The sequence below is a fragment of the Eutrigla gurnardus genome (genome assembly GCF_963514095.1).
Source record: "Eutrigla gurnardus genome assembly, chromosome: 20".
Classification (NCBI taxonomy): domain Eukaryota; kingdom Metazoa; phylum Chordata; class Actinopteri; order Perciformes; family Triglidae; genus Eutrigla; species Eutrigla gurnardus.
In genome coordinates this window covers 373,413-488,412 of record NC_139931.1, presented here as the reverse complement: position 1 = coordinate 488,412, position 115,000 = coordinate 373,413, and the positions used below count along the sequence as shown (strand labels likewise).

General features: G+C 45.1%; 6 protein-coding genes and 1 long non-coding RNA gene across 9 annotated transcripts in view; 5 read left to right on the top strand and 2 right to left on the bottom strand.

Moving 5' to 3' along the window:
• coro1a (coronin, actin binding protein, 1A) overlaps positions 1-565 on the top strand; it is a 6,256-nt gene extending 5,691 nt beyond the window's left edge. For both annotated transcript variants that reach the window (XM_084038075.1, XM_084038076.1), the window contains exon 11: positions 260-565. In XM_084038075.1, the coding sequence (XP_083894201.1) occupies positions 260-352 (93 nt within the window). In that variant the 3' untranslated portion in view covers positions 353-565. The remainder of the gene's footprint in view (positions 1-259) is intronic.
• A 41-nt stretch (positions 566-606) lies between these two features.
• On the bottom strand, positions 607-3,369 carry cldni (claudin i). Its single transcript, XM_084038077.1, has 3 exons — positions 3,051-3,369; positions 1,823-1,955; positions 607-1,675 (listed from the first exon to the last, which is right to left on the bottom strand). The coding sequence occupies exons 2-3, from the start codon at positions 1,952-1,954 to the stop codon at positions 1,169-1,171; spliced, it is 639 nt and encodes a 212-aa protein (XP_083894203.1). The 5' UTR covers position 1,955; positions 3,051-3,369; the 3' UTR covers positions 607-1,168.
• A 1,447-nt stretch (positions 3,370-4,816) lies between these two features.
• Positions 4,817-13,310, top strand: ppp1caa (protein phosphatase 1, catalytic subunit, alpha isozyme a). Its single transcript, XM_084036955.1, has 8 exons — positions 4,817-4,972; positions 5,150-5,257; positions 10,395-10,526; positions 10,738-10,968; positions 11,048-11,152; positions 11,233-11,456; positions 12,147-12,281; positions 12,429-13,310. Exons 2-8 carry the CDS (start codon positions 5,203-5,205, stop codon positions 12,540-12,542), a joined length of 996 nt encoding a protein of 331 aa, XP_083893081.1. The 5' UTR covers positions 4,817-4,972; positions 5,150-5,202; the 3' UTR covers positions 12,543-13,310.
• Positions 13,311-17,160: 3,850 nt separating this feature from the next.
• Positions 17,161-29,777, top strand: kmt5c (lysine methyltransferase 5C). The gene is made up of 9 exons (XM_084037598.1): positions 17,161-17,492; positions 17,916-18,048; positions 19,766-19,931; positions 20,015-20,124; positions 20,247-20,410; positions 21,340-21,359; positions 21,585-21,721; positions 21,821-21,990; positions 22,993-29,777. The coding sequence occupies exons 2-9, from the start codon at positions 17,936-17,938 to the stop codon at positions 28,275-28,277; spliced, it is 6,165 nt and encodes a 2,054-aa protein (XP_083893724.1). The 5' UTR covers positions 17,161-17,492; positions 17,916-17,935; the 3' UTR covers positions 28,278-29,777.
• A 4,752-nt stretch (positions 29,778-34,529) lies between these two features.
• On the top strand, positions 34,530-103,845 carry shank1 (SH3 and multiple ankyrin repeat domains 1). Its single transcript, XM_084037599.1, has 27 exons — positions 34,530-34,764; positions 55,119-55,670; positions 64,893-65,096; positions 65,544-65,615; positions 65,698-65,806; positions 69,986-70,140; positions 72,207-72,374; positions 79,156-79,272; positions 79,584-79,661; positions 80,078-80,144; positions 80,290-80,459; positions 81,099-81,220; positions 81,517-81,689; positions 82,966-83,079; positions 83,523-83,598; positions 90,279-90,361; positions 90,448-90,572; positions 90,799-90,934; positions 91,019-91,099; positions 93,776-93,802; positions 93,893-93,949; positions 94,129-94,244; positions 94,893-95,016; positions 95,568-99,039; positions 99,246-99,257; positions 99,446-100,336; positions 103,496-103,845. The coding sequence occupies exons 2-27, from the start codon at positions 55,170-55,172 to the stop codon at positions 103,581-103,583; spliced, it is 7,338 nt and encodes a 2,445-aa protein (XP_083893725.1). The 5' UTR covers positions 34,530-34,764; positions 55,119-55,169; the 3' UTR covers positions 103,584-103,845.
• Positions 103,846-106,631: 2,786 nt separating this feature from the next.
• On the bottom strand, positions 106,632-108,806 carry LOC311030865. The gene is made up of 4 exons (XR_014599018.1): positions 108,778-108,806; positions 108,142-108,185; positions 107,651-107,688; positions 106,632-106,901 (listed from the first exon to the last, which is right to left on the bottom strand). It is a non-coding gene; the product is annotated as an uncharacterized lncRNA (long non-coding RNA).
• A 2,386-nt stretch (positions 108,807-111,192) lies between these two features.
• The window catches only part of LOC311030722 (protein kinase C and casein kinase substrate in neurons protein 3), a 10,347-nt gene continuing 6,539 nt past the window's right edge, over positions 111,193-115,000 (top strand). Inside the window, exons 1-2 of one of the 2 annotated variants that reach the window (XM_084036670.1) lie at positions 111,193-111,365; positions 113,143-113,195. In XM_084036670.1, coding sequence (XP_083892796.1) covers positions 113,151-113,195 — 45 coding nt within the window. In that variant the 5' untranslated portion in view covers positions 111,193-111,365; positions 113,143-113,150. Of the gene's footprint in view, positions 111,366-111,629; positions 111,794-113,142; positions 113,196-115,000 lie in introns of those variants that run through there. The other variant, XM_084036669.1, reaches the window with a different exon arrangement.

Here is a 115,000-nt window from a genome sequence, read left to right as displayed (position 1 = left end):
GAATCCAAGGATGTTTTACTTTATATAAAAGTAAAGGATGTGAAGATTGAATTCTACATGAAATCATTTGTATTGCTCTGGAAAATCCTCCTACATACTCCTACTTCTATTATTGAGTATTAAACAACTTTATTTATGCAGCATCTTTCAAACATGCAAGATTAATATACAGTAATAATGATGAACAATGTTATAGTAAATAAGAGTCACTGTGTTGAAGCGATAGCTCTAGTCATAGAAACCTGTCTGTCTGTCTCAGGAGCTCCATTCCCTGAGGAAGGAGGTGAAGGAGCTCAACGCAGCGGTGGAGGAGCTGACCAAGCGTGTGACGGAGCTGGAGAGCAAGCATTAGACTCAGAAACATACATTTACACAGAAGCAAAGGAGAGAATCAGTGGAGCGAGGGGAGAGGAGGAGCTGTGGATCTGATTGGAGCAGGAAACAAAATCAAACTTCATTGTTCTCAGCTTGGATTTGTTTATTGGGTTTGTCTGATCAAGTTTAAAACATTTATTTAATGTATGCTTTTAGTTTGAAATAAAAATACTCTGTATTTTCAAAGTAATATTTGGAGTTTTTTGTGAAATGAAACACGTGAAACAAATGTTTGAATTACACCAACTTTTAATCATTTGTAGTCGTCGTCGTACAAAATGAGACAGAATGTGTTCTAAAATGATGAAATGAGAACTAGAAACGCACACAGATGCTCCCTGAGGCTAACGAGATGCCTTATTGATGACTTTGTGCAGCTTTTTATGACTGTGAATAATAGAAACAGATGTTTAATAGACATGCAATATGGACAGAATGCCTGATCCAAACTATGTGTAAAATATGATCTAAAAAAGTACCTTATACTTAAATGTAAATCCGACTGTAAAGCCTTGATTATAATGGTCCTCCTCTTATATCATCATTGTGAACTTTACTTCCATTAAAGACACTTTATGTCACTTCTATGAAGCTGTCATTTACAGCTTCTGTTCTTTGAAATGTGTAAATGTGTATAACCCAGACCCAGAGTATAAAATAGCTTTAAGATGTAAAACACCACCAACATTACTATGAATATGACAAAAAAACTGGAGAATTCCGTATTTACAGAGACTTTTTCAGTTTCATCTACCCTCCTTTCTGTCAAACACCAGTCCCCTTCATAAAGCCACTACACGTAGTTTTTATTGGGGGCGGAGGCGCCGCCGTTGCTGTAGTACTTGGCTGTTCCACCGGAGGTGCCGGACTTGGGCCTGCTGAAGCAGCAGAGCAGACCTCCAGCCAGGAGCAGCAGCACGCCGGCCCCCCAGCCCACGAAGATGCACGCTCCCAGCTCCTTCTTCATGCTCGACACCACCAGCGGGTTGTTGAAGTCCCGCACCACCGTGTGGGCGGTCCAGCTGACGGCGATGAGCACCAGCAGGCCGGCCAGCAGCATGCCCACGCCCGACACCAGGCTGATCTTGGGCTTGACGTCTTCGTTCTGTATGCAGGTGGTGAAGTCGGCGCTGCAGAACAGGATGAGCAGGCTGATGCAGCACAGCATGCAGCTGATGATGGTCATGGCCCGGGAGGCCTGCAGCTCCGAGGGCAGCACCAGCAGGGAGTCGTAGTTCTTACACTGCTGCTGGCCGGTACTCTGCAACACACAGCTGGTCCACAGGCCCTCCTGAGTGCTCTGCTCACACACACACACACACACACACACACACACACACACACACACACACACACACACACACACACACACACACATCACATTTTCAAATATAATCCTCATCCTGCTGCTTTATGTTTAATAACGAGGCTGAAGCGGTTTGATTACCTGTGCTGTCACGATGTTGGCTCCCGTGAACGAGGACACTTTCCAGCGTGGCACGGCGCAGCAGACGATGACCCCGATCAGGCCGAGGACCCCGAGGGTCACACACACAATCTGAACTCCCACAGATCCCATTCTGCAGAAGGACAAGCAGCAGCACTGAGAGTTACCGCCATGACTCTGTGAAATCTCTTATTTTAATCACCTTTAATCCTACACTTGAAGAGGCACGGCTCCTTTTTTAATTGGCTCGCCCACAATCTAAGATCTCCCTTGTTTTTGGTGTGTTTCATTTCTCATGTGTGAGTAACTCCGAGGGAAACGTTTCCCTCCTTTTGTCAGAGAGGAGAATCTCCTTCATCCCTTCTCTCTGTTGATGTGCTCTCTTTGTTTTTCCCTGTGATCACATAGTTGGACACACATTGTGACATGCCTTCACAGGATTATGGTGCTTGGGGCCACATTTTTAAACAGCTTCATGTCCCGACAGGCCCGGGCCCCTGGATCTCCACCCCGACTCGCTGAGCCACTCCCTCCAATCCGCTCACTCGGAAAATCTGCCTCATTTATTTACGGTCGGGGACCCTGTGTGATTCATCGTCATACGGACAAAAGTCACGTTTGAGTAAGAAAGGAGAAAAAGAAAACACTGGACTCATCCCTGAAAGGTTAACGCATGCAGACACTATAACACTTTATTCATGCAGCAAAGCCTTCCCTTTTTATTTCTCCATTCATACACAACTACATCCTTTACCATCTAAAGGTCGTAACCCACAAATGACCATTAAACCGTCCTTCTCCCGTAAATAATCAAGGAGAGCTAAGAACCAGTCAGGGACCGGCTGGATTTAGACGAGGACCAGAATATCTTACGTTTAAGCGTATGTGACCCGACCCAGATCACAAACTTTCAGAGCAGATTGAACACTGAAACTCATCTAATGTGGGTCGCTGGCTTAAAATTGGATGTTTTTGTTCATATTTCTGAACCCCCCCCACACTCAAAATTACAGATAGTTTTCTTACATATACTTTTTTTTATTAAGTGACACATCAATCAAATCAAAGACATAAACAAACATGCTGCAGAGCCTTTCATACCCTTTTATGTTAGTTTTCTATGATTTTTGCTGGTGCTTATAAAACTAATCCTTTCATCCTCTATCATGTCTACCTTTTGCAGAAGCATATCTCTTTTCAGAGCTCAGAAAGTACAAATTATGCCTACCTTTTATTCTGTGTCCTCTGAACCTGATGGAAAATTGAAAGATTAGGTGGCGTGCTTCGTGGAGCTCCTTCCTTTTCTTCCTGCCCGTGTGGTGTTTTGAAGATGTTGTTTTATGATGGACTGATGTTGTGAGATAAGATGGGGGTATTTGTAGAGGAATGTGAGGTGTGGGGTGGGGTTGTGCTCCAGCGGGGGAGTACACACAGGAGGGGAGGACATCCAGACCAGACTGGACTTGTCCCATACGTATGTTTCCCTCTCTTTTTCCATCGTAGACCTACTGTGGAGCTCAGCTCACCGCTGTGAACGCACCTCAGACTAGAAGTTTTAATGTCTAAAAATCTGTATTTTTATTAAAAATGTATCTAAAACCATCCAGAGGTTGTTGTAGTTACTCTGAAATCATTCAGATTTTATATATACACAGATACCACCCCAGGCTACCGTATACCTGCACATAGATCACCCCCCCATGACTCCAACCCTCTGTCGAAACTGTGATGACGCATGTGCAGAGACTAATTTAGGAAACCGAGACAGTGGGTTTAAGAGTTTTGCGCAAGATTGTAAGATTGCATGGGTCATGGGAAAGAAAGAAAATTAGGAAATAAAAAAGGAATGTTGTGTAACACATTGTTTTGGTTTGCATAATATACAAACCAATTGAGATTTTAGGTTGGAAGACAACATGTTCAGGGCAAACTCACACAGATGACATTTTACAATTACAATAACGGCATCTTAACAGATGCTGTCTCAACTGTAATATGTTCAACCACTTTATTGTAATTTCATAATAATAATCCCATATTCTCAGCAGCATTGAGAAGCTACTTCTGCTGCTATTTTGTAGTTTTACTACACTTTTGTAGTAGCCTCCATCAAGTATTTTGAATTTGTTCAGTGTACTTTTCTACCACTTTTTTTTTTTTAACTTAAATAAAAGTAATATTGTCACATAGTCTACTCAATAAGCCTCATTACAAGTTGAGGGTATTACTTAAGTAATAGCACAGAAGTATTAGTAGCAAGGTGAAAAGAAAGGATTAAAAGTAAAGGTACTACACTGTCTATACTATGTACAATCAAATATTAAATGATTATTCTTTTTTAATGATAATAATTATTATTGATGTTGTTCCTCATGTTTTACTTTACTATCGTTGGCATAGGTGTGTGTAAAATCTCAATCGATCAAAGTATCTAAGCCTTGTCAGATAAATCTAGTGGAGTGGAAAGATTGATATCCCCTATAGCATGACATGTAAATACTAAAAGTGAGGAGCTATCAATCCCACAGATGCTTTGCTGTGGTCCACTATAAAGAACTTTATTTTATTCAAAATCCTAAAATGTCCAGTGATGCCAGCTGATTAGAGAGGAAATGTGTTTAAAAGTATTTAAAGTGTATTCCTATTTGTTCCATCTGGTACAATGACCTAAAAAATGATGAGTGAATGCCCATTTTGTGTCTCAAAGTTGAAAAGCCTCCCAAAGGCTCCTGTGGGCAGGTCAAGTGTATTTTTAGGTTTAACACTGCAGTTCCATTTGTAAACACTCGGTGGCGCACTTCGAGCTCGCACTTAACTCCCATTGATGCTGTTGTAAACGTCAGGGGGCGGTGTTTTAAGTGACGGGCCCGGCCGTCCAATCAAACGCGAGAATTCGAGTGCTAAACAGCAGGGTGGACCAATCAGCTTCCGAGAAACGTATGAAGAGCTCGTTTTGATTCGGCCTCCTACGTTACCGGAGACACTTCGGTGGATATCGGCCCTGTTTTAAAGTTCCTGGGGGAAGAGTGAAAGGGACCCGGTCAGACCGAGGAAGGGACCAATATCGAGCTCGGAGGATCCATATTTACACATTATTCAACCCCCGGGGAGATTATCGTCACACCGAAGACAAGGAGCGGGGGACATCGGGTAAGTTTCGCATCGCTAACGTTAGCTTACGTTACCTAGCTAGCTCGGTTAGCTCAAGCTCGCGTAAACTCATTCATTGTTTTAGTCTGCTAACATTTGGCTAACCGGTGTAAATTAAACCGTACAGCGCGACTAACTGCCCGTATCTCTGTTTCTTGTGATCACGAAAATCCAAAGGTGCAACACGGAAAACCAAGGTCTCTGCCCGAGAACGTCAGAAAATAAAGAAAATGGCGGAGCCAGACAAATTAAACATCGACTCTATAATTCAACGTCTCTTGGAAGGTAAGCGAACAAACCTAGCGTGAGCCGAGTCGCTTAGTTTAGATGATTTAGATTTTTTTATTCCAGGTAAGTCGGCGGAAGTTAGAGGAATACGCGGGATGTTGTTAGCCTACTTAAGATCGCTGTGCTCGGGATCGATGGGATCGGACGGAAGGTTGATGCCGGATCAATCCCTGCTCTTTACAGATCGATTAGCTCACGTTATTTGATTGGAGATGAATGTATTTCTTAATCACATCCATTCCTGTTTTCATTTGAGATGCATGTTAGCGTGTTGGCTGCTAACCAAAGGGGAATAGGTGGCGTTGTTGGGTGAAAAAGGAGGGACATCACACACTTTACTCAAAATTACACTCATTAATTACCGGCTCAGGGTTTATTGTTTTGGGGAAATAGGTCATCATTTTCCACTTGAGAAAATGATGATTGCTTTCTAATAGAATAAACTTGTCTGTGAATAATTCCTGTTATTAGTTGGAAGGTATTGAGACTGGCTGGTATTGTAGATGTTTACATTCCTTTACACTGGCTTAGAATAGTTACATGGGTGTACTCTGTTGTTGTGCTTTCTAATTTGCAGTGAAGTATCTGATTACACTTTGCAGCCACAACCTTCCAGGATTGATTTGTCAACGAGGTGTACGAACAAAAGATGCTTTGATTGGTACATGCTCACTGTAATACCGGTTCAGACTGCTGTCCGCCCTTCTCGGAGACTCCACCGATGTTCTCAACACAAAATATACACTGCTAATATCATTTGTGTGTTTAAAAAATATAATTCCAGTGAGTGGATAGTTCTAAAGGTTTGTAAAGCATTTTGTGTGTATGAAGGGTTAAAAATGTGAAAAGTCCTCAAACGGTTTGGCAAGCAAGAAGCTTGAGACACGAGATGCTCTTCAGGCAGAAATGTATTTCCTATACAAATCTGACACGAACCATTGCACCAATGCCCACTGTACACACTGTGTGGAGACAGCTTTGTTATGGCTGGCGTTGCTTGTGTGTGTGAGGGGAAACAGGCTTGTTTTATCTTCATAGTCACATGATGATTGTGTAATAGCAGCCCTGAGAACATCCAACGGAAGCATAAATCTCCTCAGACCCGACTGTACAGTTCATTTAAAGAGCACGAGAAATAGGGTCGTGACCTCTGCAGGTGTCCTTGCGCGGCAAGTTATGCACTAGGCCTGGAAATTTGTCTGCTTCACACGTACGCTCCTATGTGGCCCTATGGAGATGTTGATATACAGGCTTCTTTGTGTGGCTGTTTCACAGGAGCAACATCACGTATGTCGGATAGGGGTCACACATGAGAAAATGTGATTCATAAATAATGCAGCATTAGTCACAGTATGAGAAGTTATTTTGAGTGTGGCTGTTGGGAATTTGACCATAGCCCTCTGTTTATTTACCTTCTTAAATGATCAGCTCTGATTGAGCTGATGGAGGTGATTGGGATTATTCACAATGTGCATGTGCAGCCGTCGGGGAGTTGACTTTGCCCGTGGAGCCTGCCTGCTGTGTTTCATACATGGATTGTTATACTTGGGCCGTGATAAGGTTGTCCGCCAAACGCAGGGGAAGACAAACAAGCCAGATAGTGGCTGTATTTATATCCTCTTATATAACTCACTTGACCTTATTGTCAACATTTGTGGTTTTATTGCTGAGAATAAACACCCGCCAGTTAATATTACTATTGTGTTGGTGTGCTCTCTTCAGGACGAGTGAAGAACACTTGCCTCGCTGCAGGTGCTGCATCAAAAGATTGATAAATTACATCCCACTCCAGCTCAGTCTCCTATGGAGACAACAAGGGTTACCTTGTTGTCTCCACTGTGTTTCCAGACCAAACCTATTAAATGTGTTTGGATAATGAGCAGTTTGAATTGGATTACTTGCGTAGATCTAGAGCTAAGCGAACTCTGGGAGTGTGCCGCTAACGGCATGTCTGGGGAGCGTGACATCACAGAAGCTCAGCCAGAACAGCCGGCAGCACTGAGTCAGGAGTGCCGGACCGAACCAACTGTTGATTCCAGCGCTCCCGTCGCCCCGGTGGCTTTTCTGTTGTGCTGGTCCAGCTCTTTGTTTCCTGCCCCATGATCAACACAGTGGAAAGCCTTTTGTCTGTACCCCTCACCATAAGCTCACTGTTGCCCACTGGCTATGTGGCTAACTTTGGAGTAAGCTCTGTCAGGGCTTAGCCTTCTGTAATCCAGGTTTAAAGTGACAAGCAGCACTGCAGTATTTATACCTACTTTCACTGCTGGGCCTTGCTTTTAGTTTCTGCTTCAGGATAGTGCCGCCATTTGGCAACCATATGTTGATTTCTACTCTCCCTCTCCAAGTGCTTTGCAAGCACTAAACTGGAATCTGTTTACTGAGGGCTGGTTTGTAATTAAGTGTTTGTCTCTCTGCTTGTGACAACAATTTACAAGAAGTGGACATTTGTGATTATGGTTATAGTTCATCATGGAAAAAAATTGGATCTGTACCTCTGTTTCCATATTTTGTTCACAGTCCACGCCAGTTATTTTCCCGTGATCCAATCTGTGACACGGTTTATCAAAGTTAATTGAGCGTGCAGCAAGTTGTTGTCAACGATGAGCGTATTATTCATATCAAAACTACTCGATGATTAGTCACTGGAAACCTGTCACAGATGTTTCTTGTGAGCACGCTGTGTTCGTTGGCCCGGTGCTGCACAGCAGTCATCCACATGCATTATAGCACACAGCAAGCCTGCAGGTGTAAGGAAACTGATTTAAGCCTTGTTGTTTGCCACTGTGGTGCCATAGGTTTTGGGCTATATTTTTTTTATAATTATTATTCTGAAGATCATTTTTTGAAATGGCAGAATAATGTAACAATTCATTTCCCCCCAATAAATATAAAACCATGTCTTGTTATTTCAATATTTTATTTATCTTAAAAAATAAAAAGTAAAACATAATGGACTTAGTCTGATGAGGAAATGACTGGACCCCAAATTCAAAAGGATTGCTGTGACACATAGATTAATTTAATCACTGTATGTCATAGCAACCCTTACCCTGAACTGGACAATCGGTGTCTTTTAAGATGGGTATGACATGGATTGATGTAATCTCTAGAGTAATGTGCAGTTAAGATAATCACTGGCAAATGTTTGTTTTTATCAGCGTGGGAACAACTGAAACGATTTACAGGCTCTGATTGTAACAATGCTCTGTAATGTTAGTTAAAGCCATTTTCCCACTCATACCAGCAGGTACAAATACATGTAAATGTCTATGAAATGTTCAAATAATGACATATGATGCATGGTGTACAGCAGTGGTGTATGACATTGAACAACAGGCGGTGAAGAAACATTAAGTCACATGTAAGTGATTACTACTAACAGAAACACGCCCGTCTAGTTTAAATACATGATGCTTTGGTGGGAACAATAAGTCAACTGGAGTGCTGTCTTGCTGCCACTTCCGTCTTGACAAAGCACCCCGGGGTGCTTTCAGAGGCGTTCATGCATAGCAGTAATGCTACTGTAATAAGCCATTTGTAATGTGCAGAGTTTGCAGAGCACCATATTGTTGGCTCTTTTGTCTAAAATACTACCACACTTTAGCGGCGGCTATTTCTGCATGCTTGGACTGGGTGCAGCCATTCTTTAGACACACGATATGCTAATCAACATATTTCAGTAATGATTTCATACCTTTATGATGTTGAACTGGTTTCTAAGTGCTTAGTAGTTCCAATGTGAAAGTGGTGGACATTTGGTATTTGTCAAGTGGAATCTTGATTATGGTCGAAAAACTACCATAAATAATTATAATCTCCATATTGACCAAGCAGCCATTGTTTTAGACAGCAGTGTGGAACTTTGACAGCAGCAGGAAGTCTGAATAGAGCTAGTTCTGCCTTTACTTGTGTCACTTTGTCTGTTTGGCATTTAAAGGTGAACGTATTCTTCTGTTTGTCGGTCTGTTAACTGTTTAACTAATCCCCATAAAGATATCAGAGACACTAAGAATAATAACTGAGACTGTTGGATGTGAGTCTGTCTCCACGGTACGTCCACCGTCTGCTCTGTAGGCTGTGGTAGTTGTGTTGGTGGGATCAGACCTGTTATTAGTGAGATTGTACCGTTTGTTTTGGGATGTGCTTTGCCATGGAGTCGCACACGTAGGAATGGGGATATGATTGATTCTGTCGCTGATACAAACAACCAGATTCCAAACTCCACCAGGCCATTCTTGCATAAGGCCTCGGTGCAAGTATTTTCATCTGTATTATGAGCTGTAGAAATATTGTAATGTATATTTGAGACGACATACTTTTCTTTCAGGGTTTTTTCCTCTGTTGCTCTCATTAGCATCACGCTCTCTTTGTCGAGCACTTGAGCCCTGAAAACTCATGTGATTTTGACAAACTGGGTTCCTTGTTAAAGTCTTTATCATGATCTGAGTTTGGCTCCGTTCAGACTGTGTGGTAAGTGTGAAAAAGCATGACAATGAGAGACTTGACAAACCTGCTGAATTCTTCTGATAACATCAGAATAAGTAGCTGGATGACAGGAAGAGAAGATACCGACTTATAACGCAATAAATACAGTTGATATTTCATTTAATTTTATGACTAGTTTCTTGGCCTTAATTTGTTAAAGTGTTAAGCTTTGTTTATCTGCATATTAAGAGTGTTTGCAATGCCTTTGCAGCAGTTACATCGGCTAGAAGGGTGAAGTGTGTTTCACGTCTTTCTAGAGGCTTGAACTGCCAGATAAGCAGAAAGACGTGCCTTTGAGGATGTCTGTCAGGCTAGTTTCCGCTGAGCACATTTTCTCTCTGCAAACTGCACACACTCATCTTGTTGTGGTTTGATAAGTGTGCTCTGTTTTAGTAACTTTAGAGTACATCATATAATATAACCTCTAAATAATGATGTGGTTACCTGCTGAAAAGGCCGGCAGACTCCTAAAAAGCAGAATTAAGCAGTGCGGCGTTTACCTCTCCCAGTCTGCTGGTCTGGCTGAAGGTCTGAGGATCACGTTTCATTGCTCTGCCTGCTCTTCTTCATTCACACTTTCTTGTAGCTTTGAGTATATTGTGTCTTTGTGGTCTCACTGTATCAGTGGTTGTCTCCCGTTTTTCAGTCAAGGGCTCTCGACCAGGGAAGAATGTCCAGCTGACGGAGAGTGAGATCCGTGGCCTTTGCCTAAAGTCCCGTGAAATCTTCCTGAGCCAGCCAATCCTGCTCGAGCTCGAGGCTCCCCTCAAAATCTGTGGTGAGTTTTAACATAGTGGCTTATTAGTTTCATATTTTTTAATAATGCATGAAGAAGTGTGAAACACCATGAAGTCTTAAAGCTGCAGACTGACTCTGGTTGCAAGAGGAGATGACCACCTGATGTTTTCTTCATGGTTTACGAGCCTTCTATGACGGCCAGCTCCAACCCTTGATAAGCAGCTATTCTACTCCTCTGCTGCCCCCTGCAGGTGATGTCCATGGTCAGTACTATGATCTGCTTCGGCTGTTTGAATATGGAGGCTTCCCCCCAGAAAGCAACTACCTATTCCTGGGCGACTATGTAGACCGAGGGAAGCAGTCACTGGAGACCATCTGCCTGCTTCTAGCCTACAAGATCAAATATCCAGAGAACTTTTTCCTGCTGCGTGGAAACCACGAATGCGCCTCTATTAATCGAATCTACGGCTTTTATGACGAGTGTAAGTGCCGAGTTCTTTTATTAACAGGAATAAATGTAACCAGTGCACTAAGTTGTCATGTCTGCTGTTTGGTTGGTAGGTAAGCGACGGTATAACATTAAGCTGTGGAAGACCTTCACAGACTGCTTCAACTGTTTACCTGTAGCTGCCATCGTAGATGAGAAAATCTTCTGCTGTCATGGAGGTAGGTGTTGTTATTACCAGATGTTATGAACCATAACCATGTTATGAACCAGGCTAAGATCACCATCTCTCTCACTCCAGGCCTGTCTCCTGATCTCCAGTCCATGGAGCAGATCCGTAGAGTAATGCGACCCACAGACGTGCCTGACCAGGGGCTGCTGTGTGACCTGCTGTGGGCCGATCCAGACAAAGATGTGCTGGGCTGGGGGGAAAACGACCGCGGGGTCTCCTTCACGTTCGGGGCAGATGTGGTGGCCAAGTTTTTACACAAACACGACATGGACCTAATATGCAGGGCACATCAGGTAACGTGTAGCCAGGAGGCGACTGAAGCTGTGGGATGTTTGTCCTCTGTTTGTTTTTCTCCCGGGAGGAAGAGTGGCGTTCCCTTTGTGATTCTGATTCATTCCAACAACAGATATTCATAAGGGAACAACACTCAAATTATGAATTACAATGTCATTTCCATAGCCTAGGGAAGTTCTATCAGTAGCTACTATTTTAATGTTATTGACTTAATGTACGATATATGGACATATGCCAACCTCGATATCTCCCGTTTACATGCATGTTTACTTACATAAGAATGGTTTTCCCTAACATAAGCCTTTGCACTTTTTTCTCAACTGAGCAAAGAGTAAATACATCTTATGTATTTATTTGGTTGTGTGGTTTTATTTTATTTTAATTTTCACAGTTCAATATTGAATATTGATAAGAAGTTCCTTACTCTTTTGAAAGAGTGTCCTTGCATTATTTTGCTGTTATATTTTCTTATATCAGTGGCACAAAACGGTCTTACAATGATTATTGAAATGATTTCATGTGCAATTTATCCTCCAACTAAAGTAGTTATCGTGGCAGACCTGGGAATATCGAGTAGACATTTAGATTTGTTTTCTCCTCTAAGTGAACTGTTGTTGTTTAAAGGTTTGTTTAACCGATATGAACATTAATATTGCCTGTGGGGCTGATTGTCTGATTTCTGTTCTAAGGTGGTAGAAGACGGTTATGAGTTCTTTGCAAAGAGGCAACTCGTCACCTTATTCTCTGCTCCCAACTACTGTGGAGAGTTCGACAACGCCGGTGCCATGATGAGTGTGGATGAGACACTCATGTGCTCCTTCCAGGTGTGTAAAACAGGGCCTGTACTTGTCATGTTGTCTTGACATCTGCTGCGTGTGTGTGTGTATATATATATATATATATATATATATACTTCATTCATCATTACTGAGGTACATGTGTATCCATCTAACTTCATTCCTCTCTCACAGATTCTGAAGCCAGCAGATAAGAAATTGTATCCTTATGGAGGGGGAGGAATGGGATCCGGGAGACCGGTTACCCCCCCACGAAATTCAGCCAAGGCCGCCAAGGCCAAGAAATAACAGTCGCTGGATGCCCCTCCCACAACCTGCCAGCCCTCCGTCTGCCCACTTTTCTTTTCCTCAAACTCCCCAACGTGTTTCTCCCTCGTCACCGGCAACAAAGCAGACACGTGTCCAGGGTTCAATCATGTTCTTTCTCTAAAACCAACTTTCTTCTTTCTGTTTGCGTGGGTGTGTGTATAAAGTGAGAATGATATGGAGGGGCATTCTGTATTCTATATACAGTTTTATTTTCCTCCTGTACGCGCTGTTCCGTTTCCCTTTCCATTTTTTTGTAGAGATGGGTTCTTACCCATCTGTGATGTAATTTCAAATGTTGGTGCAGGGGGTGGAGGGGAAGGGGGGGGGGAGCCTTAGCTGTTTGTTAAGACTCTGCACTGTTTAATGCTAAACACAAGCTTTTGTACATCCTGTTTCAGAGGTCTGTGTATGTCTGTGTGATGGGTGGGAAGGGGGCGGGGCTTGGAATCAAGTTGCACGGTCAAACAGTAACGGCACACACACACACACACACACACACACACACACACACACACACTGGGCACACAGGCTGATAAAATGTGCAACTGAACTAAAATGAATTCACAATCAGATGATTTTCTTTCTTCCCTTTCAAAAAAAAACAATGACAACGCAGTCATTGATGTGAAATTGTTTTTGCTTCTTTTTTTTTTCTTTCTCTTTTCTTTTTTTTTGTAGATACATGAAACCGACATGGTTTGATATCTTTGAAAGTTGAAGATGAATAAAAATAACCATTTATTTGAATTCTGCCATCATGCTGATCACTTTGTGTTTGCCATCGCTTTGTCACGTTTGTCAGCCATGCGTAGTGGTGACTATGGGATAGCCAGATGCTTTTATCACAGCTAAATAGATATTTAATGAGGAATCCCTAAAGGTGCAAAACAGGCTAGTTTTTCTAGTTCTGTGATTATGAAGAAAAAATAGATATTGAATGTTGGCAGGAAGACTTGAAGGAACAGGAAATGAAGCCTCTGTGAATTCCAATAATCCTCACATGTAACACCACTGTGTGCTGTTGATATGTTTCACAAGTAGACCTTTATTCCTCTGGCGTTTTCAGTCTGAACTTTAACGAGCATACTCGAGACTAGACGCCTTCTAGAGGCTTGAAGGTTTTCAATATTTTTGTGGTGAAGGGAGATGAGATGGTGAGTCATTGCTCTGCCCTTTCCAGTTCAAAGTGTTCAAGACCAGCTGAGTCCACCATGCAAACAGAGAGTGGGCTTATTTAAATGTAAACCCACACCGTGTGAGGGAAGCATGCGAGCCACAAATAGGAACACCATCACTAAAGACAGCATTGTTTGGATGGAAGTGATGTGTCAGTCCCAGAGAATCCAGCAGAAAGGTTTGGCTGCTAATTCCCCGGTGAACGGCACCAATGATTTGTACGCTTCTTAGATTGTGCTGTTCATTGTTGAGAATATGGAAGTGCTTGGATACTTGTGACAGCGGTCGGCATTCTGGGGTGCATTTCTTAGCAACGTAAAGAGCCATAAATGGAGAGAATCAAATCCTGGGTAAAAATGTTCCGATCCGAGAGTACGACTGAACAACACGGAGACATTCCGCTTGTTTAGAAATGCTTCAAATAAAACAGGCTTCTGTGCTTTACGTTGGCAAACAGGGTGTCCTCGGTGAAAGCAGGCCAATGTCAGGCTGCAGCTGGTGATTAGGATTTCTCTCTGGAGTGTTTCAGGGTATCTCACTTCTAATACCCCCCCCCCATTACATAATCAGTGTCTAGTTTTATTTGTGCTCTTCTTCGGCCCTCTGTCCAAGTATGTCCACCGCAGCTCTCCAGATTGCAGATGCAGTAAATACTGGTCAAGTTGAGTGCAGCGCATACTTGAGTAGAGGGTGGAGAAGCTGTCATCCCCCCCCCCTCCTCCAGCAAGAGGTTTTCAACCTGGTACCTCAGAAAATAAATGTTTTTTTAAAAACTTAAATCACTGTAAGTAAGCTTTATTCAGAATCCTGTGTGGCTTTCTAACAATCTGCTTACAGTGCAACTAACTGCATCAGATATTGTGTACTGTAGAAGAAGAAACGACAGCATTGTCTGCTCATGTTCAATTCACATCCAGTAAGATCAACTCAGGAAGTGAAATTTAAATTAAAATAAATGCTATGAGGACATATTTATATTCATATAGTGAGTAAAATGCATCAATAAAACACCATTACTACAGGATATTCACAAGTCAGATTACTTGCAGTTTCCTTCCGTGTTCTGAGGTGGCTGAATTGAAATGAGGTAATTGAATTTGATTATAAATGATACAGGCCCACCTGTAGAGGGGAAGTTAATATGATGGACAGAAATGTGAGCTTTGAAAGAGGAGAGACATGCAGAAGCTTGAGTGCTTTCTATAATGTCGTGGAGACCAATGTCCAATGAGAGATGGGCTCTTCAACAATGCAAAACAATGAGAGAGAACACAAAGTGCTGAAACATTATGGGACTTGTAGATCTGTCTTCTGAATAAATGTCCGATAAAGCCCACTTTCATTCATTTATCGCTGTACAAACCTGCTTATCTGACATCTGTCACTATATTTACTGTCATTTCCTCTAAGAATCTTTAATGACCTTTTTTGTTCATTGTTTTCAACTGACGGATCCAATGCTAGATACTGCAAGCTTATTAGGATTTTTTAATCAATCAGGGATGTTTTGCACCACGCACTGTCGCTGGGTAGATATGAAATGATTAGATTATTACAATTAAGGAAAAAAGAAACAGCAGAAAATGATCAGATTTTTTTTTCTTTGTATTTCATCTGTTTTCAAAATCAGTCACAAATTGTCTCTGTTACAAGGTAGAAATAAAATATAGAATTTGTATATTTGTGTCTGGTTTTCTTTTGAGATGGTTCTGACTGCAGTGTGAGACATCTTAACGTTTCACTTCCACATGAACTGTTAGGAAACACTCATACGCTGGCAGTGTAGGCATTTTCTCTTTTCCCTCTCATTTTCATGGAGGCGGCCTCTACTGTCTGTTAAAACACTTCTGCATGAGTCAGCAGGACGGGTGGCCGCTTTATCCCTGCAGCTGATTTTCATTATTTATTTATTAGATGTCTTGGCTCAGGCAGCACACCGAGACTTAACCAAATCAGAAAGAGCCGGTGAGAGTCAGTTGACCATATTCAGGGTGAATGTCTCCGCCCACGTTTGCCGGCCGCTTCCTTCCTCTTCTGTTTGGGGTTTGGCAGCAGGGGTCACTTTCGTATCTTTGCAGCCTTTATGCTTTTCCCATTTTCTCATACTTTTCATGCGAGTACAGTGAGGAAGTTTCAGAGTCAAAACAAAACATACAAAACTCCAAATCTGCTTCTTTAAAGAGGAATTCCTTTGACGTGAAGAGAACTGACGGACATCCTTCACCACGGAGGTGGAGGATATCGATGACTGTTTAAAACAGGACCAATAACCTGTGGTGCATTAATGAAGGCGTCCCACATGGAACCCTGCGGAGCCTTTATGATGACACTGAGGTTTGCTGTTCCCGTCGTGGGAGCTTGAACACCTTTTCAAACATGCAGTAGCACTACTCTGGATGGTTTTCAGGTTGGGCTTCTTGAGTTCCAAAGAAACATTCTTCAAACACTCTTCTCCTTCCCTTGAAGATCAAATCATTTGAAGGCATGTAATATATGCAAATTTCAAACAGTCTGGAAGATAACATGGTCTTTACAAACACTAAACCCAGATATTTACTGATGAATTAATATATAACAATCATTCAGTTACGCAGATCACATTTATGCAAATAATACTTTGACATCTAATTCACAGCACAGGTTTATGTTTCTATCACATCTGTTTATGTGTGTGATTAGGTTAGATGCTTTGCCTTTAAAGAAAATCAAACACAGATTCAGTATACAGGGATAGCACAAAAAGACCAATAACAAGAGCTATACAGTAAAGAGTAGATTAAAAAACATGCAGATACTAAGCGTCTCGATAGCCTGGTTACTCGAATTAGAAAATATCACTCAATACCCGTCAGGTATTATTTTTAATTGTTAAATGTCAATTTATGAATACAAACAAATGCCAATACTATTATACAAATTATCGCAAATTAATATTTGTCTTCTTTACTTTAAAAAGCGAATGCCACATTTTTCTCATAATAATGTTAGGTATTCAAATAAATGATCAATGACAAATCTGTAACGTGTTGTCAGACATTCTTGGTGAAAGAATGCAAAAAAGAAAAAAAAAACGGTTTATGAATATTTGTCAGAGAAAGAGTCTTTTTAAATGTATATATTATTTATTTATATATATATATATATATATATATATATATATATATATATATATATATATATATATATATGAAACAGGGCAGCGGCTCTATAATTATATATTATATTGTAATTCCCTCCCGTGTTGTCAGCTCGGTCCGGGGGGAGACACTCACCTCTGCTCTGTATCAACACAGTAAGCCGAACTGGCCCCGCCCACAGAAAAGAGACTGACCAATCACAGAGCCTAAAACGCTTGATTCGTAAAATTGACCTTGACCCCAGCGAATAGCGCAGCGTGTGGGCGTGGCCAGGGATAGTTCGGTTGCACCGGACGTTGCCCATCAACTTTTGCTACCAGATGAGCGTTGTGCAAAGCTAGTTAGCTAGCTACATAACAATCCTTTTTTAGACGCGAGTCTGCCTTCGCGTCCGCGCGTTGCTGCCTTTCTGTACCGAAGCCCGGGATTAATATCCGCCAGCAACCCGCCGCGTTCCCGAAGTGACGAGGAGACTCCATTTTCGGACGCGGCTGCCGGGCTAGCCTGCAAAGCTATCCGCTGTGTTGCTAGGCTAACTTTCGCTGCCTGGGCGAGCGGGCATCTCGCTACAAAAACCTGTCTATCTGACGCGACTTCCGTTGACAAAGACTCCCAGGTATGTTTCCTAAGAAGCCACATCGCCGTTAGACCACATTGCTTCACAGCTCCGTAACGATCCGGTTGCAGATCATGTTTCGTTAGCTGCTAGTGCTAGCAGAATGCTAGCAGAATGCTAGCGTCCCCACTCCTCAGCTGATAACCCCGCTGACGTGCAAAGCTAACGTGCTAACCCTGGAGGCTCGGTCACATTGCTCACTTACACGTAGCGTTGCCCTTTTTGTTTTGTTTTGTTGTTGACTGGTTGCTGTAAACATTGCATATGTAATGCCGATTACACCGCGTTGCATGACGGGGTTTTTAAGCAGGTGTGCAGGTATGAACGCTAATGTTATGCTAATCTGTCATAGCCGATCTGCTGAGTTGCCCAAGTGAAGATGATTGCTGTTGTTGTTGTCATACGTTGACCCTGTGGTTGCAGCATGCTGATGGTGGGAGGCAATGGACGGATGCACTAGAATGAGTGTGAAGGAGCTGTGTGAGACCGATGACCTGGCTACCGGTTTGGTGCTGGACCCCCTGCTGGGCTTCAGCACCCACAAGATGAACATCAGGTAAATCCCCCCCTCACAGCCCGCCCAGGTGGGATCCACATCCGTGTTTAAAACACTTCCGTTAGGGTTGTGCATGAGTGCAGTGTTGTCCTTACTTCTATTCTGATTCTATGACACCCAGAATCGCCCTTAAGGTGTCTGGTGTGCAGATGTTAGTTAGGAATGGTTTTAATTGGATGTGATGGGCTGTGAAATCAACTTATGTACTGCCCTGTCTGTTCACAAAACATACATCTGCACACTGTCAACTCAATTACACTTAATACGGGTGTATTACCTCGTTTATACAACAACTGGAGTGCAGTCGACGGCTGCAACTACCAATCATTTCATTTTCCCATTCATTTCTTTTCAATGAATCAACAGTTCTTTAGTCTATGAAACCGTCAAAAATGGCCATCACAACTTGACAGAGACAAATGTGATGTTTTATTTGACCAAATACCCAAAGATAGTTCATAATTCTATATGACAAAGACGAGCAGGACGTCCTCATTTGATAAGCTGGAATCAGAGAATATTTATTGAATCATTTCAGCTCCAAAGTATGCATACTGTAATAGTTTTAGAAACTTTGACATTGGGGTTAATAGATTAGACTCTCATGCAAGCCCTCCGTATTCACATGGAATCCATCTGACCAATCACATCACACGTTTTAATCATGCTGGAATCAATGCTTTCTGCTTTCAAATACTCTGTGGCTGCAGACCACCTGCAAGTGTGATGTAACCGGATGGAAACTATTAGTCCTTTTTATTTAAAGGAGTCATCACCCGGAAATCGCAATTTCTCTTGTTAAAACATGCATATCTGTGTTTGACCTCAGTTGAAACTTGCCTGAAAGGCTGGAGTTTGAAAGTGGCGCCGTTTTTTCGCTTCTGCTCTTTTTCCGAACAGGAATAGCACACAAGGGTGTGCATTCCTAAAGCACGAGATTTTGATTCTGCGCCTTCGGTGACGTCACCGTGGCGGCTACTTGCATAAGCCCACCCCTCTTTCACCACCCAACCCCGCCCCGTCCGCTACCTGAAATCGCCGAAGCGCCGCCATTATGTTTTGGAGTCTGCATGCAGGCAAGCCCCCCCGGCTCTGTCCTTCCTGCGGCGAATCAACGCGCGCCTCATTACATATTATACAATGCACATCCGGACCAGTCAAAACCTCGCGCGTAATCTCGCGTGATAAAATCGCGGTACGAAAAAGGGTCAGAACAAGCTCAATGTTTGATTAAATTTTTTTTTTTTTTTTCTAATAAGTTTTACGAATTGATCCAAAGCGATCCAAGGGGGGCTGGATACGTATAAAACCAGGTGATGACTCCTTTAAAGCCATGCTTATTTCAAGCTGCTTTTATTTGAGTTTTTTTATACAGTGTGAAAGTGTTTTCTGTCAAATTAGATGATGCAAATATAGTTAAACTATTGTACTGGAAAATATGCACAAGTAATAAGTTTGACTGCTGACTGATGTTGGTGTTTTGTGATCTAATGTACATCAAGCACATCAAAAATGCACATTTTTGAGATTTTTGTGTTGACTGACCACAGAAATGTTTTGATTATTTCAAACGTACATGGTGATGCAGTCTCCTGAAAGATTTAAAAATAGCATTTAATACATACCTTAGACTAACAAAGACGCACAGAGATTAGACTTTGTCCCGTGACTGTTTCTGCTCTTCTTATTCAATGTTGTTTGCCTTTTCTCCGTGTAGCCCCCCACCAGAGATCCGGCGTTGGGGCAACCTGAAAGAGACTCTGTTGCGTTTCCAGCGTACGCATGACTTCAATGCTACGTTTGAGGCGCTGACGGTGGGCGAACCGGCTGGTGACTTCTTTACTGCGTTGGGAAACCATCGACAGGAGCTGCTGAGACAACATGTAAGCTGACGTTTAGGTTTACATATCAGATAATCACTTTCTCACTTGAGGATGAGAACACAAACCATCGATGATGTCTGCAGGTATATCGCTACCTCAGTGCCTTCCTGATGGATAGCGGTGTGAAGATCGAGTCCTGTGACCGGTACTCCTCAGAGACCAACGGTGCAAAGATAACATCCACAAGGCAATGGTAATCACTCACACGTAGTATTTGTCAAGGCGGCGTGTAGCCGAACAGTAGCTACTGCAGGACCAGGACGTGTTTCTTTGTAAATCGAAGCCATGTGACGCTTGAATCTTGCTGCTCTGCAGGTTTGCAGGCGAGCGGGTGGAGGTCCTGCTGGGCTGCATAGCAGAGCTGAGCCCGGCTGATGGCGCTGTGCTCCGGGCGGGGGTCAACGACTTCAGTGTTATGTATTCCACACGCAAGCGATGCACTCAGCTCTGGCTCGGACCCGCAGCTTTCATTAACCACGGTGAGTTTGTTTGGATTCCTATTCTCAGCACACAATCCCAGTTACAATTCAGATTTTATTATTATACCTGATTGGATTGCTCACATGTGGGTTTCATCAGCAACATGATATACCAGATGTATATTTTTAAAAGGAAAGTCTGTGAACATTTTTCATCTTTGACAAAGTTGTCCTTCATTATCGTGATGCTTCATGCATGTTTCCTGAGCATCACTGCTCTCAACAGGAGCAGCCAATTTTGTATTTTATGTATTTCTTTAAAATCTCAGCAAATAGTGTTTTCTCTCTGTGGGCCAAGTGGCTACTTACTGGATTAAAAAACAAGGTTGTAATCCCAGACTCTTCTTACACTGGTCCATGTAGCAGCAGCAGCAATACGTATGTTGTGTAGTTAACACCAAAAACACAGATCTATCATGATCTAATTAAGCACCACAGACAAACTGCATAGATTCAAGGGGAGTGGTGAATGTTCTAAATCGTATATAGTAGCTCTGGGATATTGTGATGATCATTTTTTCACTACTTTTGATTGTATAGACCAAATGAATGCCTTTTTTTTTTTTAAATCTTCATTTCATTAAACAAGCAACTTGCTCTTCACAGACCTCGTGTCGGGCCGTGGATTAACTGAATTGTAATGTGCTTGAAGGTTCACTGAAAAGTGAGTTCGTTCCTCCGTTCGTTCCTCCGTTCGTTCCTCCGTTCGTTCCTCCGTTCGTTCCTCCGTTCGTTCCTCCGTCCACTCGGGGAGAAGAAGATCTTTCAATAACGTTTGAGAGTTAATCAGCTTAGCCTTTGAGCCTTTTCTAAATGAATTCAGTACAAGCTGATCAACAAAACACGGAGGCCGTTGCTCATCGCTGTGATTTATTAACATGAAATCTTTTCCCTCTTTTTCTCTCTTTGTTTGTCTTTCTGGGTTGAAGACTGCAAACCAAACTGCAAGGTAATGGCCTATATTAATTCATCTTTAAAGAGCTTATTTTACCAGGACAAATGCTTGCATCTTATTTGCACAATCTAGTAACGATGACATTTTGCATGTTGAACATTGTATATTAGGGACAGAATCGCACTCCTTCTGTTTCCTTGCTGCTCTGTGTCAATGTCTCCCATGGGACACCAACCTTTGTCTTTGTCTCTTGCTGGTTTCCCCTTCTCCTCCACCCAGTTCGTCCCCGGGGAGAAGAATATTGCATGTGTAGAAGCCATTCGACCCATCTCACCTGGGGAGGAGATCACGTGTTACTATGGTGCCAGCTTTTTTGGGGAAGGCAATGAAATGTGTGAATGCTGCACCTGTGAGAGGTGAGCCCATCATTGCCTTTATATTAGCTTGTTTGGTTTTGTTGTTGCTCAAAATGGAAGATTTAATTTATCAGACATGACCTTTGAACTGTTCTTCAGGAATGGAGAGGGTCACTTCAAGCACCGAGGGAAGCAGCCTGAATGTGAAGAAACAAAGGACCCCGTGGGGCAGAAGTACCGCCTGAGAGAGAGATATCTCCGTCATCACAGAGAGAAGGGACACTTTCCCCGGCCGATAATACCAGGAATACACTCAGGGATCTTTAAAGGTAACCACTGTGGGATTTAATATGAACTTTCATCTAGAATGTGTTGGTGCCAGTGTTTCTGTGTATTTTGGCTTGTTGGTTTTAATCATGTTGTGACTTCAAGTTTGTCATGATGATGCTATCATTGCTAAAAGGCACAGGGATTTTTTTTTATGTCAGACACGATAGAATTATGGTCGGAAATCATCAAGGTGACCTTTTGTAACAGATTTGAAACGTGCATGATCTGCTACTGAGAAATAATTTCCAAGTCCACCAGACATCTCTGTGCCGTGTTACACCTTAAGATCAGGCTAATGCAGATGGTAATAACTTTGTTTCACTCTCTGGAAACAGATGGCAACATAATTAATGTGAATGCTTTCATCCATCACCCGGCAAAGAATGCATGTTTGAAAAGAACATTTAGCCTGTTTTAGAGAGCAAATAGTTTCTTTGTGACCTGAAGATTCAGTGCTGCTTGAATCTGGGAACATATATCAGCTTACTTTAATGTTAAATAATCCCAAAGAAGGACTCCATTAAGTTAAAGGAATGCTTCACCCATAATATTGTAATTCAGTCGTTCACTGCTACATTAAATGTGGTAACCATAGCGTTCACTGTTGCTGTGATGTGTTTTGGGCCAATCAGCTGTTTCTCGCTACAGAGGAAAATATGTTAAAAAGCGGCTTGTTATAATTCACAGCCTGCGTGGTCTTTGTACACCCTAAACACGTCGGCTCCACACCTTTCCGAGTGTCACATGCTTTATTAGTAACACGGGCTAGCTTGGCATCTGTTGGGCTGTAAATGGCTCTCTAGATAGATAACTAAATGATCGCAGTTTAATGAACTGGCCACTTAAATCACACCTTTGTAAGGGTTCTGGCTTCAGTCACTCATATCGAATATCAGTGTTGTCATCGTTTAAATAGGCATGATTTTAATACATTGCTTATGTAAAAAAGAAAAAGATGCTTCAATATCAACTGTTTCTTTGTTATTGTCTTTCATTCGTAGCCATCCCCTCAAGGAATTCCTTCACCCAGCAGATGAGGAGAAATGCCTTGAAGAACAGAAAATTTAGTCAAACAAAGAAGTGGAGGCGAGAGAAGCACAGGCGATCAGGAAACCACGCATCGAAATCCTCCACAGTCCAACTGTGTCGGACACTTTTGTCCCAGTTCAGTCTGAGGGACCTGAGAATCAGAGTACGGCGCCACTCGGTGGATTTCTTGGTCAAGTGTAAGGATCCAAAAAGCAACGAAAGGGCTTTGCTTCAAGAACTGGAGGAAGTGAATCCTAAAGATCAAGGGATGAGTGAACTGAATTCACCTGGAGAAGAAAACAGCAGCAGTGAGGTCAACTTGAAGCCTTTCTCTCTGAATTCCTCTATCCCGGTTCAGCAGAAAGGCGGACCTGCAGCCAGCGGCGCAGGCCTGAGTGAGAACTCGGTTAAAGTGGTGGATAGGAGGGCACTTCCCAAGAGGTGCTCTTCGAGAACAAGGAGCATGGTTCAAACCGCACTCACGCCAAAAACAGGGTCCAGTAATGCAGCCAACTCTACACCTGTCTGTCACCCCGTTGGAAGTGACAAAACCTGCAGTGCAATAAAACAAGACAAGGTAGAAAAAGCAATCGTGGAGAGTCAAAGCAGTAAGTCCAGCAGCCTTGAATCCTGCACCATCAAGGCTCTAAACCCAGCCGCCGAGCCAACGCACAGGACCACCAGATCTTCGTCCATGATAGAGGTCACAGATAGAACGAAGAAAGCCGTAGACAATCCACTAGTATCATTGAAGCAATACCTTACAGTCAACCTAACAAGGTTATCAGTGGCAACAGCAAAGACCTGTGAAGATGGAAAAGGAAGAGTGGAGTTAAAAGTAGGGGCCAGGCCGAGCCAGAGTTCCAGACCAGAAAAAAGAGTGTCCCGATCTCAGCAGAGGCAGGGAGGATGTTCAGAGATCTGCACAACTGAAGGTAACAGAGGGGTGAGGGAAATGTTCTTCAAGGCCATTGATAAAGTAAATTTAGGGAAGCTACCAGCAGGTGACTCTGTAGGTGATTCATCCCACAACAAGAAAGGGGGGAATGACAAGGTTATCGAAATTCAAACGGTGTCGGAAGAAAAAGATTATATACAAAATGAGCAGCAGGAAATTGTAAAAAATAAATGTGAAGGGCAGAAAGAAAAGAGAACCGCTGCAGCTGCATTAGTGGAATGTATAAGTAACGAGGCCTCGGAAGAAGTGAAAGAGTCAGAATGTAAAACAGTGAGCAGTGTAATAACTACAGGACAAAATAATACACAGGGTGTTAAAAATAAATCAGAATTATCACAACAAATGGAGACTAAGAGTGTGAGTAAACGGCCAGTTAGTAGCCATGAAAAAGATATCGTCATAAAGCAGGCAAAGGTTCTGCTATCTGATATTTTAAGAAAAGAGAAACCCTTAATAGATCCGGGATTACATGGAGGTGTTGTAGGAAGAGGGTTTTCTATCTCGGCCTCTAAAGACATGCAAAGTTCTAAGGGCGAGGAAGAAGCGACTGAAATAAATGGAGGCAGGTACCGCTGTTCAGTGCAGAGGAGGATTATGAGACGGCGGAAGATGAAGCCTAGAGCAGCAAAAACAAAAGCCAAGCAAAGCACCAAGGCTCAGTTGAGCAAAGACGTTCCAGCTACAGTGAAGACAGAGTTGTGTGAGGACAGTTTGCCGCTTCAGTCCCCACAGAGGCACAATCACCCACCGGCCACCTGCCTCAACCCACTACCTCATAAGTCACTAATTTCAGCAAGAGCTATGGCTAATCTGCATCCAGATACTAATCCACAGGCACACATACAGTCCAACATACCTCTGAAGAAACGGACATTTCGAAGCTCTGTGGAAACGGATCCCAAACAGGGTTTGATCTCCGCTTCAGATCAAGCTTCTAAAGAAGTGACTGAGCTAAATCCCTCCGCAGAGCCGAGGCAGGGCCTTGGCACGTGTTCGGGGGAGAATAGCAAAGTAAAAAGACATATTAAAGTCAGATATAGGAGAACAGAAGTCCAGCGCTTAAACCCCCAAAAAATCACAAAACAGAACTGCTTTATGCGAGTGCTTCGATCCCGAGCTAATGACGTTCAGCCAAGACGTTTATTGAGGAAAGTTCGAAAGTGTAAATTAGAGAGGCAGGATGAGGGTGACATCAACGAGGCTCAGGCACCAGAGAGGGATAAGCTCACAGAGGACAAACAAGCTGAGGAGCCAGAGCATGATAAAAATCCAAATAAATCCCAAAAGGAAGGTGATGTGGAAACGTTCATTCGGCAAAGTGGTTTTGAGGAGACAAAGTCGAGCCTCGATTTAAAAATTCGTTTTAAGAGAAGGAGAGGGAGAGTATGGGAGATGCAAAGAGCAGGATTGGAAAACTTGGCATTAAAAACAGAAAAGGGAGAGGAGTTGGTGACATGCGACCCCTTTAAAGCCATCATGGATTCCGTATCAATATTAAACATGGAGATGGAGGCAGCTCAGGCACACGTGCAGGCTAGTAAGAAGTCAAAGAGCCGATTGCATCGTTTGAAAAGAAGAGGTCAGAGGCTGAGTGAAAGGAAAACCACAAATCCACCCTCGGACGCAAAAGCCGGAATAGACCCTGGAAATGTATGCGGACCCAGCGAAGCTCCGAGTGACAAAGTAGATATTAAAGAGAAGTTTGATAAGGAACCACTAGAAGAAGTCAAGCTGCTGCCAGAAAACATCAAGAGTTGTAAAACTGACAGCGAGATGCCAGCTGTAGAGCAAGAAACAAAGATTGAAGATCGTTATGTAAAACATTGCTGCTTGTTTGAAACTGGGTCGCAACAGAAACTGATGCCGGAGTTGGATTCAAGCGGTCTTCCATTACCGGTAATTAAGCTACGCAGAAAGACTGAGGATATTTGGGAGGTGGACGACAAAGAGGGCCTGGTACAAACTGAACTCAAAGTAGAGCCCAATGTTAAGAAAGAGGTAACGGGGCACATCTCAGTGAAACAAAAGAAAGGATGCTTCGATGTTAGCAGGCTCAAAGAAGAGTTCCCTTCCCAGAAATTAAACAGCAACACGGCCCTTCTGAAAATGGAACCGCCGCCATTTTCCTTGTCTCTATCACCGCTGTCTCTGTCTTCCCCTCTTAATGAGAATAAGAACGAAGCCATATCCTCGGCTGCAGATGCCATCACTGAAAGGCCAGATGTGACCAGCGGAGGAAGGAAACAGAGGTACAAAATGGAGCGACCGCGGAAGTGTGGGCCAGCAGAAACACCCACCACCTGTCTTAGTCACACTCTCCAACAAATTGACAATAGCCTCTCCAGGCTTTCCGAGGGCTTGTGTTCATCTCAGACGTTGGAAAAGCCAACAGCATGTTCAGGTGCTTCTAATTCTGTAATCCAGCCCCCGTCCCAGTCTCCGCCATTCACAACGGCTGACAACATGCTTTCTGGTGAGCCCAGCTTCACAAACTGCTGTGATGATATTCTGGACTTCCAGTGTCTCAACTTTGAGGGGTATTATCAACCACAGAACATACTTCCATCATCTCCATCGGAGCTGTGTTCCCTGGATCCACCCACGGATCCTTTCAGCAGTCCCCTCTCTCACAGCCCGTCTGATACGTGGGCCACGGAGACGCCATACCTTGGCCCCCCCAGTCCAGGAAATAACTTTACCAGTGAAGATCTGCAGTTTTTCCCAGGTCTAATTTCTTCCAAAAATGACTCTGTTCCTCTGGAATGTGAAGCGAAGGATACCTCCAAAGACCGACACCCACCCAACCCCGGTTTCAGTTTTTCGACTCTTGGCCACACTGACTTCACCGCCAAGGATCGAATTTTAAGTAAAAATCCAGCAATGAGGCTGTCCAGAGAAGACCTCAGAACGCAGTCCTTTCCTGTAGGCAGGCCTCGGATGTTTGGTGCAACGCCATCTTCTGTTGCATCTCATGCTCCCGTCACTTTAACCCAACCCTCCCATCACGTCAAGGCGAGCACCAGTCAATTAAGAGCCCAGTCGAACCTTCGAACCCACGGGCCCTTCCATCGCACCATTCCTGCTAAATCCCAGACTTTTTCAAGTTGTCAGCCAAACACAGTCAGAGGAGTTCCCCAGAGTTGCTTGAATAAATCCGTCCCGCCACCTCAAATGTCCAACAAAGTCCTCCCTCCTCAACTCTTCACTGTGAAAAATCCCAATCCTCCTGACAATCCATTCAAATTCCACGAGAAAACCTCCACAGTTATCCACAGGGTGCTGAAGTATCAGGGAGGCAGCCAGGGTCAGAACTTGTACAGTGCACCTTGTAAAGACACCATGGCTGCTGGCAGCCCGATCGCTGCATCCAGGACGCTTGCTTCAAAATCAGGTGCTAATGAGAAAACCCAGCAGAGTCACAAAATAGGTGTCGGAACAGACGGCCATCATAAAGACAATGTTTCTATTCACGGCTTTGAAAAAAATGTCGGCCATCTCTGTTCTTCCGGCAACCCCAGCAGGTCCAATCCCCATTTCAACAAACCCATCTCGTCTTTCCCTCAGTCTTTCATGAAAAGTAAGATGTCGTCTGAGAAGCACGATTGCGGTGAAACCAACATGACGTACAAAAACCTCTCAGCGCTGCCAAGACCTTTTTTCTTTCCTTGCAAAGTGTCCGATGGTTATTCGTCGCCGCAAGACAAGAAATCCACTCCGTCGACCTCGGAAAAGCACCAGCCGTGTTACACTCAGCAAGACCCGTTTGATTTTAGCTTCAGCTCGACTCTTTCGCCCATGCCTCAGCACAACAACCCCCAAGTAGCCCACAGTGCACCACCTGGTCCTCAAGCACCAGCAAAGAGTCAGTCCACCTCCTCAGCCTCTTTCCCTTACGGCTGCCAAGGCCCCCCTTATGTACTGAACTTCAGCGGAGATCACTCGTTGACCCTGGGTCTCAGGGACGGGACTGAGGGTTACCCAGGACTAGGCTCAACAAACTACACCTACCATTGTCTGATGGAGCCTTCAGGCACTCAAGGGCGACTGGTCCTCGAGCCCTGTGGACCCCAGCCGCCTAACCCTGCATCTTTTTCCTTGGGTGGATTTGCGGGACTCAAAGGTCAGGACGAACACTGCAGGAAGGACATGCAGCAGCAGTGCCAGCCTGGAGAACACCAGGGCCCGCCACACTATGGACCCATCACATCGTCTCACTCCATGGGGGCCACAAAACCCAAGAGAGTGAGGCTGGTGGTGACGGACGGCACAGTAGACTTAGATCTCCAGTACTCGGATTGATTCTACACCAAATAACATTTGGATGGGGGATTATTATTATTATTATTATAAACTATCAGCTACAAGATTTTTTTGTAAACACTGTAATTCATAGACCACCAGTTACAAAAGCCCGCTGACTGACTGACACTTTTTCTAAATCTTTATTTTGATGGACTGTTAATGTATGAATGGCTTGTACAGAGTTTTATGTAAAGCGGGCATATTAGCGTGTTTTAACTACTGTATGATTTCCTTTTTAAAATTAAATATCCGCCACAATTTGCTGAGAATACCAAATTCTAAATGCATAAAGAAAACAAAGCATCAAATATATTTGTGACTCTGAGCTTCAGGCCCTGTACACATTGTACTGTACTGTAACATAGCTGTATGACCTTTTCTACACCACGTACTGCAGTAGTGACAGGAGTTGCTGGTACTTGTATTGGTTGGTTTTTAAAAGGCAGCTTTGTGCCTCGCTCTTTGATATGTTCCTGTGACTTTTTGAAGCACCTGTTTAAACGGTTCACCCCCGTTTTTATACTCACAGCAAGATCTTTTCTCATTGTGTGTGTGTGTGTGTTCAACACTGTGTGTGTGTGTGTGTGTGTGTGTGTGTGAGGAGTGTGAGTGTGTGCATGCATTTGGTAGGCAAGTCTCGAGGGATCAAAGTAAAGTGTTTGTGGTACTGTGACTGTTGCTCTGCCAGATTATGTTAGTAGGATCATTAGTGCATCAATGAAACCAAGAGCTTGTGCATGAACGGTGTACAGTAAAAACCAACCCACGAAAAATATACATCCAAGTCTCCGGGGTGAAGCTGCAGCTGCTCTCACAAGTACTTCTGTGGATGAGTGAGTGGAGAAGCTTGGTTCAGTTGTGCTGAATGAAATGAAGTACAGCGTCTTTGTATTGCCAGTTCTCCCCGGTGGAATCATTTAGATATTACTCAAGAAAGGTGACAATCTTCTCCCAGAGTAAACTCCCGTTTTATAACGATTCTTATACAGAAGGAGGAGTTCTGCATCTCCTGCAGTAGTTCCCGTGTGTCCTGAATGAGCTCCACATTTCTAGGTGTTTCTATTGTAAGCAGGTCTTTGCTGTAGATGGTGGAAGTCAGTCGAGCGTCCCCTCATGTCGGTGTGTGCTGTGTGTTGAACCAGGAGTGTTCAGTGTGACTGCACAGCCTTTCATTACCATCCTGTACTGTCTTGATATGGAAAGGCCAATTATTTATTTTACTATCCTCATCCTTGAAATGGTGCTTTAATGTAATTTATATTTCACATTGATTGTTCAAACTATTAAATGTTTTTATTCTTATTTAATGGGACAAAATACTGAAATTAATATTTACATCAAGTATTTAATTTCACAGCCTTTGACATCTTATCCAATGTTTCAGTCGTTACAGGTAAAACTTTCTTGTCTTTTTTTCTAATTGGCAGTTAGTCTTGCTGAAAGTCTGCTGTAGAAATGTACAAATGTAGCCTATATCATTAAAGACACTTAATTCTTTTTTTGTATTTTCTGTCCTTGACTCTCTTTTTAATTCTTGACTTCACTGTGATTGTTTACTTTGCAGTATTATAAGTCTTATTGATTTGATTGATCAGCCATGTAATCATTTATTCAGTTAAGACACCATTCCATCGTCTGCTCCTGAAGGCTGGATTACTTCTGTCATTCCATATTTAATAATATACCTTATTTGATGTACCTCAAAATCAAACAATTAACTGTATCATCATCACCGTTTCATTGATTATTTTCTTGATCAATCTATTAATTGCTTGTCCATAAAAGGTCACAGAATAGTGAAATGCCTTTAAATTCCTGAAGCCGAAAGGTAACAAAATTATAATCCATTTATAGTCGTATCAGACAGAAAATATTGATTAACTATACTTAAGTACACTATTGAGGTACTTGTACTTCTACTCCACTTAGTTTCAGAGGTTGTTTATCTGACAGCTTGCATTGTGGCTGTTTGTTATCTGAAGTTGTCGTCCTCACATTAGTGATAGAAACTAGTCTGAGCTGTTTGCTGCCAGTTAAGAGTTTTTTCATCTCCAGCAGTGAGACTCATCGACAAGATGGCGGCAGGATGGAGGACGGCTCGGCCACCACCACCACGGATTTATTTCTCAAATAGGCCCAGACAGACCTCTCCTCGACTCCTCGACTCCCCTCCCGTCCTCGTCTCCCCTCCTCCACTCCCCTCCTCCCCTCCTCTTCTCCCCTCCTCTTCCCTCCTCTCCTCCACTCTCCTCCGCTCCCCTCCTCCTCTCCCCTCCTCCTCCCCTCCTCTCCTCTCCTCCACTCCCCTCCTCTCCTCCTCTCCCCTCCTCCTCTCCCCTCCTCCTCCACTCCCCTCCTCCCCTCCTCTCCTCTCCTCCACTCCCCTCCTCTCTTCTCCTCGTCTCCTCCCCTCCCCTCCTCCTCTCCTCCTCTCCCCTCCTCGACTCCCCTCCTCCTCCCCTCCCCTCCTCCTCCTCTCCCCTCCTCCCCTCCTCTCCTCTCCTCGACTCCTATCCTCCACTCCCATCCTCTCCTCGTTTTCTCCCCTCCTCCTCTCTCCTCCTCTCCCCTCCTCTCCTCCTCTCCCCTCCTCCCCTCCCCTCCTCCTCTCCCCTCCTTGACTCCTCTCCTCCCCTCCCCTCCTCCTCCTCTCCTCTCCTCGACTCCTATCCTCCACTCCCATCCTCTCCTCGTCTCCTCCCCTCCTCTCCTCCCCTCCTCCTCTCCTCCTCTCCCCTCCTCGACTCCCCTCCTCCTCCCCTCCCCTCCTCCTCCTCTCCCCTCCTCCTCCTCTCCTCTCCTCGACTCCTATCCTCCACTCCCATCCTCTCCTCGTTTCCTCCCCTCCTCCTCTCCCCTCCTCCCCTCCCCTCCTCCTCTCCCCCTCCTTGACTCCTCTCCTCCACTCCCCTCCTCTCTTCTCTTCTCCTCGTCTCCTCCCCTCCTCTCCTCCCCTCCTCTCCTCCTCCTCTCCCCTCCTCTCCTTTTCTCCTCTCCTCCTCTCCCCTCCTCCTCTCCCCTCCTCTCCTTTTCTCCTCTCCTCCTCTCCCCTCCTTGACTCCTCTCCTCCACTCCCCTCCTCTCTTCTCCTCGTATCCTCCCCTCCTCTCCTCTCCTCTCCTCCCCTCCTCTCCTCCTCCTCTCCCCTCCTCTCCTTTTCTCCACTCCTCCTCTCCCCTCCTCGACTCCCCTCCTCGTCTCCCCTCCTCCCCTCCCCTCCTCCTCCACTCCCCTCCTCCAACTCTCCCCTCCTCCCCTCCTCTCTCCCCTCCTCTCCTCTCCTCTCCTCGACTCCTATCCTCCACTCCCATCCTCTCCTCGTTTCCTCCCCTCCTCCTCTCCCCTCCTCTCCTCCTCCACTCCTCTCCTCCACTCCTCTCCCCTCCTCCTCTCCCCTCCTTGACTCCTCTCCTCCCCTCCTCTCCTGCAGCACATGACCCACTTGTCTCTCCTTCCAGCTCTCAGGAGCAGCTGATTCTGATGCCAACTATAACAGTTTCTCGTAATGAGGACGGAGAGAGAGATGATGCCTTATAGTAGAGAGAGAGAGGGGGCGTCTTGGAGACGGTGCAGTTAAAGGGACAGTACGCAGGTTTACACTTCATTAAACCAACATCCATGTATTATTATTATTTTATAGTAAACCTCTACAGCAGTGAGCCATGATTATATTTAACAGGATTCTCTGTGTATGCAGCAGTTTGCTGTTGTAGCTGGTCACTGGGGAAGAATGTGGAGCTATCAGAGTCTGGTAGTGGTTCCCAACACGGGGGTCTGGCCCCCTCTAAGGGCCACAAGATAATCCTGAGGGGTCATGAGATGATTAATGAGGAAGATTTAACGACTGTCTTCTTGAATAAATGTGTTTTTTACCATGTATACTCCACCCAGTGTTGCTTTCTACAAAATAAAGTAAAGATGAACATATTTCCAACCTGCTAACGTCGTTGGTTATTCATTAAACCCTACACGTATAATAATCTGTCGTTGCACAGCCGTGTGCTGCATAGTGAAAATGGCTGACCACGTTGCTGTTGGAGCGCCATGATCTGCTGCTGCAGTCGTCCTCGTGGTGAAGCAGCGAGGACACAGTCTGTAAGCCTGAGAAGCAGGCGGCTTTAGAAAGGTGTTATTTCCCAGGTGACGGATGGCGGAGGCTCCAGATGAGCGGCTGCAGGCTGAGCTGTCAGTGCATTAGTGTAAATTATGAGCGTAACAAAACCCTCTGTGTCCGACGCAGAGGGCTGAATAAATATGTCAGCTGCACAAGCAGGGATATTGCTCTGATCATTATTACGGCCATCTTTCTTTATTAAGTCTGACTGTCTGCCATTAAGGCGACTCCCTCGTCTCCTCCTACAAACCCATGTTGCTGGTGTGTTAATGATGAAGCTTGATTGTTTCATCCAATGAGCCTGATGAAGAAAACACAGAGTCTCCGTCAGTCAGAGGAGCAGCTGACTAATCAATGCAGAGCTACTGTAAAGAACAGTGTAATACTTCTTAATACGTTACCTCTGCATGAGTCACGGCTCAGTGAGGAGGTGGGCGGCCCCGCGCTGCAAGCTTCATCTTCATTCACATCATCTCTGGAAATCCCACTAATGGATCTCATGTTGATGAGAGACACTACAGGAATGGATGTCGGGGTTTCCTGTCCCTGTGACCTTTGAGCTGCAGCTCAGACGTGCCTGAGATGTGACCTTTGCGCCACTCGTGTTATTAGTGTGAAACACGCTGGTGTTTGTGAGCACGTTGTGTTGAATCAGGAGCAGATGATAACTGTTGAAGTAAAGCGTGGACTTCTCACCCATCTCCAGGTGTGATTGGAAGCCTTTCTGAGCGCTCCATGTGGAAGTTATACTGTAATAACACCGTGGGCTCTCAGACGCTGATGGACATTATCACACAAACTATCCATTCATTAAGAAAAGTAGCAAAAAATGTTTCTGCAGAATAAAAACAAATAATTCAGGATATACGTTAAACAAGGTAAACTTGACGTGCTTATCAGAATGCCAGTGTGACTCGCTTCACTCATCACTGATTGGTATAATGGAGTTGATTTCTAGTTGCTATTCAGTTAAGCTCGTCAGTAGAAGACTCCCTCTCCTCCCACAGTCCCCCCTCCCCCTCTACATATGGTAATAAGCATTGCAGCAGTGGCTTCCCTCATCCTCTTATACACATGTCTTTCATTCCTAATTCATGTGTGTGTGTGTGTGTGTGTGTGTGTGTGTGTGTGTGTGTGTGTGTGTGTGTGTGTGTGAGGATGCACATGTCGGCTGCGCTGCTGCAGAAATAATATTTGGATTAAAAAAGAGAAATGTTGCTCCAATGGATGTGTGTTTTGTTGTGCGTTAATTATTGGATGATCTTTCGTGTGTGTGTGTGTGTGTGTGTGTGTTATTAGATGATCTTTGTGTGTGTGTGTGTGTGTGTGTTATTAGATGATCTTTGTGTGTGTGTGTGTGTGTGTGTGTTATTAGATGATCTTTGTGTGTGTGTGTGTGTGTGTGTTATTAGATGATCTTTGTGTGTGTGTGTGTGTGTGTGTGTTATTAGATGATCTTGTGTGTGTGTGTGTGTGTGTGTGTGTGTGTGTGTGTGTGTGTGTGTGTGTGTGTGTGTGTGTGTGTGTATCGCTGCACTGCTGGGTGGATCCCACTGTATTCTGTGGTGCTTTCAGTTCTGTGAGAAAGAAAAAAAACAGAGTTTTTCACAGCTAAGAGACTAACTCTAAAACATCAAAGATCCAGAGAGAGAGGGAGAGGGAGGGAGGGAGGGAGAGAGAGGGAGGGAGGGAGGGAGAGAGAGGGAGGGAGGGAGAGAGAGAGAGGGAGGGAGAGGGAGGGAGGGAGACAGGGAGAGGGAGAGAGAGGGAGGGAGGGGTATGCCCTGTTTCTGGGTAATGATGGAGGGAGGAGGGGGGACAAAATAGAGAGAGAGATGAGAGGTGGGAGGGGGTGAGGGAGAGAAACCAACCAACCAGTAGGAGGAGAGAGAGTGAAAAAAGGGAGAGGGACTCTGAGCATGGTGGAGGGAGGGAGGAGGGGGGAGGATAGGAGTGAGGGAGGGAGGGGGAGGATAGGAGGGGGATGGGAGCCTGCCGGACCGAGCGGAGAGAAGTGTTACTACAGAGCTGCTGCTGCTGCCGGAGGACGGCCGGGAGGATAACGCTCCATCCCTCCGCGTACAGCGGCACGCCGGACACTTTGTGATTTCTTGTGGCGGCTGAGGAGGAGGAGGAGGAGGAGGAGGAGGAGGGTCTTCATTGTTGCAGCAGCGATTGTCTTCCCCCCCACCCCTCTTTTTAACCACAGTCTTCTTCATCATCTTCCAGCTCGCCCCTCCTCACTCGTTATTCCTCTGCAACTGGCAACCGCTGGGCTCCCCCTCCTCTCGTTGCTCCTCTCGTTGCCACTTCTGTCCCCCTTTTTCCAGAGGAGGGATTTCTGTATTTCATCAGGGATTATAGAAGACAGTAAGCATGTTTCTGTCCTTTTCTGCTTCTCAGTTTCTCATGCATGGTGGGTGGATGGATGGTGCTAATGTTTGTGGAGGATAGTGTTGGAAGCCAAGCGGCTGTATGTGTGCGCAGCAGGAGGTGGGAGGGGGGTGCATGTTCAAGTTTACTGCATTGATGTGACACATTAACTCCTCTCTCACATGGCTGGCACAGCCCAGCTCTCTACACAGTCTAACACTCTGATTCGGACACAAGGAAGGTGAAGCATTCGGTGTTGGGCAGTGGATTCCTCCTTGATGCCAGCTGTACAGAGGCAGAAGAAGATGAGAGGAGGGGGAGGTGAGGAAGAACCAGAGAGAAAGTGGGAGAGGAGGCAGCAGTGAGGAGGAACACCGATCTGTAGATGAAGCACGACGAGACGAGACAGAGAATCAGTCAAATGTGGCACCGTGAACATAAAAACGGAGATATAGGAAGACGGCTGCTGCTGTCAGCGCTTTGGATTTATCCTTGTGTCAAAGTGAAAAATCCCTCCCACATACGTTTCTCCTGCATGCTGCCGATCTGGTGTTCACGTTAAAAAGGCTCACCAGTGCAGAGAATCCCACTTTGCTGACAGTGTGACAGCATGGACAGACATGGAGCGGATGTTTTAATCATGTGTGGAAGAAGAGCAGATATAGGAAGCATCCCGGTGGAGGAATCACATAGTTTCAAGCTGCAGGGGGAACATGTGTTTGCTTTGCCCTGCCATTATCCCTACCTGATAGATGATCTATAGATGATCTATAGATGATCTATAGATGATCTATTGAACACAGGAAAGGTGACAGCTGGTCACTTTGCAGGCCACATGAATAATGACAGAAAGTTCCTGTGTTGCAGAGCAGCGATGGAGGTTTCAGCAACATGGAGAACTGACAGCTAAACTGTGAATAACTAGTTGTTGGAGGCGTTAAAGCGTGAGTGTGTGTGTGTGTGTGTGTGCGTGGTTTCGGTTTGGGCGATGGCGCGTGGCGGGCAGGTCGCCCTCACAGTCAGAATAACGCATGCTGTTGGTGTGTTGGATGTGTGGCCTCGGGGTCAACGAGGTCGAGGACGGCTTGACCTCTGGTACATCGTCTATTCCAAACTTCCAGCGTTCAGCAGTGTGATGTTGGAGAAGCGATTACATTGATGTATGAGGCGTGAAGTGCCTTTTCATGATGTGACTGTTAAAGCGAGCGTGCAGCACGTGAGTCAGTGTTGGAGTGGTGCTCAGCTTCAAACACTCATCACACGCTGCTGTCAAGCAGGAAACTTCAGCGCCGCTTCACTGCTGGATCAAAGCCACCGCTTTCATGTGGACCCGAGCGTCCTGCAGAGAGACGGACCACTTCCTGCTTTCAGACCTCATTTCTACACATCAGGAACATGTGCACCTCTCTGTGTTCCACCTTTACCTGTTTGTGTTGAAGAAGCTTGTTCCCATCGTGGTGTCTTCATATCATCGCCACCTTGTTGGAAAGTCACCGTTCCTGCATCATCATGAAGCCAGTCCACGTCATGCAAAGACAACATGTACTATGAAAGCTATTTCTGGTGTTCAAATCCAGCTGTGGTTCAACCATCTCAGTGTGGCTTCAGTTAGCCAGATCAGTTTGAACAACTTTACATTTTTTCCCTGTAAAAGAAACTAAGCGCCTGGATTTGTAGAGCAGGAAACTTGGTTCACATTTATCGGATCTGGCTCCCTAGGGGGCGCTGTTAGAAAAAGACATTTTCAGCATTGGGGTCAGAGGTCACCTACAGGATCATTTCAGGAAGTCAGACTTTAAGGTGAGATGAGATCTATTCAGCTCTTCTGTGTTTCTCTTCTTGGTGTTGGAGATTGGTCACCATGAAAACTGAAGTCTGGATCTGATCTGGTTCTCAGGGAGGCGTTCACATTCTCTGTGGCTGTCATTGTGAGGGACGGTGGTAGGGACGAGCTGAGGATTGTGTTTTCCTGTTGGTAGTTAGATCGTGTCAGGACTAACTTTTGAGCAGAACAAGGAGAATGAGGTCACTCCGCCCTGACACTATCAGGGAAACTGCTTTTTAGGGATTTACATGAAAGTCAAACGTGTGACGACCAACTCTGTCGTGCTATTTGTCTCATCAACAGGCTGCCTGTCCATAAATGAGTTAATGTGATAACACTAACAGACTAGTACGACGCTGCAGTTTCTCTCAGGCTGGTCAGATTTGCGTGATGTCTTTGAATGAAGTGAGAAACAGACTGTCAGTGTAATGAGGTTCAGAGGTTCAGCCCGGTTTAACTCGTCCCAGATCTGTTGTCTTTGACTTCCCGGGAGCTCAATTAATTTCAAAGGCTGATCTGGTTCAACGATGCAGCCGCCGCTGAATGTTGATGAACCCACTGTCATGTCAGTTTGGCACAAAGAGAGTCAAGGTCCAGCAGACCGCCATGATTCGCCGCCCCAAATTAACACTGAGGTGTCAGCGGGGAAATGGCATTATTCCATCCGCGGTCGGAGAGTTGTGTAGTTCAACTGCACACCGAGGACACAACACACAGTTGACATTTCCCTCTTCGGGGTTCAGGGGAGCTAAAACATCTCAGCTCATTCAAGTCAACAAAGCGTGGGAAAAAAGATGATTTATCAGTTTCCCCTGACTGGAAGGAGAAAACAGGCCGTGATGAAGATGCATGGCGTTTAAACTGGAGTTAATGGATTATTCAGGATCCCCGGGAAAACGCTGTGTGCTCTTTACAGCCGATTGTTCAGTATTGTTGTATTTCAGAGTCTCTCTGCTGTTATATTTGCCAGGAGTGGAGCTCAACTTGTCTTTTCCACATCTGCCTGGTTGTCACGGGTAGCGTGGAGGTCATAACTCCAGATTTAGCCACCTCGTTTACTCTCTCACACCTTCCTCTCTCTTCCTCCTCGGTGTGTAGACGACTGATCTGGGACAGGCCGGCCTCCCCTGCGCTCTGTCCTAATTCAGCATCGTCCTCTCTCTGATTCTTCTTGTCGTTTACCTCCATCCAGCTATCTCTGCTCCGTCTCTCTGGATCCCACGCCGTGTTTTATACAGCAGACTGATGCTTCTGTCTGGTGTTAATAGCTGTCCGCGTGTTTGAGGCGCCCTCATTCCCAAACAGGACGTTTTTCTCTCCTCCATGTAGAAAATGAACAGATCTCCTCTGATTTGAAGAGAGGTGATGTTAGGAGTGTAGTCGTCGAGGTGTTGAGGTCAAAGTCCACCATCAGATAACCGGTGAGCTTTCTACGTGCTTTTATTGGAGTGTCTACAGGAGCTGATGTTTCCATAGTTCAAATGATGCCGAGTTACTGCTAACTCCAGCTTGAATACTTATACTGTACTTATACAATACTGCGGTATTGCCGAGCCAGTATTCTCATATTTGATTTGATATTATCTCAGAAATATTTGTATATTCTATGTTTTATGCTACATTTCCATATATTTTTGGATGCTATTTGGGAAGCATTTGTAGTTTTATAAATAGTGTTTTTATTTCCACTGAGATTTATTGATTGTGTAATAAGAGGGTCATTGAAAGCAACAATGCTAACACGCTGATGCAGAGCAGCTACAATGTTTACCACATTCCCTGTCTTAGCTTAGCTTGTTAGCATGCTAATGCTACATTAGCACTAAACACGATGCACAGCTGAGGCTGCTGGAAGGTATTTGGTCGTAAACTAAGGTATGACCTTATGAGAGCATAAAGGTGAGGGGATCACTAAAGTTATTGGACCTGTGGGGGACGGGAACGTCTGAACTTTTATCCGTCTGACAGCTGAGGAGTTATTTCACTCTGCAGCACAAATGTCAGCCTCATGGAGGAAGGAGGAAAGTCTGGGATCACTAAAGGCATCGTTTGCTTCAGTAATCAGTAATGATTTCAGTCGGGAGCCAAAGTGGCGGATCGACCGACTAAAACAACATGGAGCCGTCGCTGGCATCATGGCTCATTAGAATATCGGCTCAGATGTAGCTGACCAGACTCCTCCATGCATCCTGGACTCACTCCCAGTTTATTAGGGCTAATGGTGCCATTGAGAGGGGGGGGGGGGGGGGGTTCTCCCTACAGTCACCGCTGCATCATCAAAGTGGAGATGCTATTTTTAGCATCAGCAGCAGATGCATGGCAGCAGTGGAGCAGTGCTGGCCCGGGATGATGATGAGTGTGTGTGTGTGTGTGTGTGATGGAAGGCAGCCTCAGGATGGGTGCTGCATTCAGGTCCTGTGGGAAAACAGTAGAGCTTCTGACTTGAAAGATATCGGCTCTCAGATAAACACAACGTGGAAACGTGGATTGATGGCTGGAAAGAGTGAAATTTTACGGTTATGAAGTGTTTTGTAGTTCAATTATTTGCAGTATAAGGATGAACGTCAGTGTATCGCCATCACAATCCTTGATTTAGGTTTGATTTCATCTGTTCTCGGCCTCCAGAGCTCTTCAGCCCGACGGCATCGTGAGCAGCTTTCCAAGAGTGTTTCATGTTCTTTTATCTGGGAGAGGCTTTCTGATTGGACCAACAGTGAGAGGTCTCTGAGCTGATTGTGCTGTTTTGAAGTCAAATCATTGTGGTCACTGCGTGTGCGTGTGTGTGTGTGTGGTGTGTGTTTGCTACTCCTGAATGAAACGAGCTGCATCTCTTTATTTTCGGGGAAACAGCTGATGAAAATACTTTCTGCTTGCTTTCATTTCTGATGTTCAAACGTAGTAAATAGCGTGATGTTCCTCTTCCTCTCTCCTCGTCGGTCTGCTACTCTTTATTTAAAATCAGCATTATATCTGACGTTGTGACTAAATGAAGGATCAGATCACCTCCACAGAGCTGCAGTCGTTCAGCCCAACAGTCACTGATCTGTCATCAAGATGCACCGCGTTATTTCTGTTCCTCATGTTGATTCTCCCTCTCTGCCTCCTCCTCCACCAACGAACCTGCCATGGACACCAGTGTGTGTGTGTGTGTGTGTGTGTGTGTGTGTGTGTGTGTGTGTGTGTGTGTGTGTGTGTGTGTGTGTCTCTGTTTGCAGCAGTAGTGGGTGTTTGAAAGTTTCTGGGCGATGATGAATCGGCGATGTTGGGCTGGTTTGGGCGTCTTGTTGCATGAATAATGGAAGCAGCACAGCTGGCAGTATTTATAGTAACGGGGGGTGAATGGTGGTGATGTATGAGATACGTCCTGCCAGCTCACTTGGACAGCAGACAGCCTGTGAGGCAGTGCTGGATTTGAAAGTCCAAGCTATCTGATGGTGATTCTGACACACAGCTGTTTACACCAGCGTGTATTCATTCATTCATTCATTCATCACACACACCTTCTCCTTCTTCCTGATGCAAAGATTCATCCGAGGAAAAGAAAAGCAAGTTCTGCTGCTGATCAGAAGGTTGTTCAGTCCAAGTAAGAAGAAGAAGCCTGGTGTCCTAAATGATCTTTCCACGCACTGAAAACCTGAAGGGTTTAATCGTGGATATCCACATATCACATGAGATTCTGACTGTGTGGAAGTCGGCTGAGGAGGGGGGTTGGCGTGGGCTTCCAGACTGCTGCTTGTGTCCTGTGTGATGTTGCTGTTGCCTAGATATCACCAAGTACGTTTTTTTAAACCAAACCAGTGTGTTGCCTCAACCTAATGTAGGTTTGTAGCATTTTTTTGTTTTGTTCGTTAACTACGTTTCAAATAGTTTCAAACTGCAGAACAAAATCAATATTTCCCCGTGGTTGTGAGCCCAGTTTAGTTGTACGGGAAGGTTTAGACGAGGGTTGGAAGTGGAGGAGGAGCTCACGGACAGCAGCAGAGCAGATTACTGGATATAGGCGTTTGATGTGGAGCGTATTGATTAGCCTACAGAGATTAAAACAGTGAACGTGTGATGAGGTTGCAGTTTATGAAGCCTGATTGAATCCGTTCGGCTCCTCTGAGTCTGTTGTTACTTATCTGTCACATTTCAGGCAGATAACAAGAAACACGGATGACAGTCATCAGAAGCAGCCAAGTCTGGATTATTCCAATGAAGGACGACACGTGAAGCTGCTCTACAAGAAAAAACCCAGTGTTATCTGTCCCGTTTCACACATGACGTCTCTGTGGGGAGGAATCAGAGAAATCACATCCTTTCAAGTAAAAAACCCGTACACTATGTAACTATTTAAAGGATCAAAAGTAAATGTACTTGTTCAGCAGAGAAAGTCTGTGAAGATGTTTCGTTTATTATTATTACGTTTGGTTGAGATTCACTTTGAACTGCTTTATATGATGATACACTTTTGAGCAGTTTAGTTTGCAAAATCTCACGAAAGCATTTCTGTACATAACTCAGACATACATTTAAAATATATATAAAAAAATACTGCATTAAGTAATAAATAAATGTAATGTAAAAAATAAATACACGTATTATTATTAAAGTAATCAATATGGGAGAGGAGAAAAAACTACAACATTTAACTTTAAAGTAGTGTAAAATAGAAATACTCAAGTATATCAAAACTCATTGAAGTTTGACTTCATACATGTATTTCTTCTGTCTGTGAAGACTACAGTTAAATCTTGGTTCATATCCACGTTTTCTTGTTATATCAGGGTTGATGATGAGAGGCATTAGTCCAGACTTTAATGAAGAATCCCATCCTGAAGAAGCTTAGCTTCGTGGTCACATGACGAGTGTATATAGGATGCTGTATCTGTCTTTTCCATTCAAAAGCCTTGAGACATGAAACCACGGAGCCTCCTGGAAGAAGTGCTGAGTCAGCCGCTGCTGAAACCGCAGGGAGCTTAAAAAAACTCCACTTGGTCAAACAAGGCCAAGCATTAAAACCATGACATGCCTTCGGTGCTCGCTCTCCCTCATTCAGTTAGACAGTGAGTATGAGTGATGATGAATCTCTCATCCTCCTGGTTCAAGGTGTTAAATAGCAAAAGAAGCCTGGCTGTTTGGGGGTCAGAGCTGATGACACCCGGCTTCGCTGGACTCCCAGTGGCTCCTGATGCTGACGGGTGGATCTTTCTGACGGGACTTGGAGGCCGTCGCTCCCATGAATGTGAACCAGCAAGACGCGTGAAGTCGTGTTTCCTGTAGGAAACGGCGAGGGCCGACCCACATGGTCAGGCTTCCGTTTTAGCGCCTTCAGCCGTGAAACAGCACCTTTTAATATTTCACAGGCCCTCGTATGTTCTCCCCTACAGCGACTCCCATTGTGGCTCATTTATTCATGAGCTCTCCCCCAATGCACCGCCAACTAAGAGCCCCAACTTGGCCCTCGGTGCGCCCCCCCCCCACATAGCAGCGAGTCTACAGCCTGCGTGATGCGGGATGTAGGACTCCGAAACAGCATTCATAGCTGCTAGCAGGAAAACAAGCAGAGATTCTGTGGAGATTCAGCAGCGATAAGGAATGAAGTTAATTAGCAGGCCGGTTGAATGTGATCCGGCTCCCCAGCTGATCCACTGAGTCTTCTGTGGAGAATAGAGAGCTTTAACACACACGGCGGCCTCCTACGTTCACGCAGAGAGAGACTGTTTGTACAAGACTGCTTTATTATCAAGAAGAGCTGGAAAATAAAATCATTTCCTAGTTCAGGCTCTCTTCTGTGTGGATCTGGTTCCTCTCTGCTGAAGATGTTTTGGTTTTTGAACCGTTGGTTGGCTTTCTGTAACTTTTTCATTATTTTCAGATATTTTACATTGATTAATCATTTATCATTACTAAACTTCATGTCCATCCAGGAGGAGAATTAGTGTGAATGTTTATGCTAACGTGTATAGAGATGACTAGATACAGTTATATAACCTCTACTTATACATGCCTCATGCACCAACTAACTAAACATAACAGTGATTTGACCCATTGCCTTTCCTAAATACTGACTGGAAAAATGAAGTGTCATCACTGAACATTTCAGGATCCAGTGGCATTTTAGCTGCTTAAAAGCTAGAATATCCTTTTCAGTATCCTGTTACTGCCGAAGCTTTTCAGAATAAGAGTGGCTTGTTGCTTCGTGGGTGACATTCATCAGCTGTCAGGAATTGACAGCCCCTTGTAAACAAACCCAACCTCCTTTGATCAATAGCAGAGCAGATGAGCTATCCTCTGCCTCGAGGGACATCAGCAACCTTGTACTAACAATTTGTAGACAAATTAATATTGCAAGTGACCTACGCCGTCCACACAAGGCCTCAAAGCCGGAGAGAATTAGAAACCTTTTCATGAATGACCTGATTAGAATGTGTCTGATTTAACCGGCCCTGCTTCCAGCAACATTCATTAAACCCAGTTTAATAGTCTGGAAAACATGATTATGACTGGAAAATGCCGTATCAATCACGGTGTTGTGGTTGAGGTTTTGGTAGCCTGAGGTGAACACCATTTGAAACCACAGGGAACTGGGCTACGAGGTCACTCTCCGCCCTCAGGAGGAGCTTTTCTTTCTTGTGTCTCTACGTAGCTTCATACACCCACATCTTCACTATAATCCATGTTGTCTATATATAATATAATATAGGGAACCCTCCAGGAGCGTGTTTCATTGCTTCCCCCCCGCCCCCCAACATGTCTTAAATCCTCTTCCTGTACTACAGTAACTGTTTCTTCTGATGTTCAGGAATCAAGAGAGGCAGAATTCGATGTCTCTGGGCTTGTTGTCGGCATGGAAGCTTCTTTTTAATTTGTTGTAATGTGTCGGCGGTTTGAGTGTCTTTGTTTATCCTACAATATGGGTTTCAGTAACCTTATAGTCTTAATGCAGATTGTTTTTTACAAAGCCCTAAGTCACTCTGTCCACCACTTTGGTCCACATTATATCGCCCAACAACTACATGATGAATTGTCTTTTTGTACAGATATCAGTGGCAGCCACAAGATGAATCCCAATATCTTCTCCTTTCAGCCCGACCAGCAGTTTAAATTTGTCACTTGGCTAGAAGCATTGGCATTCAGCCCAATGAAAACTGCTCACCTGGCAAACTGAATATGCATGGTAATGTTAATCCCATCATGCCTCCAGCCCACCGCTCTAATGAAACACCCAGAATGAACCGTTCAGTGGTGATGCCATTTCAAAAGAAAAGCATGGAAATGTTCTAGAAACACATTGCTTGGAAATATCCTAATAATTGGGCCTCGCTAAGCCCCGCCTCCGCTGCTACTCCGTCCAGTTGTGTGTGAAGTCTGTCATTAACTGCACTCCCTGAAGGAATATGTCCTTATTTATTACTAATGACTTCAGAGTATAGACTAACGATGGTGAGTATAGACTAAAGATAATAAGATGTTGAGTATAGACTAAGGATGGTGAGTATAGACTAAGGATGGTGAGTATAGACTAAAGATAATAAAATGGTGAGTATAGACTAAAGATAATAAAATGGTGAGTATAGACTAAAGATGGTGAGTATAGACCAAAGATAATAAAATGGAGAGTATAGACTAAAGATGGTGAGTATAGACTAAAGATAATAAAATGGTGAGTATAGACTAAAGATAATAAAATGGTGAGTATAGACTAAATATGGTGAGTATAGACTAAAGATAATAAAATGGTGAGTATAGACTAAAGATAATACAATGGTGAGTATAGACTAAATATGGTGAGTATAGACTAAAGATAATAAAATGGTGAGTATAGACTAAAGTGGGTGAGTATAGACTAAAGATAATAAAATGGTGGGTATAGACTAAGGATGGTGAGTAATAAGTATAGACTAAGGATGGTGAGTATAGACTAAGGATGGTGAGTATAGACTAAGGATGGTGTGTAATAAGTATAGACTAAATATGGTGAGTATAGACTAAGGATGGTGAGTATAGACTAAGGATGGTGTGTAATAAGTATAGACTAAGGATGGTGAGTATAGACTAAGGATGGTGAGTATAGACTAAGGATGGTGTGTAATAAGTATAGACTAAGGATGGTGAGTATAGACTAAGGGTGGTGAGTATAGACTAAGGATGGTGTGTAATAAGTATAGACTAAGGATGGTGAGTATAGACTAAGGGTGGTGAGTATAGACTAAGGATGGTGTGTAATAAGTATAGACTAAATATGGTGAGTATAGACTAAGGATGGTGAGTAATAAGTATAGACTAAATATGGTGAGTATAGACTAAGGATGGTGAGTAATAAGTATAGACTAAGGATGGTGAGTATAGACTAAGGATGGTGAGTAATAAGTATAGACTAAGGATGGTGAGTATAGACTAAGGATGGTGAGTAATAAGTATAGACTAAGGATGGTGAGTATAGACTAAGGATGGTGAGTATAGACTAAGGATGGTGTGTAATAAGTATAGACTAAGGATGGTGAGTATAGACTAAGGGTGGTGAGTATAGACTAAGGATGGTGTGTAATAAGTATAGACTAAATATGGTGAGTATAGACTAAGGATGGTGAGTAATAAGTATAGACTAAATATGGTGAGTATAGACTAAGGATGGTGAGTAATAAGTATAGACTAAATATGGTGAGTATAGACTAAAGATGGTGAGTAATAAGTATAGACTAAATATGGTGAGTATAGACTAAAGATGGTGAGTAATAAGTATAGACTAAATATGGTGAGTATAGACTAAGGATGGTGAGTAATAAGTATAGACTAAGGATGGTGAGTATAGACTAAGGATGGTGAGTATAGACTAAGGATGGTGTGTAATAAGTATAGACTGAGGATGGTGAGTATAGGGTGCACAGATTGGAGATTCTGGGACATGAATCTTCCTTTCGGAGGTGACCTGGGTCTAATTCTGCTAAATTATGAGAACGCGGGTGACGCTGTGGTACATCCCACCCTCTCCTCTCAGACCGAATCCAGGTTCCTCCACCAACACTCACATCCCACAGAGGGATGTTACATCACAGCCAGCGTAGAACACGTGGCTTCATTCTCCTTTTGAGTCCTCCTGGGTCCCCGCGGCTTAGATTGACATTTCCTGTGACGTACAGCTCCCACGTGGATGATTACATCTGTGTGCTTGATTGAACAAAGGGTTCAAAGTTTACACACATTATTAGCCTTTTATCCATTTGTATGCAGGGCTTCACAGGTTTGTGTCCGCATCAGAGAGCCATTTATGTTGCGTAGATGTCAAACAAGGAGGGAAGGAAATCGTCCGCTCCAGTTAAGCGGCAGGAAAGTGGGGCGATCTGTTCTTTTGGAAGTTTCCCAGTGAAATTTCCTGGGGACCAAGACACTGAAAATATCTATCTTTATATGCACAATGTCCTACATACTGTAAAGAGAGGGTGAACCGGAGAGGGAGAGGGAGAGAGTGCATGACGACACGTGTGATTCGGAGAGATAAAACAAAGAAAAGAGGGAGGGAGGTTAAATGTCACGGTGCTGGAGAGATATATCACTCGTTTGACAGCATTACACAGATGGATGGAGTGAAGCTCAGTAGAAGACAAAGACTTCAGCAATTCACCCAACAAAGTTACCTCACTTCTGTGACATAAAAACCCCCTAAATGGGTAGAAATGCTGCCTCATTACCCCATTTACCTCTGCTCGTCGTCTTCTGCCACCAAGGGCAGGGTTCAGGGTGTGTATATATATATGAAACTGAGTGTATTTGGATTATATTTTACACCTGGCAACTGTGTCTTGAGTTAACAACCAAATATCAATTCCATCTTCCCCCTTGCCAAAACACAGATTTGCTAAAGATGCCACTTGCCGTCTGCGGAGCGTTGTGTCTCTTTAAACAGATGTTAAACGGCTCATCTCCGTCCCCAGACATGAATATCTGAACATTTCCTCTCTGACGAGTGTGTTGCCACCCAAGCCGCCAGCCACCTGCTTCAGTCGCTGCTTTGAGTGCAGATTTAGTAAATTTACCACAAATGATTACAATAAAAGAATGCACAATGAATGTTGAAGGGAAGGGAAAGGAGCAGAAACCCACCAGTGTGGATGAGTCTCATTCTCAAGGTCAGGGTTAATACCAGCATGAATCTGATGGGCCGAGCTCCAGGTCTTTGTAGGGACCTGCACCAACCAATCCACGAGAACCACGTGTGTTTTATGTAGATTTACAACACATGAATGACCAAAAATCTAGACAAAACAAGACTACTAGTATAGTGATTAAGATTCAGAAATGACTAACTACTGTATACACAACGCAGCAGCACATCAACGCACCATAAAAAGCCAGAACGACATGGCCCGGGGCGCATTACACCCGGCTGTGTCTTAAATCCGAGCCTCGACATCAAACCCTATTAAAGGAAACGCTGCAGACAGAAGAGATAAATAAATACGCTGTTCGAGAGTCGCTGCTAAAGTGAATTTACTAGCAAATGTTCCAAATGAGGGGCAACACCGCCTGGTCTCCATCTCCAGATGCCCATCACCTTCCTGCTCTGTGTAGCCTAGCATGCAGTAAGCCTCGGAGACTTAACCTCAAGTCCCATTTAAAGGAAGAGTCCACATTTCAGCTGGAAGCTCTGCAAACAAACTGCAAGCCTCTAACAGCTGACTAGCTCTCAAGCTACCGACACTAGCGCTGCTGAAGTCGGCCATAGAAATACATGCGTATGCTTCATGCAACTGTCTAATCTTTGCAGGCAAATAAAGAGAGGAACACTTTGTTCATGTGGAGTCCAGACAGCTGTTATTTGATGCTACAAAACCAAGATAAGCTCAGACTAAGACGTGTGAATCACAGCAGAAACAAGATATTAGGCTGTTGGATCCAGCAGTGTGAGACAGACAGACAGACAGACAGACAGACAGACAGGCAGACAGACAGACACAGAGATGCACTCACACACACATGAACATGATTATGTTTTTATTAACGCATGTTAAACGCTTTGTAGAATTACAACCTCGTCCGTTTCTGTGCAGGCTTCCTCGTGGAGCTAACATCGGGGTCAGCGGGGTCAGCGGGGTCAGCGGGGTCAATGATACAGTTTCAGTGAAAGTGTTAATGATGTGACCTGAAACTGAACAGCTCTCCAAGGAGAACCTCAGAGGATGAACGACAGATGAAGATTAATGACGGCGAGATATGAGGCGGAAGGAGATCATTATCACTTGTAAGCAATATCTAATCGCTCCATCGCCCTCTTCATCTTCACACACACACACACACACACACACACACACACACACACACACACACACACACACACACACACACACACACACACACACACACACACACAGCAGCCATTATGAAGGTCTTTTATGTGTGAGTCATGCCTTTTCTCTCAGGAACTGATTATCACTCTCTCTCTGATAATTGCCCCTCTGTCCTGACCCGTTCCTGCTTAATTGACAATGAGTGAATCTCTTCAAAGTTTGGATTCAGCCTTCTTAACTCCTCGTTCACGTTCTCTCTCATCTATCGGGATCCAACCTGGTCGGCCCACTTTCACACGACTGATGCTCACCTTGTGGTGCATATTTTAACATTTGTTCTCATATAGTTCATTTTTTATGGCCAGGTCTTCCTTGTAAAAGACATGTATTTATTTTTCCCATCTCAATGGGAATTCCTGGTTAAAGGTCAAATAAAAATGAATATAAATGCACCACTTTGGTCCCAAAGTGCAGTTTGGTTGTGTGGGAATGTGAGTTTTAGGGCGGTGGCTTCCTCTCCCCCTTTCTTTAATCCCTCCTTCTTCTTCTTGGTCTCTGTTTCAGTTTCTCTCTCCAATCACACCCCTCTTACCTGCTCCCCCCTTTGTCCTCTCCCCGGCATACTTTCCTCTATCTTTGATTACTCAGCACTATGCAAAACTATGGATTGTTCACTTCCATTTATGATCATATCTGCTTCAGGTTGGCCAGCTTCCTTTGTCTCCGTGCCCTTGTCTCTTTTATTCATCAATTTGGTTTCCAGCCCTCGTCTCCTCCCCCGTCGTCGATTCTATCTCTTTAGCCTCACAAGCTCGCTTTCATTTTGCCGTTATTCTTCATTGTTCCAGCACTCCTCTAAATTGTCAGAAACAGCTTTATATAAGAGGCCTCGTTCATTTTAATTTACATTTAAGGGCGACTTATAAAGCCGTTTGCAGAGCTTTAAAACCCAATTTAGCGGTAGCAACTTTATAAGAGCCCATACTCATTTCTGTTTACAAGTATTGTAATATATTTTTAGGTACTTCCATTATATGCAAGTTAATTCTGGAAGTGCTCCTCTACATTTATCTCATGGCTGTAGTTTAAAATGAAAGATTTGACATGTAAAACAGGACGAGGTCATAAAATATGATTCAACAACAGAATGCATGTGCAGCAACGAGAGTGAGATTTAAATTGGTGTTTTGTCAAGTGTTCCCAGTCTGGGAGGTTGTTTTCTGTATTAGTGGGAGAAACCGTCTGAATGTCTGTTAGACTTCTAGTTACACGCTCGTCTGCGTCTCCGTCTTCCTTCACGACTGCCAACAGAAGTTATCCTGCTAATGAGCTTTCAGAAGTTGGAGGCTGCCAGAGACTCCGTGTTATCAGTTATCAGTTTTTCTTCTGCTTATGTGAGAAATTAGAAGAAATTGAAAGAGAGAGACATATAATCTAAAAACAGAAAGAACCCACCATCAAATTTAACAAGTCATTTAACTTCGCATTCAGGCTTAAAAATGTGTCGTTGTTAGATCGATTGAAGGATAGTGGAAAGAATCTCCATTTTCTGCAAAGCAGTTTAATTTATTTTAGGTTTTGCCTCCAAATGGCACAAACTATTTAGCTACCTACTGCTCCACTGGCATCAGATCAATTATACTTGAACGTTGTAATAATCTCCCGAGATCCACGCTTCACCATGTGAGACATAGAAGGAATATTCCTTTCTTTTGTGACGCTTCGTCTTCTTTATTCCCCTTTCCTTCCCCCGTGGAACTGGACAGCTGTAGTTTGATCTCAGCACCAGCAGGAGTTTGACATTATTATGTCTAACACCTTTCCCCTTCACAGCACGGCTCTGCTTCCCACCATATCCTCATCACAAGCACACACACCCATTTACAATTCAAAGTAGCCTCATTATCCTGTATTTCATATTCACTCAAAGTAAAATCAAAACAAACAGCGACGAGATTCAGAATTGTTTCCAGATTCAGTTTTGAAATGTGGTTTTGTACAGTTTTGTTTTTGTGTTCAGATCACAAATCAGTGTTCATGTTGGTATTTAATCTAAATCTGAAGTATAGCCATCAAATACATGTGTAGTACAATATAATAGTCTTGAATATACACTTGAACTTAACCCGTTACTAGGGTTAGGGTTAGTGGTGTTTATTTGGTGTTTCTTCAGCTCTCTCACTCTCTCTCTGATTGGTCAGTCCCTTAACCCCCAGGAAACACATTACATTTCCTGATGTGGTGCGATGCGGCCCAGAAAGACTTTTCTAGATGTCCCAAATGTACGTTGGGAAAGCAGTGAATAATCTGGTTTGAGGTGAACCAACTTTCCAGTATGATCACTTGAATAGCCCCTATTTAAATCATTCGGTTTGTTGTAAAATAGCTGAATTCAGAATAATTAACCTTCGTCCGTTCATGTGAATGAGCCTGAGAACAAGGATTGGCTGAGGGCCGGGAGGCGGGGGATAAATGAAATGCTCTATGGGCCCTTTGGATGCAGAAGATCTGGATCAGTTCTCCTGTTCCTCTGCTGCTCGGTTCTGTGGAGCTGTCCAGATGTAGTGGTGCTGAAAACCCTGAAACCAGCCACCAGGGACACATCTGGTATCTCATGTACTTGAATACGGTGCTGCATCACTGATGCTCTGGAGTGGCTTCTTGGCGCTCTCTGGGGGGTGATGGCAAGAGCAAGAGGGTGTATAGTCTATCACATGAAGAGCTGTTGTCCATCAGTGTCTGCATGAAGATGTGCAGTGATGAATAGGCTGCTGTGGAGACTTAGACTGATATACTAGTTCACTGTGGATGAGGGTGGTGCTCTTTTTCACACTGGAAACACTGTCTTGGTCTCAGCAGTGTAACAAGCATAAAGTCTGAGAACCCACAATACAAAATATGTAAGACAATATTCGAGACATAAGGAACCATGATTGTTTATTCTATTTGTAAAACTTTACCAGTTTTGAGGCTCGGATCATCCTCGAGGTCTGCTTATTATATCACAATATCACTATGTTGCAAAGTGGACTGCACGGTGGTGTAGTGGGTAGCACTGTCCACTAACCCTAACCCTGCCTCACAGCGAGAGGGTCCCGGGTTCCATTCCCGGGTTCTCCGGCTTCCTAGTCCAAAACATTCAGGATGGGGATAGGTTCATTGATGACTCTAAATGTCCCATAGGTGTGAATGGTTGTCTGTCTCTACATGTCTCCCTGTGATAGACTGGTTACCTGTCTGTCTCTACATGTCTCCCTGTGATAGACTGGTTACCTGTCTGTCTCTACATGTCTCCCTGTGATAGACTGGTTACCTGTCTGTCTCTACATGTCTCCCTGTGATAGACTGGTTACCTGTCTGTCTCTACATGTCTCCCTGTGATAGACTGGTTACCTGTCTGTCTCTACATGTCTCCCTGTGATAGACTGGTTACCTGTCTGTCTCTACATGTCTCCCTGTGATAGACTGGTTACCTGTCTGTCTCTACATGTCTCCCTGTGATAGACTGGTTACCTGTCTGTCTCTACATGTCTCCCTGTGATAGACTGGTTACCTGTCTGTCTCTACATGTCTCCCTGTGATAGACTGGTTACCTGTCTGTCTCTACATGTCTCCCTGTGATAGACTGGTTACCTGTCTGTCTCTACATGTCTCCCTGTGATAGACTGGTTACCTGTCTGTCTCTACATGTCTCCCTGTGATAGACTGGTTACCTGTCTGTCTCTACATGTCTCCCTGTGATAGACTGGTTACCTGTCTGTCTCTACATGTCAGCCCTGTGATAGACTGGTTACCTGTCTGTCTCTACATGTCTCCCTGTGATAGACTGGTTACCTGTCTGTCTCTACATGTCTCCCTGTGATAGACTGGTTACCTGTCTGTCTCTACATGTCTCCCTGTGATAGACTGGTTACCTGTCTGTCTCTACATGTCTCCCTGTGATAGACTGGTTACCTGTCTGTCTCTACACATCGGCCCTGTGAAAGACTGGTTACCTGTCTGTCTCTACATGTCTCCCTGTGATAGACTGGTTACCTGTCTGTCTCTACATGTCTCCCTGTGATAGACTGGTTACCTGTCTGTCTCTACATGTCTCCCTGTGATAGACTGGTTACCTGTCTGTCTCTACATGTCTCCCTGTGATAGACTGGTTACCTGTCTGTCTCTACATGTCTCCCTGTGATAGACTGGTTACCTGTCTGTCTCTACATGTCTCCCTGTGATAGACTGGTTACCTGTCTGTCTCTACATGTCTCCCTGTGATAGACTGGTTACCTGTCTGTCTCTACATGTCTCTCTGTGATAGACTGGTTACCTGTCTGTCTCTACATGTCAGCCCTGTGATAGACTGGTTACCTGTCTGTCTCTACATGTCTCCCTGTGATAGACTGGTTACCTGTCTGTCTCTACATGTCTCCCTGTGATAGACTGGTTACCTGTCTGTCTCTACATGTCTCCCTGTGATAGACTGGTTACCTGTCTGTCTCTACATGTCTCCCTGTGATAGACTGGTTACCTGTCTGTCTCTACACATCGGCCCTGTGATAGACTGGTTACCTGTCTGTCTCTACATGTCTCCCTGTGATAGACTGGTTACCTGTCTGTCTCTACATGTCTCCCTGTGATAGACTGGTTACCTGTCTGTCTCTACATGTCAGCCCTGTGATAGACTGGTTACGTGTCTGTCTCTACATGTCTCCCTGTGATAGACTGGTTACCTGTCTGTCTCTACATGTCTCCCTGTGATAGACTGGTTACCTGTCTGTCTCTACATGTCTCCCTGTGATAGACTGGTTACCTGTCTGTCTCTACATGTCTCCCTGTGATAGACTGGTTACCTGTCTGTCTCTACATGTCTCCCTGTGATAGACTGGTTACCTGTCTGTCTCTACATGTCTCCCTGTGATAGACTGGTTACCTGTCTGTCTCTACATGTCCCCCTGTGATAGACTGGTTACCTGTCTGTCTCTACATGTCTCCCTGTGATAGACTGGTTACCTGTCTGTCTCTACATGTCTCCCTGTGATAGACTGGTTACCTGTCTGTCTCTACATGTCAGCCCTGTGATAGACTGGTTACCTGTCTGTCTCTACATGTCTCCCTGTGATAGACTGGTTACCTGTCTGTCTCTACATGTCTCCCTGTGATAGACTGGTTACCTGTCTGTCTCTACATGTCTCCCTGTGATAGACTGGTTACCTGTCTGTCTCTACATGTCTCCCTGTGATAGACTGGTTACCTGTCTGTCTCTACATGTCTCCCTGTGATAGACTGGTTACCTGTCTGTCTCTACATGTCTCCCTGTGATAGACTGGTTACCTGTCTGTCTCTACATGTCTCCCTGTGATAGACTGGTTACCTGTCTGTCTCTACATGTCTCCCTGTGATAGACTGGTTACCTGTCTGTCTCTACATGTCTCCCTGTGATAGACTGGTTACCTGTCTGTCTCTACATGTCAGCCCTGTGATAGACTGGTTACCTGTCTGTCTCTACATGTCTCCCTGTGATAGACTGGTTACCTGTCTGTCTCTACATGTCTCCCTCTGATAGACTGGTTACCTGTCTGTCTCTACATGTCTCCCTGTGATAGACTGGTTACCTGTCTGTCTCTACATGTCTCCCTGTGATAGACTGGTTACCTGTCTGTCTCTACATGTCTCCCTGTGATAGACTGGTTACCTGTCTGTCTCTACATGTCGGCCCTGTGATAGACTGGTTACCTGTCTGTCTCTACATGTTAGCCCTGTGATAGACTGGTTACCTGTCTGTCTCTACATGTCGGCCCTGTGATAGACTGGTTACCTGTCTGTCTCTACATGTCAGCCCTATGATAGACTGGTTACCTGTCTGTCTCTACATGTCTCCCTGTGATAGACTGGTTACCTGTCTGTCTCTACATGTCTCCCTGTGATAGACTGGTTACCTGTCTGTCTCTACATGTTAGCCCTGTGATAGACTGGTTGCCTGTCTGTCTCTACATGTTAGCCCTGTGATAGACTGGTTACCTGTCTGTCTCTACATGTTAGCCCTGTGATAGACTGGTTACCTGTCTGTCTCTACATGTCTCCCTGTGATAGACTGGTTACCTGTCTGTCTCTACATGTCTCCCTGTGATAGACTGGTTACCTGTCTGTCTCTGCATGTCTCCCTGTGATAGACTGGTTACCTGTCTGTCTCTACATGTCTCCCTGTGATAGACTGGTTACCTGTCTGTCTCTACATGTCTCCCTGTGATAGACTGGTTACCTGTCTGTCTCTACATGTCTCCCTGTGATAGACTGGTTACCTGTCTGTCTCTACATGTCTCCCCGTGATAGACTGGTTACCTGTCTGTCTCTACATGTCTCCCTGTGATAGACTGGTTACCTGTCTGTCTCTACATGTTAGCCCTGTGATAGACTGGTTGCCTGTCTGTCTCTACATGTCTCCCTGTGATAGACTGGTTACCTGTCTGTCTCTACATGTTAGCCCTGTGATAGACTGGTTACCTGTCTGTCTCTACATGTCTCCCTGTGATAGACTGGTTACCTGTCTGTCTCTACATGTCTCCCTGTGATAGACTGGTTACCTGTCTGTCTCTGCATGTCTCCCTGTGATAGACTGGTTACCTGTCTGTCTCTACATGTCTCCCTGTGATAGACTGGTTACCTGTCTGTCTCTACATGTCTCCCTGTGATAGACTGGTTACCTGTCTGTCTCTACATGTTGGCCCTGTGATAGACTGGTTACCTGTCTGTCTCTACATGTCTCCCTGTGATAGACTGGTTACCTGTCTGTCTCTACATGTCTCCCTGTGATAGACTGGTTACCTGTCCAGGTGAACCCTGCCTTCACCCAATGACAGCTGGGATCGGCTCCAGCCCCCCGCGACCCTGAATACAGGATAAGCGGTAGACGATGGATGGATGGGTGTCGTTAGGGGCTTTTGAAGTGTCTGAAATGAAAGTCATGGTGAAAATGTTTTAGTCAGGGGGTCGCCACCCTCAGAGGAAGAGTTTTAAGGTTTTAATCCTCCGGTTCTTCATCTTTAGTTTGTTTAATGGCTCAGAGTGAGATACTGATGTGTCTCAAGTCTAACAGCGGAGGCAGGAAGTCTGGATGATGCACATGATTTCTAAATGTGGTGTAGATATGCGGTGAGGGTTCGAAGGCTGTTGCCATGGCGACGAGAGAGCGATGTGGTCTGAGGGTCTGGATACTTCTTCTTCTGTAGTTCTTCTGTTTTCATCACCACTCTTCTCTCCTCCCCACATTGCAGTGTCTCTCTGGGAATGATGGCGTTACCGTTGGTGCCGCCCTCTCTGTCGCCATGACGATGCCGTTCAGCCCCCTGTCCAGCGACGAAGAGCACCAAAGGATGCTGGGAAACAATCGACATCTGTATCCAGGGGCAGAGGACGAGGAGGAGGAGGAGGAAGAGGAGGAGGAGGAAATGGAAGAAGATGAGCGCGATGAAGACCAGGAGGAGGAGGAGAACGGCGAGCTGGAGGGGGAAGAGGAAGACGAGGAGGAGGAGCTGGTGGAGGAGGTCAGGCGAGGAGGACTATCGCGGGGGGGCCGGGGCGAGGCACACAGACAGTCAGGTAAACTGGCAGGAAGACCCACCGGGGACAGACAGATCCGGCCGGGGAACCCGGGACACACCACAAACCCCTACTCGTCCAATCCTGGAGCCCCACACCAACAGCCAGCCAATCACATCCAGCAGCAGAGGAGGCTGAAGGAGCGCAGCACCGTCACCATGGCGTCCGAGGACACGCAGATCGCCATGATGGTGTTCCGCATCGGCATCCCAGACATAAAGCAAACGGTCAGTGCTGCCACACACACACACACACACACACACACACACACACACACACACACACACACACACACACACATTCCACCAACCTGATGCACAAACACAAAGGGTCTCCATCCCACCTTGCAAAGTTTTCAAAACTTCACCACCTAACAAATTTCATATAAGTGCACACACACACACACACACACACACACACACGCATGCATCACATCAATTGGTGTCGGCTTTAAAGAAATTTGACATATTGGTGAATTATCAAGCCAAAGCCAGCTAACGGGGGGAAGGTAACCCAACCTCCTTACCAGCACCTCTAAGACTCACTAACACGATATTAATCTGTATAAACGTATAAACTTTAACGTTCACTTTAAAGGAAGCCTTCACGACACTTTGAAAAGGTGTTTGTGCCTCCGCACTGACAGAATCATGCAGAATGTGTTATGACAACATAAATGGTCAGTTCACACAAATCTGGCAATGTGCAATGATCCAAAAAAGAAAATCACGTCCCCAAGGATCTGGCATGTTACATTAAGAAGATTCTTTTTCTTTTCATCTCACCGCATCACCAGCAGAAAACTGAGAGAAATAATCAGTAAAAGTGACAGATCTGAGAGGACGAGAGACTTTAAAAGTGACCCAGCTCAGAGAGAGAGAGAGAGAGAAATCAAGAGCAATCACGTTGAGAATATGTGGGCAATAATTAGATTCTTAAAAACACTACAAGACAGGAAGGAGTCAGCGAGAGTGAAGAAAAGAAGCGAGTGGTGATGAAAGCGTTGCTGCCCAGGCTTAATGTTACAGAAAGCCTCTGAAGGGTGCAATAAAACATGCTGAAGAGTGGCGTCCACAATCATGATGGACCGATCCGCCATCGCGCTCCACTTCTCCAGATACAGCCTGACTTCACATCCTGTAGTCTCAAGTGTGTCTCCACGGGGCCTGACTAAGTGCTGGAGAGGAAGCTGCCTCCACGTACAGTATACGCCATTCTCCCACTCTGAGGCAGTAAACACTTTTTTATCCTCCTCTGTGCTCCTCTGATGAGTGATCTTTCTAAAGTGAATCATCTCGATTGTGCTGATAATTGAATTATGAATAATCAGGGGATGCGAGGGACCGAGGCTTCATCCAAGTGTGTGTTTTTGTGCAGAAGGGAGAAAAGAAAAGCCCTGAAAAGAAAGAGAAGGGAGGAACAGATAGAGGAGAGCATCGTTGCCAGAGTGAAGCTGAATGTCTTTGTGTTCGACAAACAGAAGGCCGTGGCCTCAGACATCAGCACTCCCTCCTCCTTTCTTCTCTCCATCAAGCGGCCGAGGCTTCTGTGATGCGTCGGCTTTATAAATCCTCAGCAAGAACGAAGCTGCAAATTAAATAAATGTATCTGTGCGTATGCGTGTCCATATTTTTATATTTACCGTCTCAGTGTACTATAAATGCCTCGCTTGGCGCTTCTTCCTCCCTCTTGCCACCGTGTGATTTATTATTGATCTGTGCATGGGTGTTTTTTCAGCAGCAAAGTGTGCTGGATTCAGTGTTTTTTAAATCCAACCATAAATAATTCACCAATCCCCATTTATTCTAACAAATCGCCATCAAAGTTTAATTGTAAGAAGATGGTTAAATGGGATTACTTGGGAGGAGAATGCTCACTCGAGCTTGAGGTCGAAACCTCGGAAATGACATATAGACACGGTTGTTTGGAGGTAGAGAAAAAGAGGCAGACAGAGGCTGAAAGTGGTGAAAAGAGGCAGAAAGAGGCTGAAAGAGGCAGAAAGAGGCTGAAAGAGGCTGAATAGGTTGAAAGAGACTGAAAGAGGCAGAAAGAGGCTGAAAGAGGTTAAAAGAGGCTGAACGAGGCTGAAGAGGTTCAAAGAGGCTGAAAGAGGCAGACAGAGGCTGAAAGAGGTTAAAAGAGGCTGAAAGAGGCTGAAAGAGGTTAAAAGAGGCTGAAAGAGGCTGAAAGAGGTTGAAAGAGGTTGAAAGAAGCTGAAAGAGGCTGAAAGAGGTTAAAAGAGGCTGAAAGAGGCTGAAAGAGGTTAAAAGAGGCTGAAAGAGGTTAAAAGAGGCTGAAAGAAGCTGAAAGAGGCTGAAAGAGGTTAAAAGAGGCTGAAGAGGTTGAAAGAGGTTGAAAGAGGCTTAAAGAGGCTGAAAGAGGCTGAAAGAGGTTGAAAGAGGTTGAAAGAGGCTTAAAGAGGTTAAAAGAGGCTGAAAGAGGTTGAAAGAGGTTGAAAGAGGCTTAAAGAGGCTGAAAGAGGCTGAAAGAGGTTGAAAGAGGTTGAAAGAGGCTTAAAGAGGCAGCGGCAGAGTAGATGAAAGACAAAGCAGAGTATATACAGCAGATAAATGGACACAGATAGAAGCAGATCAAAGTGGATCATGGCAGAAAGAAGGGAGTCATGAAGAAAGCAGCTGGAAGGAGATGAAGCTGGAAGATGACAGTCAGATAGAGATCCAGATGGATGATGTAAAATAAAGCTGGAATGAGACTGAAGTACATAGACATATACATAGTGAGTACACTGTACAGAGAGTTAAATATTGTTTATCTGTTAATGTTTCCTTCTCTGGTCCACGTGTGTGTCGAGCATTAACACATGAACTCAAACACCCTCCAGTACATTAGGTCTGTTCTACATGTCAGCTAATTCACCCTCAATAAACTCTGACTGCTTGTTAATTGTGTTGTAATGAAACGAGAGTCCAACAGGCAAGCTATGGGGGTATAACCCCTTACACTGCCCCCCACTGGCCAGCCACATGTGTGTGTGTGTGTGTGTGTGTGTGTGTGTGTGTGTGTGTGTGTGTGTGTGTGTGTGTGTGTGTGTGTGTGTGTGTGTGTGTGTGTGTGTACACTATGAGATTTGGGCCGTTGCTAAATGCAGAATGTTTTATAGGTCAAGAGAAATGCAGTTGGATGTTTCCATCCTCTCAGACGGATCAGCTGTTGGAAACACGTTTTTAGTGATAGTTGATGTGTCGTCCTGTTTTAGCTGCTGAATGCCGGGGCTCTTCTGGCATACCGAGACTTGGTTGAAGAAAACTTGTTGGACCTAGTAAGAGCGGTTTTGGCCGAGATTAAGTCTAGAAACGCAGCTTGGTTGTGACATGTGACAAGTGACATGTAGCTGGTTTTCCAACAGCACATGAATATAATACTGGGTTGAAATATTCCCACTGAAATACTGTTCAATGTAATCTAGTTTTCAAGTACCAGAAAATGAGCAACTCAGTGATTATTGGATAGTTTACAATAAAATAAAACAAATATACTATATCTTCTACATGTGGTGGCCTGATTCACATTGACATATTATCTACTTCTGATTAAGACCTGGTTGTGGACCTGCATACTCTGATTCTTCCTCTTCCACTGATGAGGAAGAAGACACTGGTCCATGAACTGGCCTGCACACAGTCAGAGATGAGTGTGTCACACGTTGTAGATCCTCCTCAGCAGGACGTCGAGACCGTTCAGTTTGAAGCTTTATTAGATCGGTGAACTCGCGTTCGTGCAGTCAAGTTAGCGTTAGCGTGCTGAGCCCATTAAAACAGCATGAAACAAATGAGGTTTTCTCCACAGTTTGAGTCGTGCAAACTCTGAAGTATAAGCAGCAGAAGCCCTCAGGCGGGATCTGGCCTCTCTCTCTCTCTCTCTCTCTCTCTCTCTCTCACACACACACACAAACACATGCATCAATGCTACTGAAGATATGTGAACTTCTCCTACTGTGTCCAGCATGCCTCTCAGCTGCGTTAATGGAAGGGTGAGCTCCAAAGGAACAAGAGGATGGAGATCATAGAGGGAAGTATGCAAGTATGGGAGGAGGATGAGAGGAGGATGGGAGGAGGACGGGAGGAGATGGGAGGAGAATGAGAGGAGGACGGGAGGAGGATGGGAGGAGGATGGGAGGAGGATGGACGGAGGTGAGAGGAGGATGGGAGGAGGATGAGAGAAGGATGAGAGGAGGATGAGAGGAGGATGAGAGGAGGATGGGCGGAGGATGAGAGGAGGATGGGAGGAGGATGAGAGGAGGATGGGAGGAGGATGAGAGAAGGATGAGAGGAGATGGGAGGAGGATGAGAGGAGTATGGGAGGAGGATGGGAGGAGATGGGAGGAGGATGAGAGGAGGATGAGAGGAGGATGAGAGGAGGATGAGAGGAGGATGGGCGGAGGATGAGAGGAGGATGAGAGGAGGATGGGAGGAGGATGGGAGGAGGATGGGAGGAGGATGAGAGGAGGATGGGAGGAGGATGGGAGGAGGATGAGAGGAGGATGGGAGGAGGATGGGAGGAGGATGAGAGGAGGATGAGAGGAGGATGGGCGGAGGATGAGAGGAGGATGGAAGGAGGATGGGCGGAGGATGGGAGGAGGATGAGAGGAGGATGGGAGGAGGATGAGAGGAGGATGAGAGGAGGATGGGAGGAGGATGGGAGGAGGATGGGAGGAGATGGGAGGAGGATGAGAGGAGGATGAGAGGAGGATGGGCGGAGGATGGGAGGAGGATGGGAGGAGGATGAGAGGAGATGGGAGGAGGATGAGAGGAGGATGAGAGGAGGATGGGAGGAGGATGGGAGGAGGATGGGAGGAGGATGAGAGGAGGATGAGAGGAGGATGGGCGGAGGATGAGAGGATGATGGAAGGAGGATGGGCGGAGGATGGGAGGAGGATGAGAGGAGGATGGGAGGAGGATGGGAGGAGGATGAGAGGAGGATGAGAGGAGGATGGGAGGAGATGGGAGGAGGATGAGAGGAGGATGAGAGGAGGATGGGAGGAGGATGGGAGGAGGATGGGAGGAGGATGAGAGGAGGATGAGAGGAGGATGGGCGGAGGATGAGAGGATGATGGAAGGAGGATGGGCGGAGGATGGGAGGAGGATGAGAGGAGGATGGGAGGAGGATGGGAGGAGGATGAGAGGAGGATGAGAGGAGGATGGGAGGAGATGGGAGGAGGATGAGAGGAGGATGAGAGGAGGATGGGAGGAGGATGGGAGGAGGATGGGAGGAGGATGAGAGGAGGATGAGAGGAGGATGGGCGGAGGATGAGAGGATGATGGAAGGAGGATGGGCGGAGGATGGGAGGAGGATGAGAGGAGGATGGGAGGAGGATGGGAGGAGGATGAGAGGAGGATGAGAGGAGGATGGGAGGAGATGGGAGGAGGATGAGAGGAGGATGGGCGGAGGATGAGAGGAGGATGAGAGGAGGATGGGAGGAGGATGGGAGGAGGATGAGAGGAGATGGGAGGAGGATGAGAGGAGGATGAGAGGAGGATGGGCGGAGGATGGGAGGAGGATGAGAGGAGGATGAGAGGAGGATGGGAGGAGGATGAGAGGAGGATGAGAGGAGGATGGGAGAAGTGAGAGAAAGACAATGGAGAGAGAACAATGCAGGACTGCTCTGAAGAAATGAAGTTGCTTTCTTGAACTGCTGTAAAGAGGAAATGGGAGAAGATGGAGAGGAAGCGGACTTAGTGTGTGTGTGTGTGTGTGTGTGTGTGTGTGTGTGTGTGTTGTGTGTGTGTGTGGGGGGGTTATTATTTCCCCGTAGATCTCATTAAAGGCTTCTAGTCCCCCCTGCACTCGGCCTGCGGGAAAAGGCCAGAGGGACAGAGAGAGAGAGAGAGAGAGAGAGGGGGGAGAGAGAGAGAGAGAGAGAGAGAGAGAGAGAGAGAGAGAGAGAGAGAGAGAGAGGGGGGGAGAGAGAGAGAGAGAGAGAGAGAGAGAGAGAGAGACATAGAGCAGGGAAGATAAAGAGCAGCATGGACAGAGTGAGTGGGCGTATGTGAGTGGGAAAGTGTGATCACAGCTTCGGGAGACAAGACAGAATTTTTGTAAATCATAAAACCACAAGAGAAGCAGAAGGGCTTAACGCTGCGTTCATATCTTCATGTAAGAATCAGCTCTCAGTCAAAAGATGCATTATTGGACATCCGGGGTTTTCCTTTCCTTCCTCGCACTAAAAGAGAGATTTCCCTCTCAATGTCTTAGTTTAATATAAATAACTATTTGAGGCTCATATGGATCACATTATAAAAAGTAAAGATTAGATTAATGTGGATTTAGCTATTGAGCATTCATTAGTCAGAATAATTGGAACAACAATGGGAACAATTTAGGGTAGCTCCAGACCACAACTCTGTAATCATTTAGTCTTAATACGCTCTAAGGCCACTAGAGGGCGCCACAAACACTCAGCCATTTGAGGTTTAAAACAAGTTGAAGACTGTGACTATAAAGCACAGTTTACAGGCTCTGCTGTCGCATTAGTAACAGTACAAAACATGTCAAATCCAGTGAATCAGTGGGAAACCACAGAACCGAGCAGCATTCTGGAGGACGGATCTGTGATGAGCACCGGCCGTTAACAAGCTGGAGAATCAATTATATTCCTGGAGGTATACAGATCGATACGCAGCATGGCTGCCTCAGGAAATTCTCCCACAATCTGGAGCTTCGTAGGCTGAACACAAAGTTATTACACACATTTAAATTATGTCATGATGATTATCAGTGTTTTATAATTGTGGTTGACTGTAGTAAAAACGATAACATTCATCCTGTCCTGCTGGGATTAAGATTAATTTTAGAGTGTGTTTGCCTGCATCCTTTATTGGGACTGCAGTGTGTGTGTGTGTGTGTGTGTGTGTGTGTGTGTGTACGTACATGTGTGTGTGTGTGTGTGTGTGTGTGTGAAACCTAATCTAATACAAACAGATGGACACACCTTTTCATCCTCTTTAGCTCACATGCTCAAAGTCTTAGACATTTCTCTCCCTTTTACTCCACTCTCATTCGCTACGCTGCTGTAACACACACACACACACACACACACACACACACACACACACACACACACACACACACACACACGAATCCATCCACGCCGATGTGCACACGCTCACACATGAGCACATGCACACCCTCCCAGTACCCCGATCTCCAAGGGAACACAGGGAGGTCTCTATGGCAACAAGCAGCTTGCTCCACTAATGAACCGGTTGCCATGGTGACCGGGTTGGCTGTGCGCTAACGGAGATGCTGAATAAAATAGAGGGAGAAAATGTTATGTTACTCCTCTGCACACAACCCCCCCTGTGCAGGGTTTTTATCTCATTTCTTTGTGGGATTCACACACACACACACACACACACACACACACACACACACACACACACACACACACACAGAGGAAAGTGTGTCGAGTGTGTGTAGGAGATTATGATGACAATGACTGAGCGAATGTTCTGGGTGAGAAGACATATTGGAGTAATGCAGTAAGAGGCAGGGAGCCTTGCAGCTGGCTGTCTTCTGCCTCTGCATGGCCGATCATCCTGCCGCCGCCTCAAGGTCAGACCAGCCCAACTCCACTGTGGGGGGGGGGGGCAGAAAACCTTCTGTCAGCCATCTGTGTTGTTAGTAACGTCCCACTTTGCTGACTGAGCCTCTAAGCCGTTACGCATTTGACCGTTCACGACCCGCCGGAGACACTTAAAGAGAGACTCCGGTGTTTAAAGTGGGTTTCTATGAGGTCATTATTCATCATCAGTTTATTACCTTTACAGTAGATAATGGTCAGCACGCCCCCCAGTTTGGAGAAAAAAGCAATGTGCTGCAGTGGCAAACATAAAACAATCAACTATATTTAGCATATTTTCAGTGCTTATTCGGCCGCCGGACAGTGAAATGAAAGTAAAACTTAGTTTATACATTGGAAAATATGATATATATATATATATGGTCTCTTAAACAAGGTGGGCCTTTCTTCCAGGTGTCTAAAACTTGTTTAGCTGCTTGACCCCGTCCAAAGCAGAGCATTGCTTTGCTCCCCTGCTGGTCCTCCCGTTTCTCCATCCACTGTAGGGAGGATACCTCAAACAGCCCACTTCAAAACACCCGGACTATCCCTTTAAAGCTGCAGCAAACCTTTCTGCTGGCTGAGGCCAGACTGACTGACAGAGGTATCAGCCCCGTGTGCTGCAGTCAGGTTAGATATGGTGCGGCCTCTACATACACTTCTATTAGTTCATTACATCTGTTTCAGCTCACTTATGACCCCACGTTGTCACTTTCCAATCTACTCAGGATGTTTTGAACTTTCTGTTGCAGAATGAAGAAATGAAGCCTTCAAGTTGTTAAGGCACAGATGGTTTGGCCACCAACAATAATACACATCATTTCACCCCATATGAGGTCCTCAGGCAGCGCTCAGTTGAAGTGTCTCGTTTAAGAATAATTATGGATTTCCCACAATGCTGTGTAGAGTCCTTTACATTCTGTTAAAGTTATGTTTTCTACCAGCAGTTATTTTATTTAGATCAACAAAGTGATGAGGTTGACTTTAGAGTCTTGATTGAATGACGTCTGGCTGCATCTTCATCACCTTTTAAATCTTAAAAAACACTTTCACTGACTGAATATGACTATTATTTAGTACTTGTATTATACTACACAAAATTCACGGTTCGGTACATTTTTGGTACAATAATACAATTCGTTTTTTTGTTAATTTATTATGAATTATTTAGTGGCAAATTGGGTATAATTCTTTTACTTTGGCATTTAAGGCACTCAAATCCTGGCAGATTGTCAACAGAAAATAAATAAAAAATAGGCTGAACTGAAAAGTGTCAGGCTTTTTTCAAACTGGAGACTCTAGTAAGTTCTACATATTAGATATTGAGTTTCTCATTTGTTACAAATGTAAGAGACTCGAAGTACATTTCTATGAAGAATCATTTAAATTGGGATTGATTTCGAGTATGTATTGATAAACGCTCATCAATACCACGAGTTCCTTTGGCTCGTCAGCAGTGGGAGGAGCCGGAAGCACTCTTCGGTTGACTTCCGGTGATGATGGCGTCTGAAGTGTTGCTTCACTTTATTAAATATCGCCATTAAATCGCTGTTTTAACCGGCTAACCGGGCTAAGCCAACTAGCAAACAGCTTCCCCACACCTGGTCCGCCGCCAAAACCTCTCCGGGTGAAAACGCCGCTCCGCGCATGCGCGTGAAAACAAACGGCTGTTTTAGGGCGCACGGGGCGAACCGACAGGATGTGGCGTAACGGAACCTTCCGGTACGCCACATGTACCGTTGACTCCCCTGTCTGTAGTTTAACTTTGTATATTCCTACCTTGTTTTATCTTGTTTGATACTGGGAGTGTGTTTATTAGTGATTATTTCCTTCCCAGACTTTAGCCGCTACTCTTCTTCTCTTCCTGCAGAAATGCCTGCGGTTCAACCCCGACGCCACCGTGTGGAAGGCCAAGCAGCAGGTGCTGTGCTCCCTCACTGAGTCCCTGCGGGACGTCCTGAACTACGGCCTGTTCCAGCCCGCCACCGACGGCCACGACGCCAAGTTCCTGGAGGAGGAGCGGCTGCTCCGAGACTACCCACAATCCTTTGAGAAAGGGGTGCCGTACTTGGAGGTACTCGTCCAGTCTTCCTTTGGTTGTCAGGGTAACCCCTCACAACATGGTGACATCATGGGACAATAAATGGGAAGGGCTTATAATTCATCACCTGTAATATGACCCGATCATTTCTGTCTTATGAAGAAGTTGTTCCATATTTCCAGGTTGGCTTTCACCTCGTTTTGGCAACCTGCTAACCTCTTATCTAACCTCTACTCCTATATTATGCTATATTATGACCCAGAGGCTCTGAAGCTTCTTTCAACAGCTGTAAACCCATTTTTTTCTCCACATTTTTTGGTCTTCAGTGAAGTTTTTTATGGCAAAACCAGATAAAGCTTCTCTGTACAATAAATCTGCAGGCCCCATTTCTGTGGATCTAGGCCAAAAGCTATGAGAATTAAGGACAAACGTATTAGATTAACTGTTTGGTTTCCATGTGTCCTCTTCTTCTGTCTTTAGTTTCGATACAAGACCAGGGTGTACAAACAGACCAATCTGGATGAGAAACAACTGGCCAAACTGCACACGAAGGTATGGAGCGTATTTGTCTGTAGAGTTGGTGCATTTAAATGTGTTCCCTATAACACAGCAGGATGTTTCTCTCCGTATGCAGGCCAGCCTGAAGAAATTCATGGATTATATCCAAACCAGCGCTGTGGACAAGATGGGCAAGTTCCTGGACAAAGGGCTCGATCCCAACTTCCAGGACGCCGACACCGGCGGTAAGCCCAGCAGCCGAGGACTTGTCCCCTCCCCATGGTCATTTAGCATTACAACTGTATGAAAGTCTACAAAGCTATATTACACATCAACGCCCACATTCATGAGATTAATCAAATAAAACAAGGACAATATGTGTTTCATCCATCCGTAAATACAGGACATCTCCAGACTTCTTCCTTCATCTGGCTGATTTATTGTCTGTATATCAGACATACACATGTACTCCATGTACCATTAGCACGCTGGCGGCCAGCAGCTTCGTGACCTCTGACCCCCCTCTGTTTCCTGCAGTATGTTGGTCTAACACACTGTCAGTGATCTGGGCCAGTGCTTGTTCTCAGATCCGTTAGTGGTTGGGCTGCAGCAGACGGCTCATTTACAGTCGGGGTGTGCTGCTTCTGTCACTCCGCCGCCGTGGGAGCCCCAAGTGTCACAACACAAACACAGCCTGTCATCACGGTGTGAAACACACTTCCTCTTCAGGACACCGGAGGGCAGCAAAGAGCCCTGATGAACCCCCAGATCACTACCATGGGGGAAACACACTGCATATACTCCCTACACCTGATACAAGGATTTTATTTTGACTGGACATCAGAGTTTGATGTTGCACCCTGCTTTCTACACTTCTTTACTGCATTTAAATGAACAAGGCAATAGTAGAAAATGACTTGATCCTTTTAAATCCGTTGAATTCAAGTTTCAATCTAAAACAAAGCAGTTTATTGTTTGTTTTCACATACAAGGAATAACTACAAAGACTAAACAAGAAGCAAAGTACTGCAGTCAAGATCATAAACATGACTATGAATGAAAAAAGACACTGTATAAATATGCAGCCATGTATACACACCATATTATAGTAATATGTTTACATTACAGTTATTGCAAACATGCAAAATATTCACAGTAAAAAACTCAAGTGAGTAAAAAGCTGTTCAGTCAGAAATCTAAAAACATAGTTTCCTCCTGTTTCTGGACGTTCCAAGGCGTTCTGACAGTGAGTCCATGCAGTGTTAAGTGGGTGATACCTGCCTGTCTCTCTGAAACTGTCTTGCTGCTCTGCCACCATGCAGAAGGCTCACACCGAGTCCCTTTAATAGGACATGAAAGATTCCCCCATATTCCCGTGGCTGCTGTCAGGTTCACCTCCGTCTCTGCCAAGGGAACTAACGGGACATGGTTACTTCAGAGGCAGGGCGTCCAAACATTCCCCCGATAGGATCTGGACCTGAGCTCCACAGACGCTCCACAGTCGGCCGTTCTCCTCTCTTGTCGCCATGGCAGCCAATGCTCTGTGCTATGAACTTCTTTTATTCTTCTATGAGCTGTTGGATCTTTTCTGCTGAAGAAGTGAAGTGAGGTTAAAAAGTGTTGTGACACAGCATCGGTTGTGTTATGAAATATTATTATTGGGTTTATTTTTTGTGCCTAATTCGATGCTGGCGTAGTTGGCAAAGCATCACGTGGCGAGCATCAGGAGGGAGAACAGCTCTAGTACTTCCCTGGAAACGGGCTGCTACCTGTGGGTCCGAGAGGACTCTGGAGAAGCTTTTTCAGCGTGACATCATCACCTTTACACAGAGCTAGTAGAGAGGGAATCATCTGTCATGTAAATCACACCATTACAGGCTTGATGTTTCATGGAGGGAGCTAACATGTAAGCTCAGGGATTTGTTGTTGTTGTTGTTGTTATTTTATAATAGTTATTTTCTTTTTATCTGCAAATTCTGAGGATTTTTGAACGTCTCATTTAGCAGCTTCCCCCTCCTTCTAAACGTGGGGTGAGAGGTCAGTAATATCGGATTAACAGGGTTTGAATTTATTTTATTTGTTTATTTGTTTATTGTCAATTAAATCGTCATCATCACACTTCATCTTTGTTCAAATAAAACAACACACATGGCCGAAAGGGAAAGCAGGAGAAACCAAAGCTTATCAAGTCCCGCCCCCATTACCCACAGGATAAAATCTTCATCATCGTCTTTTCTTATCTTTTACATTTTGACATAACATTTTCTTTTACTTGTGACATTTTGCCATAGCATGTTACAGCAGTAGGTGGTACAGAGAGCTGAAGTCTAGCTCTAGACAGTACATACAGATTATGTGTGTGTCTCCTCCCGGCGTTGTTTAATTCCAGCCATCGCCTTCGGGAGAGGTTCCATCTTTTTCTTCATATCTATCAGCATCACCATCAGTTCTTCTTTCATTGCCAGCAGGCTTTGGATCAATGAGTCCCACTTAGAGTCAGCTTCAGGGCTCTCCTCACACCTGGGGTTGTATGTAGTAGGCTTCTGCATTGTCTCACTTTTATTTCTAGAACAAGTTATCTCCGTCTCCTCTACCACTTCATCTCGCATCAGTGCCGTGAACTCGCGAACTGCGGAGATGTCAGAGCGCAGCCCGAGCACAGCAGACCGAGTGGTGGCGTTGTCCGCCCTCACACTGGTCAGCTCAGTGGCGATCTCTCTCATTCTCCGATATAGCATGAAGATTCCATATCCCAAGGCGATCATTCCAATTGTCATGAACGTGAACACGTACACGTCCTCGACGTCCTCCACATCCAGAGCGGCGAGGCAGATGACTCTCCACTTTCCCCAACCATCCATGATGTAGCCGGACATGAAGGTCCCGTCCGGGCACGCAGGTTCACCAGAACCCGCACGCCGTGTTGAGAACACTGTGTCGATGGCATTCAGTGACCAGCTCAGCAACTCCATCGTGGACTTTAGGATCGATTGATTGATTGAAAACGTTGTTGTACAATATTAGACAAGTCTCCAATCGAGTGCCCTTAGTGTGGCTCAGTTGAGTTCTTCACAGCTCAGAACTTCTGCTCGCTAGTGTCACAGCTTGTATTCATACCTAAGTTATCTCCACATTGTTGATACACATTATAACAACATCCTGCTACGTACCACCGACATTGGCCTTGGACCATACGTTCCCAGGTTCAACTTATTGTTTGGGTACAGAATGTTTTTTGTTATGCTCCCATCCCGTCTCAACACAGTGTCTGCTGATTCCTCTGACCTTTATCAACCCTCATGTATTGTATCAACAGTTGAATTTACATACTTTGTCTTGAAGACACTTAGTGTTGCTGAGTTTTTGACTTCTTCTTCTACATTCCATTGTTTAACACCTGTGACCGATAAGGAAAAGGATTTTAACGTAGTTCGTACCTTCCTTTGCCTGAAAATCATGTCCCCTCTGAGATTGTGTCTCTCCTCCTAGTTTATTAAATCATATAGTTTGAGTATTCTTGATTCGATAAATAACTGATTGGTGTGTGCCCTGTAGTTGGCATAGTGTAAGATTCTCAAGGCTCTTTTTTGGAGAATTAACAAGGGCTGTGTGGAGCCTTTATATGTGTGCCCCCACACCTCTGCACAGTATAGAGAGACTAGTGCGCAGGATAACAGATGAAGTGCTTTTTGATTTAGTATTTTTTGTACTTTCCAAAGTATGGACACACTCCTGGCCAACTTCCTTTTTAATTGTGTTATGTGTGGCTTCCAACTTAACATGTCATCGATAATCACTCCCAGTACTTTATTCTCACGGACGCTCTCAATATTAACTCCGTTTACTTGAATGTTGGGACTGTTGTTGCAGCCTCTTTTACCGTATAGCATGTATTTAGTTTTCCCAAGATTTAGTGATAATTGATTTCTATTAAACCACACATGAAGTTTGGCCATTTCCTGATTTACTGTTTCCACAAGTTGGTTCAAGTCACTCCCAGAACAGAATATATTGGTATCAGAGTATTTGACACTTTGCATATACTTAACATCGTAACAACATAAACACGTTGGCTACAATCCACAGAATTCAGATTTTTTTAGGCAGAAAAACAATGACTTTGAAGATAAACACTTTCAAGAAAGGTTGGCAGTTTATTATTATATTATTTGTTTTTGTGGAGTTTAATGTATTATATTATGGATTCTTTTGTCTAATCTGCAAGGACAAAAGCTGCAGGTGTTCAGGTTCAGGTCAAAGCATGAAAGAAGAGTCAGAGTGCAAATACGTGATATGTGTTGTTGTTTTCCTGTTTTTCCCCCGGGAACAAACCATCTGGCCAGTGGCCTCCAGATAATGTGACTTTCAACCCAAATGAACTGTGTGTGTGTGTGTGTGTGTGTGTGTGTGTGTGTCCCTCCCAGAGACCGCCCTGTCCCTGGCAGTGCAGTGTGAGCCGGGTGGAGGCGAGGCCATCCGGGTCCTGGCGGAGAACGGTGCTCACATTGACTTCCGAGCCAAAGATGGACTCACACCCGTACACAAAGCAGTGCGAGGCCACCGCCACACAGCCCTGCTGGTAAAAACCTTGCTTTTATAGAAATGCTGTTATCTCATCAGTAAGTCATGCGTTTTTAATTCCCACGCCATAAACGCAGAAACACGGTGGTGTGTGTATCAGCGAGGTGGATCCCTGAAACTGATGCAGCCTCATCTTCATTTGTGTTTCTGTTTGAGCAAACAAGCTGAAGACAGAAAACACAGACCTCCCACACACACACACACACACACACACACACACACACACACTCACACTCACACACACACACACACTCACACACACACACACACACACACTCACACACACACACTCACACTCACACTCACACTCACACACACACACACTCACACACACACACACACACACACACACACACACACACACACACACACACACACTCACACACACTCACACACACACACTCACACACACACACACACACACACACACTCACACACACACACGCACACAGAATCTGCGACCGCACGTGCGTGTGAACGCGTAACAACATTTGTCAAACAGTGACAGACAGACGTGCGCACGCTGCTTCATATGTACGCAGCTTCTTGTTACGCGTGACAGAGTCTGCGCACGTCGTTTCCGCGTACATGTGAGCGCCTGACAAAAATGTTCAATTATCTTCATGCGAGCGTTAATGCGTGCGTTCGCTAAAAAAACGCATGAATGTTACGCGTAGTTACTCCGCGTAATGTGATCACAGGCGTGCAGCAGCCATCACGCGTGAACGTGCGCGTGAACGCGTGACCATTATAAGTCAATGAGGAAACTACATTACACGTCAGGCGCTGTGTGCTGCACAGGCGTCAAAGCACGCGGGTGTGACGCGTTCAGTTGCTAGTTGCGCAAGTAATATGAAACGATTCTGACGCCATACACACACACACACACACCCACACACACACACTCACACACACACACACACACACACACACACACACACACACACACACACCCACACACACACACTCACACACACACACACACACACACACACACACACACACACACACACACACACACACACACACACACACACACACACACACACACACACACACACACACACACACACACACAATGCACATGAACATATCTAATATTCTATTCAAACAAAGAGGGAAACAATACTTTAAAACTTTACGTGGCCTGTTTAAATCTCCCAAAGCTGTAGATGATTTCATGTGTTTTATGATTTCATGTTTTCTATGATTTCATGTTTTCTATGATTTCATGTGTTCTATGATTTCATGTTTTCTATGATTTCATGTGTTTTATGATTTCATGTGTTCTATGATTTCATGTTTTCTATGATTTCATGTGTTCTATGATTTCATGTTTTCTATGATTTCATGTGTTTTATGATTTCATGTGTTCTATGATTTCATGTTTTCTATGATTTCATGTGTTTTATGATTTCATGTGTTCTATGATTTCATGTTTTCTATGATTTCATGTTTTTGTATGATTTCATGTGTTCTATGATTTCATGTGCTCTATGATTTCATGTGCTCTATGATTTCATGTGCTCTATGATTTCATGTGTTTTATGATTTCATGTGTTCTATGATTTCATGTGCTCTATGATTTCATGCGTTCTATGATTTCATGTGTTTTATGATTTCATGTGCTCTATGATTTCATGTGCTCTATGATTTCATGTGTTTTATGATTTCATGTGCTCTATGATTTCATGTCCTCTATGATTTCATGTGTTTTATGATTTCATGTGCTCTATGATTTCATGTGCTCTATGATTTCATGTGTTCTATGATTTCATGTGTTTTATTGTCAGGCCATGTTTTCCATAAACCAAAGGAACAGCTGCTGAAGTCATAAAGAACTTCTCTGATTTAATACTTGGTGGTGTCGAGCCTGAGGTGTGGCATGACCTCTGAACCCCCGGCTACGCGTTCCCATCATCATTTAAAATTCCATGAATATTCTTCGGCTAGTGGGAAGATATTTATTTATTGTGCATGTTCCAAGCTCATCAGTTCTGACTGTTCTCATGCTGCCAGGTTTGAGAACGGCCTGTTAACACCAGGCGTGCGTCTCCTCTGCAGGTGCTGCTCTCTCTGGGTGCGTCTCCGGACTACAAGGACCGGCGAGGGCTGACGCCGCTCTACCACACTGTGCTGACAGGGGGCGACACCTCCTGCTGCGAAACACTGCTCTACCACCACGCCAAACTGGGCATCAGGGACGAGAACGGCTGGGACGAGACACATCAGGTGTGTGTGTGTGTGTGTGTGTGTGTGTGTGTTAGTTGGCCTTTAAATAAAAACCAATGAGAGAATGCTAACAGAGAGTATCTTGTATTATCTCCCATGTGCGTGTGTTAATTCTACACTAAAGCCTTGGTGAGAGGATGCTTGAGGCAGAACCTTCAGTCTAATGGTGTCCGTGGCCTAATTTGTGTCTATTTGGGGGTTTTGATCTGAAAGCACAAGAAAAAAAAGTCCTGCCTCGGGGATGATTCTAGTTTCCATTCTTTGTATTAAAGTGTGCATGAAATCGTTTTGTGTGTTTCAGTGTCTGTGTCAAAAACCATTCATGCCATGCAACACTCCATCATCTCTTCTGTTTATTTATTTATTGTACCGTTCACCTCCATCCCTCTGCTTCTGTGGCCTCATATCAGGGAAGTGGACAGGAGAATGAAAACCAAGGTATCTCCTCCTCCTCTCACTGTCGTCACACATTTGTTGAACAATGATTGTTTTATTGACATTTTTTAATCTTCCACGGCCCCCAAAATCAGAAATATTCAGGATTTGAAGGCCGTTTTTTTTTTGTTAGGATTGAATCAGCCTTGAGAACCTGCTGATTTAAAAAAATGTATTTGGAAATAGTGTATATGATTATTTTCTCCTGTGTTCATTATCCCACAGGATAAACAGATGTAGCCTTTCTTAAAATAAAAAGTAGTCCACTCATATAATTGCTAGTAAAATTGATTTCCGTCCATTAAGTTATTGACCTAAAATCAAAGAAGTGATCGAAGTGGCGAGCTGCTTGACTTTAATGTTTCATAACTGACTGTATGATGTGGCCGTATGTGTGTATGATTATTTGTTGTAATTGGAGATGGTTTGTGTTTTTCTGAGTTGGAGGTGTTAATTAAATCTGGTTTCCTTCTCTTTATGTCGCCGTCTGTCCTCCATCCTTAGTTGCTTCTCCGCCGCTTCGTAAACTTCATAAATCCTTCTTTTTCTCTTTGCCTTCTTATAGGCGGGTGCATATATGAAAAAAAAACCCCTCTTAACCCTAAAATAATTCTAACAAAATGTTTTTCAACTGCTTTTTGTAGTATTAGGTGTCCTTAATAACATACTAAAAGTTTACCAAATTCTGCCCACTATAAAGATGTTATTTTCAAGATGGCGTCCAAGATGTGTAGGAAACCCTTAAAATAGCCTCGCTCCTTCAATATTTGACCTTGTCAAGTAATCTTGGTATCTAACCCATGTTTTATGGGTCTATGAATCCATTGGACTTGTCCCATCGACTGTTAACGGGTGATTATATTTTTATGCACAATATCTATCACTACATCATCTTTCTAATATACAATAAGGTTAGTAAACATCAAAGGAGGGGCCTATTACTTATTAATTAAGGCTTATTTCAGAGATCTTGATATAAAGATATACATTTGAATCATCACAAATATTTGTTATTTATTTTGTCCAACACATTTATATTAATGAGGGTGGAGTCACACAAACAAACAAATATCACTGTGTGACATCATTCCATTTCCCTATTCTCTATTTTTCCCCCTTCATTGATAATAATAATAATAATGATAATAATAGTAATAATACATTTTATCTATAATGCACTTTACATCAACTCAATGACCTCAAAGTGCTACAGTGCACAAAAAAGGATAAAAACATTGTAAAATAATTTAATACTAGCATATTAAAGATAATTAAAACCAACATATTAAAACAGATAAAAATTGTTTAGCTAAAAGGCCTTTCTATAAAGATGTGTTTTCAGGCATATTTAAAAGTATACACAGTCTGTGGTGGCTTTGATGTTTAGGGAGAGCATTCCATTTCATTGATTCCATTTCATTCTGATGACATCACTGTTTTTTTTCCTTCTGTGATTCCATTCCATTCTGATGACATCACAGCAACATCAAAGCAGTGGCTTTGATCAAAGCACTTTGGAGTCTATAAATATAGTGCAGGTACTGGACAAACACAACCTTTTGTTCGAGGTGTTGCAGGAAAGTCTAATCTAGAGATAGGATCTCAGAAAGGATCAACTACAAAACCATGCAGAAGGAGAACTCCAAGGTCGCCCAGCTGAGGAAACATTTTCAGTCCCTGGAGATGAGCGCCCAGACCATGCAGAAGCAGGAGTCTAAGGTCGCCCAGCTGAGGAAACATTTTCAGACCCTGGAGCAGAGTGCCCAGACCATGCAGAAGCAGGAGTCGAAGCTAGTCCAGCCAAAGAAACGTTTTCAAACCCAGGAGGAGAAGACAGACAAGAGCTACGAAACCATGCAGAAGCAGGGGGGGAAGGTCGCCCAGCTGAGGAAACATTTTCAGTCCCTGGATGAGAGCGCCCAGACCATGCAGAAGCAGGAGTCTAAGGTCGCCCAGCTGAGGAAACATTTTCAGTCCCTGGATGAGAGCGCCCAGACCATGCAGAAGCAGGAGTCGAAGGTCGTCCAGCCAAAGAAACGTCTTCAAACCCAGGAGGAGAAGACAGTTAAGAGCTACAAAACCATGCTGAAGCAGGGGGGGAAGGTCGCCCAGCTGAGGAAACATTTTCAGTCCCTGGATGAGAGCGCCCAAACCATGCAGAAGCAGGAGTCAAAGCTCGTCCAGCCAAAGAAACGTCTTCAAACCCAGGAGGAGAAGACAGACAAGAGCTACGAAACCATGCTGAAGCAGGGGGGGAAGGTCTCCCAGCTGAGGAAACATTTTCAGACCCTGGAGGAGAGCGCCCAAACCATGCAGAAGCAGGAGTCAAAGCTCGTCCAGCCAAAGAAACGTCTTCAAACCCAGGAGGAGAAGACAGTTAAGAGCTACGAAACCATGCTGAAGCAGGGGGGGAAGGTCTCCCAGCTGAGGAAACATTTTCAGACCCTGGATGAGAGCGCCCAAACCATGCATGAGCAGGATTCAAAGCTCGTCCAGCCAAAGAAACGTCTTCAAACCCAGGAGGAGAAGACAGTTAAGAGCTACGAAACCATGCTGAAGCAGGGGGGGAAGGTCTCCCAGCTGAGGAAACATTTTCAGACCCTGGATGAGAGCGCCCAAACCATGCAGAAGCAGGAGTCAAAGCTCGTCCAGCACCAGAAGAAACACTTAATGGAGCAGATCTGCAAAGAAATCCCTCAACTCAGGAAAGACAAGGAGGGTCACTCTCAGCAGCTCACAGAGATGACAAACCTTGATGAACTCAGCGTTGCATGTTCAAGATGCAACACTCTGGAAGCCGAGTTGAGGACGGAGCTGGCCGAGAAAGAACGGAGCCAGGTGAGGAACGTCCAACTGATGGAGGACCAGAGGAGGGAACTGGAGGACCAGTTCCAAAAGGACCTGGCTGTGTCCCAGCAGAGCTCGGAGACAAGCATCCGCCTGCTGGAGACAAAAGTCCAACAGATAGAGGACGAGAACAAAGAACTGGAGGACCAGTTCCAAAAGGACCTGAATGTGTACCAGCAGAGCTCGGAGACAAGCATCCGCCTGCTGGAGACAAAAGTCCAACAGATAGAGGACGAGAACAAAGAACTGGAGGACCAGTTCCAAAAGGACCTGGCTGTGTCCCAGCAGAGCTCGGAGACAAGCATCCGCCTGCTGGAGACAAAAGTCCAACAGATGGAGGACGAGAACAAAGAACTGGAGGACCAGTTCCAAAAGGACCTGGCTGTGTCCCAGCAGAGCTCGGAGTCAAGCATCCGCCTGCTGGAGACAAAAGTCCAACAGATGGAGGACGAGAAAAAAGAACTGGAGGACCAGTTCCAAAAGGACCTGGCTGTGTCCCAGCAGAGCTCGGAGACAAGCATCCGCCTGCTGGAGACAAAAGTCCAACAGATGGAGGACGAGAAAAAGGAACTGAAGGACAAGTTTCAAAAGGACCTGGCAAATGAAGCACAGAGCTGTGAGACAAGAGTCCGAGAGGTCCTTGAGCACAACAGGGTCCTGGAGAAGGTCTGTCTGTTCATGAAGAAGAAGAGGAGAGAAATCTTCTCCTCCAGCACAAAGATCCAGGATGAGCAGGCAGAGCTGCAGAAGATGAAGGACGAGATGCATGAGGATGAGAAGAAGAAGGAAGCCAAGCAGGAGAAGCAGGAGAAAGAATGTGAGGAGAGGTGGAAGAAGAGGTACGCCAAGTCGGCGAAGGAGGAGGAAGAACGTGAGGAGAAGCTGCAGAAGGATGAAATCAAGTGGAAGAAGGAGGCGAAAGAAATTGAGGAGAAGCAGAGGATGACGGAAGCCAAGTGGGCGAAAGAACGTGAGGAGAAGCAGAATAAGAAGGAAGCCAAGCGGGTGAAGGAGGAGAAAGAACGTAAGGAGAAGCCAAAGAAAAAGGATTTCTTGAGTTTCTTCATATACCAAACAAACAGGTGTGACGGCGACGGAAAGGTGGAGGAGGCTTCTGATTGATCAGCTTTCTCCCACAATATATCCTTAAATGATATATACCAGTATAAAAAACACCCTTCATCCATCTACCTCACCTCTGTCCTTCTCACCTACAACGTAAAAGGGTTTTCGCCTGATTCGCAGGTTTTCCCTTAATATATACATATATATTATAAAAAAACACCCTTCATCCATCTACCTCACCTCCATCTCCCTCCACTCTGTCCTTCCTCACCTACAACGTAAAAGGGTTTTCGCCTGATTCGCAGGTTTTCCCTTAATATATACATATATATTATAAAAAAACACCCTTCATCCATCTACCTCACCTCCATCTCCCTCCACTCTGTCCTTCCTCACCTACAACGTAAAAGGGTTTTCGCCTGGTGCTCAGGTTTGCCCTTAATATATACATATATATTATAAAAAAACACCCTTCATCCATCTACCTCACCTCCATCTCCCTCCACTCTGTCCTTCCTCACCTACAACGTAAAAGGGTTTTCGCCTGGTGCTCAGGTTTGCCCTTAATATATACATATTATAAAAAAACACCCTTCATCCATCTACCTCACCTCCATCTACCTCACCTCAGTCCTTCTCACCTACAACGTAAAAGGGTTTTCGCCTGGTGCTCAGGTTTTCCCTTAATATATACATATATATTATTAAAAAACACCCTTCATCCATCTACCTCACCTCCATCTACCTCACCTCAGTCCTTCTCACCTACAACGTAAAAGGGTTTTCGCCTGGTGCTCAGGTTTTCCCTTAATATATACATATATATTATTAAAAAACACCCTTCATCCATCTACCTCACCTCCATCTCCATCCACTCTGTCCTTCCTCACCTACAACGTAAAAGGGTTTTCTCCTGGTGCGCAGGTTTTTCCCACAATATATACAGTACATAAATATGTGTGTATGTAAAAAAACACCCCTAATCTACCTCACCACTCCTTCCTTCCACTCCTGCCCCACCCTCCCCCTCCTTATCCAGAGCAACACAGTGCCTCCTTACAGAGATGCCTCCACTCTGTATGGAGGTTGTATATTCTCACTGTGTTGCGTGGGTTTTTTTTCCTGGTCATCAGGTTTTCCCACAAAACAAAACAAAAACAAAACAAAAAAAGGGGTTAGCGGTACTGAGCCTTCACGTGGCAGCCCTGTTTTGACTAATTTTACAGTACCACAGTTCTAATTTATTTATTCTTTGTTGGAATCAAAAGAATGGTTATGAACCACAGAAACAACCAATACAGGGCAAAACCATATGAGAAAGGAGAAATATGCAATTACTTCAGGGAAATTGTACTTATTTTTCACATAAATATGCTTGTAAACATTCACTTTAATATATAGGCTAATTGTACTTGTAATCACTTATTTATCATGCAAATATGCTAATTAGAATATTAAATGGCTAAAAAATGTATCAGATAGCAGTATTCCTGGTGTAGGAGGAATACAAAGGAGTAATGGTCATTTTAAGAACCTGGCGGTGGCATTTTGAAGATAGGGCCTTTCTGAGTATCACACTTTGGTAAACTTTTGTATGTTTATAAGTACATCTGATACTACTATAATCCACTGACAAACCTTTTGTTAGAATTTTTTCGGGGTCAAGTCATATTTGCACCTCAACTTCAACTTCAACTTTACTTTATTTATAGAGCACTTTTCCTACATAAACATGTAACACAAAGTGCTTTACACACATCAAAAAGAAAATAGAAAAAACAAATACAAATAAAACCCCTCCCTCCCACCCTCCATACTACACACACACACACACAAACATACACACACACCTGCACACTCTCACTACTGACAATAGGGAGACATGGCATGACACTGATGATTGAGGAAACGCTATCTTTGGGGCCATCCACACTGGGAGGAGTCGCAGGCTGTGCCACAGGGGGCACCAGTACCCAGGCCCCCCGACCCCGACAGTCAGCCGAGCCGAAGGGACCCAGGGACAGTGCCCCCAGCAGCAGCCCAGACACAGCTCCCAGTGTGGAAGACCCCCCTGAGGAAACACGGGAGTTAAAGCTAAAAACTAAAAGCATAAGATAGGATTAAAAAAAACATGAAAAAATAAGTAAATAGAGTGACCAGCTTAAAAGGATAAAAATATATAAGATAATAAAATAAAACAATACCAATGATAAGTAAAACAACTAAAATTATTTAAGATCAATATCATCTTAAAAACAAGATAGAAGCAAAAATATAAAATAAGATAGAATCACATAAGAACGTAATAAGAATTTAAAATACTAGTTAAAAGCCTGATTAAAAAGATGTGTCTTTAACCTTCCTTTAAAAGACTGACTACTAACGAACTCTTCTTCCTGCCTGCACCTCCTCCACGGTGTGCTGCTCCTCTCAGGCCTGTCAGCACGGCAACTCGCAGCATCTGGAGCACCTGCTCTTCTACGGGGCGGACTCTTCCTCCCAGAATGACTCTGGAAATACTGCCTTGCACATCTGTGCTCTATATAACAAGGTAAACACACCTGTTTCATAGAAATCTTTCTTCAAACGTCGGCTTCCTTAGAGGAGAGAAAATGTAAGGCCTTAAATCTCTAAACATGCACTATAACCAGAAACCATGTCATTGGTTCGGGGGGTTGAAGTGTTCCTGGAACCTAAATCTGTATATTTGCATTTTACTTCATTACGTTCGAATGATATTATACATTTTTGGACGTTTTTTTGAATGTTCACCCAGCTTGAATATCAAATATTCAACATCTGGTTACATTATAGCACAAGGAAACAGGATTGGTGAACATTAATCAGCTCTGTTTGTTGCAGGAAAGCTGTTCACGTATTCTTCTGTACCGGGGAGCAAATAAAGACACAAAGAACAACAACGGGCAGACGCCCTTTCAGGTGACGGCTGAGTGGCTGGAGTGTGTGTGTGTGTGTGTGTGTGTGTGTGAACCCTTCATCTAAATATATGAACTCTGTCAGTGCAGGAAACAGCCAGCTGAGACAGTGTGTTGCGTTTGTGTGCGAGAGAGAGAAAACGAGAGGAGACCACTGAAATTTGTGGTTGTGTAGTTTAGAGAACAAAGAGGTCGACCATGAGGAAAGTATTATTCTTTTTTCAAGAAATCTACTCATCCACGTCCCGTGTAAATATGATTTTAAAATCACCACTTTAAATCCGGCCGTAGAGGTAAAACTCATCTTGTAACTACAGAAGAATAAATCACCATCTAACTTGGAATTACAACACTAGTAATCAGTTTGTTCTAATTTACTACATGACAGTTGAAAAAGGATTGTATGTGTGTTTTCATCAGGTGGCTGTTATGTCCGGCCATTTTGAGCTGGGAGAAATAATCAAAAACCACCGGGATGCAGATGTGGGTAAGAACGCTGAGGTCTAAAACGATGGAAGGAGTGTGGTGGAGCAGCTGCTGGTCGAGGTTGAAATGATAACGACCAATAGATTGCAGGACGTGTAAAATAAGAGCTAACCTGATCTATCCTGTCTCCCCCCCTCACCCTCCAGTGCCCTTCGTGGAGTCTCCCAAGTACGCCCCCCAGAGGCGGGAGAACCCCCGGACCCTGGCCATCCCCCACCCTCACCCCTTCCTCCGGGCCAACAGCGACAGCAGCATGAACCTGCCAGACTGGATGGCCGTGCCCAACGCCCCGGGGACCAACATCGTGTCCGTGCAGGTGTGTGTGTGTGTGTGTGTGTGTGTGTGTGTGTGTGTGTGTGTGAGTATGTGCGTGTGTGTGTGTGTGTGTGTGTGTGTGTGTGTGTGTGTGTGTGTGAGTGTGTGCGTGTGTGTGTGTGTGTGTGTGTGTGTGAATAATAAAACTCTTTAAGAAGGTATTTAATGCATTTTACTAACATTGACTTTATTTCAATAATGTTTTACCGTTTTAAACCTGACAGTTTGAGAAATAGTTAATAATAATGGTAATATTTACATTGATTTATGTGAAGGAAATTATACAATATGATGGATACCTTTAACAGCCTCTAGTGGTGAACAGTACGTATTGCAGCAAATTATATTTTTGCTTTCTCAGATAAGCTTTGTAGTTTATTTATAAGTGATAACCCATAAACACACACCATGAAATAATACCACATCATTTAAGAGACATTTGATTATCATTTTATCATCAAGGCTGATGTTATGTGTAAACATTATGATCTCTTAAAGGCACAGTCGATGGCATTAGGAGAGAATCTAAACTAATAATTGTATGTAGCTACATGATCACACACATTGATGTAGAATGTAAAATGAGTAAATACACATTTCTCTATATTCTTTTATGAGATTTCCCGGCCTGTCTCCTCAGGGCTACAAGCACACGGGAACCCTGCGGAGCTCCAGCAGCCCCCGAGGGGCGAGGACGCGCTCCCCGTCCCGGGGACGGATCGGAGACAAGGAGGACCGCAGCCGGCAGAGTCGGAGACAGGGGTGAGTGTTCATCTAGGCTGCTTAAAGGGATACTTCTGACATGTACAAATACTTCAAAGTACTTTGGAGACTTTCTACTGGATATCTGTGGGTCCCAAATGAGTCCTGAGTTCATTAAACTGTTTATTGGTTTATTCTTGGTCTTGAAATGTTCCTCAAATCCTCAAATCTCCAGTTTAACAGCTAGTTTAACAAATAATTGTTCCTTTTCTCTCTATTGCCTTCAATCATTTAGTCACCTATACCTATCAGGAGCTTTGAGTTTTAAACTTCAGTCTCCACCCCCTCCCACGCAGCCCCGCCCCTGCCAGCACGGCCGGACAGACCGCCGGACAGACCGCCGGACAGACCGCCGGCCAGCGGAGACGCCTCTACAGCGCCGTCCCGGGACGCGTCTTCGTAGCGACCCGATCACACTCTGCCCAGGGAGAGCGAGAAATCAGCTTCACCAAGGGAGACCGGGTCAAAGGTCAGCATGTGCATTTCCATGTCATGGGGTGTGTGTGTGTGTGTGTGTGTGTGTGTTTGTGTACACACAGTGGAGCAGGGCTATTTAATTAGTTTAGAATGAGGGCCGGTTGATGGAAGTGATCCAAAATGAGGGAGATGGGCATCACACAAATAGCTCCAGATACTGTAAAACACTATAATCACATATGAGTGCATTTATTGTCTTTATTTTATCAAGTAAAATATAAGCTATAGGTTTACTCAACAGCTTATTGTCATAAACATACAGGTAGAAATAGGTTGCCGCCAGTTGAATCTCCCTGCATGTGTGTGTTTATTTACCTCCAGTTTACACCTGGTTTCCAGTAGTTGTTAAGCTAAGCTAACCGGCTGCTGGTTATAACTTAAGGGAGTTTTTCTTATTCAGGGTCCTGGGACGGAGGATGTTGTGTTGTGAAGATTGATTTCGGGGACCATGTATATCCAATTAAACTGAATTTTTATATTTAACAGACAGCTATGACTCCCAGCAAGAAAGTGAATAAACATATTTCCCCAAACTATTCCTTTAAGGATCGCATGAGAATACAGTGAGTTGACGCCCAAAAATAAGACTTAATAAAAATAAAATGTTCCTGAAACCTGACTTGTTGGAGAGCCGGATCAGTCTCAGAGCCAGATCAATATCCTGGCCAGGTCCATCAGTCTCAGGGCCGGATCAGTATCCTGGCCCGGTCCATCAGTCTCAGGGCCGGATCAGTATCCTGGCCCGGTCCATCAGTCTCACGGCCGGATCAGTATCCTGGCCAGGTCCATCAGTCTCACGGCCGGATCAGTATCCTGGCCAGGTCCATCAGTCTCAGGGCCGGATCAGTATCCTGGCCCGGTCCATCAGTCTCACGGCCGGATCAGTATCCTGGCCAGGTCCATCAGTCTCACGGCCAGATCAGTATCCTGGCCAGGTCCATCAGTCTCAGGGCCGGATCAGTATCCTGGCCCGGTCCATCAGTCTCAGGGCCGGATCAGTATCCTGGCCCGGTCCAGGTGTGTGAGTGTGTAAACTTGCCCTAACATGAGTGTATGGCTCTTTATGTTTCTGTTGGATGTCTGCAGGTATGAATATGTGTGTGTTTGTGAGTCTCAGGTGTCTCCAGGTATGTATGTCTTGATGAGTACGTACCTGGAGGTTAGCATGTGTGTGTGTGTCTCTTTATTTTCTGTTATAATCTCGTCTTATTGTGTGTGTCGTGTGTGTTGCTGTGTTGCTGATATCCCTCCCCCCCCCTCCCCTCTAGTGTTGAGTGTTGGCGAAGGCGGCTACTGGGAGGGAACAGTCAGAGGTCGCACCGGCTGGTTCCCCTCCGACTGTGTGGAGGAAGTGATGCTTCGAAGCCAAGAAACCCGATCAGGTGATCAGCGCCGCCGCTCAGCAGCTTCATCCTGGAAAACACACATGGTTTAGCCAGGAGTTTAATATTTAATATTGATCAACCGACATGTTCATTAGTGAGCTTTACTGTGCTCAAGGTTTCCAGTCTCCATGCTGACCTTGTTTCAGATTTACCACATGGACACCAAGTTTCTCATCTTACTTTCTACAACATATTGAACACGTGTTTTTCTGAAAATATCAAACTATTGCAATAAGATATACTAAGCATTCGGGCTGCAAAAAACGAAGTCTGCTTTTAGTCTTTAGGTTGAGGTTGCAGGTCTTTTAAAGCTCCTGCTGGGACTGTAATATATCTTATATATGTCATCGAAGGTGTAATAACACAGTAACTGTACTGCTGTGTAATAAGGTTGGACATAGATTAAAGAACACCATGCTGACTGTGGTTTTGTGTTTCAGAGAGCCGTGGAGAACGAGCCAAACGGCTGTTCCGTCATTACACTGTGGGATCCTACGACAGCTTCGACGCTCCCAGGTAAGACTTAGCCTGAGGGTGGAAGGGTTCACTGGGGTCAGGGGAGGATCCATCCAGGGCAAGGTCACACCAGAGTGTACTTCAGCTACCAGAGGGCGTGTTCGGCTGGATATAAGGGGCACTTTACGGCTGAGAAAGGGGCATTTGGACGCTTGGCTGCCTGTTTGATGTGACATACGGACCCGACTGAAGCATGAGAGTATCCCATCATGACCTGGTTAAATGAAGGTTAAGGGCATCCTGGTTAAATGAAGGTTAAGGGCATCCTGGTTAAATGAAGGTTAAGGGCATCCTGGTTAAATGAAGGTTAAGGGCATCCTGGTTAAATGAAGGTTAAGGGCATCCTGGTTAAATGAAGGTTAAGGGCATCCTGGTTAAATGAAGGTTAAGGGCATCCTGGTTAAATGAAGGTTAAGGGCATCCTGGTTAAATTAAGTTTAAGGGCATCCTGGTTAAATGAAGGTTAAGGGCATCCTGGTTAAATGAAGGTTAAGGGCATCCTGGTTAAATGAAGGTTAAGGGCATCCTGGTTAAATGAAGGTTAAGGGCATCCTGGTTAAATGAAGTTTAAGGGCATCCTGGTTAAATGAAGTTTAAGGGCATCCTGGTTAAATGAAGTTTAAGGGCATCCTGGTTAAATGAAGTTTAAGGGCATCCTGGTTAAATGAAGGTTAAGGGCATCCTGGTTAAATGAAGGTTAAGGGCATCCTGGTTAAATGAAGGTTAAGGGCATCCTGGTTAAATGAAGGTTAAGGGCATCCTGGTTAAATGAAGGTTAAGGGCATCCTGGTTAAATGAAGGTTAAGGGCATCCTGGTTAAATGAAGGTTAAGGGCATCCTGGTTAAATGAAGGTTAAGGGCATCCTGGTTAAATGAAGGTTAAGGGCATCCTGGTTAAATGAAGTTTAAGGGCATCCTGGTTAAATGAAGGTTAAGGGCATCCTGGTTAAATGAAGGTTCAGGGAAGGGCAGCCTGACCTTTGGGGTCATGCACTGTGTTCTCACATTGGCCACAAAGCAGCTCGGGGATGAAGTGATGACCTTTGCACCCCTGACCCTGCTGATGTTTGGACACACAGCGTGTGTTGAGAGTACAGCAGCAGCTGATTCAGTGATTCATCCGTTCCAGCGGTGCTTCGGTGTGTGTGATGTGATACGTTCGGAGTGATTCATGCGGTAGGATGACGATGTGCCTCTAGGTCCACCAGCTGATCCACGTGCTTTCATACTGACATCACATGGTTACCAGCTGTGTTTGGACTCGCTGGTTCTTTGAGTTTAACCTGAGCGGACGGGCGGATCTTTGTCATCATAATTGTAGCGTAACTTCTGCCTTTTGGCTCTGACGGGCAACGCTGTTTTTTTAAGGTGGGCTGAACTTGTGAACATGCATTCAAACTACTCTGATATTTAAAGGTCCCATATTATTATTATTCTTTCCATATTATTATTATTATTATCCCTGGTCTCTACACCTATAAACTGGCCAACTCCCAGGATGAGGAGAACAAGCGACTCCTGCAGAGCAACTTTTAGACTGCTGAAATCCAGGACCACGGATGGGTTTGGGGCAACGCATATGGAAACAGTGTTGGACCTCTGACAGCTGTGTGGAACTGAAGAAAAACAGTATAATATGGGATCTTTAAGTCTGAAATGTCTTTGTGTAGATTGATGACATCATTCCTGCCCTTGAACTGATGCATGTCAGACTAAACAATTTTAATAGAAGGTCTACGTGCTTCTTCTTTCTGAGGGTAGTCCAGGAACTAGATCTTCTGAGGTGATCTGTTGACAGTGGGGGGGGATCTCCTCATTACCTTCAGCTAATATTATGTCGTTCCTGTAATGCCTTGCATCGGCGTCGTGGCGAACACGGCCCTCGCTTTGAGGCAAACTCATTTCAGTGTCCATGACTGGCTCTGAGCAAAGAGAGCATTATTTACATAGAAATAAAGCCCATTATCAATCGCATTTATTATTTACACACAAATCCCGCCTTCTGCCTCTCTCTCTCTCTCTCTCTCTCTCTCTCTCTCTCTCCCCTCGTTGTTCATTCTCTCACTCATCATCACTCTTCATCGTTCCTCAACTTCCCTCTCATCGCGTCTGTAACGGCGTTCCTCTCTGGCACACAGTATCATTTATTATAAACACGCTCTTCATCAACGCTGACATTTAATGCAAGCCACTAACTCACACACATGTCTGTGTGTACACACACACACACACACACACACACACACACACACACACACACACGTCTGTGTGAACACACTAGCACACACACACACACACACACACACACACACACACACACACACACACACACACACACACATGTCTGTGTGTACACGCTAGCACACACACACACACACACACACACACACACACACACACACACATGTCTGTGTGTACACGCTAGCACACACACACACACACACACACACACACACACACACACACATCATGGCTAATTAAAGCTGTGTTCCAGGCCTGGCTGCAGCTCCATGTAATATCTCACCTCTTCCTCTGTATTTGGCCACATCATTCACTTCTATTCATCACTGTACTGCTAACCCCCCCTGTGCTTTTAATTCTTATTGGTATCACCCTGTCTCCCCTGTGGTGTCTCCATCTGGAGGTCAAACAAGGAAGGGCACTCTGAAGGGAGAGGAGGGATGCAGAGAGGGATGAAGAGGTTGGATGGAGGACGAAGAGTTGAGAAATGGGTGAAAAGAAACATAAGCATTGTTTTTGTTTGTTCAAGCAACAGTTAAAATAAAAAAAAAAGTCCAATAAAAATGGAGACCAGCCGTTGTTCCTCCTTGTATGGTTGTATTGATATCCCACATGTTTCCTTTTTAACTGGTATGAAGGTCAGACAGGAGAAATGCTTGGATATGAGGGTGCTGTCAAACGTCATCACAGTGAAGGTATCTAACACCTCTGGTCTGTTTGTTGGAGAGGAATGTCTCCATACTTTACCGATCTGAGGCTCAGATGATTAAACTGTGCACACCTGGACATGCTGCCTCTCTCCCACATGAGACCGTGTTTTTGGCCAACGGTGGGTCAAATAAGGACGAGCGAGCACACATTTTGGAGGAGAGAGAGGCAGAAACACTGCTGTGTTCGTCCTCCTGCTTGCTTGTCCGTATAAAATGATAGGATTGTTCATACATGTCCAACATTAATGACAGTTTTGGCTCAAATTTAAAAGAAGAGCTGGCCAGCAGCATGAAAGTGTGTGTTCATGGCCATCCTACATGCAGACACACACAAGCATGTGGACCTTCTGTCAACGCTGGTGTGCTCTCCTGCTCCCTCCCCTCTCTCTCCCTCTTTCATACCCTCTCTTTATCTCTCTGTCCTCACACATGCATGCACATGCAAACGCGTTCACACTCTGTATACAGGATCACAGCAGTGTAGACTGACATGCAGGCAGAGAAACAAAAAGGCAGAGATGTGAGCAGAGGGAGCAGAGCTGTGATCATCCTTGGATGCAGGAGGGAGGAGGGAGGAGGGAGGGGGGAGGGAGGGAGGAGGGAGGCAAGTCGACGGAGGACAGCTTCGACATACGTGGAAGGAGGCTCTGACTAAGAGATGATGTGAGTGTCTATTCCAGAGAATCTCTCTCTCTCTCCTTCTCATCCTCCTCTTCCTCCTCCACCACTCAGCAGCCAGCTGTTCCTCTCTCTCCTCTTCCTGTCTGCGTTGATGCGTCTCCTCCTCCCCCTCGTTCCCTCTCTACCCTCTCATTCATGCTTTGTTTACAGCCAACGTGAGGCCATAGTGTGTGTGTGTGTGTGTGTGTGTGTGTGTGTGTGTGTGTGTTCATGTGTGTGTGCATGTTAGAGGTTGGAAAGAGAGTGGATGGGGTGGGGAAGGTTACTTGTGTGATTTAAAGGCATGCAGGCTTGGTTTCAGGCTCCAGAAGGATCCGCACAAAGTCAGATTTGTAATATTACATAACCGCGGTTTGACTTCATCATTCTGTCACATAATAGTGACGTTACCCTCATTTAAACGTATATGTAATTCATCCTTCAGACTGTTTTTATGAATGGGTAATCATGCCGGTGACGGATGAGAGGACACTTTGAACCGGAGGAGGTGGAGGAGTGAGCTGGAGGAGTGAGCTGCATGCATGTTTGAGACTGTGTGAACATCACTCCCCATGAACAAACCCCATCACCTCTCTCTCTAAATGATCCAATCTCTCTCTACTTTCTTAAGCCACCTTTCCCCCTCCCTCTCCCTCTGCTCCTCTTCTCTCTCCCTCTCTCACTCTTTGTGTGTCGCAGTCACAATGAACCATCTCCATCTCTCTCCCATTCCTCCTCTCTCTCTGTCTTAAGTATGAAGGGGTTGGGAGGAGAGCTCGGCCCTCTCCCTTTCCCTTCTTCCATATCGCTCTCCTCCTCCTCTTCCTCCTCTCCTCCTCCTCTTCTCTCGCGGCTCGCGCTCGCTGCTGTCTCGCTGGAAGACGAGAAGGAGAAGGAGCAGGAGAAGGAGGAGGAGGAGAGGGAGGGGAGGAAATGGCGATGGGGGCATGCGGCGAGGAGGATGTCTCCCTCTCCCTCTCCCTCTCTTCTTCCTGGCCGTCGCTCGGCCCTGTGAATCGGAGCGTCTGGTTCATTTACAGGTACCTGCCGGCGTTTTACCCCCTCCTCCTCCTCCTCTCCTGGGGAGACGGCAGCGGAGGAGGTGCATGCATCGTGGACGTCATGGATGGAGCTATACGATGGGTTGACAGATGTTGCAGTGCATGCTTGCAGACGTGTTTGATTCCGTGTGTGTGTGAAGCTGCTGCTGCTCATCCCCATGTTCAGCGCTGTGTGAACATGTGTGTCGTTTTCTTCCTCTCTGCTTTGAATCTCTGAACAAACGTCCTCTGGCGATGCTGCACTGGCACAAAGTGACGCTCGCTGCTTTCACTGTTGTGCGGCTTGATTTGTGTGTTTGTGTGCACGGATGTGTTTGTGTGCACGGATGTGTTTGTGTGCACGGATGGTGTGTTTGCTGGCGTCCATCAAAAACACAAAGGTGTATATGGCAGGGGAATTTCTCTTGCTCCGCTGGCCGGTGGATTGCTGGTGTCCTGCGTATACTCTGTGTCGTTATGTTTACCCGTGTGTGTGTGTGTGTGTGTGTGTGTGTGTGTGTGTGTGTGTGTGTGTGTGTGTGTGTGTGTGTGTGTGTGTGTGTGTGAGCGAGCAGGAGAGAGAGAGAGAGAGAGAGAGAGAGAGGGAGACTGCCAACAAATTGGAAACAGTGAGGGAGTTTTAACGATGCAGCATGCATGACAAGTCCAGCTTCTTTCTGACAGCTCTATGGAAGCCTGCGTGGCCAAACCTCTAATATCTCAGCGTGTTGGTGTGCAGTATGAGACGCAGTGTGTGCTGTCCAGACTGCATCTAAGATACCCATGACAACGTTGGGTCAGTCATATGAATACTGGCTGGATCGTCCACACAGGTGGACCTGAAGGGCTGAACTGTGGAGCCTCAGAGCCACATTAATGGTGTTCTAGTTACAAAGTTTATCACGAGGGCTCATCAAGCCGACCATCAACTTAAGGTTGTAGAAACTAGGAAAGTTCATATCGTGATAACATCCCGTTATATTTGATATTTATATTCCCATTAAAGAGTTTTCTGAAACATTATGTTTGCTGTCAATCGAGCAACTTGTTGCTTGTGTTGCTGCAGAGACGGGACAGAAAAGAGGGGATGCCGTGTGTGTGTCTGCATGTTAAATCCCCAGTCTACCTTAAGATGTGTGTGAACGCGTAGTATTCACTCGGCCCTTCGGGGGCATCCGAAGTCTGAGAACAGAGATGGACAGAAGTATAACAGAGACTGTGGAGAACATCACACTCTTAATCCACGGGATGAAAAAGACCATGAAGGGGGAAATGTGATTAGAAAAAAATGACTAGAAGCAAGAGGAACAAGGGAGGGAAGCCAGTATGAAGGGAGGTATGGAGGAGGCGGAGCCTAGGGATGGAAAAACGCTGGTGAAGAGAGGGATGAACAGATGGAGAGGGTTGGGACTATGTTGGTGCACGATGGGATTATCAGCATGTGGTTACAGTATGTTACAGCTGACATGGTGTGTGTGTGTGTGTATATATATATATATTATACACACACACACACCCCTCTGACTCACTGACTGACTGAACAGCCTTTTCCATTCATAACGAGAGTCCGTCAGAGAGACGGCGCTGTTTCCCACACCAAAGTGGTTCAAACTGAGATGAAGTGTGTCGCTGGCTCATACAACACAACGTATTTCATTGTTAGCATTAGTCGGTAGCTAAGAAGTAACGGCTCAGTCCAAATGTGTGAATTTAAACATTGTCATTCAATGGAAATAAGAAAAAAGAGGTTACAATGATTGATCTTTTCTAAATAACTAACGAGAGAAAGACCCTGAGTAGGAATATGATAAAAAAAACATGCATATTATTAAGTCTACATATGCTAATATGTATTTGCATCCATTTAAATCCAGTGCACTGTTTAAATGAGTTTCTGCATCGTACCGATGGTGCAAGGATGCACAGCATATGTCCTCCTTGTCTCCAACTTAAACTCATGTGTCTTTTCTTACTCTCTCTGTCTGTCTGTCTGTCTGTCTGTCTGTCTGTCTGTCTGTCTGTCCGTCAGTGACTATATAATCAAGGAGAAGTCCGTGCTTCTGCAGAAAAAAGACAGTGAGGGTTTCGGCTTCGTGCTGCGAGGGGCCAAAGGTAAGAAATAACTTCCTGCCTTGGTATGGTAGGTGTGATCGTACTTTATAATAATCCATTCTCACATGTCTTCATGGGGTCTCCAGCCCAGACTCCCATCGAGGAGTTCACCCCCACCCCGGCCTTCCCTGCCCTGCAGTACCTGGAGTCGGTGGATGAGGGAGGCGTCGCCTGGAGAGCCGGGCTCAGAATGGGGGATTTCCTGATAGAGGTGCTGCCATGATTTACCACTGCATTATGGGTTGGAATTGAAAGCTCTGACAGATTCTATATAGAGGTATCTGAACCTACACAGAACTAGAAAGCACATCTGGAACAAAAAACATCTGCAGGCTGTATAAATGTCTTCTTTATTGACGTAAATGACGTCTGAGAACATATGAGCAAAGATGGTAAAACTAAGGATTAAACTGTGATATTAAACTCTGCTGTTCCAGGTCAATGGGCAGAACGTGGTGAAGGTGGGTCACAGACAGGTCGTCAACATGATCCGGCAAGGTGGCAACAGCCTCATGGTCAAGGTTGTCATGGTAACCCGCAACCCCGACATGGAGGAGGGTTCGAGGAAGAAAAGTAAGAGTGTGTCTGCTGACCCCTAGGGGGCTCCACTGCAGCTGAACGGCGGTGGTTCCTGACCCCTGTTTTCTGTCCCTCCAGTCCCCCAGCAGAGTAAGAGGCTGAGCACTCCGGCCATCGCCCTGCGGTCCAAGTCCATGACGTCAGAACTGGAGGAGATGGGTAAGAGATTCAGAGTGAAGACATGAAAACAAAGAACTGAGATGTAAATACAGAGAGCACGTTAACGCTGTGGAGGGGGGAGGAGGAGTGAGGATGGAGGTGATGCAGGATGATAGAAACAGTGTCAAACCAGAGTGTTGGGGTTTGCTAAAGCTGCTGGAAGTGTGAAGGGGAGATGAGGAAGGCTACATTTAGACAGAAGGAGATAGTTACTGACAGAAGAGAGGTGGATGACGGTCTCAATGCATTTCACTGTTGTTTCAGAGGTTCCACACTGTCACATCCAGCACCCCCACTACAGGTAACCCCACCCAGAGAAGTGTGTTCCCTGTGACCCCTCACTGCCCGCCTACTTACCCCCCCACTGCTCCCGGCCCACAGCTTTAACCCCTCTAGCTCAACACACACACACACACACACGCACACACACAGCAAGTATTTGTTGCCAAGGTAACGCTGCAGGGTGAATGGGCATCACCTGAGAGAGTTTTCTGGGTGCCACAAACATTCACGGCTAAATGTATTAGTGAGCAAAGAACACGGCCTTGATATATCATTTGTTGAGAAACGTCTTTGAGTCATTTGGAAGAAATCATACCCACGATAACATTATTGAGATGAGTAATTTTTCTTTTAGAGAAATCAACTTTGTTCCAGGTCTGTTGCTGTGGTAACGTGTTATGTGTGGCTATGCTTATGCCATCTCTATTTGAGGCAAAATAGTGGGAGGAGAGTGCATGTTGAGGGTCAACACCCCCATTCACAGACAAGAAGATTATATTAGATATTATTACAGAGTTACTGCAGGCACCCGCAGATGAGTTAGCATCTTTACACGTTCCCTCGTCACAAAAACCTGAAGTAAGGTCTGTGGTTAACTTGGAGATGTTAACATTCTGCTCTACGCCGGTAGATTTCCCTCTCATTACATTTAGAAGCGTTATGTTTCTGGTGTAATGTTCGATCATCCCTGCAGCGTTTCTATTCTTCCCCTTACAATGACTTAAACTTGCCCAAACTAAACACCAGCTTTGTGACGATTATTCTGACCTGGAAGTCCAACCTTTGCTTTACTCCTCCCCGTCTCCTCCTCACCTGTTCCTCTCTGTGTGTGACCTCACCTGACAAACAGAAGCATGAGCGCCCGGTGGAAACACAGGTGCCAGTTTCCTGAACCCCGACCCCACCTCCCCTTCACCATGAGTGCTCACGACATATAAACTGTTCTCTAACCAAACCGTTTTAAAATGCTGTGTTGAAATTTACTCTCCGGCAGAAACACAAAGGTGCTCTTCTTCCACCACAATGTTTTTTAGAGAGAATTTAATCATTATTTTGTGGAAAGAATCGTAGTAACGTTGCTGTTTTGAAGCTGCGTCGTCGTCGTCATACATGAAATGAACCAAAGGCTGATATTAGGTTATTACACAGGTTATTACAGAGGGCTCATATTGCAACTGAAAAGTAAAAGAAATGCCAAACTAGGTTTGAGATCATTCAGAAACAGCATCTTATTGAATAGTTTGTCCAGCAGAAAGAAATGTGAATCCGTATGTGTTTATGATCTTATCCAACGTAAAGAAACACGTTTCCCTTACAATGAAATTCTTCGTTTCCACAGAATGCCAAACAATGTAAACAAAGTATAAAATAGATAAATAATACAAAACAAAGCCATTTTAAAAGGCAGCATGTGACAAATAAATAAAGACTAAAACAACAGTAAAACAGTGCAGTTCTGTTATGTGGATGATGATGCTCCTGTCGGCTTCAGGAGTCTGAAGTATCAGAGATCCACAGAGATCTCAGGTTGGCGATACTTTAAATCAAATACAGATGTGGCCACTCACCTTTATCATACTGTATAATAACGTCCTCCTCGTGGATGAAGGTGAGAGCAGCCCAGTGCGTGAAGAAGCCCATACCATATGCTTATTCTAATGTATTAGAATGAATGGAGCTGCGGTGGCGATGAAACGTCTCACCTCTGTGCTGCAGTGTCCCAGTTAACCTCAAAGTCATGCTGCAACATAACAAGGGCGTTAAATGGAAAACAATCCTGCGGTCCACTCGTGAACCCCGACACCAACTTAAATATGATCGGACAAAACGATTGCTTATTTTTAAAATGATTGTTTGCTAAATGTTGTAAATGTTCAGGACTCTTTACTTGGCTAAACCATCGGACAGTAAAATGTTTACTTCTGATTCTTTGAGAATTAGACGTTATGAAGTTTAACAGCTTGAGTATTCAGGCCACGCACACACGCTCACTCACACCAGTGGATGCAAACACTTAAGGGTCACCTTTAATTCCTCCTTTCCTCCCTTTAGTCCCTTCTCTGCTAACTGCTTTAACCACTGAGTCTTCTCTTTTCTCCCTTTGTCCCCACTTGACCGCTGGCTGGATCTTAACCATCTAACAGTGGAGAGAGGTGGGAGTCAACTTCACTAATTCCACATATCTGTGTGTGTGAGAGCGAGTAACAGCTGTGTGTGCAGCATATTTACTGTAACATAAGTGGGCATAGCTCGGGTGTGATGTACGTGCTTTCATATGGAGCCTGCCGAGGTGACTCAGTTTGTCGGGCTCCAGGGAGTATGATTAGTATTCACTGTAGAGCCACCGCACTTTCACTCCTGCCAAACTTAAGTCTCCTTTTGTCCTCATTCCAGCTGCTACCCCTTGGAAAAAAAAATCAGGTACGCTCTGGTTAACACTGGCTGAAAGGTACCGTATCCATGCTGCTCTCAACATGACTTATTGGGCTGATTGTGTGTTTTTTCTTTTAGAATTCGAATCGTCACAGGTTACAGAGAAGAAGAGGACCGTCTATCAGATGGCTTTGAGTAAGGAACACATGTTTGTCAGTTTCCTGAACCTCTTCCTCTCTTTCTCATCCACCTTCATCAAGTGTGTCCCTTTCACACATTATCCTCTTCATGTTGTCACTGTCCATTTTTCTGTTTCATTGCCGTATGTCTCTCTCTCTCTCGCTCTCTCTCTCTCTATGTCTGTTTTCTCTCAGATAAACTCGATGAAATTCTTGCAGCAGCCCAGCAGACAATCAGCACCAATGAGGCGCCGGGGACACGGGGCCAGGGGCAAAAACGAGACCGGGGACGCAGTTTCTATGGCAACGAGGTGTGTATCCTGAACATGCGACGGTCGATTTCTTTACATTTACATGTGGTCCTGACTCGGTCTATCATCAGGTCGAACATGGAAGTCAATCGTAGGAAGAGACAGCAAATCATATGGAATAATAATATCCAATGTGCTTCAATGGCAAAGAAATAAAAGTAAAAAAGTAAAAATGTCTCTGCGTTCCTACATCAAAACATTTGAAAAGTTGAAGATCACCATGGAGACCCAGAAATAAGCAAATACACACGGAGAGGTCATATCACCTCATGTGCATCGACGTAGTGTGGAGTTATTCTTGGCTTATTTCAACCCTTCAACACACCACAGAACCCCAACAGGACTATTTGGATACCATCCCTCCCATGTTACCTGACTTCTTGAAGAGACGTTTTCCTTGCACGCCTCCACGTTTCCCCATTTACTTCAGCTCATCAAGACTTTCTCATTTATTGTGTTATACGCATGCAAGAAAAGTTCTCTTCACAGATTCAAGGTAACATGGTGAGTAAATGATATGTGATCATTTAGGAGGTGAAGTATTACTTTAAGTGATACTTTATGTTGCATTAACAGTAAATAAGAATTTAAAATGAGCTCTCCGTCCCTGTTGTACACCTGAGTCTCATGCACGCTCCTTTCCTGCAGCCGAACTACGGCGACCAGGCCGGGATGGGGATGACGGCGTCCGGCTTGGGCCTCGGCTATGACCGTGGCCAGTACTCCTCAGGTCACGGCCCACCGCACGGTATGCGTCGGCAGAAATCCATCGGTGAGGCTGTCTGTCTTTTCTGTCTGCCCTCCTTCCGCCTGTCTGTCTGTCCTCTGGACCAGTGGAGGTCTACACTGTGCTGACCTGTCTGTCTGTGGCACGTATATCCGTATCTCTAGCTGATTTGTATGTGCTATACTCTACCTGTTTAGATAAGATGTGTGTTTTATACTCACCCTACTACTGTTAGCGTGGCACTAATCTCTCTTTCATTCTGATGGATTCTTTTTGGGTTTGGTGCTTATTAAGGCTCCTGAATTAGTAATGTGCTCTCTGGTGACCAATGCTGCTGTGTGATGCTGTGTGTGTAATATATAGCACTAACTGACTTACCCACTAACAGACAGGGATGAGGACAGACTCGCTGGCAGGTAGACGGGCAGATTTAGACAGACACTCTCAAACATTTCTCCTTCTCTGGCTCCATTCCCTCTCTCCTCTTATCCACCGCAACACTTTCTTTCTTGCTCATCAGCCGCTCTTCCTCTCTCCATCTGTGAATCCCTATTTCACCCCAGTTCTTTTCTGTATTTGTGAACGCTGTCCTACAGGAGTGCCTGAGGAGGAGAGGCAGCTCCTGCATCCTCCAGCCATGAAGTTTGCTCGCAGTCTGTCGGTGCCCGGTCCCGACGACATCCCTCCTCCTCCCACCACGGCTCCACCCGAGCCTCCGTTCTCCTCCGCCCCGCCACTCGGGTGGAGAGCCAAGTCGTCCCAGCAGCCTGTCTCCGTGTCCCAGTCCACATCCACCTCTGCACACTACCAGCCCTACTCCCAGTCCCAGGTGCATTTCACGCATGGGGGCAGGGAAAGGGCAGGTGGGCCCAGCACTGGACCCAGCACGGGCCCCAGCGGTGCAGCGGCGGACCACACCACCTCTTATGCACACGCGACTGCCCACACGGCTCAAAGCAGGACTGCGTCGCGGAAGGTTGCCTATACTGGGGAGCCTGTTGGAGCCGGCATCGGGGCTGGTGGAGGGGCCAAGGCAGCAGGTCTTCGGAGAGGCTACAGCACTGCTGTCCCCCCATCCAGCATTGCCACTGTAATGCCCCAGCAGCAACAGGCTACCCAGAGTCAACCCCAGCGAGCAGACCGCAGTGCTGGAGCAGGCGGGCCCAAAGGAGGCGCCCGGAGAGGGAAGGGCCCGTTGGTGAAACAGTCAAAGGTAGAGGACCTGCGCTTGAACCAAGGTACGCTGGGTGGCAAAGGCTCGGTGGAGAAAAGCTCCATCCCCATCCCCACCATCATCGTCAAGGCTCCCTCCACCAGCAGCAGTGGTCGCAGCAGCCAGGGCAGCAGTGTGGAGGCCGACGCTCCTGCATCAGGGGAGACGGATGAAGCCAAAACCCCCCACGGCCCTCCTCCTTCCACTCCTGCTCCACAGCCCCCTGCACCTCCTTCCATCCCAGCACCGCCGCCTCCCACCCTGCCTTCCATGCGAGCCCAGGATAACAGTGACTTTACCAGCCAGTTTGGGGCCGCCATCGTTGGTGCAGCCCGCCGGGACAGGGAGCGGTTCCACGAAGCCCGCAGAAAGAGTGCCTCCTTGTTCATGTCTGCTGAGGAGGACGATGGCCTAACAAGGACTCAGGTGTCACAGCAACAGCTGAGCACGCAGACTGAAAGCTCATCAACACGGTTGCGCCCGTCCAAGTCTATTGACGAGGGCATGTTTTCTGGGGACACTTTTATCCATCACACTCGCAGCATGCCTCCAGCCTTCGGCCTGCCTGAGTACTCCTCTACTGCCCTGGACTATCAGCCCAAGTCTGTGCCCAACGACCTGTACACAGCAGCAGGGAGACAGTCAGCATCCTCCGGTACCACCTTCATCCATCCTCTAACAGGAAAGGCCCTCGACCCCACGTCACCTCTCGGCCTCGCCCTGGCTGCCAGGGAACGTGCTCTGAGGGATGACAGCAGGTTACGGAGGGGAACAGAACACCATTTCACCCGCCAGATGTCCAGTGTGGTGTACCCTTCGTCCACGGTCACCTCTCAGCCAGTGTCGTCCACCGCCCAGTCCTCCAGCTCCTCTTACCTCGTCACCTCGTCTTCCCTGGCTGCGACCACGGCCACTGTGGGCCGCCCACCCTCGCCCAGAATCCTCCGAGGAGGCGGGAGCGTGTGGAGCGAGGAAGGAGGCGGCGGAGGAGAGAGGGAGCGGGAGGGAGGCGGGGCTCGCGAGGGCCTTCGGGTTCGCTTCTCCGAGGACAAAACGGTCCACACGCACCACTACCAGCCTCAGCCGTATCAGCCGTCATACAAGGAGAGGGAGCGGGAGAGGTCGAGGGAACGGGAGAGGTCGAGGGAACGGGAGAGGGAGCTGTCGAGGGAACGGGAGAGGGACAAGGAGAGAGAGGGTTACATGAGGAGGGCGGAGCAGGCGGCTGCCAATGCAGCGGCTGATAGCTCTGCACAGCCTCAGCAGCCCGGGAGGCCCTCCTTTCTCAGGTTGGAGAGTCAAGCCGAGGCCTACATCCTGTCCCTCACCCCTCCCTCCCCCCCACCTACCGGTGCTCAGCACACAGCAAACACTACTGGGAGCACTGGGTCCGGTCTGATGGTTCTCCCCCCCCCTGCCCCCTCCGTGGACGCGGACGATGAGTTCGTCTACGCCGACCCTCTCCCACCTCCATTACAGTTCGCCAACAGCTTCGACAGGGGGGGCGGGGGGTTATCAGGGTACTCGCAACACGGAATGCGCCCCAACAGCCTGACCTCCCGCCAACAGCAGGTCCCGCCACCTCCACCTCCTCCTCCGCCACCGCCACCCCCGCCCCCCCAAAAAGAACCATTTGGAAGTGGGTTTCCTGCCCACACGCCCCTGCCCTCGCCTCAGGCGGGGGATTCCACTGCCTCCAGCCTCACGTCTTACGACAGCGAGGTGGCTAACCTGACTCAGTCCGCCCCCTCCCCGTCTCAAACATCGCCCAATCCCCCGCCCCCCCACTCGCCCTCGACTCTCCAGCCCACGTCATCAACGGGAGCCCCACCTCCCCCGTCGGTTTCACCCCCGCCTCCTCCCGGATCTTATCACAGACCTTTCCCTATGACACACCCCCACCACCTTTACAATAGCTCCCACACTCCCGGGCGCTCCTCCCCCACACCTCCCCCACACACAGTTGCACCTCCCCTGGCTTACCGCGGTACCCCAGCCCCTTCCTCCACCCCTGCCACCTCCGCTCCACTCCGGGGCACCGCCTCACATGCCACGACCGCTAGCTGTGCCGCTACAACCACCACTGCTGCCACCACAACAAGCACCTCCACTCAGCTCTACCACGAGCGCACACAAGCCACACACACCGCTGCAAGCGGTCGCAGGACGGGGGAGCACCACCGCCCCTCCCCCGCCACCAAGAAAGGGGAGTCCCAGGAGACGGTGGTGGACTCTGGAATCGAAGAGCTGGACAGCCGCAGCAGCAGCGACCACCACCTGGACAGCATCCTGGCCAGCGTCCGGGCAGACCGGCTGGACCGAGGCGAGAGAGTGGGACGGCTGGGAGGCAGGACGGGGGAATCAGAAAGGGGGGGCGATTTCCTGGAGTCTTACATGAGCTACCTGGATGGACAAACGTTTGAGATGCAGAATGCCACAGCGGCAGCCTCCACCTACCCAAAGACCAACCGGTTCAGAGACGGAGGTCGAACCAGCGAGCTCCACCGACAGACCAGCACTGCTCCGGCATCCTTCCACTCCCACAGACGGCGGGAAGAGCCGGACGACGACGAGACCGAGGAGGACGACGGCCGCGACGGCTACGGGTCCAGGGACATGCAGAATCTGGGACGTCCCATTTCACCGTACTTCGATCGCCCTCGCACTCCGGAGATGAAGCCTCTGTGGGGCGAGGGGCAGACGGCCGGGGAGCAGTCCGCCGCCCTGTTAGAGGGCAAGAAGATTTACCCTCCTGCATCCAGCATGAGGCCCAGCATCATCAACGAGCTGAACAGTAAGCTGCAGCAACGCACCAAGGACAGCTGGAGCAGCCAGAGACCGCTGGGCAGACACAGGTGAGAACATTTACCACAGCATGACCTCCATCTTGAATTGTTGTCCATGCATGTCATCGTCACTCTACTAATGTCTGTCTGCCACCTGTGAGCTCTTAACCTCTTTGAAAAGCTGCGTACTGTCTGTGTATGTCTGTGTACGTGTTGTGTCTATACTGTGTAAACTCTCCTCTCCTTTTATTCCTTCTTCCATGTGTTTCTCTCAGAAGCAGAAACAGGTAATAGAGCCACTTCAACACTCCTTTGTTTCTTGTCAGCCTGTTGTGAGACGGGAAGGAAGGCGAGGAAAGCCTTTTTCACTTGAAACATTTATTAATGTGATGTAATGATAGATGAAAATCATTGAATCCACCGTCTCTAGACATAGCTGGACAATGCTTAACTGTCTCTCCTTCTCCATTCCCAGATTTTCAGAAGACTCGGCCTCAGCCCTCAGCCCCCCCTCAGCTCGATCCCAGTCACCATCTCCCATTTCACTGTCGCAGCCGTCCTTGTCGCCATCGCCCACCCCTGCCTCCCATTATCCCAACTGGGGCAGATCCCCATCCCCCCAACCCCCAGCTGCCTCTCAGCCCCCACGCTCCCATTCTCCACTGTCCCCAACTACGTATGCCCCGTACCCCACGTCCCCCAAACACAGACCTGTCTACCGGACCAAAGCCCTGGAATTCCAGTTCATCCCCAGCCGCGAGACCCGTAAAGCAGAATCCCACATGTTCCAGCGTCGGAGGGCCCCCAGCCCCCTCATCTCACCGTCAGAGAGGCCGCAGCTGGGTCCACCACGACCCTCCTCCCTGCCGCTGCTCCCCACCACACCTCTATACAGTGCCATGTACGACCTCCGAGGTTCCATCACCCCTCCATCACCCGGGAACCCTCTTGGAGATCCTTACTTCTCACCCTCTCCCCCCCTGTTTGCCCCCTCAGGTGCCCCGCCTCCTCCAAACTCCACCTTAGTTGTCTCTCGATCCCTCTCTCCAACTCACTTCCTGTCCGGGACGTCGTCTCCGCCGCTGCACCCTCTCCCTCCACCTACATGCCTGAGTTACCCCCACCTACCGCCCCCTTCCCCCACAAAGCCTTTTGCCTCCAAGCCACTGCCCTACTGGAACAAGTACGACGTTGCAGACTGGCTGGGATACCTGAACCTGGGCGAGCACAGAGAGCGTTTCCTGGACAACGAGATCGACGGCACCCACCTGCCCTCCCTGACCAAGGACGACTACCTGGACCTGGGCGTGACACGCGTGGGCCACCGCATGAACATAGAGCGAGCCCTGAGGACCATCATGGACAGGTAGGGCTGGATTCATCATTTACCATCAATGCACTATTTACCTTTACATATAATAACCTAACCATCCCACGATGGGCTAGATTCATCATCATCATTTACCATCTCAATGGAATATTTACCTTTACATGCAACTGTTTCAAAAACCTTTAATAACCTAACCATCTGGGTATGGCTGCAAATCCCCGTCATTCCTTTTTTCTGACATACTAAATTATAACTTTGTTCATGATTTTATTCCGACATACTAAATTATAACTTTGTTCATGATTTTTTTCCAACATACTAAATTATGACTTTTTCATGATTTTTTCTGACATACTTAAATTATTTTTTTTAATGATTTTTTTCTGACATACTAAATTATGACTTTTTTCGTGATTTTTTCCCGACATACTAAATTATGACTTTTTCAGGACTTTTTTCTGACATACTAAATTATGACTTTTTTCCGACATACTAAATTATGACTTTTTCATGATTTTTTTCCGACAAACTAAATTATGACTTTTTCATGATTTTATTCCGACATACTAAATTATAACTTTGTTCGTGATTTTTTTCCGACATACTAAATTATGACTTTTTCATGATTTTTTTTCCGACAAACTAAATTATGACTTTTTCATGATTTTATTCCGACATATTAAATTATAACTTTGTTCATGATTTTTTTCCGACATACTAAATTATGACTTTTTCATGATTTTTTCAGACATACCCATTTTTTTTTTTCATGATTTCTTTTCTGACATACTAAATTATGACTTTTTTCGTGATTTTTTCCCGGCATACTAAATTATGACTTTTTCAGGACTTTTTTCCGACATACTAAATTATTTTTTTTCTGACATACTAAATTATGACTTTTTTCATTATTTTTTCCCGACATACTAAATTATGACTTTTTCAGGACTTTTTACCGACAAACTAAATTATGACTTTTTTTCCGACATACTAAATTATGACTTTTTCAAGTTTTTTTTCCGACATACTGAATTATGACTTTTTCATGATTTTTTCCGACATACTAAATTATGACTTTTTCAGGACTTTTTACCGACAAACTAAATTATGACTTTTTTTCCGACATACTAAATTATGACTTTTTCATGTTTTTTTTCCGACATACTGAATTATGACTTTTTCATGGTTTTTTTCCGACATACTGAATTATGACTTTTTCATGATTTTTTCCGACATACTAAATTATGATTTTTTTGACATTTTAAATTATTACTTTTTTCGTGATTTTTTTCCGACATACTGAATTATGACTTTTTCATGATTTTTTCCGACATACTAAATTATTACTTTTTTCCTGATTTTTTTTCTGACATTAAATTATTACTTTTTTCCAGATTTTTTTCCCACATACTGAATTATGACTTTTTCAGGATTTTTTCCGACATACTAAATTTACTTTTTTCAGGATTTTTTTTCTGACACATTAAATTGACTTTTTTCGAGATTTTTTCCGACATACTAAATTATGACTTTTTTCATTTTTTTCCAACATACTAAATTATGACTTTTTCATTACTTTCTTCCGAAATACTAAATTATGACTTTTTTCATTACTTTTTTCCGACATACTTAATTATGACTTTTTCATGATTTTTTTCTGACATATTAAATTACTTTTTTCGTGATTTTTTCCCGACATACTAAATTATGACTTTTTTCATGATTTTTTTTCTGACATATTAAATTATGACTTTTTTCGTGATTTTTTCCAACATACTAAATTATTACTTTTTTCATTTTTTTCCAACATACCAAATTATGACTTTTTCATTTCTTTCTTCCGACATACTAAATTATGACTTTTTTCATTACTTTTTTCCGACATACTTAATTATGTCTTTTTCGTGATTTTTTCCCGACATACTAAATTATGACTTTTTCAGGACTTTTTTCCGACATAATAAATTATGACTTTTTTTCGTGATTTTTTTCCGACATACTAAAGTATGACTTTTTCATGATTTTTTTACAACATACAAAATTATGACTTTTTTATGATTTTTTCCGACATACTGAATTTACTTTTTCATGATTTTTTCCGACATACTAAATTATGAGTTTTTTAATGATTTTTTTGACATTTTAAATTATTACTTTTTTCGTGATTTTTTTCCGACATACTGAATTATGACTTTTTCATGATTTTTTCCAACATACCAAATTATGACTTTTTCATTTCTTTCTTCCGACATACTAAATTATGACTTTTTCATGATTTTTTTACAACATACAAAATTATGACTTTTTTATGATTTTTTCCGACATACTAAATTCTGACTTTTTTTTATGATTTTTTATTCTGACATTTTAAATTATTACTTTTTTTTATGATTTTTTTCCGACATACTGAATTCTGACTTTTTCATGATTTTTTCCGACATACTAAATGAGTTTTTTAATGATTTTTTTTACATTTTAAATTATTACTTTTTTCGTGATTTTTTTCCGACATACTGAATTATGACTTTTTCATGATTTTTTCCGACATACTAAATGATGACTTTTTTCGTGATTTTTTCCAGACATACTAAATTATGACTTTTTTATTACTTTTTTCCAACATACTTAATTATGACTTTTTCATGATTTTTCCGACATACTAAATTATGCCCTTTTCTTCACTTTTTTCCGACATACTTAATAATTACTTTTTCATGATTATTTCCCGACATACTAAATTATATAAATAATGACTTTTTTTTCAGGACTTTTTTTTGACGTAATAAATTATGACTTTTTTCCCAAATGTCGTCAGTCATCAAGTGTGTGGTGACAACCTAGGGTGCGACTGTGGCTCAGGTGGTGGAGTGGGTTGGCCAGTGTTTGGAAGGTTGGTGGTTCGATCCCCGGCCGTGTCACCGCGTCATGGTCTTGTTCACCCAGCTTCCCTGTGTGTGAATGTGTCTGCTGTATGTTTTCAGTGGTTCCGTGGTTTACCACCACTGCTAGGACTGTGTGTGAATAAACCTTGAAAGCGTCTTTGGGTTCAGAAAAGCGCCATATAAATTGAATTAATATATATAACCAATGTTTTCCTAATCTAATCTGTGAAAAACAAACCAAACCAAACACTATGCATCATGATTTCACATAAAGCCCACCAGACATGACTCGTGTCTGCTCTTCTGTCCTTAGGCTGTCCAGCAGCCCATTCCCCATCTCCGTCCTCTCACCTCGGGATGGACAGCCTGAGAGGAGGAGGGACGACGGGAGTCGGAGCTGAGGTGGAGAGAGAGTAAGGAAGAAGCAGGGGTTGGAGTCAACAAGGGAGGAAGACACAACTGCTGCTATCCACGGTGGATTCACACAACCAATGAGGGGGGACGGCGTTCACACAGCGATGGGAGGAGTCACGTCCTGAAGGGGGAAACAGGGATGAAGGAAAACAAGGGCTGACGAGCTAGAAAGACACCGGCTGCTCCCCAGTCATGGCAGGCTGATCCAACATGCATGCACGGTCACACACACACACGCACGCACACACACACACACACACACACACACACACACACACACACACCAGGCAACTAATACGTAATGCAAACACACTTCATCGAAAGAAAATTCATACAAAGACACTCTGCCTGCAACAGACGAGTTACAAGTGAAGAGCGGCGAGGAAACCGAACCAAAATAAATAGATATAGATAAAGGTGTCATCGCGTTAGTTAGTCCTCTCACCTTTCAGCCGGCTGGCTCAATCTGCCCCCCCATGTGAGTGGATGTGGATGTCTGAGGAGAGTGGATGTGTCTTACAGTGGTGAATGGTAAAGGAAGGCTGGCTGTGTGATGTCTTCACCTCACCACTAGAGGGCTCTGTCCTCTCATCCTATGTGTTTCTCTTCATCAACAACACATATACAGACTGGTCACTGTATCACACATCTGTAGCAACAATAAGTGCCCAGACCAATGAAATCATATTAAAATAGGAAAGAATCACACCCGAGTACTACTATACAAGTACACACACACACACACACACACACACTTGTAAGTGTTAGACTTTATGGGACGCATATATAGACGCACTATGTGTTTGTATCCAAGTATAAGAAAGGGAGAAGTAAAAATGTCACATTAAATCACTATTTCGCCCCCTTCACAATATATTTTACCAAAAGGAAGGGAAAGGGAATTCAATAAAGTCTCTATACACCTACACAAATATACTATAAACTGTGCTCATCTTTGACCAGTTCAAACTGTTAGATGGGAAACAATGTGACCCCCCCCCCCCCCCCCCCCCCCCATGAAGAAAGACTTCCTCGTTGTCTAGGCAACTGTTGTTCATCCATCCAGACCCCCCGTCTGGAAGACTGGGAAGGAGACGGGGAGGGGAAGAGGAAAAACTGCCATTTTCTTGCTCTTTCCCATCCAATCCCCCTGCTCCTTCCAGGAAGTGGCCCCTCCCTCCAGGAAGTGGCCCCTCCTTCCAGGAGGTGGCCCCTCCCTCGACAATAACACAGAAGGGAACGAGCAGCCGCCTTGGCTCCGAGAGAAAACGCTTCTATCAAGTTTTAATACTATGATTGTTCTTACAATTTTTAAACTTTAAATGGGAATACTGGAATATTGATATGAAGAGATTTATCGTATTTATCATGATTTCATCGTCCTTACTGTTATGAGAGCCGACAGAGTTCCTGCTTGCTGCCCTCCAGTGGCTGATAATGGTGCTCAAGTGTATTTTCTGACTGTGTGATGAAGACAACTGTGTTGGTCAGATATATATATATATATAAATATATATAAATATACGTGTGTATATATAGATATTTTTGAATTGAAAAGATATTATTCGGTGCACGGTAACCCTTAACATGCTTCTGTGTGACGAGAAGCACTGCGACTCAATGTGAAGCACATTTCAGAAACACTTCCTCGTCTTCATGTCCAGACTGTGAAGCTTCAATCAAAATGACATTTGTGGCCTCAGAATATGATTTCCTCATCTTTTTAAAAAGATAACATGCAGATATTTAAAGTGTCGGCCCACGGAAGTGAAGGCGATGAATTACTTTATTAAAGAACCCTTTTTGATTGATCCACACACACGTCATTTCTCTGTGAGCCATATTGCACTGAATCCTTGTATTTTCCTCGTTAGCTCGGCGGCCCGTTTCCATCTCGTTATCAGCTGTCCTGCTTTCTCTCCGTCGCTGAGATCAAATATAAGGGCTCTCTCATGACCTCTCTACCTTGAACAACACGTCACCTCCTGCTGCTTCCTGAACACATATCAAACATGTCTCACATCACATTGTGTGCACATACACACATTCACGCTGGTGTGTGAACCACTAAAGGGGATTAAAGCTGGATTTGTCTCTGTAATTGCTTTGTGCTGGTGGTCAAGGAGAGATTAGATTTGAATGCAAAGGGAAATAGCAATAAGGACGATGAAAACAATGGTCATCTATTTATGGTTTAAGATGTAAAAAAAGTCTCAAAAGTTCTAAAGAATCTCTGTCTTCCAAATGTTTAAACTGAATGAATGTCTTTATTTGTTGTGCTTCCTACAGTCGGACCCGTTCCCTTCTCCACCCTCTAGTGTGCAGAAACTCATCGTTTATGACCAGCAGATTATGCAATGACCCCATTTCCATTAGCAGCTGTGGCTTTTCACATTTCCCTTTAAAGGTTTTAAAAAAGGGGCGTGTCTCTGAAAGGAAGAACAAGCTTCCGGTCGTTTCAAAGCCAGACTCCACCTGATTGGATATCAGGTCTCCAAGACTGTGCTAATGTAAATCGGGCCAACTGATATCTGAAGACACGATAAAGTGATGTTCTGGTTGAGTGGCTGGAGACGCCTCGTACATTTAAAAGGGATTCTGACAGACATGGAGGGAATCGGTCGGACTGATAGAAAGCATTTATTTTTCCTTTAAGAGATCTTTTAAAAAATGAGAATATGAACTGATGACAGGTAACTTACAGAATATATGTATATGCGATATGCATATACACGTTCATATAAACACATTAATTTCAAAGGTTTTAAGAGACAATACATTGTTAGAATTATAATAAAGATACAGAAACAAAGTTCAAATTCATGTTTTGTGATTCCTTGAGTTCCGTTCTTATGCAGACGCATGTGTATGCGCACACACACACACACGCGCACACACACACACACTATTGATATACTAGGTAAATATGAAACTATCTAAAATCTAAATTTAAACTAGGAACTTGACGGTTAGTTCCACTCTTTGTACTCTGAAATAATTTATGTACATATATATCAACTTTCCTCTGTTTTCTTTAAAAGAACAGGATAATCAAAGCCTTTATAAAAGCTTTGGATCGTATCGGTGGTAAACCCAACCAACAAGGAAACAAATCATTCCAAGATTATCCTGCATGTGGTTTGTGAAAAAAGAAGAAACCAAGTTTGGACCAGTTTATTTATTAATCAGAGCAACGAGAGAATGTTAAGCCGTGTACAAAGATGACGTTTTAATAAAACAAAATGACATCACGCCATGGGTTATGAAGCAGCTCCAGTCCAGTGGTACGACGTGATCAATGACACCTGCAAGTTAAAGACAGCATGTATTACTGTTTGTCTTATTATTAAACTCTGGCCAACATGAACTCGTGTTCTCCTCAGAAACTCCGGCTTGTCGGGCCGAAGATGCACGTCGTCGTCATTCTGACTCAGAGCCCAGTGCAAGGCATCAGCGGAGAGACCGAAACTTTAAACCCTACAACATGCAGAATAGCACCCGGCTACAGCAGCTGATATGTACAAGTACATCAAGTCACAAATACTTAGTATGTACTATACAGTAGTATAAAGCCATCTTTCCATTCTCAGTGACTTAATGCATGAAGCAGATACATCATGCATTAATGCAGATTATAAAGTTTAGTACTCGACAGCGGTGCCGGTATGCTCATGCGTTTAATTTGACTCATGTAGGATCAGAGTGTTCTCGTCTGTGAAATGAGTTCCTTCTTAAAAAGGAGTTCACTAAAAGATGAGGTGAAATATGTCCGTTACACACATTAACCCTCAGGCACCACGAGGGACATTTCTGTCGATTTGGGCAAATTTGTCCTCTTAATCTGGCTATAATTTTGGCTGTTAGTGTTCCAGTGATCTATTTAAAAAATCATAAATATAGAGACTTTGTTATGAAAAATTGTGCCATATGCACTAACAAATGTACTACCCTCTTTCGCCTTTAGGAACAAAAATGTCCACTTCACAAAAACGGCTATAAAATTTAACAGATTGATATTTTTTTCTACTATTTTTGCGTAAATCTATTAACGTACCTTTTAGAAGCTCCCACCAGTGGTACCAGGTGATCAACCTGGAAGTTAAAAAGACCATTTATTACCATATATCATATTGTTATTAAACTCTGGCCAACATGAACTCGTGTTCTCCTCAGAAACTCCGGCTTGTCGGGCCGAAGATGCACGTCGTCGTCATTCTGACTCAGAGCCCAGTGCAAGGCATCAGCGGAGAGACCGAAACTTTAAACCCTACAACGTACAGTATAGCACCCGGCTACAGCAGCTGATATGTACAAGTATATCAAGTCACAAATACTTAGTATGTACTATACAGTAGTATAAAGCCATCTTTCCATTCTCAGTGACTTAATGCATGAAGTATTAATGCTTAATGCTAGTATTCATTTGACTCATGTAGGATCAGAGTGTTTCATCTCCAGCATTCACAGTTCACGTCACTATTGTCTATGAAGTTAGTTTTTTCAGTAAAGATTAGTGAAATATGCGAGTTTCACACATTAACGTACCTTTTAGAAGCTCCAGTCCAGCGGTACCACGTGATCAAGGACACCTGGAAGTTAAAGACAGCCTGTATTAATGTTTGTCATATAATTATTAAACCCTGGCCAACACTAGTTCATGTTCTCCTCAGAAACTCCGGCTTGTCGGGCCAGAGACGCACGTCGTCTTCATTCTGACTCAGAGCCCAGTGCAAGGCATCAGCGGAGAGTTGCACCTCAACCCACCGTTTTAATAACATCACACATTTAAATCCTTCATGTGCTGCTGCTATTTGTCGCGAGATTACAGACTAGCATGGGAGCTCATGTTAGCTACCATGCTACCGTAGCGTGGCAGGCTAACCACGTGGAGTTGGGCCCTTCTATTCCAGGACTATGTGAACATTTCCTCTGGTCTTAGAAGAGACCTCATACTTTTATAATTTCCACATGTCTACTGTGTTTATTTCAGCGTACAAGTTACCCACCAAAGCGGTTTTATATTTTCATAAATCATCTCAATCTCAATCAAACTGCTAGCAGCGAATGTTCGCGTTAATTCAGTGAATGTAAACGTTATTAAAGTTACACAACAGACAGGCAGTGGGTGGAAAAACACTCTACATCTAAAAATATTAACACAAATCCACAGGATCGCCTTACCAGTTACACATAGGTGTTCCAGCGTCGGCAGCCGGCAAACAAATGAAAGCAGCGCGGCTTCTTCTCCGGCTTTTATCAGCTTTTAGGAAAATCAGCGCCACGCAGTGGACGGGAGTGGAACCGCTGGGAACATTTACTAACAAAAACACGTCTAAATTCTTTCTAAATAACACATACCAACATTATGAATTACTCCTCTGAGATGTTTACAGTATTAAATACAGTATTAACGTCCAACTTAAGTCCAACTCGATCGCATCATATCACCTTTCACACAACTAGTGACGTTAATATTGTATTTAATACTGTAAACATCTCAGAGGAGTAATTAATAATGTTGGTATGTGTTATATATATACATTTACATATATATATATACACATATACATCACTGTACAATAAAAAATAAACGCGCCAGATTTATTGAACCTACCGGTATTTTTCTCTCAGCAGTGGAGTTACCGGACGTGTGTATTTATAATCATGAGTTTGTCTGCCCTCTAGTGGCTACAGTGACGAACAGCAACTGTACTTATTCACTGTAACCACTAGAGGGCAGACGCTGTTGTGTGTTCCAGTCACCAGTCTCTCTCATCCGGACGTGTGTATTTAGAATAATGAGTATGTCTGCCCTCTAGTGGCTACAGTGACGAACAGCAACTGTACTTATTCACTGTAACCACTAGAGGGCAGACGCTGTTGTGTGTTCCAGTCACCAGTCTCTCTCATCCGGACGTGTGTATTTAGAATAATGAGTTTGTCTGCCCTCTAGTGGCTACAGTGACGAACAGCAACTGTACTTATTCACTGTAACCACTAGAGGGCAGACGCTGTTGTGTGTTCCAGTCACCAGTCTCTCTCATCCGGACGTGTGTATTTAGAATAATGAGTATTTCTGCCCTCTAGTGGCTACTGTGACGAACAGCAACTGCACGCCACTAGTAAAGTCAAACGCAACACAATATAGTAGTACTTCCGACCGATTCTTTCAAAATAAAATATTTACACTAGACGTTGTTATGCACTGTGGCCTCTAGAGGGCAGACCTATTTGTGAATTTAAATACACCGCCGTTGACCATACAGTGTATTATAATCATGAGTATTTCTGCCCTCTAGTGGCTACAATTAGGAACCGCAACTGCTCTCCATTAGTACGGTAGCACTTCCGACCAATTCTTTCAAAATAAAACATTTACAATAGACGTAATTGCGCTTCCGACCGATTCTTTCAAAATAAAATATTTACAAGAGACGTAATTGCGCTTCCGACCAATTCTTTCAAAATAAAACATTTACAATGGACGTAATTGTGCTTCCGACCAATTATTTCAAAATAAAATATTTACAATAGACATTCAAAAAACATTCATTAATTTGAAATAGCAGTTACTTTTAGCACTTTTGTACACAAGTAAATCACGATGGGTAACAGCAACAGAGTACCTTTGTACTGAACCATTATTTTCTTAAACAAAAGTTAAGGCTGCATTTATAATAGATTTGAACAAGTAAGCACATGACAACTTTTGTTGAACATTCTTTATAATTCTCCTGTAGTGCTTTTACACTGGTGAATATAAACATTCCTTAACAGGGACAGCGTTGTCCTTGTCTGTCTACTGTCCTTCCAGATAAGATTACAGGATTACTACGCTTCCAAACAGCAGCTCGTAGCCGGCGTACACACTCGTCTAGTATTTACACGGCGTGTTCTGGCAAGGCGACGCTTCACAAGTTCAGCTGAGCATGAAGCCAGAAAGGCATACGTGTGTGTGTGTGTGTGTGTGTGTGTGAGAACCATTCTTACTTCAGGGGGTCTTGGACTTCAAAGAATGTCTGCCTGTAACACACACACACACACACACACACACACACACACACACACCGGATGTGTCCTCCAGCTGTGGAGGCAGGCCTCATATCCCGAGGGAGTGTTGAGGAAAGAAGCAGAAAGACAAGCAGAGGTTTCCTTATCTGGTCATGCTGCCTCTTTGTGAAATAGTGAAACATAGTAAACAACCCAATTACATACAAACCTATACGGACACACACTCATGGCTGGGTGACTCAGCTATTGTCTGACACCTATAACTATACACACACACACACACACACACACACACATGCTAAAAAGCCAATACAGCACAACTTTAAGTGCTGTGAAGGAGGTGAAGCGAGTGAATGAAAGAGAACAAGAGAGATGATCTCAACAACCGGCGAAGTACAAAGAACAAGAGTTTCCTGCAGCTGTTTGGGAGAGAGAGAGGGGGGGGGGTGGAGGGTGGGAGAGAGGGAGGGAAGAGAAGGAGGGAAGAAGAAGGAAAAAAAGGAGCCAACTCATCTGACACAAACAGTGAGCCAAAGAAAAGGGAAGAGCTGTTTCTGAACGAGTGGAAAATTAAAAGTTGGAGAAGACGAGTAGAAGTGTGAAGAAGACGAGACAGAGAGAAGAGGAAGAAGAAAAAGAAGAAGAAGGAGAAGAAGGAGAAGAAGAAGAAGAAGAAGAAGAAGAAGAAGAAGAAGAAGAAGAAGAAGAAGAAGAAGAAGAAGAAGGGGTTTTGGAGCCGAGAGGGCTGACACTCAGAGGTACGTGAGAGATCTGATGGAGGGATCCAGCTCCTATTTCTGCTCCGTGTGTTCATTTGTTACTATATATTTCCTAGATGCAATGTGTGTGTGTGTGTGTGTGTGTGTGTGTGTGTGTGTGTGTGTGACACACGAGACGGGGACAGGGGGAGGAGTGAGTGTGTGTGTCCCAGAGTGGGTGCAGGATCCTGGGGTGAAGAGTCGGTCGGGTGAGGCTCCAGATTGAGATCTTATAACTTTTGTTTGTCAAGTGAAGTGTCAAGGTTTAGACACCGGGAGGACTGGGAGGACTGGGAGGACTGGGAGGACTGGGGCGCGTTGCTGGATCGCTGCAGGACATTCAAACTGGGGAACAGATTTCCTGTCTGAGCGCCAAGAGACTGTAAAACGCAGCGGGACTCATGGTGGAATTATGATCTGTGCTGCTGGTGAGTTTTCTCTGTAGTACAAGTACAAGTAGTACACCATTCTACCACTTTAGCTGTCAGAGTATGGGATATGACTGGTCTGCCGTTAAATTGATTCCAGGAGAAACGGAGCTGCACACACGCCATCCACACGGATCATAACTCTCATAAAGAGAATGAAATCACATTAAGAGGCGGGCAAAAGGAGATATAACAGCCCCCCCCCACCAATCAGCAAGGGGACAACAGGAAGTCCAGGTCAAGAGGTTAGAAGGAGGCGAGTGATAGTTTCTCTGGGTTGTGTAATCTACAAGACCTCGGTGAGGACGATCCAGGCGGTCGGATAGGCGAGGCATTATGCTCCTCGGAGCATGTGACGCCCCGTGAACAGCAGGAGTCATGGAAGCTAATTGTGTGGCCGAGAGAGAGGGAGAGAGAGAGGGAGAGAGAGAGAGAGAGAGAGAGAGAGAGCAGAGAGAGACACTGTTCAGCTGTTTCAAACACCAGAAGGCAAAACTGCTGCATCCTTCAATATCCAATTTTTTTGGCGGAGCCTGAAGTAGCGTTCACAGATCTCACATGCAGATCACTTCATTGTGAGTCATACGGAGCGTTGACCTTTGACCCCCTGTTTATTTGGGGACACTACAACTCCTGATGAGCTTTCAGGGTCATGTGACGCTGACTCATATTTATCTGAGGGGATCTCGAACGCATCTTCATATCATATCACAGAGCCTCAAATAGAAATACTGTACATTACAGCAGTACCTCCCCACAGAGGTATTTGTACCCCTCGGAGGTACTTCTGCAGATGTAACCAACAGAATACAAGCTGTTTGTCATGAGTCATTAAGAACCCACGTTAAAGCAGCTTCGTGGAGTAATTAGTCGATATGGAGGTGAGTGAGGTCATCGGTGGACGTGGTTTCCTCATGGAGACGTGGTTTTCCATCCTTCCATATGGAGGAGATCTCAATCTGAATCCTAAAACCCTTCAACAGTAGGTGGGGACCATAAACCATGTGAGTCACACGCTTTCTATTTAGTAACTGGGATCCTTCCTGCTGAGCTGAAATGGAACATCACTATAATACATTATTATTATTATTATTATTATTATTACATGGACATATTACAGAAACTTCTGACTGAGAGAAGTACTGATGTTCTCTCCTCACGTACAAGTACTCGAGTGACAGTAAGAAAGTAAACAACCGAAATGAACTGTAATAATGAAGTAAAAGGTATCTCTATGAAGTACATTTCTACTGGCTGTTTATGTTATAAGACTAACTGAAGAAATCGTCTTCATCACCAACGAACCGTTGTGAAAGCGACCTTTGACCTAATCAGACTGTTCTCTCCAGACAACAGGATGTCGACGCCGCCTTCAGACGCCAGCAGTCGCAGCTTCTGGATGGTAAGACAGTCTGTCTGTCTGTCTGCCTGTCTGTCTGCCTGTCTGTCTGTCTGTCTGTCTGTCTGTCTGTCTGTCTGTCTGTCTGCCTGCCTGTCTGTCTGTCTGTCTGCCTGTCTGTCTGCCTGCCTGTCTGTCTGTCTGTCTGCCTGTCTGTCTGTCTGCCTGTCTGTCTGCCTGCATGTCTGTCTGTCTGTCTGTCTGTCTGCCTGCCTGTCTGTCTGTCTGTCTGCCTGTCTGTCTGTCTGTCTGTCTGTCTGTCTGTCTGTCTGTCTGCCTGTCTGCCTGTCTGTCTGTCTGCATGTCTGTCTGTCTGTCTGCCTGTCTGTCTGTCTGCCTGCCTGTCTGTCTGTCTGTCTGCCTGTCTGTCTGCCTGTCTGTCTGCCTGTCTGTCTGTCTGTCTGTCTGCCTGTCTGCCTGTCTGTCTGTCTGCCTGTCTGTCTGTCTGTCTGTCTGTCTGTCTGTCTGTCTGCCTGCCTGCCTGCTGGCCTCCCTGAGTCTCGGTGACCTCCCTGAGTCTCGGTGACCTCCCTGAGTCTAGGTGACCTCCCCGTGTCTCGGTGACCTCCCTGAGTCTCGGTGACCTCCCCGTGTCTCGGTGACCTCCCTGAGTCTCGGTGACCTCCCTGAATCTAGGTGACCTCCCTGAGTCTAGGTGACCTCCCTGAGTCTCGGTGACCTCCCTGAGTCTAGGTGACCTCCCCGTGTCTCGGTGACCTCCCTGAGTCTCGGTGACCTCCCCGTGTCTCGGTGACCTCCCTGAGTCTCGGTGACCTCCCTGAATCTAGGTGACCTCCCTGAGTCTAGGTGACCTCCCTGAGTCTCGGTGACCTCCCTGAGTCTAGGTGACCTCCCCGTGTCTCAGTGACCTCCCTGAGTCTCGGTGACCTCCCCGTGTCTCGGTGACCTCCCTGAGTTTAGGTGACCTCCCTGAGTCTCGGTGACCTCCCTGAGTCTCGGTGACCTCCCCGTGTCTCGGTGACCTCCCTGAGTTTAGGTGACCTCCCTGAGTCTCGGTGACCTCCCCGTGTCTCGTGACCTCCCCGTGTCTCGGTGACCTCCCTGAGTTTAGGTGACCTCCCTGAGTCTCGGTGACCTCCCCGTGTCTCGTGACCTCCCTGAGTTTTTAGGTGACCTCCCTGAGTTTAGGTGACCTCCCTGAGTTTAGGTGACCTCCCTGAGTCTCGGTGACCTCCCTGAGTCTCGGTGACCTCCCCGTGTCTCGGTGACCTCCCTGAGTTTAGGTGACCTCCCTGAGTCTCGGTGACCTCCCCGTGTCTCGTGACCTCCCTGAGTTTTTAGGTGACCTCCCTGAGTTTAGGTGACCTCCCTGAGTCTAGGTGACCTCCCCGTGTCTCGGTGACCTCCCTGAGTCTCGGTGACCTCCCCGTGTCTCGGTGACCTCCCTGAGTCTAGGTGACCTCCCTGAGTCTAGGTGACCTCCCCGTCAAGCAGACTAAACAGTTTTAAACCTATCAGCGAGAACACGGCTGTTTTAGTTCTTGTGGCCTTGTTAGCTGTGATAGCTCAACGTGGACTACAGGACCAGGATCAGGTCTAGAGGGATCCGGGATGCGAGGCCTCCACTTTCACTTCTCTGCAGCATGAAGCTGCTTTCATTTGACCTGTTCCTATGATATTATATACATGATATTACAGTCGTCCAGTGACGGAAACAGTGACTTCCTGTTTTACCTGACGACGGGTGTTTCTGCTGGTTTTCATCTGTGCTAAGCTAAGCTAACGGTCTGCAGCGTCATGTTCACCACACAGATGTGTTACTAATCATCTCCTCAAGTCCTGAACAA

What these genes read in the sequence shown, in the direction of transcription:
- cldni (XM_084038077.1), bottom strand. Translation starts at nt 1,954, where the DNA reads ATGGGATCTGTGGGAGTTCAGATTGTGTGTGTGACCCTCGGGGTCCTC. An exon ending in CCAACATCGTGACAGCACAG is followed by an intron (nt 1,676 to 1,822) that starts GTAATCAAACCG and finishes GTGTGTGAGCAG; the next exon opens with AGCACTCAGGAGGGCCTGTG.
- ppp1caa (XM_084036955.1), top strand. Translation starts at nt 5,203, where the DNA reads ATGGCGGAGCCAGACAAATTAAACATCGACTCTATAATTCAACGTCTC. An exon ending in CTACGGCTTTTATGACGAGT is followed by an intron (nt 10,969 to 11,047) that starts GTAAGTGCCGAG and finishes TTTGGTTGGTAG; the next exon opens with GTAAGCGACGGTATAACATT. An exon ending in AATCTTCTGCTGTCATGGAG is followed by an intron (nt 11,153 to 11,232) that starts GTAGGTGTTGTT and finishes CTCTCACTCCAG; the next exon opens with GCCTGTCTCCTGATCTCCAG.
- kmt5c (XM_084037598.1), top strand. Translation starts at nt 17,936, where the DNA reads ATGGACGGATGCACTAGAATGAGTGTGAAGGAGCTGTGTGAGACCGAT. An exon ending in AGGAGCTGCTGAGACAACAT is followed by an intron (nt 19,932 to 20,014) that starts GTAAGCTGACGT and finishes TGATGTCTGCAG; the next exon opens with GTATATCGCTACCTCAGTGC. An exon ending in ATAACATCCACAAGGCAATG is followed by an intron (nt 20,125 to 20,246) that starts GTAATCACTCAC and finishes GCTGCTCTGCAG; the next exon opens with GTTTGCAGGCGAGCGGGTGG.
- shank1 (XM_084037599.1), top strand. Translation starts at nt 55,170, where the DNA reads ATGACGATGCCGTTCAGCCCCCTGTCCAGCGACGAAGAGCACCAAAGG. An exon ending in AAGCCAAGAAACCCGATCAG is followed by an intron (nt 83,080 to 83,522) that starts GTGATCAGCGCC and finishes TTTGTGTTTCAG; the next exon opens with AGAGCCGTGGAGAACGAGCC. An exon ending in CGTCTATCAGATGGCTTTGA is followed by an intron (nt 93,950 to 94,128) that starts GTAAGGAACACA and finishes GTTTTCTCTCAG; the next exon opens with ATAAACTCGATGAAATTCTT.